Source organism: Pollicipes pollicipes, unplaced genomic scaffold (genome assembly GCF_011947565.3).
Source record: "Pollicipes pollicipes isolate AB1234 unplaced genomic scaffold, Ppol_2.1 Scaffold_2555;HRSCAF=2994_pilon_pilon_pilon, whole genome shotgun sequence".
In the NCBI taxonomy this organism is placed as follows: domain Eukaryota; kingdom Metazoa; phylum Arthropoda; class Thecostraca; order Pollicipedomorpha; family Pollicipedidae; genus Pollicipes; species Pollicipes pollicipes.
Window position 1 is genome coordinate 34,501,575 of NW_023596136.1, and position 143,856 is coordinate 34,645,430.

At 57.3% G+C, this 143,856-nt stretch overlaps 2 protein-coding genes across 2 annotated transcripts; both read right to left on the minus strand.

Annotated features, from left to right (window-relative positions):
- Window positions 1-49,598: 49,598 nt before the first annotated feature.
- LOC119100661 (mitogen-activated protein kinase-binding protein 1) lies at window positions 49,599-119,076 on the minus strand. Its single transcript, XM_037223741.1, has 32 exons — window positions 118,964-119,076; window positions 102,746-102,837; window positions 97,070-97,283; window positions 89,026-89,241; window positions 87,271-87,453; window positions 86,486-86,646; window positions 85,814-85,949; window positions 84,718-84,915; window positions 84,058-84,239; window positions 82,835-82,988; window positions 81,972-82,106; window positions 81,183-81,383; window positions 80,556-80,686; window positions 79,377-79,610; window positions 78,644-78,825; window positions 78,023-78,120; window positions 77,547-77,621; window positions 77,098-77,190; window positions 76,417-76,535; window positions 76,016-76,160; window positions 75,930-75,982; window positions 75,296-75,415; window positions 74,407-74,527; window positions 73,656-73,812; window positions 71,529-71,657; window positions 64,742-64,827; window positions 58,709-58,850; window positions 57,494-57,614; window positions 56,760-56,909; window positions 52,576-52,670; window positions 49,815-49,948; window positions 49,599-49,727 (listed from the first exon to the last, which is right to left on the minus strand). Exons 1-32 carry the CDS (start codon window positions 119,051-119,053, stop codon window positions 49,599-49,601), a joined length of 4,476 nt encoding a protein of 1,491 aa, XP_037079636.1. The 5' UTR covers window positions 119,054-119,076.
- Window positions 119,077-128,256: 9,180 nt separating this feature from the next.
- Window positions 128,257-131,834, minus strand: LOC119110558 (thymidylate kinase-like). The gene is given in 3 exon segments (XM_037234437.1): window positions 128,257-128,927; window positions 128,929-129,239; window positions 131,723-131,834. Coding segments are annotated over 2 exon segments (693 nt in total). The 5' UTR covers window positions 129,199-129,239; window positions 131,723-131,834; the 3' UTR covers window positions 128,257-128,504.
- Between the last annotated feature and the right edge of the window lie 12,022 nt (window positions 131,835-143,856).

Consider the following 143,856-nt stretch of genomic DNA (forward strand, 5'->3'; position numbering starts at 1 on the left):
GTCGTTTCATGTTGACGGCGCGCTGGAAAATTTGTAAGGGGTCACAAATGTCTCCCACCAGCCGGGCATAGGTTTGCAACACGTACTACACATTAAAGCATACAACTTAAAATGCACTTTGTTCTGAATTCGTTCCGTTATAATATGTTACTAATGCTACCTGAGGAAACCCGATTTCCTTTATTTTTCCTCCTTTCCAAGCTCGTACAATTCTTATGCCATGTCGCGTAGAATCTGTGTGTATCAATCGCACGGAGACTACCAAGGACATCGTCACATGAGGAGCAAGGAAGAACCATTTATCAAAGGGGCAAATATAGCCTCCTGTAGCCCTCCTCACAAAGGCAGTTTTTTCTACATTTGTATTGTAGTTCGTAAATTTGCACGTAAAGTTGCAAAATTGTGTTTCATAAAGCAGAAACCTACAAACGACAACCACAAATTACAAACCTACAAAACCACGCAGAAAAGTTGACAAATCTCTGGGGAATTTCTACAACCGTACCTTGGTATGTTTCATACAGGCCAGCTGATTTTCCAGTCACGGTACATTTGTAAGATTAAAAGTACAAACTACAACTACAAATCAACGATGGCCTGCCCCGTTGTAGAATAGGTGAATGTAAGCATAAGGCAGTGCCAGTGGCGAAAATGGATGGTGGACGCAAAGCTCGCAGAAGAAGGAAGCTTGCAAGAATTCCCCGGGGCAAAATAAACAAGTACTAAGAGGAAGTGGAGAAGCAAACAAGCTCGCAGAACACAATGATCAGAGGAAGCAAGCCAGTAATGATGTTGATGGATTTAATCATCCCTAACTCCGCGTATGGCCCGTGCAACCAAGCGTGGAGCAAATTTATTCCTTTGCGCTATTACCCATTACTATAAGTGACCTTGGCGGCCGCACCGATCCGATCGAAATTCTGCGTTGCCTTGTGCTCGCGCGTTGACGGGGTGGGAGGGTGATGGTACGAATGTGATCATTTTCCGTGAGTGGGCCTACTGGCATCTAAGTCACTGCCAGGATGAAATGGCTGTACTGGTAGATTATGAAATGTCTTATTTTGAGTGTAGCATCTACTCATGCAAGCGAAAGCAGGCATACTCATTCTATCGAACTGCGGGAATGCGACGACATTCATCTTGACGCCAAACTGGGGCAGCTATCGCCGGGTGTGAACGATGCATGAATCCCATGTCTGTGAGTAGAATGAAGGTGTCTAGCATGGTAACAGAACACTAGTATCAGGCTGGTTCACTGAGTCACTGCTTCGCTGGTTACCATGATGGTGGCAATATTCTGTTTACTTCTGCTTAAAACTGTAAGACGCACGGTGAATACAATAACAAATGCATTTGACTGCTGGCATTGGGAAACCTAATGTTCTGTTCCTTGACGCTTCCAATACATTTACTTTGTTTTTGTTTACAAACCGCGGTACTTATGATGATCCGTAGTATCAATTGCTTTTCTTCGCTCGTCGGACATTGCCAATGTCAGCCGGAGGGTGAAACACTGGAGGAGGGGGGGGGGGGGGGGGGTGCATCATTGGATTTCCTATTTGTGGAATCCCGTGTGACTCAGCACAGGGCAATGACGTCACTGGTGCCCTGTGTCACTGGCCCCCGCCGCTGCTGTCTCCATCACCGTGGCGTAGCGGAAATGTAGGGTAGATGCAGCATTCAAAATGATTGGAGGCATGGCAATTAATAGCCCTTCAATCTTTGATCACAAGTATCAAGCAAAGTCGTACTGGTTCGGTTAGTGTTTCTATTATCCTGCAAGCAGGGACGTCAGCTTTTCTAAGGTGATTGGGGATAATCTCAGGACCCAGGTGAAATGCTTATTTTGTGATAGGGTAAGCTATTTTCCGCCCTCCCCCAAACAAAGTATTCAGCGACATTACGCCTTTGTGAGGAGCCTGTGAACCTAACCTCGCCCTAGATAAATTTTTACCGGCTTTTAGGCCACTTGATTTTGATGTGCGGTAGTTTTTTCAAATTAGTGGCAAGGAATAATCCTTTTTTAGTAGAACGGTCATCAACCACAGGTCATGTCTGAAAAGGTCCCTGTGATATTTACATTTTCCTAAGATTTTGTAGCATTGGGGTCAAATTATTTGTGAAGGGGGGCAAACAAATATGGAAGGCCGGTGTTAAACGAGGGCCCCACGAACCCACAAAGTGAACAAACCAACTCCTGCCTGCAAGGTCGTAGTCGTCAAACCCTGCTGTCGCCGCGGTTTGATTATTTTGGAGGAGCACAGTCAAGGGGCGTTCCATTCTGCTCACAGGTGTTCATCTTTACCACAGCGCTTTTAAAAAATGAAATTTGGCGAGATGCGTTTTCGCCGAGGTAGGCCTCCACACCCTTAAGAAAATCTCGATTGCGCCCCTGCTTTTGGTACGAAGTAATGGCAAGTGGGCGCGGAGGCTAGCTAGACACGGGTGGAAAAGAGCCACCTTGTGTTATCATGAGACCTCAGTGCCTGACAAGGGATCCCGTGTCCGCAGGGGAATTCGAGTCGGCAGCGTGCCGCTTTGCTAGAAAGGGACAGTGACGGGACCTGGCGTGTCAGCGGGCCTCTTGCATTGTTGGGGCCCCCATCAATAAAGGGAAATAGGAAATAGGGCAATAATAGGGCCCGCATTGATTGACACCATGTAATGGTTATGTGTCGGACAGTGGGTCCAATAACCAACGAACGACCTTGCTCCGTTTTGCCCAGGGACCTGATATTGTTAAATGTGATCCCTGTGTCGTATAGTAGATCCCTGTACATGCAAGAAATTATTGTGCGTCACTGAAAGCCTCTACTCCGAGTCGCACTAACTGCTCCCGTCAGAGGACGGCCGGCGTCATAAAGGAGGCCAATGCTTCCTCAGAAAGCCTTTGGATCGATCATGAGGCCCGGCGCCCGTGTCACCAGAATGTCGCACCATAGGTATTCTGTGGGCCCCAGTGTTCCACTGACGACGACGCCTGAACGAAACAAGTATGTGATGTCAGTGTCCATTCCATGGCCCCTTCATGAACATGCCAGTCGGAATAAGTGGATAAAAACAGAAACGAAAGGAAAGGAAACTTCGGGGCTGGCTCAAAACTGGAACTTTCACCACGGGCCTTCAATGAAGCCCTGTGCCACTCCTGCTCCACCAGGATTCTGGGTGCGACCTCAGGCACGTGCACATGGGTGACACAGAAACCGGCGCCGGAAGGAGCGGGGACAGTGAGAACGGCGAGCCCGACCGCGTGAGCCTGACTGCATGCATTGACACCAACGTCCCGTTCAGTATGGGCGATGAAATTAAGGTTGGGTTTACCGAATTTACACCGAACTAATCGTTTTATAACGCAACGTATATTTAGGGACGGAAGGAAGAAAGGGTGGCTTTTCTCAGCAAATTTGGCACTGCGATGCAGCCGTAACCAACTGAAAGGCAAATATCCAGATCGTAATATGCATCGCGCGGGGCTGCGCGCTGCTCTCGCTGCGTCAAGACTCCAGTGACGTCACGTCAACGTTGGGATTATGGGTGCTAAAAAGCCGGTCAAGCGTACTTCTTACGCGTCCTTGGCAAGGCCAGTGGTTGGCGGCGACAAATTACACACGGCGCAGAGGTTTACAACTACAATTCTAAAACCCGCGCTGGTCTTGTGAAATAGTTGTAAGCTATAGTTTGTAAATTATAAATTACAGCTTACAAAAACAAACTATTTGTAACAACTCTTTGTGAGAAAGGCTACTGGTGGCTACATTGGTGCCTCTCCCCGGTCCGGCCTCCGCAATGTGAGGTGCAATGCGCGGAAACCTATCCCTGAAGGTGCCAAAGTTGATCGTCTCATCATGACCCTGCCCGCCAGCTCAGCCACAAATGAATGCAGCTGCAGCGTGCGCAGGGGGTGAAAATCTGCTTTGATATCTGGTGGCGCAGATGAGGGTCAACACAGTAGCAGTGTGTTTCGTGCTCGCCTTCATCTGGATCACACGGATCCAACTCATGTCGCAGTCGCTTTTGCCGATCTACACGCATCAAATTAAAGAACGCTTGGCTGTGCCTTGGACCGCTCCATGAATGGTTGTAATGTAGAACCAGATGGAAAATGTGAGTTATGTGACCCTAAAGTGGCGTCTTTGTGGGATGACTTATTAACACTACTAAATGGTCGGATTTACTCCCGGTTAATATTTTTTATCAGTGATTAAAGTCTTGGAATCGAACGTACAAGCCATAGCGTAGCTGCAGGTATGTCTTTTCGCAGGCATGGAACATCACGCAGCAAAACTTCTGTCTGTGTGCATGAACACATTTTTACGGTGACACATTGTATGCTGGTCTAGATGCACTATGCCGGCAAGCTACGACAAGGCAATAATATTTGTTTCTACCGACATGAAGCAACGGGCGCCGGCCCATGATTGCGCCTAGAGGGCGAGAGGATGATACTCAATTCGATTATTTCTTTCCAGTCGGCGTTTAAAGTGCCGATGTTGAATTTTCAGAAAGCTGTGGGCCGCGGCCCTCACCCCTATCCGCGGTCTCCCAGCCCCATGTCTCACAACGATGCATCTCAACAAGTTCGCACAGCGTGATCATTTGCGTGAACGTCTGTTATTAAACGCGTGATTTCTCACTCATTCCGTTTTATTTTAATGAAGTGTTGTGATGATTTTACGACCTCATACCACCACCACCCCCCTTTCAAAAATTGGTGGTGCCGCCCCTGTCTACAGATCCCGAAAAGCCGGCCGGTTGGACCGAGACACCGGCGTCAGTCTCACCGCAGGTGGCCACCAGCGCGCCATACACGTAATCCTGATGCGTCGTCAGCTGAGAGGTGAACTTGTCGGCCGCGGCGCCGCCCCACGCCACCTCCTGTCCGTCCGACATGTCGGCGCCAACTGGACGCCGCGCGCGTCGGCGGCCCACGCGACGGGAACGACGCGGCGCGCGCGCCGGGCCGCCACGACGCCACGCCCCCGGCCGTCGTCTCTGCGCTGGTCAATGCCCTGGTCTTCCGCAAATCCGTTGCTGCATCACGGCATGTGGTAAGGGTACGAAAACATCCTGTCTCGTGTCAAAGATTAACTACCCGGCCGGTGTCATTTTCGGCCTCGCCAAGACGGCCCTGCCTCGAACGAGGCGTGCGGGGCTGGCGCGGCTCGGCGCCGAATGTTCTGCCCAGTGCCACACAGTGTGTTCTTCGCACAAGATGCGCTATCACAGTGCGCTAGAGAAGCTGGCTGCAGATCTCACCACCGTTGTGGAGGCCCGAGAACGGATCATCTGTCAGGAACACCCCCTGTGTGTACCCTTGATGCCGCACCAAGATGGGTGGGAGGCTTCTCAGCTGTCGGGCTCATGTACTCCACAACTTACTGTCGTCTTGAGTGTTTCTCGCCTTTTCTCTCGTATCGTGTCATGTTGCTTTCTCTAACTCGCTGTAATGTTTCACCGACCCCATCGTATTGCTGTACTTAACTGTAAACAAGCTGCCTCCTGCTAGTCCTCGGCTCTGGTTCTCGGTAACCGTAGTCAGCTGGCATGTCTGGTTCGGAGCTCATGACCGTAAGCACTCTCCAAAGTACTTGAAAAATATGCCTAGCTAAGGCATAAGGCATCGATAATGCCTGCATTTGTACCTGACTGTTTTGTCTGTCGCTCCACCGGTCATCGCGAGAGCCCGGATCAGGAGCCTCATTAGATGCTGTTCGAAGAAACAGGGCCCTCTCCACGCTAGACAGGGACCGGAGTGGCTCTGAAAAGCATTTGGGCTCTGCACGGCGATATTAGTGGTTCTCGGACCTAAAGCGTGGCTCATATCTATCCACTCCATGCGAGCACGTAATGATGAGTCTTGGCTATTCGGTATGTTCAGTGAGAGAGCCAGGGGTCATAAAAAGACGAGACGGTACTTGATGTGACATGTACATGGAATGAGAATGACATGTTATGACCATAATATTGGACAATAGCATTACATGCATCTCCCCGAGGATACCAGTAATAGCACGGAGAGGTGATATAACCAGCATATTTGAAACCTGATCCAGTAAATGAACATATTGTCAACGGCTGGACGTTAGATTCCAAATCACCAAAAGGTGCCAAATCTATTCAGCCTGAAAACTTTGTCAGCTTTGAAATCACATACAAGGTCAGTTTATTTCCTTTGCGTCTTCTCATTCCTTCCAATGCAACCTCGAACCGTTCCGCATAGCTGGCGACTGACCCGTATCGACCCGGACGGTAGCATCGCATGGAATAATCATGACTGATACGCTTGTTAAAGCACAGCCCTGAAATGTACCCCAAACGTCTCCCATCATCTCTAATCGTTAGCTGGTGGCGCTGGTCCCGGTTTAAAAGCGCCCGAACTTGTTTTAAACATGCTGGAGGATTCTAAGCCAGAGCCGTCACCTTAAAGCACGCGGGCCCGCAACACGCGGGCTCGAAGATTACGCGAGGCTTTTAGTGAGCATTGGTGGCTGCATTGCAGTTGTTAGTGGATCTCTACATCTGAAATTTGCCACTTTGCGATTTCTTAACAACAAATGTATATAGAACTGAGTAGCAATTAATGTTAGTCAATGGTGATGGAAAAGAAGCCATATGTTTGCACAAAAATGATAAAATAGTGAAGTCATGTTTCCTTATGAAGTTTTCTAGTCATGCCATGCATTCCATTTCATAGACGCATTATTCATGGCGTGCTATAACTTCAGGAGTGGACTGTCATTGCTTAGCACGCGCTCGGGTGGCCGGTTGAATACCCTTCGCCCCAGTGGGGTCAGTTTGCCCCCCCCCCCCCCCCCCCTGAGATCTCCTAAACATATTTAACTAGAGACGCTAAATTTACAGGGTGAGTTAGCATATATGTGAACTCACTTATGGTGCAATTTGAGGTTCCTAGGTTATTATCTTGGGTTCAAATAGGGTTAAATAAGGTCAAACACCATATTGGTGTCCAAAGTGTCCCACCTCCTCATGCAGGCACTGTGAACCTAGATACCTAATCTAAGTGAAAGGTCGATGGTTTTCATCTAAGTTCAGTGACTGTATGACCTTTAGAAGGTCGAGGTGACGAACAAACTACGAGATTGCTGCTATTTTGCCATTCAAATAAGCATCGGGGACAGGGATACGTTGCTAAAAACGACATGGTGGCATGGGTCATTTAGGCCTAGGTAACCTACCTGACTTTAAAAGTTCCATGGAACACGTCTGTTTCAGTCTCTGCTGTTAATAAGCTCGAAATTAGCACCGGAAACTGTCCCATAAAGCAAGATCTAGAGAAAAAACAGGTCAGTTTTGACCTTGGGGTGATCTTCATACCTGACCCGGGGTCAGTGGAATTTGTGGCAGTTCTTAGTTCAGTTGGTGCACTGAGAAACTATTTCAGATATGTATGGCTTAGTCTAACTCTCGACTGTCGCATCAGATCGAACGATTCCCTAGAAATGACTTTCGTAGACGGCAACAGCCTGACTGCCCTGTTATATGTCAGCGACCTCACAAGGTGCATCCATTTTTTTTTATCCCAATGACCAGTTACACAGCCGTGCAAAATTGGGCGCGGTTACGCCGCGCCATTGGGAAGCCATTATGGAAAAAGCTTTGGGGGGCTCAAATTGCCCCACCCCCGTCCCACCCGAGCACGTGTTAATAACTGTGCCATCTACAGTTGGGTACAATTACTTGCCCTTACATGCTAAGAGGATGAAATGTCAATAAAGAGCAAGAACCGCTCTCAAACAATCCCACGTTAGTGGTACGTTCTGCCATGGATGTAGTCTCCTACAAGGTTCTTCCAAATGTGGTTGGACATCGAACGTCAGCTGTTTTAACTTCCCAAAGCTGGACTCAACTAAAAATGACCCTATGAATACCTTCGTTGTTGGCTATTTAACCCAAGGCTTAATCTGAATAAAAATGGCACCATTGATGCATTTTACACCCTGTAGTTTTGACGACTATTGTACTCTGCACACAAGTGATCCGGCGTTTTCCATTTAGTTAAGAGACTGTAGCAACTCAAGGCATAGCTGGAGACTTACGTAGAATGGACATGACTGACTTTTGGATCTAGGTTAAAACCTTCATGCACAATATGGAGGCAGTTTTGCACGAAATACTGATATTCTGAACTTCGAAGTCAGAAATGTCTCCACAGATGAAATGGTTTTGCATTAGCACGGCAAATGGCGTGACACTATTCGTTTCTAGCTTACCATTGTGCCAGATATTTTCCCAGGCGCCGCAGTCGTCGGAAGTGAACCCAATTCTCTATTTTGTAATCTGTTCCCTCCGCCGCCCAAACTTTCTAGGGAAAATCGGGTGACACCGGAGAGAATCAATAGGATTAAGGGTATTTATGGAGAGTTTAAGTGGCTTTTTATGTGTCCTATTCCCAACTGCTTTCGCGAATTTGTCGTTTGACAGCAAGCGTCATCATTGCATACAGTGTACTATTCTGAGGCATGGAGGGTTAGGGGAGCATGACACCCCACATGTTTTAAACATCGGCTCCTGTCGGGGAGTTGTAGGCTTCCAAAAACAAACCCTCCTTACCAGAACGCAACCCTAACCGGTAGATCTACATCCACCCCCACTTCTGTAGAAACGTGGATATCATTGCAAGCATCCGCCTCCACTTCAGTGGAGACGTGGAAATCCCTGTAAGCACACGGATCTGGATCTGCCTCTTCTTCAATGGAGGCGTGCACTTACCCTTTTATGCGCACGAAATGTTTTAGCATGTATTCATCTAGATGTGAGGAAAAGTCAAAGATGCCAGCAATATATTCTTGAAGTCAGGCAGTTACTTCAATACTCGAGGTCAATATTTTCATGTCTTACTTTACTTCATCATGATGCTACATGCTGAGCGCCAAAATTTGTTCAACGCCACTTGCAGTCAGACGAACGGAATATGTAACAAAGCCATGGATTTGCCGGCATAAAAAGTGATGGCAAACGCCGTCGTCATCTCCAGATGATCCCAAGTCGCTGGTGCCGCCACCACCAGATGCCTCGTGTCTATATCCTTTTTACCAGAGAACGAAACAAATAATGTAGCTGTTCAACCCTATCAGTTTCACAGCATGCAGCTCGTTTGACGTATCAACACAGAAGTTCAAGTTCAACGGCCCGGCGCGCTGCTCGGCTGAACAAAGTCACCGAGTCCGGTCACCGGCGGCACCGACAGCAGGAATCGCGAGTTTCTCGCGCAGAGGAGACAAACAAGACGCAGGTAGGCCGGTCCCAGCGACTCCGACCGCAGGAGACCCTCGGCAGCGAGTGTCGCCACACGACGTGCGTCGAAAGTACGAGAGTTCCAGGGGATAGAACGTTCCGAGGCTTCAGACACGACAGTAAACCGACAGGTACAGGTGCCGGGTGCTCCTCTTCAGCATGGCACAGCAAAGTGGCAGCGGGCTGAGGCCTGACTGGGAGTCCTGTTGCCTGAAACGACATGATAAATTAATATTACCCTCGGTTTCCAAGCCGTCATCAGAGTCACAGGCATGAAGTCATGACAGAAAATGGCAGGGAGGACTATACTATTTTGGCCAAACTCTGATGCCAAATTTCATCAAATGAACACCCAACACAGTACAACGCAACATACCTATTTAATATGTGCATGTTGCGCAACATATAGCTTAATGTTACCTTGCCATCGTTACTCCATGTCATTACGGTGCCCATGTCAACGCTACTCAATGTCATTACAATGCCGATGGCAATGCTACTTAATGTCATTACGATGCCGATGTCAACGCTACTCAACCTTATTTCACATGCCTGCAAAATCTACAACACACCAGTCCAGTCTCCGACAGATCGGACCCTATCTGCAAATTATGTAGCTCAACCACACCACCAGTCTTTTGCAGACCCCTGCTTATCTGCAAATTATGTAGCTCAACCACACCAGTCTTTTGCAGACCGCTGCTTATCTGCAAATTATGTAGCTCAACAACACCACCAGTCTTTTGCAGACCCCTGCTTATCTGCAAATCATGTATCTCACCCACACCAACCATTTTTCTGTAGATCCGACTTCATCTGCAAGTGATATAACTCTATACGGCAATATTTTCTGCTCCGTGCATACATTTGTTTGATATTTTTCCAGCGGGAAAAAAACAGGAAAAACCGATCACTAAACCATCCCAGCAACCTTTCAAAATAAACGCAACGAAGGACGAAGTCGCCGCACGGAGGTTGACAAGTGGAGCATTCATTCCACGACAAATCGACAGGCCATAGGGTCAGCTTCATACCCTCATCTCTCGGATTTTGATTAGAATGGGTCACAATGGGTCACATGGGTTATCAGTGACTCGGAAGATGTGAGTGACATTTTCAGGCCGCTCAGTTGAGTGGTTTCGGAGTTGCAGCCTCTGGGATTTCGGAGTTGCGTGGATGAAGGGCTACGTTCGACGGCGTTTTTTCACTACAATAAAAGAAAACATTCTAAGCCTATCCGTCATAATTATTCAAAAAACTTCCAGATCGCTTGTATGTCGTGGTTGGAATCGTCATTGCACCAAAAATTGCTTGTATTATTAGGAAATTTTCAGTTCATGCAGAGTGATCTTCCTACGCGATTTGAACATTTTCTCATTTGGATGTCAAAGAGCGTAGCTGGAGTCCCATAATTAAAAAATTAAAAATCTGTTATCGGCCTGAAAACGTTTGGAAATAATGTCACAATTCACACAGTCAACTGCGCTTCAGGGACAGGGACTGTCATGTCACGGGGACCGCGCTTTATTGGCGTTATCCACCGTCGGCTACCAGCGTAGTATCTCTCACGCGTCTCTCCGCACAGGCGGCAGAAAATGAGTGCATTGTGAGAAAACGCCGAGCTTAATAACACGGCGGTTCGCACGCGCGCGGAAGTTGGCCCAGTGCGCCAGTGACTCAGTCGAACCCACTTAAGCTCATCAAAACTCTTGAAAGCAAGCGACCGCTACTTCCCTCCCAATACCCGAGTTAACTCATGGATAATGCCAGTCTGAGCACTCACTGGCGTCACTCTGTAAATCTTAAGTGTCCCTTTGACACTCTTGGCTGTAATCAATCTGACGCTAAGCTCATTCTTTGTCCGTGGAACTTCTCCTTCTGGTGCGGAGAAGCATTCCTTAGCCTTGTCCTGCAAGAACTGGCATGGCCTCTCAGCAGAGAATGTGATCAGAATGAAGACGCGACAGGCTGGCACTGGCAGGAACAGTTTTCAAGGTCCCCAGCCCCGTCGCAAGAGTGGAATGTATCTGGAATGGAATGGAATGGAATGACGATGGAATATGGCGATGTCATACCACTCGGACTTCATGCCAAAGTCCTTCCCATGAAAGCACAGGTTCAAATAATTGAACCTGTTTTGTAATGTGTAGCTAATCCATCTGAAAAGCAATACGCTTTTTTCATGTTTGAAACGTGCCATTTCTCATCTTGTAAAAGTTGCTGCATAAATGTATGAACCACAAAGTGTTGTATGTAATTGTATCTGACAGTACACAATAACTGTTATGCGTAATCTGCCCAGGTTCTGGTCAATGTAACTGGAAAGGATGCAGCGTGCATTGAAGTGCATCCCAATGAAACTGCTGACTTCCTTTGGCGACGACAGTACAGTTTTCTAAAAAGTCTAAAGTGATCAAAGTATTTGTTCTCGGGCAGTCGTTTTTTCAGGTCAGCCAAAAATGTGCTCTGCTGCTGGCCGGTAAAGTGATGTCTGGTCATTGCAAGTATGGCTTCGGACAATTTTGCTAAGAACCGATCTATCGGCGGAACAAGTTCAGTTAAGGCACAGTGGTCGGTGCTCACCCAGTGGCTAAACGACTTAGTTGATCGAATCCAAAACGTTTCTCTGCTCACGCATTGATTTTGTCAATCAAAAGCGATCGCACACCATCCAAAACGTGAACAATTCTTCCCACATCATGAAGGATTCCCTAAGAACATCACACGCGGCGTTATCAGTGGGTCCTTTTAAGTGAGGTCTCGCAAGCCAAGAGACCCAACCATTAGCTTCGCGTTCTGGTGATAATAGCACACGCAAGCCATGTGAGAGCCGCTACTGCCAATCAGGACGCGGCGTTTGTGGCATGATAGTCTCATGTTTGCTTGTATTTTTCTCTCAACAGAGTGTTTTTGGTTTTCGAAGCATTTACTACGCAAACATTTTGACAAATTAGTGTGTTGCAACATTGCAGAGCATACCCGTTGGAAAAAGCAAGGCAAATGAAGAGTATTACTCTCGTAGTGATGAGTATAGAGTCCAATGAGTTTTGTCCCGCAGGGGTGGGTACTTCAAACCGAAATTCTAAGCTAATCAAAAAGATTTCGAGAAAAGTCACATCCACAATGAAGGTGGACGTGTCTGACCTAACAAAAGATGATTGTAGAAAGAAAAGTGACATGCTTCCTCTAAATCTCCCCATGCTCTAGTTTCGTCTTCCCAAATGGATCGACACAACTGGCGTCGTTTAAGCGTTTCATTGCCGCAAAACATTACTTATACAGCCAAGTGCGTCAGCCGCACACAGGCCCTGGCCCAAGACCTTGTCACTGGACCTTTGTCTGACTCCTGAGTCGCCCCACATGAACAAGAGCATACACCACCCTCACAGAACACTCATCTTACCTCACTCACAGTACGGACGGCACGACCTTTTTTGCCTTGTGCCGGCGCATTGCTGACTGTAGTCGGAGCAGGCCGGTAGCGTGTTGGCCAGATTACGGCGGCCCGACAAAATTAATTATAGGCGCACGCCAAGACAACCACAGTGTTTATTGGTTAGCGCTGTTATTCAGCTATCAGCTGCCAGTGCAACACCCTTCTCTGGTCACGTCATTGATATTTTCCGCTCGATGCCGAACGCGTATGCGCTCCGTGCTGGCGAGCCGGCTATTTCCGGACCTACGGAAGGCAATATAAGACACTTTTATGCCTGCGTAGCGGGTGGGACCAAGCCCAAGCAATGACGTCGTGGGAGCAGTATCAGACGCTTTTATAAATCGCCGATCGGCTAGCAGGACTTTTTCTGCGTTATGACGGTACATTGCTGAATGTGGCCAGAGCCGGCCGGTAGGGTGATGGCTAGATTACGTTGACCCGGCAAAATTACGTATAGGCTCACGGTAAGGCAACCGCTGTGTATCTTCGTTAGCACTGTTCTATAGCCATCAGCTCCCTGTGCAATAGCTGGCGTTGATGACGTCATCGGTACTTGCCGGTCGATGCCTCAATGACGTAGGCAGCACTGGCTGGCGGCTCAGTGCTGGTAAGCCTGCCGTGTTTTTTATACGCAAGGCAATATTACGCAAGGCAATATGAAATACTTTTACGCCTGCACAGCAAGTGCACACAGCAAGGAATCCTGTGTGGGGAGCACTATCAGAGGGCAATATCAATCACGATCGAAGGACATGACCTTGTTCTGCGTCATGACGGTGCATTGCTGAATGTGGCCAGAGCCGGCCGGTAGCGTATTGGCTCGATTACGGTTGCCGGGTAAAATTGCTTACAGGCGCACGCCGAAACAACCGCTGTGTGCATTCGTCAACACTGTTCTTCAGTTATCAGCTACCAGTGTAACAGCTATCAACAGGTTTTTGGTGACGTCACTGATGCTTGCCCGTCGATGCCCCAACGGCGTATGCACTCAGTGCTGGCAAGCCGGCCATTTCTAGAGTTGCGGAAGGGAATGTAAAACGCTTTTATGCGTACGCGGTGAGTGCGACCGTGCTCAAACAAAAAAAGCTTTTCGTGCCTTGCAAAAGCTCATAATGCCCTGCCAATTTGTTATTGTGCAATGCGATTTCAAGAGTGGCCGTTATCCGAGCGTTTTAACGTATGGGTTTGCCAAATTATCTTTGAGCAGATGGAAAAATTGCCACCGAATGTAGCCTTGCAACAATGCAACTCGAAACTGCCGAAGGCTTTACTCCAAAACGTTCAACTGAGAGATATAAAAATATCACAGGCGTTTTCAGCGTTAATTGCAACCTTTGTCACCCATTTAAATCAAACTACAACCGATCATAGTATAAGGCACTGGTTGATTTCTCTTGGAATGCCCCAAACTTTAGTCGTTTTTGTCGACAGCTGTTCAAGGGGCCTGGATCCAGCCCAACATAACGGAAAGGTCATACGCCTCAGTGGTAGTGTCATCACCGTTCTACTCGAGTTTATAGGGTGTCATCGCCGCTTTACTCCGGCTATGTCATACGCCCCAGTGGTAGTATGATCTCCGTTTTACTCTGGCTATGAGAGCACCTCAGTGGCACTGCCATCACCAATGCACTCTGGCTATGTGAGTGCTTTTATCCCGCATGTAGTATTCTGGACGCATTGAACTAAGGCGAAATGCGAGAAGTGGAGTAATACCTCCTGCCGTCACAGGGCATAAGCCCGAACAGAGTCTTACGCGGTACGGGACCTGCTGTGAGGTACGGGATCTGCTGTAAGGTGGTGTGGCGTAACGACCGCAGGTAAACCAACGCGTGCAATGCATACAAGGATACAGCACAACACGAGCAAATTGATAACATAGCGAGCGACGTGCCGCCGAATAGCATGCTGAAGAGTATGCTGCGCTGTGTCCGTTTCCTGAAGTAACTGTCAGCGTATTCTTCCGCTTTGTTTACTCTCGCCCTAAAGGAACACGTAAGACAGGAAAATGTTGTTGACTTTAACGAGGCAGTCTGACCGAGTACGAATTCGATTATAACTGTTAACACCATCAAACAGAAGCGCTGAGTGACTGCTGCGCATCACAGTGCATGATGCAGGGGCGGCGTATCGAAATTCGGGATGGGTGCAAAGACCTAACGAAGCCCCCCCCCCCCAACCAATGGGCTGCGCCAGGGTGGGTACATTCAAGGTTCGAATCGCTCCGGTGCTCGCTATTCGCCACTGGCTGGTAAGGTCTGCGGCCAGGATCATTGGCTGCCCAAGACCGGCGGGCTGGACCGAACCGAGCCGTACGGCATTTTAGGGCTCTGCCACGAAGTTCTGTCGTTTATTTGGAATTTTACGATCGGATGGTCAGTCGGCCGAGTCCATTCTATTCAGCCACATTTTGTATGTTCTTTTCATGCATAAAAAATCACCCGAAAGTTTCGCATCACTGGCCTTGGCCTCAGACTGCCTACGTGTGGACCGTTGCTTGCTCCCTGCAGGCAACTCAGTAGTGTAATTCCGGTTAAACGGAAGACTTTGCTTTCGGTCATTTATCTACACGAGACCAATCGGATGAACATTTTCATGCCGTGCTAGGCTGCGGGACAGCTGCCCCGTGCCAGGTTGACCGTCTGATCACCAGCCAGAGGACCACTGAGAAAGGAATTGGTTTTTTTCCAGGATTCTGACCCAACGCCGCCGGGTCCAAATGAGCCATCTTTCCCCTGGGTTGTGTAGTCGGTCATTGCGGTATATAGGAAAAATTGCTGAGGTGATCGGAGCTAATTATTGCAAACCATGAATGCATTTAGATGTAACATCTCCACTGCTACAAAAACGGCGCTATTCTATCAAAACATCTCACAAGGTTCGAGAAGAGAAACGGAAAGCAAAACGTCCGCTATAGTAGCCTGCTAGTGTTTACCAGCCGTCAGAGCTTATAAGGTGCGACTAAAACACGTTCACTTACGTCGAGAACGTCTGTTGACTCTTGTCAGTTGTACTATGGCGGTATGGAAACATTAGTTAACGCCATTGATATCTGCTGTTTGGAATATACGTTTAGAAACAGTTCACGAACCGCACCAGGAAACTTCAAAAACTACTCTTCCCAGCAAGGATGCCCGTAAATGTTAAGCAACAACACCACGAATAAGCTTCGCTCCCAGCCGGATGTGGGGAAACCCCGAAGAGACCGCGCCATGCTGTGACGTTGGTGACATTGCCACACTACTGCCGCCAAAACGCCGAGGTTCGCTTATCGGGGTGCCTGAGGACGAACTTGCGCAAAATCTGGCCAGGCTTAAGCGTAAAAGCGCGTGCTTGATGGACAAAGCACATCATCAGGTGCGACATCCGCTTCTGACACATCGCCGCACGGAGGCCCGTTCTCACCAGCTTCAGAGCGGCGAGCGCCCTGCTGATGCTGCCGACACAGGCACAGTCATTGTGAGGCGACACAGACGCACCACTTCACCCAGCATCCCTTCTGACGACCTCCCCCTTTGACTTGAGCACCAGACACAGACCGGTCAGTCTCTATGTCTGGCGTCATGAGACCGGCGCTGCGAAGCACTGCCCCGAAATTAGCTCTGGGTCGACATTGGGTGCGACAGGTCTCCACTCCGCAGCCAGCAGCTCCGGGGACCCGTGAGCGCCCGGTGACTCTCGAAGCTCGTCTGTTGTTTTAGCTTGATCTTTGATGAGGATTTCTTCCGGTATCTGCAGATGTGCCAGCCCAGGCTGATCGAGGCGATGATGTAGCTCGACGGTTATCAGGTCCGCCGCCTCGTAGAAGCGGTGACGGAGGGAGGTCTGGCCGTCAAACTCCGCGTCATCCACAGCACATGCACAGTACCTCAGACTTTTCGGTAGCCTGGCCAGTCCCGGGGCTGCTGGAGGGTCGACATGAGCCTTTACTATGTGACCCTCTCCTTGGCTCTGTTGGAATAGGTCTGTAAAGAGGTTCTCCTCCTCCATGGCTTGCATGATTTTGATGAGTGCCTGCGTACCAAGGATCATTTTACCAGCTGTCATGGAGCATCTCCGCAGCCGCCTGGCGAAGAGCTCACATGGCGAGAAAAAACTGAATGTACATGGACAGTGCAAAAACTATGTCAAACCGCCAGAGCTGAGCCAGGATCCATCTCATTTGGCTTTGTGCATCTGGGTGCATCCGTCTATCCTTAGACAGGTCCTCCCGTGTATCAACGGCCGCGTGAAAGTTTCCAAGAAGCGTCCGAATGCTTCACATCTCTCATTGACCGTGTTGAGCACAAAGCCAGAGGTTTCTGTGGACTGCGTGCGTTAGCTCCACCGACACCGCTATTTCCGTCATTCCCGTTCTGGATGTGCTCCTCAAACGAATTCTTCCTCTTTGCAGTATTCAGGCACGTCGGTACCTTCCTCGCCAGGTGCATTGTTTCGGCCACCAAGGACACCGTTTTGCTTCCTCAACAAGCGCTAGGCCCAACGCATGGTTGGAAGCAGTGCAAGAGGTTTGAGTTGAATTGTTTCTGGGAAAGCCTTGCCCGGACTTCAGAAATTTCGCCAGGCATATTGCTTTGATGTCATTGCTTTGATGGTGCCCGGCACTTTGACACCATCAAAACAATGACCTCTATTCAAGTCTTACGTGTTCTGTCTGCCCAGACCAGACACGAGCGCTGCGAGACGGCAACTGTATTAACCCGCGAGGCGAGCGGGCGGCGCCGACCCCGGCGGGCGGCGCCCCAGGCAGTGCACCGCCGGTCGGGGCAGCGGCGTACCAAGGTGCAGCAGCACTGGCGGCGCGAGCAGGGGCGGCCTCAGGCGGACGCCACTAATATCACGATACATCTCCCCCTCGAGCAAATGCAAATAAATGCTAATACGCTTGTGAAACGAAAATACTGGCGACAGACTGCTGCTTCCCTGCTGCTTCCCTGCTGCTTCTCTGCTGCTTTCCTGCTGCTGCTCTGCTGCTTCTCAGGCTGCTGCTTCCCTTCTGTTTCTCAGACTGCTGCTTCCCTGCTGCTTCCCTGCTTCTTCCCATCTGCTTCCCTGCTGCTTCTCTGCTGCTTCTCTGCTGCTTCTCTGCTGCTTCTCTTTGATGCTTCTCAGAAAACGCGGCCACTGCGTGTTTTACGCGGACTGAAACTAAGCAGTGGCGGTGGGTCTTGAGTTTGGGGCACTTGCGCGTTGCAGGGCTGGGCCACAGCTTCTGTCAGCGGCGGCAGTGACGGCGGCGGCACCGCTGTCGACGCGGGCGACGGCACAGCTGGTGGTGGCCGTGGCACCACCGATCGTGGTGCGGGCGCCGGCTCGCGCGGCTGCGGTTGCAGCAGCGCCGGTGGCGCCACCTCAGCATGGCGGCCAGAGAAGAGGTCTGGAACGGGCACCCTGCGTGCAGAACGGTCAGCACGGTCAGAACCGTGCTGTGTCAAAGACCTGAAACGGAGGGATCTGCATCAGATGACGTCGGTTGCGACGATAGAGAGCACCCTTGAGCTCCGCAAGGTAGCTGCGTCTAGAGAACTTCTCTATGACGGTGGCGGGCTCGGACCAGCTTGCCTCCTTCTCCGTCTTGACTCGAACATGATCCCCAGGCTGTAGCTGCTGAAGATCGCGGGCACCGCGTCTCCGGTTGAAGCACGTCTCCAGCTTCTTCTTCCTCTGCCGATCTCGGAGTTTGGCATGCTGCCATGTCGCTTCTCCGGTTGGCTGAGCGATGGGGAGACGAGATTGAAGTTCGCGTCCCATCAGGAGACGGGCTGGGGAGTATCCGGTTGCTTCCAAAGGCGTCGTGCGGTAGTTGAGGAGGGCGAGGTGGGGGTCCCTCTGGCGAATATCCACTTGGCGGTTCTCACGGCCCGTTCAGCTGCTCCGTTGGAAGACGGCGTGTGCGGGTCTGTGATACGGTTTGTGAAGCCTTAGGACGCTGTGAAGTTGGCGAACGAGCTTGAAGTGAACTGCGTTCCTCCGTCTGTTGTCACGAGGTCTGGTATCCCCAAGCGGGAAAACAGGCGCTTCAGACGGTCGATGACTGCGCTGCTGGTGAGACTCGGGAGGCGTTGTATCTCCAGATACCTGCTGAAGATGTCCGCCGTGACGAGCCAGTTGCAGTTGTTGAAGTGGAAGACGTCTGCTGCAACGTGCGTGCACGATCTTGGTGGCGTTGGGGTTGTCACCAGTGGCTCAGCGTGCTGGGCGGGCGCGTCGATGCTGAGTTGAGGCCACCAGATCGATACTGCTGCCCTCTGGCGACACTTGTTTAGACCGAAGTGTCCGTCATCATGTAGTCGAGCGAGCATTTCATCTCGCAGACTCGGAGGGATGACGATGCGTCGCCCGTGCATCAGCAGTGTACCACACGTTAGGTACAAAACGCTCATCTCTCCCCGAGAGGCGAAGTAGTCCAGCAGGTCGGGATGCTTCGCTCCCTCCTTCCAGCCAGAGAGAGTCTGCTGAACTACGCGCTGTAGGGGTTCGTCTGCTTCCTGCGTCTTGCTGATCTCCACCAGACGCTGCGGTGTGGCGGGAAGATCGCTGAAGATTCACTCGCAGAATCCATGTATGTCTTCTTGAAGCACAGCGCTGACTTCATCCTGCTTCTGGAGCGTGTGACGTGAGAGGAAGTCGGGCACCAGGTGCTGCGTCCCTGGAACGAAGACTGCTGTGGCGATGTACCGCATCAAGCGCATGAGCATGCGCTGGCATCTGATCGGCGCATCCACGAGATTTTTTTCGTGTTAACCAGCGGGATCATAGGCTTGTGGTCCAGATGCAGCTCGAACGACGGCAGTCCGGACAGGAACATGTGCATTTTCTCGCACGTCCACGTCGCGGACAGTAATTCCTTCTCGATCTGGCCCCATCTGGTCTCGGTGTCAGTCAGGCTTCTGCTGCAGAACGCGACGGGTTTGAAGACGGAGCCGTGCTTCTGGAGAACACATCCTCCGATGCCGAAACTGCTGGCGTCGGCGCTGACCACCGTCTCTCGTGCTGGATCGTAGAACGCCAGAACTGGAGCTGAAGTGACGGCTGCTTTCACGTCATCCAGCGCCTGCTGCTGCTGTGGTGTCCAGATCCATGCTATGTGCTTCCCCAGAAGCTCGTTCAGTGGTCTCAAGCACTCCTGGATGTGTGGAACGAACCGGCCCAGGAAGTTGATTACTCCGAGCAGAGACCTTAGTTCATTGACATTCCTTGGCGGCTGGAGCTGCTGGATCGCTTCGAGCTTCTCTTCGTCCATTCTGATGCTGTTCTTGCTGATCTTCATCCCCAGAAACTTGACCTCGTTCTTCCGGAACTCGGACTTTTTCCTGTTCAGCGTGAGGCCAGACTCGTGGATCCTCCTGGTGACGGCTTCGAGACGTGCATCGTGGCTGGCGGCATCTCCGAACACCGCGATGTCGTCCATGTAGACGATGACTCCGGGCAGTCCGTCCAGCATCTCCATCTTCCGCTGGAAGCACTCCGGTGCGAGCGAGATCCCCATCGGCAGTCGCAGGAACCTCTTCCTGCCGAACGGAGTGATGAACGTGGTCATCTTGGAACTCGCCTCGTCCAGCGGGATCTGGTAGAAACCGGAAGAGGCGTCCAGCTTGGTGAAGAGCATCGCGCCACTCAGCTTGGAGGTCAGCTGCTCCAGAGTAGGGATCGGGAACACCTGTCGCTTGACAGACTGGTTGAGTCTCTTGTAGTCAACCGTGATGCGGACACCGCTGCTCTTCGGCTTCGGGACGGGGACCAGCGCAGAGACCCAGTCCGTTGGCTCGGTCTCCGACGTGATGATGATGCCGTGATGCTCCATCTTCTTCAGTTCCTCTTCCATCGGCTTCATCAGTGGCAGCGGGATGTTTCTTGCAGTGGCAAGGGCGAATGGAACAGCATCTTCACGGAGCTGAATGCTGACCGGTGCTGTCTTCAGGAGACCTGCCTCTCCGAAGACGTCTTCGTTGACTTCACCTGTGAATCTCAGTACGCCCAGGCGCGAGCAAGCAGACCTGGAGAGGAGATCATCAGCTGAGTCAGCAACGTAGAACACTTCAGGCTCGGCTTTGTTCTTGAACAGGAGTGTTCCGTGCATCTTTCCTTTTACTTTTAGCACGCTACCAACACTTGTCAGAGTATTTGAAGCATGTTGAAGCGGCGGCAGTTTCAGCTTCTTGTACGTTTTCAGCGTCAGGATGCTAACATCAGCGCCAGAGTCAACTTTGAAAGCGACTCGTTGACCATTTAGAAGGACTGAAACTCTCCATGGCGCGCAAGCTTTGCCTACTTCGCCAACAAAAATGTCGGGCGGCGATAGTTGTTCAATGGACTGTCCGCTCACTTGCTCTGACACCGTTGGAGCGACAAACAGATGCAAAACGATCCATTTTCTGACAGTTGTCACAGATTTTTCCCTCAGCGGGACAATCTTTCGGAGACACACGACGTGCTCTTCCACATTATTTGCATGCTGTTGAAAAGTCGGCACGCTGACTATGCTGTTGCCGTTGCGCGGTGGAAGGCTGCTGTTGACGTCTGTGCTGCTGGTGCTGCTGCCGCGGCTGCCTGTGCTGCGCCGGTGCACAAACCCTACTAATGTCAGGCGGACCAGAGCTGTCACGGCCGTTTACGATCTCGACATTACGCATCATCGAAATGACTGTATCTACAGACACTTCGTCCTGTAGTGACTTCAGCTGAACTCTACGGGACAGCTCCCTGTCAGACATTCCTGAGATGAGACGATCTATGACACGCTCATCAGCGTCAGCGAAGCTGCAGTGCTCAGCTAGAGAGAACAAAGCTCTGATGTACGATTCATTAGTCTCGCTTGAGCTTTGAAATCTAAGCTCGAAGTTGTGACGTTCCGCAATAAAGTTCCTTTTCGGAATTAAGTACCCGTCTAGCTTTGAGACAACAACTTCAATATCCTCCTTCTGCTCAGCAGTAAGCTTTAATATTGGTATGATATGCTCAGCCTGCGGATCCATAGTGTAAATCAACGCAGCTACTTGAACGTCACCGTCCTTTTTGTGTAGTCCCGATGCCAGTCTGTAGCGGACGAACCGATCACACCAGGTCGGCCACCTCTCAGGCGATGTGAAGTCGAATTCCTCAGGAGGACGAAATCCAGGCATCTCGACTTGCTTCACAACTCACACTGCTTAAATTAATGTGCTGCTCACACTTGCTTAAGCTTACTCTAGGTTCAATGCGGCTGCGCCATATTCAAGTCTTACGTGTTCTGTCTGCCCAGACCAGACACGAGCGCTGCGAGACGGCAACTGTATTAAGCCGCGAGGCGAGCGGACGGCGCCGATCCCGGCGGGCGGCACCCCAGGCAGTACACCGCCGGTCGGGGCAGCGGCGTACCAAGGTGCAGCAGCACTGGCGGCGCGAGCAGGGGCGGCCTCAGGCGCACGCCAGTAACATCACGATACATCTCCCAATAAGTCCGTGCCACCAAGCAATCTGACCCTGGCATCCCCCACACCACCAAAGAAAGACGCGGCGCCAGCGTCGGGGCACTCATACAAGCCCATGAAGACTTCGCGTGGCTTCACTGAGTCACCCACATACCTGAAGCTGACGGACAGCTGTCCGGTAGCGGATACGTCGGTAGTGCCGTCCGCGATCAGTGAAAAGGAAGGCGCCGCTTTGGCCTCCCAGAGTTACTCGGCGTAGCATGTTTGCCACGATGTCCAGTAGCTCATATTGAATCTCGTGAGTCAGAAAACTTATCTTGCGGTTAAACCCCGAGCTCAACTCGGGGCTAGTGACGCTGCGCTTTTGCAGGAGCCTCTTCAAATTACTACCGTTGTCAGAATGCGCCCGGAAAGCCGCGCAGCACCAAGCCAAGCTTCGCAGCTCACAGATAACTTCAGAAAAGGCTCTCCGATTCGCGGCTTCTCTCCTTCGACAGCTCTCGCGGTGGCCGGTGCTAAGATGGGTGTGCCAACATGAATCCTCTCCGATTAGCAATAACTCATTCTGGGCTTGAGATGGGCCCATCCTCATCTCCATTCTGGGCCGACGTAAGAGCATCCTCCCAGGTCTTTGCAGACCTGGGAGGAAATGCTCCCAGGTACATTATCAAAAACTGATCCTTTCCAAACTTGACCTGAACCTTTTCTGGGCATGCAAAATCGCACTTTCCAGACATAACGTGGGCCATTGTGGGTTTCACCGGACGTGGGCTCACCCCGGGCCTTGAAGATGAGAGGGTGCCATTTCGGCACATAAGATGCTTACTTTCTCAGCTTAAAGTGGATGGTCCCCTGATTATTAAGGGCCGATATATGTTTATTACGACCCTTTCCAGGTCAGAGCACCTTTTCTGAACCTACCATGGCCTTAATCGAACCTAACCGAAAATGGGCTCTCACTAAGTTTGCGATGCACCCTTCCTGATCGGAGATGGGTCATTTCTAGGTCTGAATTTACAGGGGCGCTTCTTATCTGGACATGGACTCCTTTTACTCCTGACCCGGGTTCGACAAAAGTTGAACGCGAGGCACAGATCGGAAGGGGACGGAGGCACACATGTCCCCCCTTTGGGCGGCTCCTCGGAACCAGCGATCGAGGACAACGAGGACCTTGAGACAATGAGGACCGCTGTGTTGGTCAGGAGGCGAGAGTACGCCTAAAGTGGGACCCTATGTCGGCAAGGGCCCCGAGTCGGCTATGGTTCGGTTTTCTGGATGGGGACGTGGTTCCGTTTTCTGAAACGTGGCCTCAAATGCCAGGGAGCCTCCCGATTTGACCGGGTCTGCTGATAATGAAAGGAAATAGAATGAATGACAATGAAAGAGCCTGTAATGAGACAGTGAAAGGGCCCTGTGTCAGGCACGAGCCAGGAACGGACGTGGCCTCGGATCTACACCCCATTTCGGTCATGGGCCCGATAAACCGAACTGGAGTCAACTGTCAATTATCGGACGCCTTGTGTTGGTAACCGATACAGGGCGTCAATGAGACCCTCTTCGTCGATCCGGAATCAACTGCTCCGGTCTGAGGGTCTTTCGCGTCATGGGGGGGACCGATACATTATGCATCCTTCTGCGGTCCTCCTGATCGACCAGGGGCCCCCGGCTGCCGTGTCTCCAGAATAGAAGCTGGCAAGTACCCCGGGTGGCGGGTTGGAACGGAAATCCCTTCAACCCCTGACCGGGGAAGCCAATGGGGCTGCTTAGTGTTCAACCCATGGGGCTCCCTGTACGCCAAAGGTAAGCGGTCCCCCTTGTGTTCATTTCACCGGGCCTCTCAATGAACGCATTCGTCGGTTTGATGAAAAATGAAAGTTGAGCCCATCTAAACCAAATGGGCCAAATTTGGCGGCTTTGGGGGTGCCTTTTCACCGGCAGCCCTCTATCAAGCTGTGTGCCGTCCCCACCTTCTCTTTCCAAAACTTTGGCCCATTTCCTGGTACAAGATGAAGCTTGTGGGATCTGTGATAGGCTCTTCTCGGGTTCAAGTGCTTAGATGGGCCCTTGCAGGACCTGAGATGTCTACTTTCTTAGCCTAAAATCTGTCTTTTCATGATGTAAAAAAGTCTTACTTAAGTCCATGATGGGACCTTTCTGTGCTCACCGTGGGCCCACCCAGACTTGATACGATGTCTGCCAATACGTATGTAGTAAGGGCCCACCCAGACTTGAGAAGTGCCTTTCCGATTTTGCGATAGGGCTTGTCCTGATCACAGACGGGCCCTTTTCAGTCTACAATGGACCTTTTCAGACCGGAAAAGGCCCTTCCGGTACCTGAAATTGTTAAAGGGATTTCCTGCCTTGAAGTTGACCCTTTCCGGGCCTGAGATGGGCTCCCATGCTTACTTTTGATGGACATAGTAAACGAATATTTTCCACAAATACGCCGTGGTCCCCATTTGGGCCACCTGAAATCTGGGGAAAAGATAGTTTTGGCCGTTATCTCATGCATGGGGACAGCTTGCCTCGCGGACACACCAATCTGGCTTTCTGAGCTCACGATGGGCCCACTCCAGACCAGAAATGGGCCCTTCCCGGGCCCAAAATGTAACATCAGTCTTCATCAGTCTGAGGTTTAATTTCTCCGTTTCTCAGCCTATATTGGGTCTCTATCTGACTTGAGACGAGCCGTCTCTGAGTTTATGATGGACCATTTCCAGACTTAAAAGGGCCCTCTCTGAGCATAAGTTGAGCCCTTTTCCCAATCTAGAACTGACCCTTTTGAGCTTACAATGAGCGCTTTCCAGACCATGAAGAGGCCTCTATCGCGCTTGGAAATGATGTCAGAGTTTTCCCGTTTTGAAATGAGCCATTTCCACCCTTAGCTGGGCCCTTCGCGGACACAAAACGGTTCCCTTCTGAGCTTAAGTTGGGCCCTTTCCGGACTAGACATGAGCCATCTGCGCTTGCTTGGTAACGCAATAAGCAAGTACTTCCACATACCTGAAGGCCCCTTCTGTGCCAACTGATGGGGGGGGGGCAAACAAGTGATGGGGGGGCAAAGAATACTTGCAGGCCCGCCTCAAATAATGGGGGGGGAGTTTGCCCCCGCTGCTGCCCCCCCCCCCCCCCACCCCTTCCAATACGCCGCCACTGGCATGATGCAGATTTGCCCAAAAAATGTGTATGCATTTGCTGCCGCCTGTCATATGGAATGATCGCCACTCATAATGGGCACAGCTCGGCTCCCCGGCTGCAGACGCTTCGATGGCAAATTCCAGGCCGCCTCTCCGCCAAACACAAGCCACCAATCGCACGCGTTCTCCGCCAATCAACAGCCAGAGCTAGTACTGGGCCCGATGTTACCCGCAAATCACATCCCGCAAATTTGAGTCGCCGGCGAACTGGCACCTCCAATTCGCAGTGAGCATCGCTGCCATAGTTTTGCTTTGGATAATTATCTCGACACTCGGATGCACGAGGATGCGTAGCGCCGCGGTATGTTGCCAGGTTCGTAACGAGAGGGTGGCGGGTTCGGTTCCCGTGGCGGCAGCAGGCTTTTGCTTGGGCCCACTTTGCACGCTTGCGCCGGATTTTCTGGAGCAGTTCATAGGCATTTAAGTAAAGTTATGAGATGTTCATGCCGCGCAAGGCTCAGCCATGATTTATTTCATTATACGGTCAGGTGCCGGTCATGATGAGGACTCACGCGGGCATTCGGCCTTTCCGTCAATATTGTCGGCTCTGGACATACGCTCCTTGTATTCAGCCGGGCCTGAAGCCTAGCCGGTATCTACGAGTTGTCCGGATGTGATGTGAACCACGTCGCGTGGAAGAGCCTACCTCGAAACAAAAATAGCCGGACTTCAACCACCTTGTTTCGGGTGGTTTGGTGTTCTTCGTTTTACCTTCGTTATGTGTTCTCAATGTGTAACTGAAATAGGAGAACGCAATTCTACCGGTATTTATATGATAGTGCATGCCACATATCTGCACCAATACAACTCAGCGGCATTGTTATCTCCGCCTGGTCCTCTAATTGTTGGCACGTGGCCGCTGTGACCTCCCCTCCCCCCGCACCAACCTTCACCACAGATTGAGTCAGGGGCGGATCCAGAGAGAGTGGTCACGGGGCCCATGACCCATCGTGGTACCCCGAAGTGGCCCATAGGCTCCGAAGGGGCCCGTAGGTGACCAAACAGGTACAGTTTTTTAACACAAAACACAAAAAATTCTTTGGATTTCCAGGCCACCGAGAAGAGCTGCAAACGAGAGTGAATGACCTGCTGCGAGAAAAGATAAAAATCTTCAATAACGGAAAAAGTTGTTTATTGAAAATTATAAGCCTTATCACGCTGTCCAGAGTCCTATCCTGTTTCCGGGGACCTATATGCCCACTTGCAAGGTCATTTCGATCGTTAAGGAGCCTTCCACGTTAGCCCTGACTGCTTTGCGTTTGCTCGGAGGGACCTGTACGGTTTCTGTGCTCTTCCTGCTAGCGTGCCGGGGCGCTCTTGTCAATCAGAGGCCTTCCACGGATTCTTTCCAGTCGCCAGAAAGGCTCTGTGGGCTATAGCAGGGGACCCCCATGTTAACTTGCTCGGGTATTCTCGGTGGCTCGGGGGGGGGGGGGGCCCTTTATGTTGGTTTCGGTTCACCTACCGACACACTTGCGATATGCTCGTGGGCCCTTTGCATTGGTCTAGGGCGCTTCCAATTTTATGTCACTTGCTTAGGTCCCTATGCTTTTGTCGGGGGCTCATCTGTTAACCTGCTTATGCACACTCTGTCGGTCGGGGCCCTCGAAACTGGGTCCAGGGTGCTTTCCATTTGAATGGAGGGCCCTGCACACCTGTCGGGGCCCCATCTGTTAACCTGCTCCGGCACACTGAATTGTTTAGGGGCCCGGCACATTGGGTATTTTAATGTAGGGACCTACGTTCTTGTCAATGCCATCTGATAACCCGCTCGGATACACTCGACCTTTCGGGGGCCCTCTACATTGGGCCATTTGAATGGAGGCCCTACGCACTTGTCTGGGGTCCCCTCTGTTAACTTCTTTGGCCAAAGTGGATTATCCGGGAGCCCTGCACATTGGGTCTTAGCGTTTGAATTTAGGGGCTGCGCTCATATCGGGGCCATCTGGTAACCTGCTCGGGTACACTCCATCTTTCGGGGGCCCTCCGCACTGGGTTTTGGGCACTTGTTACTTCAATGGAGGGACCTACGCTCTATGCTCTTGTTGCGGCCCCTTCTGATAAGCTGCTCCGGTGCATCCAATTGTTGGGTGACCTCTACGTCGGGTCTTGGGTACTTGCTTTTTGAGTGAAGGTCTTCACGGGGCCCTATCTGTTAACATTCTCGGGCACCCTCGATCATTCGGAGCCCTCTACATTGTGCCGTGGGTATTTCACATTTGAATGGATGGCCCTACACTCTTGTCGGCGGCCCCATCTGTTCACCACCTTTGAATTTAGTGCGCTGCACTCCTGTCCGGGGCCGTCTGGTAATCTGCTAGGGTACACTCCATATTTCGGGAGCCCTCTGCACAGGCTTTAGGTACTTCTTATTTGCATGGAGGGCCTAACGCTTTCCGGCCTCTTCTGATAAGCTGTTGAGGTGCATTTCATCGTTCGGGGGCCATCTGCATTGGGTATTGAGTGGTTCCTATTTGAATGGAGGGCCCTACGCTCTTGTTAGAAGCCCTATCTGTGTAGACGCTCGGACACACTTTATCTTTCGGGGCCGCTCTTTATTGGGTCTTGAGGACTTTCTTTTTGGGTGGAGGTCCCTGGGCTCTTGACGGGGGTCCGATGTAATAACCTGCTCGGAAACTGGCCACGCGCTCATGTCGCCCCCCCCCCCCCCATCTGTTACCTCCTCGTGCACACTCGATAAGGAGCTAAATAACCATCTAGTGTAATATATTGTCTCGAAGCATAAGTGCCCGGGGTGCGATGGGTGTCATATATGCATGCTTGGGTTTTAAGTGGTTTGCACGTGAAGAAATATGGTTTACGAATTCAAGAGTAAACTGCGCGAAAAACGTGGGAAGTACATGGGCTATGTTGAGAAGTACATGCGTCTTACTCGTTTCATTTGTGATGAACACCTGCGAGATGCTCAAAATGAAGCAGATAATAAAAAGAACTCTTCGGCGACCATTTTTTGACAGAACACGCTAAAGGTTAAATCCAAGGAAGTACGGACCATTTCCCTCTAGAGCTCAAAGGTATCTTCAAAGTACGGGCACCATCCAGACAGGAAATATGGTGGATCTATTTTTATAAGAAGTTGGCGACCAGACCTCAGTGTACAGGACTCGTCGTGAACGATTATTTGAATGTGACTAGTGTCTTGATGTGTTATGCATGCTGGCTTAAAATCGCCTTCATGTATCAGTGTTGTCTGACGCTTGATACACGATGTCTGTTTAATCGAAATCGTTTGCGTATAAAAGTGATGCGTGATGCGACGTGCCTGTTAACTTGAAATCGCTGGCAGAAGTAAATGATGTGTTATGCGTGACGCCTGTTAACTTGAATTCATTTGCACATACAGGTATTTTTCGCGCATTTTAATTCTCAGTTATATGTCCACTGAATCGCAGAAATGACTGGCAATTGCTCCTTGTTTAATGTCCTGCATGTTGGTGGTCTGTAAAAACCGTGGCTAGCTATCTTTTTGTCAGGAAAAAACTGAAACGTCGAGTAAAATCGGCAGAGAAATTTGAATTTGTTATTCTTTTCGATAAACGCATGTAGCCAAAATATCGCATTTATCTTTCCATTTTCCTCTTTCTTCTTTGAGAAATAAAGTGATTAATGTTGTTTTATCTATACGCCTAATGTTCCTCACAAATGCACTTTACAATTTGCGAAGCGCTGCCGTCATGTCAATAATGATGGCGACATGCCTTCTACATAACAGTTTAAACGTAATACCAAGATTTTGTCCGGTCACTAAGGTCAGCCTAGACCAAAGTCATGCCATAACGCCAGGTCGACTTCAGCCACAACTGCGTTGGGAGTTGTGGCTAAATGCCTATTCTGTAAATGAATCGTGTGCAGGGTTGATGTGTGGTCGTATATGCAACTCCTGCAACGGGAAGAGCGTTCGTTGCAATTGTCGAAGGGCGGGACGGCCAGCACCGTCTCGCACAGGATTGTGTCGCCGAAGACTCGCCCTGCGGTAGAGTTTCTCTGCTGCCAGCGCAGTATCACATGCCTGCCGCCGTCAGCAACTACAAAGCCCGCCCCTACAAAATCGAATTCAGTTAGCAGCCTGTGCCGGGGAACTCAGCTGAAATCGCCGGGCGCGACAGGGTCCGATACCTGCCAGTCAAACACGCGATTTCAAACAGCAAAACCAAGGTGATGCTGCCGTCGCAGCGTCGGCGATGAAATCAGTGTGGGTAGGCTGCGCCGCATAACGCCAAGCCATGGCGGCGCAGTCTTACAGCCGGCGGCTCGCCGCACTTGGCTCGGCAACCGGTTTAGTTCGCTTCTGCGAGCCAAGGTTTCGACGTGTTTGGCCCATAGGCGCTATAGCAGTCCAAAAAATCCCTTTTGATGAGGAGATAGTCAGTAAAAGGTTATTCACGCTTCTCGGTGTATTGCATGGGCAAGCTAAAGATTCCAGTGGCTAGTTTCAAACAGAGAAAAAACGAACAATTTTGGCGCGGGGAGTTACTCCACGCGCGTTTACTTCGAATTCGGTCGCATAGAGTAAGAAGTAAATTTTTTCTCCTCAGCTTGTTACGAGTAAATTTAAAGCAAGAAGTTACTCCATGCTTCACAGGTAACACAATAAGCAAGTGATTACACATACCCGAGTGCTATTGAGTAGAAATACATTTCAAAAGTGAAGTATATTAAAAAGGCGCTTTACACCGTCGTGAAGTAAGCAGTAGTGATGATGCATTATCCGGTGCCTGGCCAAGAACGAAAGAGCTAAATATTTTCATCGAGAGTCAGCCTGCTGTGGGAAACGGCCGAGCATGTAAGCGGCTACACCATGTCAAGGGCAGACGTCGCACAAAGGGTGAACGGTGTGCACTTATGTACAAAAATCAACCTCTCTGCAGATCGTGTTGTGAATCTGTAAGCACCATGAATGCATGCTAAGAATATTCGCACAGTTTGCTATGTTTGCGTTTTGGTGTGGAACTGGGGCCGGCCAGCTGACTCGCAGCCCGGCGTCCGTAAGTTCTGTCCAGCATTATGTCATCTTATGCTCTTACTATGTGAGGTGGCAAAGAAATTTAACTCGCCCGCGATGGCATAGTCTTCTTGGTGATGACGCACGTTGATAAATTTGCACCCGTCCTCACGCTGACCTGAAAATTCGTCTGTAAAGTAAAGTATCTTATACAGATCTGGGTGTTTTGAGATGATGTGGTTTAGAAGACGGGATAGTAAATTCTGTGCGAGAACGTTTGTGCCATTCAGACGGCTAGACAGCAACAAAAAGAAAAGCTTTAAAGTGTTTATAAGCCCAGGTAAGGTACGAAGGGATGTGCAGTGCAGTGCAGCGCAGCGTGCATTATCCCGGTGAAGTCCTTGGACAGAGACCTGCACCAAAAAAGATATTTTCTGAGACATCCCAACCAGCACCGCTTTATTTTCAGGTGATGGCTTTTAACTGTCTTGAAGCAATCGCTTTGTCTGTCAGCAACATATTGACAATAAGTCAGAGTCAATATTGCGGCCCAGTGGGTTGAGGTATGTGTCCAGCGGATCAGCTTCGGTGACCTTGGCGCGGTCGTCAGTTTGGATCCGCTTCCGACAATTAACGCCATCGGGAGCGCACTGGATCCTAGTCAGATCCTCTAGGTCAGTTCTTACGGACCTATCGTTCACCTGGCCATCGCTCGCACTCGCCCGCCACACAGGCGCTGGCTGTCATGTGCCTCGTGTCACGTGAGTGCACCGCGGGACGTCGCTCGTAATTTCAGACCTATCACAATGCTGCCGATGCTTTCCAAGATATGTTAAAAAGTCTTGTGCATGCGGCTGCCTTCCCACCTAGCTATCCATGACCTTTCAGCTCCAACACAGTACGCTTACAGACCTTGCAACTCAATAGAGGACGCCCTGGTTGACGCCGTTGAGTGGGCGGCAAGTCAGATTAACGCTGGGGACCTTGTGGCCGCCACCTCCATTGATTTGAGCAGTGTCTTTGATAGTGTCGACCATGGCGTCCTTCTGACAAATCTGCAGTGGTATGGCATTGATCCGAGGTGGTTTATGAGCTACCTTGCTGGCCAGCAGCAGGTGGGGAGCGGCGGTCGTCTCTCTCTCTCTCTCTCTCTCTCTCTCTCTCTCTCTCTCTCTCTCTCTCTCTCTCTCTCTCTCTCTCTCTCTCTCTCTCTCTCTCTCTCTCTCTCTCTCTCTCTCTCTCTCTCTCTCTCTCTCTCTCTCTCTCTCTCTCTCTCTCTCTCTCTCTCTCTCTCTCTCTCTCTCTCTCTCTCTCTCTCTCTCTCTCTCTCTCTCTCTCTCTCTCTCTCTCTCTCTCTCTCTCTCTCTCTCTCTCTCTCTCTCTCTCTCTCTCTCTCTCTCTCTCTCTCTCTCTCTCTCTCTCTCTCTCTCTCTCTCTCTCTCTCTCTCTCTCTCTCTCTCTCTCTCTCTCTCTCTCTCTCTCTCTCTCTCTCTCTCTCTCTCTCTCTCTCTCTCTCTCTCTCTCTCTCTCTCTCTCTCTCTTCCGCTGGCTCACCGTGTCTCTCAAGGATCCTTGGTCGGTCCTATCCACTTCAGCATCTTCACGAACGACCTTCCATCTTACCCCCCTCACGAAAGTCTAGTGTCCTATGCCGACGACACCCAGCTGCTAGACTCCACTCATCCAGACCAGCCATCCGTTTTGAAATCGCGACGGGAGGAAAACCATTCAAGTGATTCAATCCTACTTTACATCTAACTCCCTTAAAATGCGCCCGACCAGAAAATCTCTTCTCCTGTTCAGCACTCCTTAATCCCTGAAGAAAATCTCATCCCTTAATCTGGACGTGGCGGGGCATAAGTAACGCACTTCACCCTCCGTGAATTTGCTGGATGTTACTATTCACAGTACGCTTTCCTGAGCGATGCACATATCCCATGTTGTCAAAAAGTGCAACGTCGTTCTTTTCTGCTTGTATAAGATTTGTCGCCACCTTTTGCGCAATCTTCATAAGCTTCTCATCCAGTTCCATGTTTTTCCTCATCTTCTGCACTGTTTCTAGATCTCGGAGGGGGGGGGGGGGCTGCTGCCTATCATCTAAACAAAATTTAGGGATGATAAACTTTTGGGCCAGGATCGTCACCGAGGCTCGTCGACGAGATTCAAGCGGCGACTGTTCAAGCGCTTAGCTGGCACTGTGCGACCTTGTCACCAACCGTAACGGTCTCGCTGTGTTCAGGGCCCTTAATGACCGGCGGCATCAGAATCTGATCTGGTCCCTGTTCACCAAACGCATGGGTGTCAACTTCTAGAAGTGATTGGGGGGCATAGTCTCGGAAGTCGCCATAAGAGGACAGGTAGGAAAAACTTTATGGATAAATTCCATTTGTTATGGTTTCTGTCCATCCGTTATAAGTATTTACATATCTATATATGTATATATATATATATATATATATATATATATATATATATATATATATATACTACACCTACCACATATTTTTGTAGGTTCATGTGCATAGCCGCAGTAATCACACATGGAAGGCTAGCAGTTTGCATCAGCCTCGTATGAGCGTAATTATTTTGTGAAGCTGAAAGGGTGCAGTTGTATCGCTCTTTTGCAAACTGAAAATTGAAATATGTGAATAATTTTCTAGTCTGTGCTTTCGCAGTGGACTGGTGCATATAGTCATGTATTAACAAAAACAGTGTGCACAGTATGGCTGGCATTGCATCCCGATTCTATGAAACTTCTCAACATTCTAAAAATGTCATCGATAAATCATATGTAATTTTGTTAATGTAAAACAAAACATAAGCACTCCTCCATGCATCATTTTAGAAAATGGTTCTCAACCTTTCCCCAAAACCCTTGGGCACATCCCCTGCCCTTGTTAATATCTTACCCCGGTCACTTTATCAAACACGCACTGCAAGGCAGCTGTGATTCGGGAGAAACTATTCCCAGCTGTTGCACCACTGAGGGAAAAGCGACTCCAACCCGCTTTAGTTCGAAGGTAGGGCAAGTGGGACAACCATGACGTCAATGTCACGCGCAACGCAGGCTGATTGTAAGAGCGTTGCTAGTTGGGCTGGCTCCTCAGTAACCATACTCGTTTGGGAAGGTCCACTTTTTGCTCAGAGCCGAGAAGTGGAAGCACTACGGAACATAGCTTTGACCACGCGAGCTCTCAAGCCTTAGAACAAACACCCCGACGCCGGCTGTTGCAATCACTGTAGGCCGCGTGGCGTCGGTCCTCGTGCTGACGATAGATAGCGGTCGGTAAACGAATTAAAAAGGCAACGTTTCTGAAGGGAGTACCTTTGAACGCTGTAGGATGTCAAGTCGCATGTGTAGAATGTAGTCCGGGGAATACTTCACCTGCGCCGTTTATATATTTATAATTGGAACGGATTAGCATTCTTACGGATAAACATTGCAAACCGGTACCAGAATTTGGTGTTGAAACAATCCAAGTATACATAAAATCCCTCGTTTCTTGTTGCTGGCGTTTTTTATCTGTTCAAGAAATAGATCAAAGAAAGTGTTCCACGTTGGTGAGGTCTTGAAATGAAAAATAATTTTGAACACCATTCGGTACAGTTCACAGTCTGCCCTTTTTATGACCTAAAACCCTCTAGCTTATTAGCTAAACACTCGCGAAGATCTGCGATTTTTCCGTACTCATATTTTGAGACCATTTAGGCACACGTGACACAAAAATAACGCCATTTAAATCCTGCCACTCCATAGGTCATGCTGCGTTCAAGGCCAACAGGAATATTTTTCGCTGAGCCATTCAGGTTTGGGATCCGTAAGCACGACTTCCGACTCAAGTGGACGTCAGTTGGCTTTCACTCAATATTGAGCGACCTATGCAAGTTTCAGTCACGAACCACGTTTCGCGCTACGTAATATAAAAGCTTGACATGGTTGGTAGTTATTACGGAAATGGGACTTATGATCAAATAACTTAGGAATATCGCCATAACCGAATGTACGGACACAAGTAAACTTCTTAAACTCACGGAAAAAATGTGCAGAAGCACCACGAGAAACAGCCAAAAACACGAGCGCATAACGATATTTGGTTAAGGGAACACTTTCAGCACCACCACCGTCATCTTTCGGCGAGTTGAAGTGCTACATGTGAGTTCTAGGGGGCAATCTCACATGGCTAGTTTCGCAGCGCCTTAACGTCATATAAATGTCCCACGACGCAGTCAAGCAATGACGTATTGAGGAACATGTTTACTAAATTGAGAGCATTTGTCATCGAGAGCAGTGTTTTCCACGTACAAATTTACCAACACTTAACAACAGGTACAGCGCAATTTACAAATTACAACACAGTTAGCTGATTTTTTCACATCTGATGTTTTTTCAGTAGTTTTAAATGTGGAGCATTCCCTTAAAGTCAGCATTATGGGGGCTCAGGCACTCCGCAAGCATACAGAGTGACACCCTCGGATGGACGTCCTCGTTGGTGCTGGCCTTTCTTATTTATGTTTACCTCCCTTTGATCCTCCCTATTAAACGTTAAGGAAACCCTACCCTTTTCCGAGCAAGGGGTCCAGTGGGTAGAACACTAGGGGAGCATTATGTTTCCCGGTCCCGGTGTATGTTTCCCGGCTGGAGAGTCGCTCTGCCCCAGCCTGTGGTGCCTACCGGCTGCCTTCTAGCGAAACAGAGGCTGCATATATGGGGCTGTTTGGGGCTTTCAGGCGAAACTGCACTCGCATTAGTCGCCTGCCTGACGTCGGAGGCCCCCTGACCCGGGCATTTGGACCTGGATCGATGCAGAGGGTCTCTTGACGCAAAACATATCCCTTAGCGACGCAGATGTCCAATAATTGGCACAGATACTCCAGTTCAGCGCAACGGGCCTCTGGCTGGCATGGGTTGGAGAGCTGTAATGAAACCCCCGACTGTCTGAAACACGGACCTGACCTATTGTCTCATCGTGGACCCTCATCGTAATTGATGATATCCACTTTCATTGTAAGATGTCCGCCACCAACGCAAGAAATCCTCTAGCATGCTGGGTCCAGTCTCTGTCCCTGCTCAGCAAGTGTTACCCCGGCCGACTAGGAATCCTGCAGCAAAACAGAACCCTCTGTCTGGCGCTTTGGGCCCCTAACCGACGCAGGAGCCCCACTGTACCAGGGGTCCTGACAAATGCAAATCGCGGGTCCAAAATAGAGGCTCTCATTGGTGTTCCCTAACGGTACCAGAGACTGCCTGACTGACACTTCAGGGCTCGGTCCGCAGACCGGGGTCCTCAACTGTGGCCTGCGGCGAGCCTTTCGTATCTCCCAATCAGGCACTTGATCGAGGGCCCTTCTGTGGGGCCTCTCGCATACTTGCTCAGGGTGATTCTGAGCTCCTTGCCATGCATGACCCTTGTCATGCACTGTGGTTCCCAGATCGATGCAGGGGCCCTTAATTCTCTCAGGGGCCCCGACCGATGTAACTCGTGGAGCCGGGCCCTGTCCCTGCTTGGAAAATGGGCTCTGAGTCCCAGACGTGACGCTGGAGTAATCTGGTCGCGAATTCGTCACGTGTCACGGTCGTTGAGCCTCGACCGCAGGGGTGTAGTTTCGTAAGTAGGTCAGGGGCTGGGCAGGGAAGCCCTGGCTTTAACTACACTAAAAATAGGCTCCTTTCCTATTTTGACCCACTTTCCTCTTAACGCAACGGAGTTACGTAACGGAGTAACGTAACGTAGGAGAGTTCCACGCAATTGAGTAGGAACCCACAGCACTGCTCTGATACGTTTCCCCCGCCCTGCCTCGGGGGAAGATGTTGCCGTTGGGCATTATTCTTATTTTGTTTGGCGTCGATCGTTGAAACCGTGTTTCGGTAATGGACGTAGGGTCGATCCTATCTGGCTTCAGGCATTTTTGGACGTGTACGGCTTTGGGAGTGAAGAGCGTAAGTTGATGTGCGCGGCTATTTAAAGCTGGTACGGAATCCTCCGGCTGTTAGCCGTAAGGCGGGCGGCAGACTGCAACGCAACACTCGCGCTAGGTATGTTCGACACGGTTAATATTGTTTTGATGCTCATCAGCTTGTCGGACGACTGCCGCTATCGCTTGAGTCGGTTGGTGACGGTCGTCAAGTTTTCGTAACTTTTCCATCAAATATTTATGTCGGTTTAGAAATTGACACATTTCAAGAGTTCTTTCGAACGTTGCCGGCTAAAAATTTGGTCACGTTTCTGAGTGCCGATATTTTAACAGTTTGTTTTGGATTTCCCGAAAAACATCGCATCGTATCGTGGAAAAATAACACAACTTGTTTTAGCCTATGAATGTTTAAACATAATCCCAAAACACGCGGACAATAGCACAAAACGACATCAGAGCCAACACGACATATTAATCGTAAAATTAAAATAATGTAGCGTGCGAGAAAAAAGCAGAAAATACTTCAGGTAAACACGGTACGAACGCGCAACTTTCACAGCATGACTACATCAGTCAGCTGTATTCAACTAAAAATGGCACCGCAGCTTTCATTTTCTTTGTCATTTACCTGTGAAATAATTAGTAGAAACCTTTAAAGTTGATATATTTTTTATTTTTGATTCGTACTGCCGTGTTTGTGCTTTGGCTCTAGAAGGCTGCGGGGCCAAACTCGCCATTGGGGGAAAATCGGACCTTGGGGGCCAGTGGCCCACCCAAAAGAATGCAAATCGACGCCCGTGACCCCACGCACCGCTGCATGCCAGCGTGCCACCCGGGCGGCAGTGGTGGGCGCCCTCGATCTGCCAGCTCCTCGCCTGTCGGTGGCACGCAGGGCTCTTTCGTATTGGGCGGCTTCATCGTGGAGATGCCTGCTGCCGACCACCACCGCCTCTCTTACCCGTAATGAGTTTCGTGCCGGGGTAGAGGATTTAGATGGTCCCGTTGTGTAATCGTTGCTTGCTTACCATGGTGAAAATGTACTGACGATTTGGATTTGATCCATCATTTTGTTTTTGACAAGGTTGTGTGAAGGACTGGATGGTTGATAACGTGCAAATGTAGTCGCGTTGTTGTCATATTTTGATATTATATCCATGCTACTGCTGTAGTTGTACCGAATCAAACAATAACCCACTTGTTGAAATCATGCGTGGATGCAGGGAACAAGAAACTTTTTTGCATTCTGGGAGTCTGTGAGCCCAACGATGATGTACGCAATTTTTGCCTCTCATACGCGTGCGACATAATTTCCATCAATGAAGTCATAGCCGTGCGCGTTCCATAAGGAAAATAATTTCCTGTGTGCAGCACTATCGCCGGGCTCGGCACCCGGGCAGGATTCATTCTCATCAACTAGCCATCCACGCCCGGAAGCCTGAGACAATGTGCTGTCTCCAGATGTACCATATTGCCCTGGCGTGTCTTATTTCCGATAAGCGGGCGCAAATGCGTTATTCAGATAGTTGGAAGATTGGTGTGCTAACGAACAGGCGAGACGGGACTGGCCCGTTAGTGTGAAGTATTGGATAATTAGCTGGATGTCAGTCATGTCAGTGTTTAAATGTTTAGATTATTTTTACGGGTAAATGGTGCGGTCCGGAGATCATGGAGCGAATGGTCGGATGAAACAAAGCCTTGAACTTGGCCTGGAACGCCAGGCTTTTCCCGTGGCAGACGGCCAATGGTGAATCAGAACTGACCCGACGCACCTATAGTGCGGACAACTTTGGGCGACCAGCCTTTGCGATTTGTATCACCCTATGCTAGCTAGAAATATGGCCCATGTTTCACGCGACCTTCTGACAATGTCTACCCCCTTCTTGCAGGCTTCATCCCAAGACAACGTGGTGTTCTGTATTTTATTGTTGTCGAAATTGCTGTAGTTATCAGCTTTGTAGGATTACCGAGCTTCGATCGTTTTCCACCTCCCTCCAGTGACCCGCTTCAAAAACTTTCCACGGTGCTGTTGATGCCTTCTTGTCGGACGCAACAAAGTTGGATGTAACGAGAACTTTGGCATTGAGGCAGACGTTTCACAAAGGTAACGCAGAGATGTAGGAAGAGTACATAAATGTTTTCAAGGAAGTGCTTGTGCGCGCGCTTTTCAACTCAGGGCATGGCACGGTACATTTGTGTAATTCATCGTATGGGTCCAAGCATCATTTCTCAGTTAAACTTGTATGGAACTTTCGTTTTCCACTCATAACAACTTCGTGGCTGACACGTGCCACACATTTTGATAGCCACTTGCTGCAGCTTCAGGGACGTAGCCAAGGGGGAAGGGGGCACGAGGTCCGTATCGACTGGAGTCTCGAACACTCCGCTCGGCTCAAGGAACGGACAAGACCCCATTCCAGAGAGAGCCGCACCATTCACCAGCGCCACGGGAATCCCGTACGCAGATAACATTGTAATGCGCACAAAGGGCGCCAGAAGGGCCCCGCGCAAAGAATTAAGGCAGTGGACGAGCCCCTAAAACCCAATAACTGAGCACGGAGACTGCAAGAACGAAACAGCAGAGCGAAGGATGATGGAAAACGAACGGGTGAATACGGAAATACCAAAGTCTCCGCTTCACTGCCAGATACTTGAGGCACAGGAACGCGAACGCGGCAACGTGACATGCGACGAGATGTGTACGAAAATGTACCGTACGAAAAAAATAATACGAAGACTTGCATGACCAATGAAATTTGACATGAAGAATCGCGTAAGCCAACAAATGCAGCACGGAGAATCGCGTGTGCGAAGAAACCCAGTACGGATACATACCATGGGAAAAAAGGAATGGTGGGAATAATCTAGCACGGGAGGAACAGCGGATGTGTGCGTCTGCCGACGCCGACGTCAGCGTACGATACTCGTGGTACGAAGATGTGCGTATGATACGAACACAAAGTTCCTCGTGCGAAGAACCGCGAAAGGACCCACGTTCGGATACGTGTAGCTTATAAGGACGTGCGATCGCATACCTAACTACTAGTCTGACACTTTTTTGGATTTGGAAAGCCCGTGTTATCCCGCACCAAAATGTTAAAACCCGCCCCGCCTCGCCCCGCAGGATAATTTTTAGTAAAGACCGCATAGGCCAGCAAACAATGTTCTTATTTCTGGTCAGTATTTTTAATTTGATCATAGTCAAGTCCCATATATAATAGCCGTAGCACTTCTACAGGGTTATTTGTTGTTTAAATCAAGTTTTTCATGACTAACACCGAGAAGTATATTTGTTATTCCCGGCACATATGGTTCTACACATGGGTGGAGGAACAGGGGGCCAGGGGGCCGTGCCCCCCCCCCCTTTCAAGGTGGGGCCGGCATTGTTAAGTGTCTCCCGCCCCCAGCCACTTTTCAGATTAAGGTTGTGTTTAGCTTGCTTTTGCGCTACATGAAACATATATGCTGATTTACCTAGTTCACAACCCATCTTCCTCAATATGCGTCATCTTTTTCGTTTGCCTATTGGACATCGCTTAGCGTCACAGCCGCAGGACCGACGCCGCGCGGCCTCTGGAGACTGCAACGCCGGGCGCGGAGGCTGTCGTTGCTATGACTTGCGAGCGCCTATGTTCAAATTCATGTTACATAGTTTTATCAGTAATCAATTCTGATTGAATCTTGAACATTTTAAGACGAGCATGAGTTAACCATATTAGTACAACTTTGGGATCTCATTTCATCTACAACCTACGATCAGGGAGTCCTCAATATCTCAAAGGTCAAATAAAAATATGGAACTAGCGTCCATGTGACAATTATTGGACTACCTGTAGCGATCAGGGATGTTGTTGCGTCAATGAGGGTTCGTATGCTGACCTTGGGCCAACTGCGCGGGTCAGAGGGCCCCCCGTGTCAGGGAAAAGAGCAATGTGATCTGGTGTATCCTTCTAATGGCCTCCGGATCAAGCGGGAGATCCCGCCCCGTGTCACCAGAATGATAGCCAAAAGGCACTTCGCTATGGGACGGAATAACCCTTTAGCCCTTGACCGGAAACGGCCATGTGTCACTGCTGTTCTTCTCAAGGGGCCCCTTGCCCGGAAGGGAACGAGGGGTCTCAATATTGTTGAACTTTTTTCCGTTCTTATCTTAAGTCTAAAGTCACACACGTGAAATATACGCCCAGACTGGTGTAAGATTTGATGCTCTGAAGTGTTCAAAAGTACTTTTTCGTCCACCGGTGGACCAAAGCCAAGAGCTAGCCACTGAGCTATCGCTCCGCGGACTATGGAGGCTGCAACGCCTCGTGTCGAGGTTTTTTATGCCAATATTTGCGAGCGCGCATGTTAAAAAACCACGTTGCCTAAATTGTCTCATTAATTGATTCTGAACGAACGTTGAACATTTCCAAACATGGCTTCGCCATGTTAATACACGTTGTTGACTACCCAATCTACGATCAAATTTTCATCTTCAAATTTCGATCAAACATCGATCTAGCTCAGTTAGCTCAGTTCGGCCAAGGGAAAATAATTCAACAAATAATTATCTTTCCTATAATCATCCGCGGAGATCCTCCACTTATACTGGGCCGGTCCGGAAATTATCCCCCAAATAAGTCTCCCATGCGCCATCCATAGCCAACGGTCATAGCTATGTATAGCGAAAGCAGATTCTCCGTCTTGGCCATGCTCCGAAAATTATCCGCGATTCTCCCTCGCTACGGAAAATTATCTGGGATAATTTTCCGTGACGGCAGTGCCGAACGCCGGTCCGGAAAATTTTCCAACATTCCGGATAATTTTCCGAGATTATCTGCCGGCCGACCGTGCCTCTATAATCCGCCTTCGTGATGTATTCAATATCTGCAGAACACAAATAAAAGTTCTCACAAAACTTCCGAATTTTATCGGTTTAAAAAGAGTTGACTAAACCGTTATAAGTTGAGGATGCCGGCGACTTATTCTATGCAGTCGTTCAACGAGTGACTTCTGCAGTTTAAATAAACTGCAGAAGTTAGTCTTTGAACGAACGCATAGAATAAATCACCGGCATCCTTAATTTATAACGGTTTAGTAGACTTATTTTATATCGATAAAATTCAGAACGCAAATAACATTGATCTTACGGCATGTCTTATCTGTTCCTTCAAGCCTTCCCAGTCCTGGATCACGCGCACGACGTTCCACAGTTGACACCTGTATTTGAACTGTCCCACGGAGTCCAACGGAATTGCGCCAAGGTACAACGGTGGCGCACAAGGCACAATAGCGATGTGGAGGAACTGGCTCCTAAATTGGGACGCTTTATATTTAACATGGGACATCACATGGCACGGTAGCTTCCGGTTCCTGTTCTGATTACAAGGTAAAAGTAGCAAAAAAAGAAGAAGGAAACCGTGTCCCTTGTTAACAAGTTAGTTATATCCGGGAATTTTGGGGGGACGCCACAGGAGAGACTTTTGTCAACCCTGTGTTCCCCCTTAGCAAGACCCTGGCTACACGACTGTCCTACACATAAGAGCAGGTCAAGTCGACTACGTTGAATGATGGGCAATTAAATATCCGTTCGGACCAATTCATACCAAAGGCAGGCAGCTTCCCGGGGGCTTTTTTCTTTGGGTACAAAATGGCCCCGATGCCGACGCGCCCTTAAACACCAAATCAGCAACGACGGGTTTTTTTCTGCGGCGGTGCGGTGTAAGGGAAGAGAATTTGGGATACTGTTGTAGGTGACCAACGCATGTTTTACACACCAATTAATAACAACGCTGATCCAGAAACATGCAACGAAGCAGCCATACGATCAGTTCGCAGTCAGTCCTGCGGGAGACAGCCGGGCCAGGGCCGCCGACGGTGGACGGGAGAAGGGCCCAGATAAGGAAGATGTAGCAGAAGGCCCCCTTACTCTCAGGCTTGGTTATTAAATGAGAATCTCCAGCTTAAGAGCTTTTGTCACTTTTTTGGCAGTTTCGAGCTCCCGAATTTTTTCCCGCCTAAAATGCTGCGACAAGTCTCCTATCTTGAAAAGCAGTCAGCGAAATGAAGGCGCATGAAAAATTTGCCGCACTGATGGCCATCGATATACTTTCAAAATTCTCACCAGCGTTTGTGCAGGCCGTGTTTTGGCATCAAGCCTGTGGGAGCAGATGTCTCCTTAATGATTCAAAGTGCCCACCCGTTCGTGGAATTTCGCCTCCCCAGGAAAGACAGTGTTAAAATGGACGAATAATTCTGGGAACCTGGATAGCCTTATTTGCTGAATGGCATAGACGAGTCGAATAGGCAGGATTGTGCACCAGTGCGGAACAGCTTTAGATGCATATCCAGCATAGCAGCCACGACATTTGAATAAAGAGCGATAACAACATCCATCTACAACGATTTTCTGTCGTCGTGTGTCACGCTCAGTCCCGCATTGTGGTAGTTCGGTGGTGGAGATTCCTCCCCATCAGCATCACGTGCCCTGGGGCTAACAATAGCACTTTAGGCATAGCGTAATGACAGAAAGTGATCGGCTACCTGCCAGCCCAGGTGAAACGGGCTCATCTCTCTGTGCAGTCTTTGCACGTAAAAGTGCAAAAACAACTAATAAATAACCACATGTGTTAGAGCTTCACCTGCCACTATTGCCACGCGCAGGTTTCGGCGCCCCAGAGCCAGGCGGCGCCCCCCGAAGGGTGATAGCACCCGATCGTCACGGGAAGGTATTACATAATAATGAGTGAGAAATTGACACTGTGCAACCGAATGGATCTGCCAAAGTACCAGCCCGTCCCAAAGACGTCTCTCATGAAAGGCGATCGTGGGGATGGGGGCTGGGTTGGCCGCGCGGCAACGCGAGGCGAGCGGTCCCGGTGGCTTAGCCAGCCCTTATTACGTGACAAGCTAACAAAGGCTTCTCGGGCGGTCCCCGCGCGCTAGAGCTAGTCGTCAAGCGACAGTCGCCGGAGATGGTGATGTGGGATACGACGCGACGAAGACGCGCCAAACAACACAGGAACACCAACCACTTCACAAGCAGGGCTCAGAGCATGGTGGATAACTCGATTTCAAGTTAAGGTTCTTTGAGATAGGCTCTGATGAGACACGCTTGCGTACTACAGGCACCTATGTTTAAGAATATCAAGCTGCCTACGTTGTCTGTCCATTGGTGTCACAGTCTGTAGAAATCCATCTGCGAGTGCCATGGTTCTTTTGTGTAAAAACTGGCGAGCTTGTCCCGTGCCGGCGAATGTTTTCCTACCGCCAGCTAACTATTCAAAGCGAGATACCCGACCTCGCCGCCACCCGCATCACAAATTACATCAGACGGACAGTGGGAGACAGGTTCTTCAGTTCACTGGCGACTGAAACAACTGACCGTGCGGGTCGCGCACATATTTTTTTTGTCCTTTTCCTTTGATGTTTTGTTTTGTTTTGTTTTGTTTTGTTTTGTTGTTTTTTGGTTTGTTTTGTCCTTCGGTACTCGTGCCAGCAGAATGAAGTCTGTGGTATTCAAAAGGGTCCTGTTCGCATCGCGAATCTTCCCAAAGAGATTAACGCTGAGTGCCTCAGTCACGACGACACTGGGGACGAGCGGCAGGAAGAAGAGGAAGAGGACGACAATGCGACCGAAACAAAGATGGGTGGACTCAACATTAGCAGCGTCATCATGAAAAGTTGCAGGCCTCGGACTGGTGGACGGCACAGAGAAGATGATCGGCTGCGGGTTCGATGTAGCCCAAGTATTGGCCAGTGAGAATGTGGGAGCAGTAGCTGTGCTCAAACGCAATACGACCTCTGCGGGTTTTCCACTGTTCGATGTATTCACTCGAAGGGAACGCTTCACGTTTGAAGATATTGAATCAAGCATCGGACATGATGAAATAAGCTCATTTGTGACCGATGGCATACTTTTAAGTGGCGACCACTGCTCTGGACAACACAATTGCTCTGTTTAGTAAATAGATTACGGCATCGTATGTTACACAACATTGATTGAGAGCCAACTGACGGTCGCTATATCTGGAGACTGTGCTCACGATCGCCGGACATGTACTGCTCGACCATAGTATTTTTTTGGGCCTTGACTGCCGCATGGATAATGGAACGGCAAATTTGAATGACGTTATTATGACGTTACGAACGTCAAGGTGACCCTGAAATACCTTCCAAGAAGTAGTCTCATTTTTGCGGGCCTGGGGCCCAAAAACCAAAGGGGTCGAGGTATCAAAAAGGGCAGGACCGTGAACTGCACCGAAAAGTCTTCAATATGGCTATTTCAGTTCAAAACTCCATACAGATGTGGAACACTCCCTTTAATCTGTGCGTCCACAGCAGCTGCAAACAGCAAGCCATGTGAGAATATCTTGATACCGTAAAACATACGGTGGCGCCCAAAGAAAGCCGAGAGGCTTATCACGCTCTGCACTAAGTGCTTTCTGGAACGTCACGAGGCAGTGACGTGTATCTGCCAGCTGCTGCAAGCACTGGCCCACTGCCTGACGAAGATGAGCGTGCGGTTTTCTTCCGAAGCGCGGGAGAACGCCTTGAGACTGCTGCGCATTATCGCCTCTTCAGAATTTCCGGTAGCACCGTATGCGCTTGACGTTGTGACCTCTGTGGCGCATCCAGTCGCCCGTGTACTTCAGGCCAAGGGCTTGGACGCTTCCCAGGCTACAGAGCACATCGATGCCTGCATCATGCTGTCGCAGGAATGGAGAGAGAAGCCAGAGGAGAAGCTTGGGTCCGTGTTGGAGAAGGCATGTGAGGTAGTTCGGGTCCTTGGGACCGATATCGCTCCTCCCCGCCGTGCGCATAGATCGGTGTACTGGTCCAACGCAGGCGATTGCCGCGATGCTGCGAAGTACTTCATGGCGTTCTGCTTCATTCCCCTGCTAGACGGTGTCCTCATACAGCTCCACGCCCGTTTCGAGCAGCTTCAGCAGCAGTCACTCTAACCCCGTGGCTTGCCTCCGGCAAACATGAAGAGCCGCACACCAATGAAGCCGATGCGATGGTGCGCGGTATGCACGGTTTCTGGGCCCGCACCAGCCGTTGAGGCTGAGCACATCTGGCTGGAAATGTGGAAAGGAAAGAAAGAGCTGCCAAGGTCTGCGATACAGTCGCTAACCCAGTGCCCGGATCTGCCGCAACCGAACATCCACAAGCTCATCCGGGTGTAAACCATGCTGCCGGTGTCAAAGACCGAGCCGGAGCGGCTGCTCAGCCGCCTCAACCTCGCGGCGACGTCGATCAGGTACACGATGCCCACAGAGGGTCTGGATGTGTTCTGCCTTCTGCCAGCCTACCGGCAGCCGCCCGGTAGCAGCGTGACCACCGCCCTCCAGGAGCTCTGCTCCCGGCCTCGAAAACGGGAGCTCGGTCGCCATCAAGTGCGCCGCAAAGCGTTTGCTCGCAATGACTGCAATGTACGTATGATTTCTTTGTCTATCCAAGACAACAAAGCAAAGTAAATAAACGCATTAGCTGTTACACAGGGATGCTCAGCTTCCAAGATTAGAGGCACTTCACCCTGTCGGTGGATTGTTCTGAAAGCAGCTTAAGTTATGGGATGTAATAATCTCCTTTGCATAATGAATGCTCGCAGCTGATCAAAAGCCAACAAAACTGGTGTTATTTTTTTAACTTCGGGAACCTCTGTAAAGCTGAATACCACAAAATGTGAGTCACTGTTTCAGATATTGCTCGCGTGATCTGTTGATCCGAAGCACCAAAGTAAAACCAATACGAATGTACACGTCGCTCACGTTAGGCAGAGCTTTGGTTATGCGATGTTACAATCTCTTCGGTGGAGATAAATTATCCCGGTGTGTAAGTTCCCTGGTGTAGGGCTGGCCCCCCTCCCCCTAAAATGGGCGTCCCCCCCCCCCGATCAAAGTTTCTGGGTTCCCCTGGCAGGGCCTGTTGCGTGGCGTTTATGGTTTGAACATGACTTGAGCGCAGAGGGCGCCCCCCCCCCCCTTCAAAATTTCTGGATCCGCTTCTGCCGGCGCCTGTTGGATGGCGTTTATAGTTTGAACATGACCCCTGAGCACTTGAACCTATCAGTTTTGCCAGCCATTTTGTGTTCTCAAATGGTATTTAGCCTTACTTGGTTTGTATTTACTTGTATTTAGCTTGTATTGTATGACTTGTATTTAGCCTTACTTACTTACCCTTCTTCTTGATATCTTCAGAATGTCTTACTCTTTGGTGAGCTGTGGGAAGTTCAATAATTCATAATGTGTTTTGTATAGTTTAATCGTAAGCCGTAGTGGTACAGTGCTAAATCATGCAGTTCTGCTAATGAAGTTATTAAATGTGTCATGGCAGATTGATGTGTGAGAGAGCGTGCTTGGTATCTGGAAAACAGAAACGATCAATATATTGTTTCTATGTGGCCACACATTTTAAAAAACTTCTTTATGAGCATTTATTACGCTTAGCTAATAGATAGTTGATTGTGCATTGATGTTGCAAATGCACAATTTGGACTAATTCCTATTCTGTAAACCCACCACGCCTCGCACTTTTGACAAAAATATCCGCCAACAGCCGTGCGGGGTTTTAAATCCCGCATGTTTCGGACCTGCGAGCTCAAAAGTGGCAGCTCTACTACGTGTGCGCGCGTGCGATCCAACGCCTCGCAAAACGTCCCGCGTGTGAACGAATGCAACACGAATCAAGGTGATTGAAAACATTGTGTTTTTCCCGGACATTGGCACCCGATTAAAGGACGGCCGCGTTCCTCGAATTCTCGACCCGTGGCGCGCTCGGCCCCCGCTGAATAGCGACAATCTTCGGTAGCGCGCCGCAAGGCACACGTGATCCGCTCCTGGAAAGGCGAGATGTTTGATGATTTCGTGGTCGTCGGCATCAAATCACTCTATCGGGTGCTCGGGAGGCTTTGATGTGAAATGATGTGGGGCCTGTTGCTTCCTTTGAATATACGCGATTTCAATACAAAATCGGATTTAATTACTTGCCTGTCCATTTCATCGCACAGCCCCGCCTGAGAATTATGTGGACGGTCGAGCTCAACATCCCCAGTATGTAAGGTGATCTTGCCATCAGGCTTGACGTAACGGATAACGTGTATGTCAAATCAATTGGCACAATTTCTTAGCCGGGTCTCATTATCATCATTAATCTACGTCCCGTCACATAGCATACAATGGAAGAGCATCCAACTGTGCGCATGCACATCATAAAAGTTGTACTAGCCTGCTGGCCTCTGGGTCGATGCTCCTCCAGCTACATCTGAGTGATTCAGCCACACTACGCTGGGACCGTACTAGAGAAGGGAGGCAGTCATCCACCCTGCCGCAGGCCAAGTTGACTACCCGCAGCCACTCTCGTCCGCGGAGCAAGAAAGCAGGTATGGCAAAGCTACCAGCGAGCTCACCCGGGCAAGAGGCAAGCAAGGCTAGAACGCTCAACAGGGCCTGACGCAGCCGATGTGCTGAGCAAAACACGCTGCTGAGCTTTCTGAGAACAACAGATCGAATCCCCGTCCTGTAATAGCGGGACAAGCGGAGTCCTGAGAAGGCCTGCATCGTACGCTTGCCGCGACAATGCGGCAGCTGCTTTTAAGGCGAACGCCTGCCAGGATTCAATGCGCTCAATGTCCGCTGCAGTCAAAGATAATGGTGCAATTCCAAAAAGAAGACCTGGGGCCAGACTGGCGCGTCATAAAAACTTTACCCTGTGTCGAAAGGCGGAAAATCAGCATACCGGCAGGCGCCAGAGCGTAGATGAATAACACACACGGTGCAGACGTGCGTTCACGTGGGTCGGGCGAGAGCTTGAGTGGATCGTTGCGAGCAGCCGGTTCGGGCCGCGACCGGTTAGCCGGCTTCTCCGATGCACCACGAGCCCTGTCCGAGGAGCCACGAACCAGCGATCCTGTTCTGACGTGGTCGGGCGGCGATGCGATGCAGGCCAGACCTCTTGGCTGACGGCACCATCGCCACCACCGCCACTGCAGCTCCTGCTGCTGCTGCTCGAACAGCCGTGGAGCAGGCCGGACACGCGTCCAGCGAAGCCAACGGGCCAGGCCGCGACCCGAACCGCTGGCCATGCAGCGCAGGTCTAGCGCTGCGACTCGAACCGCTGGCCATGCGGTGCAGGTCTAGCGCCGCGACTCGAACCGCTGGCCATGCAGCACATGTCTGGCGCTGCGACTCGAACCGCTGGCCCTGCGGCGCAGGTCTAGCGCCGCGACTTCGAACCGCTGGCCATGCGGCGCAGGTCTAGCGCCACGACTTGAACTGCCGGCCGTGCGGGTCCAGGTTCGCAACCCGACCCGAACCTTCACTGCGCTGCCCCCATCCGGTCAGCCCCCAGAGGACTGATGACCCCGGCCAGACCAGATGGACCCCAGTCAGGTATCATATTCTTATGAAAACAAATCTGCAAGTTAGGACGTCCACTGTACAGGATATCTGAACGAATATCGTACCTCGAATCGGCGCCATAGAAATACAGTCCGGGATGAAGTCTGTTGATCCAAATCTGTTGTCTAAATCTGTTGATTAGCTCCAGTTGATCTGATGAATCGACTCGGTTCAGTCTCGGTTCAGTCGGATCTTTTTTGTCGGAAGCGGGTCCGACCCAAAGTTGCGTGGGGCTGTTCAGACCCAGGGTCGGAATCGACTCCATGCACGGTGATTCGGAGCCGGAATCACTCCCAATGAGGCGGAATCAGGCACAAGGCTGTCGGCGACACCCTGTGCGTCAAGGCGATGGCAAAAGTGCCCGTGGGGTGTGCTGGGAGACCAATCTGCGAACAAGCCCAGCCCAACCAGCGGACATGCCTGCAGCACTCACGAACGCTGCCCGTCCGCGGCCAGCGTTCAGCGACGGCACAGTTGACAGCGGTAGCCAAAACCCCCGCAGAGCAACACATCCACGGTCAGAGCAAGTTTGTATTCCGCATTACCGTCATCGCGACAGTGCGCCCGGCACGCATCGCGTGCGCGCGCGCTTCACATACGCACTCTCAACACAGGCACCAACAAGCACATACAGGGCATATCGCATGAGGAATGATTGGCTGCCGGGCCGGCGGCGGGTCGGGTCGCCCACGGGTCAGACGTTAGTAGTGCGCGGCTGGCGCGTTACGCAACGCCGGCCGGCCGCCGGTCGCCCACGATGCGCGGCCGGCCGGCAAGCTGCTGATTATTAAAGCACGTGCGCGCGGCTGGCGAATACTGGGCGTCCTCGGCGCCGTTTGGCACGGCGTGGCGGCGGCGGCGGCAGTAGCCGTGCCACTCCGGCCGGCGGAGCGGGCGGCGGCGGCGGCGGCGGCGGCAATAGCGCGGCGGCAGCGCGGCGGCAGCGCGGCGGCGGCGGCGCGGGCGGCGACTGCGCAGCCCCTCGCGACGGCCGAGGGGGGCGAGCCCCGCCCGGCCGGCCGTTGGCACTAACATCACGGGCGGCGGCGCCTAGCCGGGCGGCTGCATGCGCTGCTGCATCATGTTGAGCAGGTCCGAGCACTGCTGCATCATCTGCGCCATGACCGGGTTGGTCGCCTGGCCGCCCATCAGCTCGGGAAGGCTGCCCCCGCCAGCCGCCTTCGAGAGCGGCAGCGGCGGCGGTGGCGGCGGCGGCAGCAGCGCGGAACCCATCAGCGGCCGGAGCGTGGCCAGGGACTGGCCGACGCCGGAGCGTAGCAGGCGCGGAAGGTCGGCCGCCGACTCGGGCCGCTCGTCGGTCAGCCGACGCGCCAGCTGCAGCACGTGGTCGGCGCTCCGCTGCAGCGACGACAGCGCCGCCTCGCACACTTCCCGAGTCACTGAGGATGGAGGGCGGTGCTGTCAGCACGGACGGGCCACGGCACCGGCACCAGCGCTGGCTGCAGGGGTCCCCTGCTCAGCAGGGGGGGGGGGGGGCACACGGCACACGTGATCGGCACAGGTGTCGGCGGCGTCGCACCAGGTCACGACGCTATCGGGGCGACGTGGCGGCACGGACCGCGCCGCCCCCGCACTAGTCCAGGGTCGCCCCGAGCACCAGCAGCAGGGATCACGCCCGTCCCGTCCCGTCCCGTCCCGTCCCGTCCCGTCCCGTCCCGTCCCGTCCCGTCCCGTCCCGTCCCGTCCCGTCCCGTCCCGTCCCGTCCCGTCCCGTCCCGTCCCGTCCCGTCCCGTCCCGTCCCGTCCCGTCCCGTCCCGTCCCGTCCCGTCCCGTCCCGTCCCGTCCCCGCCGCACAAAGCATCACAGCCGCCGGTCAAACGGCACCTACGCCGCAGCCGACAAACTGCGCACCATCGGCGACTGCTAAACCCCGTGAAGGTTCACGTCACGGTCAACGCCGTGCCGATTCCACAGGTCAGGCCTCAGTCGGAGCCTGGACCAATCGACCGGACGCCGCCGTTCGGCGGTCCCGTCTTGCAGCGCCATTAGCCGGGCGCGGCGCGCCTGCCGGCCCGTCCGGGGCGCGGGCGTGATTAGCCGGCGGGCCGGCGCTTGGCCGGGCCGTCACGCGACGGGCCGTCACGCGACGGGCCGTCACGCGACGCGGACAGGCCGTGCCCTCGGTGGGGCGGCCGTCCGATAGCGGCGGAGCTCACGTCACACGCGGAGCTCGCTCGGGCAGGTGGTCGCGTGCCGTCCGCTGTCCGGACGTCAGCAGGGCCGATTAGTCGAAGAAGAGCGCTTTGTGGTGAGTCGCCGGCCACGCGGCTGATCGCGAGAGCATGGCTACTGTGGTGGTGGTGGCGCGTGCCACCGACAATCTCGGCCGGCGAGTGGGCGTCGGTGAGCGGGTGCCTGTCTGCGGGTGCTCGTGAGCGGGTGCCCGTCAGCGGGTGCCCGTCAGCGGGTGCTCGTGAGCGGGTACCCATGAGCGGGCGCCCGTCGGCGCGTGCTCGTGAGTGGGTGCTCGTGAGTAGGTGCTCGTGAGTGGGTGCCCGTGAGCGGGTGCCCTTCACCGGATGGCCGTGAGCATGTGCCCGTGAACGGGTGCCGGCAGGCGGGTGTCGGCGAGGGGCCGCCGGCGCATGCCGCTCCGTTCGTCGGAGCACAGACGCCAGGTCCGCGCCAATCTCTCCCAGACAGATGTACCGAAAGTGAGGATAAACAAAAGTACTAACCAACAATACTGCGCTTCCATAATCGGTTTGCCTCATTAACGGAACGCTTAATACAATGTTGCAACAGCGGCGAGTTGGTATGTGCACGCTGAATATTTGCAAGCACTGATGTTCTGATGCCAAGATCACCAAGCAAACCGAAAGGTAGGCCTCTGCACGCCGGCGGGGTGCCTGTGTCGATGACGGACATTGTTTGGCAGGATTTATGTCGGGTTGGTTCTAAGTGAGCCAATTTAGATCCACCTCAATGCATGCTCCTTTCGTTCGTCAACGGTCCTGAACAAGCTGACGCGTTCAAAGACGTGAGTTGGACATCGGCGATATCAATCACATGTTTCCTTAAAGAGGCATGAAGGCTCAGGTGATCAGTTTAAATCAATTTTGGTCCAAAAATGGGACGTTACAATACTCCATGGATATAGGGCATTGTTCACGCTAGAGGCGCAACTTTTCAATATGTCACCACACCGATTTCTGACCCGCAAGAACCTGCGCGTTTTTGGCTGAGCCAAACTTGGCGGGTTTTTGCGGGTTAAAAATTTGACCAGTCAGAAAACTGCATTTTTTGTTATTATTTAAGTTATAAAATAATCCGAAAACCAGTGAGCGCAAAGCACAAAAAGTGGTGAAACAAAAGTATTTGCATTTTTACGGTAAGGGCCCCTGAGCCAAATAACCATGGCAGACATATCACACCAGTAAGCCAGGTTGCACGAAGTGAACGACAGTTCTAAGCCAGCATTTCAGTAAAAATTCAAGAATAATAAACCAAATTTTCAAAACTAAGGCCTGATTTCATTGCGCAGCGCCCCTTTCCCGACTTGAAACTTCCAGCATTTTTCACTTTGGCAGTGCAAAGCTATCAGCTGACGCATGCAATTTTAAATGAAATGGCTTGTGGTTCATTCCGATGACGTAGAATGGTCACATCTTTTGCACATTTTTGCGAAATGCAAATTTGAATTACGCCCTCTTCCTTTTCATCTGAAGCTTAAAACCGTCATTACGTCAGATGTCAGGATAGTCGACAACACATCTCCCCTTTCCCCCCCCCCCCCCCCGCTTCCTCCTCCTCCACTGACTATGCCACAGTTGTCCAAGAAGTCACGGTGCGCGCCCTTCCACCCGCCGGGCACAACATAGACCATATAAGGAGCACGTCAACCACGCCAGCCTTCAAGACGTCAAGCGCAAAACCCGTCCAAACGACCACTGCGATGTCGGCTGGCATAGGCCGCTGCCGCGGGTCCAGCTCGGGCGCGCGCGCCCCGCTTGGGCCGCGGCCGCCGCCTGCGGGGCGGGAGGTGGGGGAGGGGGGGACACTCACGGGGCAGGGCGCCGACGTCAAGCTCCAGCTGGGTCGGGTCGCAGCGCGGCACGCCGTCCCAGTCCGTCTCCGGGCTCGACTCCCGGACGTCGTACCTGCGGCGGCCGCGGCGGGCGTCAGGCGCTGACAGGCTCCGGCCCGGCGGAGGCCCAGACCGGGCGCCGGTCTCGTGTGGGGCCGACACAGCTCCAGCCCGGTAGAGGCCCAGACCGGGCACCAGCCTCATGTGGGGCCCACACAGCTCCAGCCCGGCAGAGGCCCAGACCGGGCACCAGCCTCGTGTGGGGCCGACACAGAACATGCTCACGTCGGCCGCGGTGGCACGCAACACACACGAGCTAGACACGGCACACGCACAACATCCTACAGTCTGGTTAAACGGCGCACAACAGACTCTCCTGCCGGCAGTAGATGACAAACACGGCCCTGCACAGCACCACATAACAGACACGAGATCTGCACGGCACCACACAACAGACAACAGATCTGCGCAGCACCACACAATATATTTCAGATCTGCACAGCACCACATAACAGACACGAGATCTGCACGGCACCACACAACAGAAACCAAATCTGCGCAGCATCACACAACAGACACCAGATCTGCACAGCACCACATAACAGACACGAGATCTGCACGGCACCACACAACATAAACCAAATCTGCGCAGCACCACACAACAGACACCCGATCTGCACAGCACCACATAACAGACACGAGATCTGCACGGCACCACACAACCGAAACTAGATCTGCGCAGCACCACACAACAGACACCAGATCTGCACAGCACCACATAACAGACACGAGATCTGCACGGCACCACACAACAGAAACCAAATCTGCGCAGCACCACACAACAGACACCAGATCTGCGCAGCACCACACAACAGACACCAGATCTGCGCAGCACCACACAACAGATTCCAGATCTGCACAGCACCACAAAATAGATACCAGATCTGCACAGCACCACACAACAGACGCCAGATCTGCACAGCACCACACAACCGATTTCAGATCTGCACAGCACCACACAACAGATTCCAGATCTGCACAGCACCACACAACAGATTCCAGACCTGCACATCACTGACAGCCCTCGTCCGCCTCAGAGCGCCTAACAAGCCGCTCCGCCTAACAGGCCGTTCCGCCTAACAAGCCGCTCCGCCTAACAGGCCGTTCCGCCTAACAGGCCGCTCCGCCTAACAGGCCGTTCCGCCTAACAGGCCGCTCCGCCTGGCAGGACGCTCCGCCTAATAGGCCGCTCTGCCTAGCAGGCCGCTCCGCCTAGCAGGCCGCTCCGCCCGGCAGGACGCTCCGCCTAACAGGCCGCTCTGCCTAGCAGGCCGCTCCGTCTATCAGGCAACTCCGCCAATCACGCCGCTCCGCCTGAACGCCGCGGCAACAACAGCTCAGGTGCGCGAGTCGATCATAGGGAGGGGTCTACTGCGCAGGGCTTTGCCGTACAGCAGCAGAGGATGCTGGAGGTTTTCGACCGACCGCTCAGGGCCACCAGCGATGCTTCCTTGGCTGTCGCGTCGACACAAGGGACGGAGGCGTTCCCAGACTCAAGCGAGCCACAGGTTGTGGGACGGGGAGGGGCTCGGTGGCAAACACCGCATCCCAGGTGTCAGAGCGCTTCGTGTTTAGGTGCAGCCGCGGTCCCAAATCCGTCCGCGCGTACGGAAAACGGTAGGGAGACGGCGGCGCTGAGCCGCCCTATCGCCCCAAGCCCCACTTTACCCAATTACGACCAGTTGTAATACATGCATAAGCGTGCGAAACATGGCGAGACGGCTGCAACTGAGACCGAGACGGTCACATTCCCTTTCATGGCCTCGCAGAACGCCTTCAGCATTTTCATCCAACAGACAGCAGTGAAAGTTATGTATCCGGGATAAAATGAGACGTCACCTCGGCACTGTGCACGGCTCATCCAAACGCTCCCGGTAACAAGCTCACACAACTATCGGGCAGGTGGCGACAGGGCAGTTGCACTAACGATGAACGCGAGGACAGCAGACAATCAAAACTCACAAACCAGGGTCGATGACACAATAGGCCAATTATAGTTACCTTATATAGATGCTGCCTTGTGCGTGAATCAAACACGTGATGGCAAAACGCACGCACCCACGATAAAAAAGAGGACGGCAGGCAACCTATCACCAGCAAACGAGGGCCGATGACGCACGAGGTCTTCTAACCAAGATCAGTGAGAGCGGCAGCATCCGGCCAGCTTTGCGCTGTGCGGACGTGACGGAGCAAACCATGCAGCAGGCGGGCTTCTCATGGATAGGCTTTAGGGCGGCTACACCTCCTATCGATTTCCGCCAGGGGCAATGACACAAGCTTACAGCTGGGAAAAACTAGCAAAAAATGTACTGGAATCTTTTTTCAATGAGGGACGACGATGCAACTTGGTTCAATATCCTGCGTTGTACCTCTGCGATGCGACCCGACGCTGAGAGCATACGCCCGGTCACAACGTTCCCGCTCCCATCGCGCCCACACGACGACATCAGACCAGGTCACAGATTTTGCCGGCAAATTCATCCATTTCTTGTAATGCCACAACGCGACCGCCCCGCGCCAACCTCCTCGGCCCCATTTTGAAGGGACGCGCAAGCGCCGTATCTGGGCGTGAGCCCACTTGTCTTTCACACGTACATGCACACGAACACGCACACGAACACACATGCGAACACGCACACGTACACACATACGACCATGCACACGTACACACACACGAACACGCACACGTACATACATACGAACACGCACACGTACACACATACACACACGCAAACGCGCACGCGCAAGCACGCGCGCATGCATATTTCCGAGCGTCCCACCAACTGAGCTAAAGGGACGGCAGGATAGCCGAAGAGCCACACAAAAGAAGAAAACGCTTATTGCATTCCGGAATGAAGGCTCTATCCCACTCCTCTACTTCTCTATGGCAACGCCTCTCGGTTCGCTTCCAGTGCAGTCTCATAAAAACGGACACCCAGCACACTAGAACTGCGCCGATGCTGATTCATGGAGAGCAATGTTTTGCACAATTGTTTCGCGCTAAAACGCGGATGAATAACAGCGCATTTGCAAAAAGGGAGCATTTTTTCGGTCATTTTGCAGTCGGCGCGAGCTGCGGGCGGCGAACGACAACCCCACGGTCCGCGCGCTGCACGCCAACACGTGTACATTAACAGAGTCACGCATCATACATGTATGCTCAAAACACATCAAACTCCACGCCACTGCACCCATAACTGAACAAGGAACACGTCTGTTAAGGTTTTGTGCCGCTACCAGGCATGGTCTCGTACATCCGAGCATTCTATTCTCAGGAGTTTGACCTTTGGCCTGGCACATTGCGGTCAGTTATTGACCTAGCAGCATACAACTTAGCACCACTCCCGAGATCTCGTTGAGACCAATCCGCTTTATTTGCGGCTCGGCGTTATCTTTCTTAAGTTGAAAACGGCAAAGGGCTGCATCGACCCCCTCCACCATTTGTCCACGTTATGGAAAACTGCGACTTGCGGCGAGGGTAAAATATGCATGACGCAAACGGCAAAATAGTCCTCTTCATTCCATAGCAAAATGCTGACGATACTTGGCAAAACTTGGTCCATTGCTGCTCTGCGCTTTACGACCTTTGCTTGACCTAACAGAAAAGCTTACAGGATAACAAGTAATCAGGGCGGATTTGCATGCAAGACATTTGACGAGGTAAGAACTACACGCATACGCGTTGGGACCAGCCGTCTTGCCTCAAAGCTTGTGTAGGACGCACCTTACTAGTCAAAAACGGCCATCTATAGTACATTCGACCTTCTTAAGAAAATGCGGCACCTTTAAGGAGGACAAATACGTTTTAACGAAACGAGGGTAAGAGCGCACGATTAAAATATATCGAATTACCAATGCATACTCAACACTATAAGCACAACACGAACAAAACTGTTGGTGGAAGCACTACATGCGCTACGTCGTATCACCACTACCATAAATCCGAAACTTTCCATCGCACAACACTCCCCTCTCTTCCCCCCCCTCCCCCCCCCCCGTGCAACGGGGATGGACCCGCCACGCGAGACAGACACGTGCGTTGGTGCGCGGCGGCGGCCAGAAGCGAGGCCCATCGGGCAGCCGGCGGTCAGAGCGCTCTCACCCCTTGAGCGTGACTGTGGAGCGCTTGGTGACGGTCTGCTGCCGGGTCTTGGTGACGGTGGCCGTCAGCCGGCTGGTGACGTCACGCGCCGCCTTGCCGAGGTCGCGGTCGGCGCTGGCCGGCCGGCCGCCGGCGCCCGCCTTCAGCCGGCTGCAACAGGCGGCGGCGGCGTCAGAGTCGAGGCCGGGGCCGTGGCGGCGGCGGCAGAGCCGAGGCCGGGGCCGTGGCGACGGCGGCAGCACACTGCAGCGACTCCGACACCCCAGTACGCTTGCAGCGACTCCGAGAGCCCCAGTACGCTGCAGCGACTCCGACACCCCAGTACGCTGCAGCGACTCCGACACCCCAGTACGCTGCAGCGACTCCGAAGCCCCAGTAACGCTGCAGCGACTCCGAGACCCCAGTACGCTGCAGCGACTCCGAAGCCCCAGCACGCTGCAGCGACTCCGAGACCCCAGTACGCTGCAGCGACTCCGAGACCCCAGTACGCTGCAGCGACTCCGAAGGCCCCAGTACGCTGCAGGCGACTCCGAGACCCAGTACGCTGCAGCGACTCGAAGCCCCAGTACGCTGCAGCGACTCCGAGACCCCAGTACGCTGCAGCGACTTCCGAGATCCCAGTACGCTGCAGCGACTCCCCGAAGCCCAGTACGCTGCAGCGACTCCGAATCCCCAACACGCTGGAGCGACGGCGCACACAGCCGACGGCGCGCGCCCTGCCGGTCCCCACTTACCTGACAGCTGAGCGCTCGTTGCTCAGTGAGCGGCCCTTGAAGAGCACCGTCTGGCTGTGCGACTCGGTCGGCGACAGCATGTCCTCCGAGCTGGAGTCGGCGTCCAGCGCGCGCATGTCGCCTGTCAGCGGAGGAGAGGACACTGAGAGGGCGGTACCACCGGCGACCCCCCCCCCCCCTCCCGTGGGGGCGGCGTCGAGAGTCGGCAACGAGACCCCATCCGCCGCCGTGTCACAGCCGACTGGATGAGCCGGATTCCGCGGTGTCATGCATTGGGATCAATTCATGAGGAAGGGTCTAGAAATTTGTTCGACGCAAGGTAGATATTTTGAATGTGTTCGCAATGGCATGAGGAGCACTCTCTTAGACAACAGTAGCGAATGCTCCATTCAAAAAGATATATGTATATGTGTATATATATATTATATAGTGTATATGTGTGTGCATACATATATATTACATATATGTATGTGTGTAAAATATATATATATATATATATATATATATATATATATATATATACATATATATATACATACATATATATACACATATATATATATATACATGCATACATACATATATATATATATATATATATATATATATATATCATTCACGTGATGATCTCAATGTGGTGAAATTGACCGACATGATGCAATGCCCCATTAGCGAAATGTGGATGCAATGCCGTCCCGTGATGAACACTGAGCGGGGTATCTAGCGAAGGTATTGTCACGAAGTAGATAATTCACGTTTAAATGCACGGCATGTATAATCAATATGAAGCCCAGCGAGCGTAGCCTCTCGCCTTACCTAAAATGAAAACAAGCCCCAGTGCTACACATCCAGTTTGGCGGTTAACAAGCGTAATGCAAGTGTGCATGCACGTATGGTGTATGAGAATGTGCAGTCGTCTGCGTACGCCTGCGTGTGTGTGAATGAAACACATAAAAGCGAACTACTCAATGCGTGACATTGGCGGTCGGCATTTATGTCAATGAGACTAAAAGCTAGACAGATGGTGCGTGGCAACCTCAAAAAGTCCCCCTCACACCGTCGGCAGCGCTAACACCAGTGCTTAAAGGCAGACGTGAGTATGAGCACGGAATGGCCAGGGCGCGGCCACGTGGCGGCGTGGCACAGGGTCTGCTCGGGTCAACTCGGCCCAGCCCAGCCCAGCCCAGGTCGCGTCGGGTATGAGGTGTGACTGACCGACGCTGACGGCGCCAGACAGATTGCGTCGGTAGGAGGGTGCGGCCGCTGGCGACTTCTGCTTGTTGAGCGAGGCGATGGTGGGCCGCATCGGGCTGCCGATCGTCCGCGACGACCGGCTCAAGCCGCTATCGCTGTCCGTCTGCCGGCCGGGTCATCGCGGGTCACCATGGGTCATCACGGGTCATCACTGGTCATCACGGCTCATCACGACACGTGGTAAACCGGGATGGTCACACGTGCATCACCGCAAATCATCGCCGGTCGTCCGCCAAGCGTCATCGCGGGAACATCTTAGGTCATCGCGTTTCCACGCAGGTCATTACTGGTCCCTTTAGGCCACCACAGGTCGTTAGGGTTACCCCCGGTCATTAACGGGACAAAATGAGCCTTCACGGGTCACAAACCCCGCAGGTCACCAGGGGTCATCATGGGTTACCAAGGCTCGATGCAGAGAACGGCTGTTTCATTTTCAAACATATGCTGACGCGCGGACCAGTGACCGAATTACCCGCCTGGACCATGACCTGCGCATCCGGCGGTGTGTACGGCGGCAGGACAGCGGTCCTCCGTACACCCAGGTGCGTCTCTCATCAATCATCATCAATGAGGTTCCTGCGGATGTCCGATGACTGAATTCAACAAGTTTTAAGTGTGCTGTCAGGTCGTTTTTTTGTGCGACAGAGCTGTATCATACTCTTTATGCATGCATGCGTTTGTGTTTTTTTCTCCCTTATCACTTTCCTCTTTTTGACGTCCTGTTTTATATCTCAGGCTAATGACACGTACTAGCCACGTATGTACGTGGAGTGTCAATTGATGTTAAACACAAATACAAATATACCCCTCGACGTCATGGGTTACCACGGCCCGGTGCAGGATACTATGCAACATCATGGATCGCTGAGGTTCATCGCAGGGAATTTCCAGCCTGTACGAAAGTCAGCCATGATGAGAGCAAACATCAACGGTAAAAAATTATTACTTCAATGTTGCCCAAAATGCACCTCTTGCAATGTTTTAACCTTGATCAATTAGGCCTGCTACCTCATGAAGCGTCAGAACAGAAAACGTTAACCACAACATGAAAACAGTTCAACGCCGAAATACCTCACAAAACCTCTTAGAATTCGAGCCATGAATGGACGTGTGTGTAGCATCCATAATTACCGCCTCTTCAGCTCGGGAAGGACAATGGTGGCGCGGCAATACAGCGCGACGCATGTCTGCTCCGACGCGGCGCTACCGGGCGCATCGGCGGCGATGCCAACACGTAGGACGACATCACCACCCGCCGCGGGGCGGCGGCGCGTGACCCGCCCGCGCCAGAGGCCACTCCCAGACCCGCGCCTCCCGGCGGCCCGCATCGATAGCACGCCTGGATATGTCAACAGCTCGACTAACACCGCCAACAGAGGCGTACGCCCATAGAAGTCACCCCCCCCCCTCGGGACACGTTCCCCTCCCACTCGTCAACTTTACGACATGTATAAAAAGCACGTGACTAAATGTTGGTAGTTCGAATTCCAGGTCGACGCGTAAAAATGACAAGATCGAGAGCATGCAATGTCGTTTTACATCACGCCAGATTTTACGCACGACTGTGGTGCGCTTAACTCGGATTTCTGTGGTTATCATGTTTCTAGCTGCGATCCACTGCGAGATCCAGCCCACGTCCCCGGTCATTAATGTTAACGGTCCACGGTGCCTATCAGCGGCAGACGGTGACAGAGCCGTGCCGTCAGGCAGGAGCCCACGGCGTGGCGAGGAGCGCCGGCAGGCCGCTAATGAAGCCGTGTTTGATTTAGTAGGCGGTAGCTACTTCCCAAATGGATATCAGAGCGTGTGAAAAACATGGGTCGTCTGAGGGATTTAGCACCTTCGTGGCATCATCCACAGAATCTGTTAGTAAAGGGATTTGCTAACATATTAAAACACGCTAGAATGTTCAAAAGCTGGTGCCTAGGACTCCTCTGTTTCCTCGATAACGACTCTCACCTTCAAATCCATATTACAACCAGAAAAGACGCGTTCCAAAAACTACTGTTTCAAAACGCTAGCTTCTTCCTTTCAGCGACAATATCTCTTGGCATTACGATCCGGCTCTGCCTTTTTATAATGGCATTGCGATCCGGCTCTGCTTCTATATGACGCCATAACGATTCGGCTCTGCCTCCCTATTATGGCGTTACGATCCGGCTCTGCCTCTCTATAATGGCATTATGATCCGGCTCTGCCTTTCTTTTTTGTCGTTCATTGGTGTTTTCGGGCGCGTCGACTGCAATGGTCATTTTGCGCCCATAACGATACTCTTACTTAGTATGTTGTGAAAATGACTTGAAAATCAATATATTTTAGGAACGAAAAGAGTTGTTTGGAACCAAGAAAGGAGGAGCTGTCCCCGAGCGCATCGCTAATCGTCAGGGGCGAAGCCTGCGGACCAAAGTGACGTCGTCGTTCTTCGATGAGGCAAGGACGTGATACAATGGCATGGGGGACAGAGGGAACGGCAACACACCGCTGCCATACGGGTCTGTCGGCTCCATGCAACAGATGGCCATGGGTGGCATACGTATGCCCAATACGCGACCTACATAAAGCCACTTCTTCCCACCGCACACTGCGAGAGCATGACGTTTTTATGGGCCTGAGCTTATTGCCGCCCACCTGGTCCCAACAGCGCTGCAATTTGCTTCTCAGGAAGGTCTTGACTGCCGGGGAGAAACCTCTGGCAGGGATAGACAAAAACCGGGTATATGGTGCCACCGCTGCTCGCTTAGCAGCGGCATCGGCCAACTCGTTGCCCACGATACCGACGTGGCTGGGGATCCAGCACAGGGCAACTCTCTTTCCAACCCGATTCAACTGTCAGGCGTGATAAAAAGTCCTGTATAGGGGAGCATGATGGATAAAAAGACTTCAGTGCAGAGGGACTGCTCAGTGAATCAGTAAAAATGGCGTGTGACGATTCCTCACCCACTTCTATGAAACATATCGCCTTGGTAATCGCAATTAATTCCGCTGTGAAAACTGACGAGTGGGCCGGTAACGAGAACAATCGAGCGACGGAACCGCTGACGAAAGCACAACCCACGCCATCCGAGGTTTTGGGTCCGTCCGCGTACGTCAGAGTGCATCCTTCATAACACGCCAGAAGCTCAAGTGCCCTGGATGATCTCATTAGGTGTGGTGTGACGTCTTTTTTTCTAATTTTCGTCAGCGAGGTGTCAGTGAAGGGTATGGTCACTTGCCAAGGAGAAGCCAGGCGGTTTACTTGCTTTACACCTGGAAGAGGAATTCCGCCCTCGAGCAATAAGGCTCTCATTCGGAAACCAAAAGTCAAAGCGTGCTGCTGCGGCCCATGACGAAGGGAACTCACGGCAAACCGAGAACATACTGCAGAACATGTCGGATGAAGTCGGAACTGCCGCAGCTTCAAGGCATAACGTATGCCGAGCATTTTCCACCTCGTCCAGAGTGGTGGCTCGTGTGCCTCCGTTCAAAGGCTGACGGAAGGTGGTGTGCGGAACGCCCAAGCAACAATACGAATGGCAGTATGGTGGACGGTATCAAGAACACGCTCGCTGGATTCAGACCCGCCATCATACACAACGCATGCATAATCCAGTTTGGAGCGGACGAGTGAACGACATAAAAACATAAGCGTGCTTCTGTCTGCCTCATATGATGTGCGAGACACACACTTTAATACGCTGAGATTTAAAGCAGCGATCGCGTAACATTTTTAGATGTGATTTAGATTTCATATGTAAGGCGGCGGTCAAAGTGTATCCCAGGGTACCTGGCCACGGCCTTATTTTGAATAGAGCGACCGTATAGACGGATGCTCAGGCCATCACATCGCTGGCGACGACAAAAATGCATCGCAACGGTCTTGTCGCCTGAAAAACGAAACCCGTTCATGTCACCCCATCTTTCGACGCGGTCCACAGCCAACTGGAGACGTCGCTCCATCGCTGGTGCCCTCGCTGCACTGGTCCAAACAACAAAATCGTCAACAAAAAGGGCACGTCCGACCGACTGGGGGAGCACATTACAAATATCATTTATGATAACATTTAGTTTAATTCACCATTTATCATTTATCTGCCTCTATATAATGGCATTACGATCCAGCTCTGCCTTTCTATAATGACATTACGATCCGGCCCTGCCACTCCGCTGCATTATGCGCGGGACGGTGATGTGTTTCTTGCCATGCGCCAGTTACCACGAGTAGCTCTTTAATATCAATTATCAAGCTCAGCAATACTGCAAACGAAGGGTACTTGTCACCTGATGATACTCTCGGTAATGTTTGCAATAGGACAGTTGGCCAACCAAAATGTCCCTGCACTTTTGTCCATCCAACGTCCATCTACAACATACAACGCACATTACTTTACACAAAACCCGCTGCCACAAAAGATCTGGTGAGACCTGCCATGGAAAAATCCTTCCGTATATCGATGAAAGCAAACTCAAAATTGTATCCCTTCACGGCAAGCAACCCCTTCTCATACACAGTCTGTTTATATCAAAATAATTTTGTCGTCGTTCTTCTGCGCAGGTCTATACATGCTTACCGTTACTCTAAGCTTAATCAATAATACTTCACAAAGACAGTCCACCAAACAGCTTGTTTTTATGGAATTTAAATTTGTTGCCGCGGGACGACGATTATTTGAAAACAAATCTTCTCATTTCCAATAAACGCGGAGCGAAGAACATGCAGTGGGCTTTGCAATGTTTAGTTAAGTTGATATCATCGGAGCGCATGGTAGGCAGTGCCGCTATACTCGAGGCTACCACTATCAGTGCTGCCGTATTAGAGGTTACGCTACCAGCGCTGCCTTCGCCGTTGACGAGCCGGGCTCCGTAATGCACGCGTGACGTAGGATTTCCACAATAGCCTTGCTTGAACTCGGATATTTAGGTCATTCGGATGATGATCTCACCTTTTATCTATTGCAACCTCGACGCACTAGTCACACAGGCGCAGCTTTCTCAACATCAAAGGCGATATGTCTTAGACGTGTTGCGCATGAAACGGAACATTTCGCTGACATTGCGCAGGTCCTGTGGAAGGAGCGGGAGGCACGCCGCTTCTCATCTCTGACGACTGCAGCATCGACGCTAAGGCGTTAGGTGGAAAGAAATGTAGCTCAAATTGCCTCCCCCCCCCCTCCCCCGTCCTTCCAGAAAACCCATCCGGACTGACTAAAGGGAAGTGGACCTGACATCATACGAAGTCCCAACAGGTACGTCTTTGCCCATGGCCGCAACATGAATAATGTATGTGGACAGGTCGTTTGTAACATTTTCTTTATTTCGGCCCGTCAGCTACGTCTTTCTTAATCCGCATGAGATTTTTGGAACACATCATCATTGGAATAGTATTCCCATTCTCCGCATAAAATGCATCGAAACAGCTCCGACACTAAATCATGCACTGATGTAGATCCACCTGATTCAGCCGAACACGCTAGCGGATGCAGACGAACCGTGCTCACCAAAACGAATGAACAGATTCAGACGTGCCTGATCCAGCAATTACGCAGATTCAAACGCCAATCCGAAAGCATTGGGATCACCACGTTAAAGTAATCAGCCTTGCCTGTCGCAGCGGGTGAACGGATTCAGACGTACCTGGTGCAGCGGACGAGCGGATTCAGACGTACCTGGTGCAGCGGGTGAACGGATTCAGACGTACCTGGTGCAGCAGGTGAACGGATTCAGACGTACCTGTTGCAGCGGGTGACCGGATTCAGATGTACCTGGTGCAGCAGGTGAACGGATTCAGACGTACCTGGTGCAGCAGGTGAACGGATTCAGACGTACCTGGTGCAGCGGGTGAACGGATTCAGACGTACCTGGTGCAACAGGTGAACGGATTCAGACGAACCTGGTGCAACAGGTGAACGGATTCAGACGAACCTGGTGCAACAGGTGAACGGATTCAGACGTACCTGGTGCAGCAGGTGAACGGATTCAGACGTACCTGGTGCAGCGGGTGAACGGATTCAGACGTACCTGGTGCAACAGGTTCATGGAGGAGCTGCGTGCCATGGCCGAGCTGGGGCGCGGCTGCTTCTTGGAGGGCGCCTTTTTGCCGGACACTGGAAGCGCGCAGTGTGTGGTCAGCGCGTGCGTCAGTCACCAGGGCATCTTACGACAGATCGGCCAGTGCCCCACAGCTTCAGCTCCCATGCATCGGTGAATCCCTGCCCGCAGGTTTATCTGATGATATGCATGCAATTGCGCACGTTGAAGCTCGATCAAAACAACGGTGACGGCGGTCAGGCCTGTGCTTTTAAGACATGTCACCCTGCATAGATATATCTGGTAAATGTATCTCGCACAAAACTAATCGGACTGGTAGAAGAAAATGCGCCAATGGACTCGCATGACGTCAGTGAGTCGTCTACACCCAAAGCTGTCATCTTGAGATCTTGTGGACGTAGATCTCGTGCTTATCATGACACGGGAGCAGCAGAAAATAAATTCATAAACGCTTCCATTAAAATTCATAAGTTGCCTTCAAATCGCAACGAAACCACGAATAGTTGATTCGAGAATTGGACTTTTCAAACCCTACCTGTGGCCTACATTTTGGACGTTTCACCCACAGTCGACTGAAAACGACAAAACTTGGCCTTCACTCCTCAGATTTTGTCAGCACCAAGATGTGCAATGTTTGGCCATATAAGAGCCACAGCTAATGATTTACAGTTTTGCACAATTTACGAGGTGACAAACTGTATGGTTGTTTTCTGGCATGCGCTTTGTACATAAAAAAATCCCTCACAGAGAAGCTCAGCGCAGTTTTACACTGCATCTTACTCGACCATTCCGAGCGCTTTCATGCCGACACAGACCACCGAACAAACCATGAAACGCGGCCCGAGAAGAGCGAGGAGTCTTGAGCGGGAGCTCCGCTCGCTCAAGGCTCCGCGTGCCGCGCGCCTACCGCCACCCTCGGCCGGCCCGGGTCGGACAGGCTGCGGGCGCCGGGCGTCACCAGCGACGCCTCGCGGGCGTGAGGCCGGCCCCTTTGAGACGATCCATTAGACTCTTTGGGATCGCGTGTCGGTGGCTTAAAGCTAAAGCTAAACCTGTCTCGCGTCCGGGACCACACAAGGCTTCTTCTGGAAGGTGCAGATTTTGTGATACAATAACGGGCGTCTGGCAGCGAGCGTGTCCCAAAATAATGTGACATCGGTGAAGGCGGCCGCGTAATGGCCATTAGGCCGGCGCATCCCGCCCAGATTTTGTTCATTCTATTCTCGCCGCAGGGGGCAGACTCCGTCGGAAATGACGGACCCTGTAGTGACGTCACCACGGCCGAGCCGCCAGGCAAAACACGCCAACAAACCCGGACGAGCCCTGGACACCCACCGACAGCTGTCGAGCCACCTCGTGGACGGTTGTTGACCAAACAAAATACTAAAACACAAAACAGCGGGCGACGAGTTCTCGTCCTTCGCTGTTCGGGACAAAGATGTAAGGTCTGACACGGGTCAAGCCGGCTTTCGCCGTTAGGTATCAACACTATAGCATCTACCAGAGCGTGTCTGATTGAACGCTAGGTTGCATACCATCTACGGCTTTCACATTGCCATTTCAGCTATTTGAAGATGTATGCCACTACATGAATCGCATTTTTGTGGAAAGAGTGCGGACTGTCCTTTCTGGATTCCTGGTAATTGGTCACCGCCGATCCATATCAACCGTCTGCATACGCGCACATACGTACGCATCCAGCACTGTATCTACGCGTACGTGTGCACGCATTGAGCACTGTATATACGCGATTGAGACCCTTTTATCTCTCAACGGAATTCCAGGATACGTGCTATGTACTCCAAGTAATTTCACGATGCATCTTTCAAAGTGGGCGACGGAAGAAAGTTAAAAGAAATGGCGATAGTAACTATTTCAGTGTTTGGCCATTCCAAGCGAGGGAACTACCTCGCGCACTTTCGACGCGCCCACAACTGATGAATATCAAATAGTGGGCCTGGATACGTAACAGTGTACAACTGTCGTCGAAATCTATGCAGAGACTGCAAGACATGCTGCCTCGAGACGGTAGCACGTATGTGTGCGCGCGCGTTTACTCCAATTCAGACTTCATTACGAATGTCAAAGACTCCACAGGCAGCTTTGAGCCTACGTCAGTTCAGCGAAGTTCAAAGGCCGTGACCGCTTCGGTATCCGGTCGGCCGGCGGCTAGTTCGGAAAAGCTGATGAGGTTGAGTTTTTGCGCAAATTCGCTGGGGAGTCGACGCGTAGAGGCGTCGTTGCAGCGTCGAAGCGGTGGAATGCTTCTGCAGTCGAACGGCGACACTAGCCCCTTCACGCTGTTGCAACCAAGTCGACGCTTAGTGCGAACGGAATCGCAGCAACATCTGTCGTCCCAGCCAGATCAACTGACCCATGGTCAGCACGCGATTCAGTGCGTGATGACCTCTCAGTAATCGCCGTTCGCAGCACCCCGGCGTCACAAGTTTGACGCTCGGTCCAGGGTCCAACCGATTCGACCAAGATCCTCAGTCCCCGCCAAGATCGACCCTCGTCAGGGGCGCGAAACGAGGCCAAGATCGGGGGGGGGGGGGGACGAGCTGCATCCCAGTCGACGCGCTGGCGCGTCCTCGGCTCGGAGCCAGGCTCGAGCCCAACTCTGGTCTGTACCGCCAGGCGGCCCGGATGCGTGGGACCACACCAGCTCGCGCGCCAGGTGTCAGTCAGTCCGCTCGAAGTAAAATGACCCACACCTGAGGTCGCTGGTGATGGCTCGCATACTCGCGCAGCCAGCCGCGTTTGCCAGCGAGAGGCAGCTTCCAGACGCCGGCGAACGGCCCGTGGGCCCGCTCTTGTCACGCGGCGCGCGCGCTGTTTTGTCTGATGGAGTCTGCCGGCGAGCAGGCGTCCCGCGGCGCAGCATCATACGCGGCCGCTTGCTCCCGCCGTCAAGCGGCGGCCGATGCTCACATACGTGGCACTCGCAGGCGGTCCTCCCCTCTCCTCCCCTTTCCCCCACTTCGTCCACCAGTCAGGACACAATCACGGCTGCATCTAAGTATTTACGATTAGCTTTCATTCGGCAATCTACCATCTGCGATGCCCCCATGTGGCTTTGTCCCGCCCCTCAGGTAGACCTTTTCAAAATGCAAAGTTGACGATGACGCTCGGAGCTTAACTCTCTTGACCATGGGTTTCCAAAAGCGTCCGGGCCCTCCGTAAATCCTGGTCGGGCAAAGACTACGAGCTGTCACATCCAATCACACGTGAGGTCGCTTCAATTAAAGTCATAAGTCCCGGGACCCGGCTCCGAGGGCCGATTCCAGCTCCGTGACATCTCACGATCTATCCGCCAGCCACCGAAAGGGCCGTGTCTCAATCTCGTGAACCATAGCACTGCCACCACCGGATTTCACCGTTCCGATAAGACGGAGTATCGTGGTTGGTCGCACGACATGAAAGGTTAACATTAAGAGAAAATACATTCGCAGAAAAAAGCAATCACTAAAGAGCAAGGACAGAATGGAGCACACCATCAATGAAGAATAACAAAGAATTTCGTCATGTGTCCCAATTGAAAAAGTATAGTGCCGCAATATAGTGTAACGTCTTTTCATGACCGAACCTGCAGACTGGGCTCGTTATAACGTCAACTAACTGGACTTGGTACAGGTTCACCGGCCCAAGCCTAAGCATCTGTCGTTTGGTAAAATATGCACCATAACTCACGTACGCATGCATGTATGTGCGTATGTGTCACCTAGTCCACCCTACACCGAAAAAGGTGATGTAGTTGCTTAAAAGTAGTCACAGCCGTGACTACTTCTAGCAACGGTAATGTGAAAGCCAATTCCACGGAGAAAAATCGCTGCGTTAACAACGAAGCACATTGTGCAGGACTTAAGGGGAGTAAGCCATGCTGACTTACCATTCTGAGAATGGTAAACGACATAGGCGCGTATCGATGGCTGGCCACCAGGAGTCACCAGAACAGTCCGATACCCTTTACGCTTCTTTCAAAAATTATCTGAAATCACTTTGCAAGCACCGACTACGTTGGCATGTTGCCAAATCCTGAGTTGACATTTTTTTTATAAATTTGATCCGAACCCTTTTGAATGGATGGATTCCTGGGATCAGCGCTCACGCTAAGCAGTGCTTGTTGCGTGAGCTCTGACCCCCACCATCCGATCGGGCAATCCCAGGCAACGGCAGAATTTAGTGGCGAAAGCTTAACGTGCCGCAATGCTCGGCACGGTCCGTCCTGCCCTCTGACGTCAACTGACCTTTAGCGCGACCGCTGCCACCGGCCGCAGGCCATACCTGTCAAGGGCAAATAGCGAGCGCCCTAAAGCGACTCGAACCCACCCAGCCACGGGTGGGTGGATCGGAAGGCACACGCTCTAACCAACTGAGCCACCGGGACGGACAAACATCGACATCGACTGGAAAGTCTTGGTGGAAAGGTCAGAGTCCCCACATAGCCAACAAACCTATTGCAACTCACGTCCGCACGAACAGTTCGAGCATAAACGTAAAGACGCAAAGGCTGCTGGGCGGATAATGCCCCACCTCCGACTTAAAGAGACAAAGGCGAGTCAATAACGGACAATGAGGCTAACACACCGGACCAGTCACTTCAGAGCTCATTGCCCCAATGGGCGTACAGCTCATTCCATAGGTGAGGTCACATTACCGGCCATCACGCCGGCCGATCGTTCTCACGGTGGACCGATCCGGGGTGGCATCGACGGCGAATGCAGCCTAAATACCCGCCACGGAAGCTTCCGGCCACCAGCCGGTCCGTCCACCAACCGTTCCAAGCCCGTCCCAGCGTCGGGACGGACGCGGTACGACCGGCCGCAGCGACGGCGGTCCGTCGGCGGGGGCTCCGGGGCCGCCGCGCCGCGTCAGCTGCGATCAGGGGCAGCCGGCCCGCCTGTGACGCGCCTGGGTCGCGGCCGTCACGCCAGCCAGCAATCGGCTCATGTGCTTTGAAGCCTGAGAAACGCACGGGGCGACGGGTTTCAATGCAGCCAATCTACTGAGCGGGCCCAGTGCTGTGTACTGCGAATACTAAGTAAAGCTGCACCCCATTCAGCTCGGCAGCCGTAATGGCTTGCTGCGCAGGGGACCTCGAATAAGCATGCCCAATGGGGAATGCAAAATAATTGGTATTAAGTGATAACCGGAAGCAATGTATCCTCCGTGGGAGCGACTTCAAAAATCTTCCCTGAAGGTGGATTGTAAAATAATCATTGATCTTTACCGGCAACCATGGGCGCTGTTTGCATTGTGGAGGGGCCTGCAACAAAATGTCTACTGCAAAATGTAAAACAGCAAGAGGCATTTACCGGTACCAGGGAACAATCTATTCCCGTTCTCGGCAATTCCCATCACAACGCATTACACTGCGATCATGTAGCAGTGATATCTGGGCAGCCACCGCAAGATACGCGACCGCAAACGTCGGCATGCTCTCTCGGAGCCAGACGCTACGACGTCAGCTGTCTGTACATCTTGCGGAGATCGCCGCAGCGCACCTGGAGCTGCTCGGACGGTTCGGCGTGCCGCGCATGGCAGGATCTATTACGGATGCGATGCGACTACTGAGAACAGTCTCACGGACCAGAGACGCCAGCCGGGGTCGGATCACGGGAAGCGTCAATTCAGACATATTAATTAGCCGCCGTCTTCCGACCACGCACGCAAGAAAATAACTATCACAATGCACATCCACGCCCACTGAAAGCCAGCACAAGACGCAGAAAAAAAAACACTACGATCACCATGACATTCACCACGAGTGCGGCAGGGACGCAGTCGCGACCAGGAGCAGTTGGGTCAGAGACCAACACCCAACTGAAGACTGCGTAGAGCATGGGCAACATCGAACGCCCGGGGACGGCATCTCTGGGCTGAACGCCGCTGATCCCTCCAACCGGCGCTGCTCGCCTCCGTTCCAGGAGGAGCAGCCGGCCGGACACAGAGCCGACAATGAGCGGCACCGACCGTCGGCCTGCCAGCCCGGCCGAAGGCAGCGCGCCGGAGCGGTGTGGGACGAGGTCGGGGTCGGCCGCGGCTAGTGCGGGGAAGGCGTGACGGCTGCCTGGGTACTGCGGCGCCCGCCGACGGCTGCCTGGGTACTGCGGCGCCCGCCGACGGCTGCCTGGGTACTGCGGCGCCCGCCGACGGCTGCCTGGTACTGTGGCGCCCGCCGACGGCTGCCTGGGTACTGCGGCGCCCGCCGACGGCTGCCTGGGTACTGCGGCGCCCGCCGACGGCTGCCTGGGTACTGCGGCGCCCGCCGACGGCTGCCTGGGTACTGCGGCGCCCGCCGACGGCTGCCTGGGTACTGCGGCGACCCCCGACGACTGCCTGGGTACTGCGGCGCCCGCCGAAGGACACTGCCTGGTACTGTGGCGCCCGCCGACGACGGACTGGGGTACTGCGGCGCACGACGGCCGGCCTGGGTAGGCGGCGCCCGCCGCCGACTGCCTGGTACTGTGGCGCCCGCCGACGGCTGGTTCGGCACAGCACCCCACGGCCGGCATGGGACAGAGCCTGAGGACGGCTGGAACGGGATGGCTGCTGCGGGAGCCTGGCGGGCTATCACCGAGGAGTGTCTGGCCGCTGATGTGGAGGAGGATCCGGCCACTGATACGGAAAAGGTTCTGACCACCGCTATACGAGGTTCTGACCCCTGATGTGGCGAGGCGTCTGACGGCCACCTACGTGCCGCAGCAGGCCTGACGCCGGGCACGGGACTCGTGCCCGCCCACCAGACGTGACCTACCGGCGGGCGTGGCGGGCAGGACGCGGCGCGGCGTGTTGGCGTCTGTCAGGTCGCTGAGCGAGACGGCGCGGCGCAGGCCACCGCCCAGCTCCCGCTCCAGGTCGGATGAGTCGCCCGAAACCGTGCGTGCTGCAGCGTCCGCCGCCCATCAACGATCGTGCATCAGCCAGCACAGACGGACAGACGGGCAGGTGGACGGGCAGCCGGAAGGGCCGCCGGACGGGTAGGCAGACGGGCAGGCAGCCAGGCGGCCGGGCGGCCGGGCGGCCGGGCGACCGGGCGGCCGGGCGACCGCGCGGCCGGGCAGCCGGGCAGCCGGGCAGACAGCCGGTCGCAGCATACCATACACACGTGACAGTCAACGAAATCAAAACGGATCAGAACGAATCAGAACGCATCCAACAGCCACATCAACGACGCTACGACGGAACTGAACGGCTCGCGGCCATGCCATGCCATGCGCCAGCTGAAAACGGCCGGGGCGGCCGACGGCGTGCCGGGGGCGTGAGCGCGGCCTGGCGGGCGGCGGACCTGGCCCGCGCGTCGGCGGCGCAGGCGTGCCCCGGTCGCGGCGCCTGCCCCCCGGCCCGCCCCTCGTCGCCCCACCCGCCGGCGACGGCGCCCGCCAGCGGCGGTCCCCGGCCAGGCCAGGCCACGCGGTGTGCAGCCAGCGCAGGCACACACAGGCAGACAGCCGAGCCGTAGTTACCGCCGCGCTGAAGCAGCTGCAGGTCGGCTGGGCGCCGGCGCACCGCGTCGGCCACCACCTCGGGCCGTGGGTCCGAGAGGTGGCGCTCGCGGAAGCGGTGCTCCTGACACGAGACGGCTGGGCGCTGCGGGATGCGCTTCTGACGTTCGATCATGTTCGGCACGTGGCTGTAGTCGGGCGCCGCGAACTCGCGCCGGTAGGTGGCGTAGCGGGCCGTCTTCTCGGGCGCGTCGGCGAACGCCGGCAGCAGGGAGCAGCTGACGGCCTGGCGCCAGCGCAGCCGGCGGCGGCGGCCGCGCGCCTCTTCCCGGTCCCGCGGCCGTCCGGGCGGCGCGCCGGCGGCCGACAGACCCAGCCGCTCCCGCAGGCCGGGCGTCGTGTCGCTCAAGTAGCCCGTCTCTCCGCCTTCGGCCAGGTCGATGCGGTGCCGCAGACTGTGCGCCCGCCGCAGCGGCAGCGGCAGCGGAGGCGGCCGCTGCGGCGCGGCTCCGGGCCGGCGGCCGGCGTCCTCCGGCTGCTGCAGCTGGCGGTCGAACGTGCGCAGCTGCTCGGTGAGCCCCACCAGCTGCTGCAGCTGCTCACCGTCCAGGCTGTCCTGCATGACGTGCGCGGCGTGGCGATGCGCCTCCTCTGGTGGCACCTCCGCCAGTCGCGCCGCTATCTCGTGCTCGGTCAGCGGCGGCCGGGCTGCCGGCGCCGGCGCGGGCCTCCGGCGCGCACCGCGCTCCTCCTCGCGCAGGCTGGCCAGTCGCTCCTGCTCGGCGCGCTCCTCGTCCGAGTTGAGACTGTCCTGGCTGAACTCGGCGCGCTCCGGCGAGCCGGCCGTCCCCTCCTCGCCCTCCCCCTCCCGCTCCGAGTCAGTGACGTGGCTCTCGTCGGCGTCGCCGTCGTCGGCGGCGACCGGCGCGCCCTCGAACAGGGGCGGGTACAGCACCGACACCGGGTACACGGGGTACACGCGCTCGCCGCCGCACGCCAGGCCCGCGAACACGAACTCGAGGTCGCGCGCCACCTCCCAGCATAGCGCACCTGGCGACCGGGCGGAAGCGTGAGAGGTGAGGCGGCAGCTGGCGGCGGCTGAAAGGCGGTCTCCATCCGCCGACCGACGTTTGTTTGGCGCGGTCGGCGGTCAGACCTGGCGGCGTTGGTTGCCTGAGGCATTCACTGTACAGAAAAGCCGTCGCTGGCTCTTTTTTCGTTTCATTCATCGCCGTGTTTCATCACATACCACCAGCCAAACACAGGCACTGAAAGCAATCTTCTTGCTATACAGCCCCAGTCGCAGCCGTGTTAGTGGTTTGTGATAGCAATGGTATCCCTCTGAAAGAAAAACTTAGCCGGCGACGGCTTTTCTGTGCCAACAGCCTCTGAGCTATTTAAGACATGCGTGGAGCAGCAGCCCGCGCCCGGTGGCGTACCTGGCGCCCCATGCAGGTTAGTGGCTGGCGCCGCGTGTGCGGGTGTACCTCGGCGCCCGCGCTCGGCGACCGGCGCACTGGCGCCGCCCTGTGACAGGCCGCGGAAGCTCAGGTCGGCGATGCTCTGGCTCGACTTCAGGCCCGACTTGTGGCCGATCTGCAACAAAGCCAGAGCCTCGGCGTCGGCGCCGCCGGAGATGCCAAAGCCGGCTCTTGAAGTAATTGAGTCCCTATATCACGTTCAGCTCAGGTGACTGGCTACGAATAGCGACGTGATCAGGAGGCATATTAGGAAAGATCATGGCTATTGAGAAGAGTACCTAGGAGTCAGACCATCAAAGGAGCATTACATAACATTAGCGGAGATCAGTCAGAGCAGAACCTCATATTCTCTTTGCAAACACCTGTCATGGATGCGCCACACTGCGCCTGAGCAGTACACATTAACACACAGCGGAATCCTATCATTACGCTTTTATTCTATATCATATATCTTTCGTTCAGCCTGGTTTGTCCGTGGATTTCCTCGAGCCCCGGCAGCCTGCGAGACGTGGGGCGTGCATCGGCACACTCAGACTGCACTCCCTCCCGCACCCAGACGGGGGGGGGGGGGGGCAGCGGCAGACTAGGACTGCCCCCCCCCCACCCAACCAGAGGGAGGGGGGGGGGGCAGCGGCGCGAGGCGTCCAGAGGCGGCCCCAGCACCACCCACACCCCGGGCCCAGCGGCGGACTCAGCACTCGGCACTCACGCCCTGCAGTTTCCGCCGCGTCTCCTGGATGCGTCGCTGCAGCTCCTCGCGCTTCTTGAGGCTCTCCTGCGAGCGGGCGATGTTGGCTTGGTAGCTGCGGCCCAGGAACTTGCTGGAGATGCTGCGGCAGCGGCAACAGCGGGACGGCGGTCAGCGCTCGGAAGGAGAGACGGAGACAACGGACGGCGCTGACACGTCTGTCCGACGCAGGCCAGATAACGGACAGCACTGACACGCCAGTCCGGCGCGGGCCAGATAACGGACGGCACTGACGCGCCAGTCCGGCGCAGGCCAGATAACGGACGGCACTGACGCGCCAGTCCGACGCAGGCCAGACAACGGACGGCGCTGACACGCCAGTCCGACGCAGGCCAGACAACGGACGGCGTTGACACGCCAGTCCGGCGTAGGCCACATAATGGTCCCTGTCAACCTGTGGGCCTCACCGTGACACGATCCCCTGCACGCACATCGCATTTTGCTGGGAGAGTGCCTTGTGGGTACACGCTATTGTATCCTCCTCTCTGGGAGCCGACTGAAAGGTCCTCAGCTTCCAGAGATTTTCGGGGAGGGCGAGATTCTGGACAGCTACATCTCTTGGTTAGGACACGTGTTGCTCTTTTCATCCTGAGAAGCTGACGTTTACCGGCTGTTTGTATAACCTAAGAATTGGATATCTGCCATTTGCGTGGCTGCACGTGTGCGACTCTGCCAGGTGACCATTGTGAATGGCATACATCTCGCGAAAGTCAACTCATGTTCCTGCATCGCCGTTCCAAAGTGCGCCAACACAAAACCACAAGCGTGAACTCCACCTTCTCCATTATCGGTACAGACAAGACCGGTGAATCCCCTCTCACTGCGCAGAACGCCGCCCGCAGTCACTCACCTGTTCTTCCCGTTAGGTGACTCGCCAGTGCCTTCATTTGACTCGTCCCCTACGTCTAATGACTCGAAATTTTTGGCCAGGAACTGCTCGCGTTGGCCCACTTTGTCCAGGCTCTCCATGCTGCGGGGCAGTGTGGAGCATGACAGAACGGAACATATCCGCAGCTTCATCCCGGTGTCGCGGTTATCGTCTTGCGCCAAGTTGGGTTTCACAGTTTTTATTTTATTTTTTTCTGCTTCCAGCAGGTGAATGGTTCCCTATGCCGACAATTGTACAGCATGGAACACAGCATTGGAACAAAGAAAGGACATTTACCAGTCACACAGCTACATCGGAGCCACAATGTCGGCAGTGGCCGTCGGCTTGCCACCATTACAACAACTACGCTGCCAGTGTCTCGGCAATGCAGCTGTTCCTACAAAGGCACGTGTTCGCCTGCAACACACGACTGAATGACACGCATGATGTATATCTCAGATACAGAGTCTGCATGGACAGACATATGAGTTAATTATCAAAATTCGTCCACAGCACCACAGAAACCACAGCGAACACAGCAACTACTGCCTCACCAGCCGCTGCCGCGCCCTCTGGGGGCACGAGCGGCCGTCGGTTTGTGTTCGGCGCGTCTCACCTGGCCGAGACGGCGAGGCCGCCGAGCCGCTGCTGGCCGTCTGTGTCGGCCGAGGGCGTGCTGACCTCCTCCTCCTCCTCCTCGTCCGTCTCCTCCTGCGTGGCCGTGCCGGCGTCGGACGAGGCGGCCACCAGCGGCGCCAGCGTCAGCTGCGCCGGCCGCTGCCGCCGCGAGCGCCGCACCGACCGGCGCAGCTCCTCCTGGTCCATGGCGTTCACCGTAAACGGGCTGCTGCGGGCACGGACGGCGGCGCGTCAGGCAGGCACGGACGGCGGCGCGTCAGACGGGCGCCGCGCCCGGCTCGCCGCGTTCGCCAGCCACCGATCACGACCGACGAGACGCACGACCGAGCTAGCTCTCGGTCTCGCAGTCCATCCCAGCATTCAGCGCCGCGACAGTCCGGGATCATCGAGCTGACCCAGCCGACCGGTCCACCCCGTGCCGGCCGGCAGCGCGCGCTGCATGCCCCCCGGCGCTGCGGCCCCACCTGGCGGTGTCGTCGACGGTCGGCTGCGGGTAGTACATGGGCGCCTCGGTCGCCTCGTTCTCGGTCGACTCGGGCTCGCTGTAGTCGTCGATGTCGCCGTCGTGGTCGGTCGTGCCGTCCTGCGGGGCGGCGCAGACTCGTCACTCTCTGACCTGCACGAGGGCGGCCGGCAGCGCCGCCTCTGCGCTCCGGGGATCCCGCAGCACTGCTCTCGCGCGGGGGACGTGGAGGGGCGCGATGCTGACTGCGACAGTAAGGCTGGGGAGGATCGCAGGCGGAGGAAAGCGGGGCCGGCATACCACCGGAACTTCACCCGCACCCGACCTGCCGCGCAAGACCAGTGTTCACGTCCAGTCGGCAGCCCTTCCAAACTCTCGCATACGTCAACAGTTGACTCCGCCTACAAATTCACACACACACACACCCTACATCCCGCAACACCCGCAACTTGAACAAGTCTGGAGTCTGCCTGGAGCCGGGCCTGGCACTGGACACTAGAGACAGGACGGGACACGACGGGACACGACGGGACAGAACAGGAGAGGACAGGGCGGACCGGACAGGGCGGACCGGACAGGGCGGACCGGACAGCGCGGACCGGACAGCGTGAACCGGACCGCGCTGGGCCGGACTGGGCGAGGGGACGACGGGACGCGCGTGCGCCGCTCTGGGGTTGCTCACGTCGGGCCGGTAGCTGCCGAGGTCCGACGAGTCGTCCGTCAGCGGCCGGTTCCGGGCATCGATCAGCTCCGGCCTCCGCGAGCCGCGCGACAGCTGGCGACCGTGCGGGTCAAGGTCACCGGGGTCACACGACACAGGCCCGGGGGCCGCAGCAGATCACGGCAGCAAACACGACAGCTCACGGGGCCAGCGATCAGTCAGCGACACAGGCCACGCTCACGGCGCTGGCGGCATTTCACAGTCGGGCCCGGCCGCCGACGCCGGCGTGCGCGCCACGGCGTGACCCGTACACGGCTACCAGCCACCAGACGAGCGCGCCTCGAGCCGGCGCCAGAGCAGGCACCGGCGCTACAGCGGCCGCGCATTTCCCCCGGGAGTCCGGCGCTCGCCGCGGCCATCCAGCGGACCGGCGCGCGGCTCGGCACCGGCCACCGCGCGGCCCACCTTACCCGCTGGTTGTTGCGGTTGCCCAGTATCTCGCGCAGGCTCTGGGCGTTCGGGGCGAACCCGTTATCCTTGATGCGCTGAAAGCCAGGTCGCCACTGAAGCCGTGGCAGGTTGCACGAGGGCGGCGGTGCAGCGTCCGTACAGACAGCGGGCAGTGGGTGGACAGGCCAGAGTGCCGGTCAGGCACTATGTACAGGGGCGGCTCCGCAGGCTGGCGTGATCAGTGAACAGCGACGTCGGCAAGCATGAGAAGCACACATATACAGCGACGGACCCGCCTCGTCTCGACGGCCAAAGAATGCGACGCAGCCGGCAGACCGACGCAAAGCAGGCCCAATCGCACCGATCGTCCCACGAGACTGCTGACCAATCAATGCACGTGACGAAGCGGGGCTCGCATGAAGGTGGGACTCATCCGCTGCTCTGCGGCTCGTCGGCAGGCATGCCGGGGCCGCGGTGTCCCAGTCCGCCAACGTACCGGGCGGGAGAGCGGCTCCTTGCCGCCGATCGTGGCAGAGTCCTCCAGGGAACTGTCCTTGGAGCCCTCAGAGTCGGCCGGCCCGCCCCTCCGCCGGTCTGCGGCACCGGAGAACGCCCCGTCAGCCGACCGCAGGCCGCGCGCCCGGCCGGCGCTGAGAAGCCGGCAGCACGGGACAGCGGCGCTGCTGGCACAGCAGGCACAGCGCGGCACAGCTGTGCCGGCCGGCGCTGAGACGCCGGCAGCACGGGACAGCGGTGCTGCTAGCACAGTAGACACAGCGAGGCACAGCTGTGCCGGCAGGCGCTGAGACGACGGCAGCACGGAATAGCGGCGCTGCTAGCACAGCAGGCACAGCGCGGCACAGCCGTGCCGGCCAGCCGCTTCATACAGTGCTGTACGAGAGACCAGGAAAGGGCGACACCACAGCTCAACCGACACACGGGACCACACTAGCATCACCGCCTCACCAGGGGCGTCTCCGGCCACGACCTCCCTCACTCAACCCGCAGGAGAGCTGGAGACCCACCGCTGGCGCCCGCCCCGGTGCCAGTGCGTCCCGCCGCCTCCCGCGGGGCATACCGCAGCCCCACGCCGGCGGCCGGCGGCGCGCGCACACACCCTGAGCCGGGAAGGGGATGACGCTGTCGCGGTCGTAGATGGACTTGACGGTCATGCCGGCCGAGTCGATGCGCTGCGCCCAGCGGCCCTTGGGGAAGTCGACGGTCCGCTCATTGGTAGGCGACGGCGACGTCTCGGTCACCTTCCGCTTGGCCCACTGAGGCAGCCCGCCGACGCTGAACCTGTCGGCAGGGCGCGGGACCGTCTGGCGACCTCTGCTCGCCTCTGCTGACCTCGACCTCGCCTGACCCGAGGGCCGACTTCGGACCACGCCAGGCGGAGGGGGCAGCGGATCACACTATGCTCAGCTCCGGTTAGACCTGAGGCATGATCTGGAGGAGCGACTTTACCAGGGCTGCTGAGCGGAGCAGTCGTGTCACGCTCCCGGTGGCCGCCAGGTAGCTACAAAAAATGGTGGAGCTGTTCGATTAGGAGGGCAAATTGGGAGGGGTGTTACAAACAGCTTATCACACCTTGCCGTCGATCTGTACGTGCACGCCCTGACACTGCAGCGCTCGTCAAAACCTCGCAAAGCGACGTAGCTGAACAGCAGCCAACTAGGCCATCTTTGTCTGTTTCCTCCGCTGCACACGCACCAAAAGGCCCAGCTTAGTCCCGCCAGCCACGCGCAAAGCACTTGCGCGGGTCCCACGCGTGTCACACGGGCCCTATCACACCGAGCGGGCCTCCTGCGCGCCCGGCCGAGCGGCCGGCGTCGGCCGCTCGGCCGCACCTGTAGTCCGGATCGTCGCGCTCGTTGGCGTTGCTGTCGTACAGGCCCTCCTCCGGACTGCCGGCGGCGTCCGTGTCGGCGGGCGGCGCCGAGAGCGTCTGGCGGCGCCGGCTGCGGCGCGCCTGCTGCTGCAGCCGCGCCTGCATCGTCTGCGCCATGTCGTGCGGCACGCGCCACACGAACACACACCCGTCTCCCGACACCGTGATCAGGTGCTTGCAGTCGTCCGTGAACCTGGCGGCGGCCGATCGGCGGGGTCAGCGGGGTCGGCAGAGTTCGGCGAGGTCGGCCGGGGCAGACGCGGTCAGTACAGGTCGTGGGAGGTCGGCAGGGACCGTCAGACATTGATAAGCGATAGTACAGGCCGGCAACAGACGGGGTAAGCGAAACAAAAATATGGGGCTCTGGCTTCACAAGGTCACCATGCGAAAAACGCGCAGCGTGAGTCAACCATCTCACAACTGTCCCTGCCCAGCCCGTGCGCGTACAGACACCTTACGTTAAGGCCGTCTTTGGGCAGTCGGGCGACGCCGAGGTCCCTTATACTGGTGCCAACGAAATCCAAACCCCGAGACTGACACCAGCAACGCCGATACGCGGAGGCCCACCGCGTCTGGTACCAGTGCCGCAGAGTCCCATCCGCGGCCGGTACCAGTGCCGCAGAGGCCCACCAGCGGCCGGTGCCAGTGACGCAGAGGCCCATCCGCGGCCGGTACCAGTGCCGCAGAGTCCCATCCGCGGCCGGTACCAGTGTCGCAGAGTCCCATCCGCGGCCGGTACCAGTGACGCAGAGGCCCACCAGCGGCCGGTACCAGTGAAGCAGAGGCCCACCAGCGGCCGGTGCCAGTGACGCAGAGGCCCACCCGCGGTTTGTACCAGTGACGCAGAGGCCCACCAGCGGCCGGTGCCAGTGACGCAGAGGCCCACCAGCGGCCGGTGCCAGTGACGCAGAGGCCCACCAGCGAACGGTACCAGAGACACATAGGCCCACCCGCGGTTTGTACCAGTGACGCAGAGGCCCACCTCCGGCCGGTACCAGTGGCGCATGGGCCCCCTCCGGCCGGTACCAGTGGCGCATGGGCCCACCTCCGGCCGGTACCAGTGGCGCATGGGCCCACCTCCCGGTACCAGTGGCGCATGGGCCCACCAGCGGCCGGTGCCAGTGACGCCGAGACTGACCTGAGGCCGGTGACGAGCTCACTGTGGCCGAACATGGACGCCATGCAGTCGCCTGAGTAATAGTCGTACACGTACAGGGTCTTGTCCGTGCAGGACGTGGCCACGTAGATGCCCGACTGGTCCATCGACAGCTGACGGAACGGACGAGCGAGGTCTTCACCGAAGCGCCGGGACGCACGCAACACCGCTCAACAGACGGGCGTTCAGGCATCCGTTACAAACACATCCGCAGCGAACACCAATAGTCATCAGTTATCACAGACATCGGATATCACAGATATAGTTATAGTAATAACAGATATCCCCTGGCAAATGGGCTGCACGAGCCGTACACTTTTCCTCACGCAACCGAAGAATGCTCCTTAAATGGTTAGTCACGCTACAGACGGCCGGCACGTCCAAGCGAAGGCTCGCTGGAGACAGGCCGCATTCCACGGCGACTACGCGCCACTCGTCCATAACAGGATATCCGCCACGAACGCTGCGCGGCTGCGCTCGGAGCGTGCGGCGGATCACATCGGACCCAGCCACTCATTCGTCGCCGACTGTCGGCGGCGCGCCACTGACGCGACGGCACGCAGCGAGCCCCCCTGAACCGACCGCCACCGCCGGCGCCCGCGCCCCCACCTTGATGAGGGTGCCGTCGTCGGCGATGCTGCCCTTGAACGTCTTGCTGTGCTTGCCGTTGGCGACGTTGTAAACGCGGATGTTGCGGTCCTGGCAGGCGGTGAGGATGTGCCGCTGCGAGTGGTCCACCTCCATGTCGTACAGGGTCGTCTTGCCCACGACGTTGTGGCTCCGCGAGAACTGCAGCTGGCGCTCGGCGCTCTGCGGCGGCCGCCGGCGCAGCGCGTCAGGGTCGGCGCGTCAGGGTCAGGGCGTCAGGGTCGGCGCGCCAGGGACGGCAACGGGCGCGTCAGGGTCAGGGCGTCAAGGGCAGGGCGTCAGGATCAGGGCGTCCGGGTAGGGGCTCAGGAACGGCACCAGGCGCGTCAGAGTCGGGGACGGCAACGGACGCATCAGGGTCAGGGCAGCATTGGGCACCGGTGGGATGGCTGGATGAGTCAGTGGGGCTGACGGGCAGCACACGCGCCTCACATTGAACAGGTGATCAAGATCAGATCCCCAGACTTGGGACACAGCGATCACGACCCCACCCGTAACAAGGGAGGGGCGCGGCCGCTGTGACCGCCCACCGGCCACCCCAGCAGCGGGCTAGGACAGTCGGTGCTGGCCTGGCACAACGGTCTCACCATCTAGTTCCGCCCCACTCATTGCAGCGCTCTCTCGCCAGACCCTGACGAACATTCCACCCCAGTGGCAGGCTTCGGTGACAAGCGCCCCCCCCGAAGCGCCGGCACAGCGGGGCGAGGCCGGTGTCGGCGTCCCCGGCGGCGGCACGCCCGCGAGACTCACCAGGCCCGCCTGCCGGAAGATGACGGACTTGTCGGCGCCGCAGCTGACCATGAAGAGACGCTCCTGGTTCTGGAAGAAGCGCACGGCCGTGATCGACGAGCTGTGGTCGTCCAGCGTCTGCAGGAACTGGTACTCCTGAGGGCGAGAGCATGACGGCGGGCGTCAGACGTACGTACGGCACACAGCGGGCGTTACACAATGGGACTAGCACACCATGGCGCGGCTGCGCGCATGCGCTCTACCGAGAAACTGCAGGGGAGGGGGAGGAGAAAAGGGTTCGTACGGGACAGCCTTTCCGAGCCACATAAAAGCTACAAGCTAATACGCTTCATGAGCAGCATCAAGACTGCGGGTAATTGATTTCATTACCATTAGTCACCCTTCCATGAACATTGCACAGTGGGTTTCAAACCTGGATGACGATCACGACAATGCTAGTCATCACACGGCACCGTGACTGCGTGGCCATGCAACACGCATGGTTTTACATTTGAGTTGCGCTGGCCAGACCTTTTCTAGCAAGAGAGCACCCCCCAACCCCTGATGCAGCTATCACGGATCCACCGCGTCAAACCGGCAAAAACAACGCACCCGCCCACCGATAGGTCCCTTTCCGACGCAAAATACCGGCGGCGACTCCGCCCAGTGGCAAAGCCCCTCTCCCGCCCCCGCCCAGTGGCCAGGACTTCTCCCGTCCCCCCCCCCCCCCCCTCCCGCCCAGTGGCAGGGACCCTCTCCCGCCCCGACCAGTGGCCAGGACCCCTCCCGTCCCCCCTACCCGCCCAGGGGCAGGGACTCTCTCCTGTCCCCGCCCAGCAGCAGGGCCCCCCCCCCCCTCAGGGGTGGCGGGCCGGCCGCCGCACCTGGTCGGCGTTGAACAGGTGGATGAGCCGGTCGCGGGAGGCGGACGACAGCAGTCGCCAGCCAGACTCGGGCCGGCTGAACTCCAGGCAGAGCACTTCGGCGTCGTGTGCCTCGATCTTGCACAGCTCGTCCATGAACTGCAGCTCGTGTACCCTGCGGTGGTGGCGGCGGCGGCGGGGTCAGCTCCGACCGGCCACGGCGGCGGAGAGGTCAGGACGGATCGGCCACGGCGGCGGAGAGGTCAGCACAGACCGGCCACGGCGGTGGAGAGGTCAGCACGGACCGGTCACGGCGGCGGAGGGGTCAGCTCGGACCGGCCACGGCGCGGAGAGGTCGCACGGACCGGCCACGGCGGCGGAGGTCAGCACGGACCGGCACGGCGCGGGGGGTCAGCACAGACCGGCCACGGCGACGGAGGGGTCAGCACAGACCGGCCACGGCGGGAGGGGTCAGCACGACCGGCACGGCGGCGGAGGGGTCAGCACGGACCGGCCACGGCGACGGAGAGGTCAGCACGGACCGCCACGGCGACGGAGGGGTCAGCACGGACCGGCCACGGCGGCGGAGAGGTCACACGGACCGGCCACGGCGACGGAGGGGTCAGCACAGACCGGCCACGGCGGCGGAGAGGTCAGCACGGACCGGCACGGCGGCGGAGAGGGGTCAGCACAGACCGACCACGGCGAGAAGGTCAGCACGGACCGGCCACGGCGGCGGAGGGGTCAGCACGGACCGGCCACGGCGGCGGAGAGGTCAGCACGGACCGGCCACGGCGACGGAGGGGTCAGCACAGACCGGCCACGGCGGCGGAGAGGTCAGCACGGACCGGCCACGGCGACGAGGCTCGCTGAGCGGAGATGAACACTCTTCGCTGGCCGTTATCAGACAGTCCGGGCACGGCCCTACCCTGGGTCGCTGAGTTATCAGCAGAAAAATGTGGCCACCGGACGGCAGTTATTACACTGCGGACACCGACGGCGCTCTAGTCGCCATCACACACATAATCTAGAATTCATTTTGTTCGGTGGGATGCCGTCTTCAAATGGGTAACCACCGGTGGCATTCTCAGCAATGACATGAACAGCGCAAACCCGCAATCTACAATGGCCATGTCAGTAGCATGTTTGCTTGTGATGTCCACTAATTGAGTGCCCGAGTGTTTTCTTCGCCGCCTCGGGGCCGGCCGGCGGCGCCTCACGAGCCGACTGGCAGGGCCACGCACCTGATGTTTCCCTGCCGGTCCCCCGAGGCCAGCTGTTTGCCGTCGGGCGATATTTTGATGCAGCGCACGCCGTTCTTGCAGTCGTAGCTGGGGTCGGTCTTGTCGCTGTTCTCCCGCGAGCCCTGGTCCACATCCTTCAGGTACTGCAGCGACGGGTCGATGTACAGGATCTTCAGAAGGTCCTGCGCAGGCGGCAGAGACGGGTCAGGACGCCACCGCGCATGCGATCTGCACATGATGGGCGCACGCTACTTATGAGCCGGCGCAGAGCGAAGATGGCGTTCGTCATTCAAGAGCTTGATCTTCGGGTACCATACACTGATACACCCCACATACAGCACCATCCTCCAGAGAAGCATGCCAAGGAGGTGAAATACACGCAAACCGCCTGGTCAGCGTGTGGCTGTTTTGGGCGTTTGTAATATGTACAGCACCGCGGGAAGGAAGATGCGAGGAAGAGAAATCCGGTGTTCAAGCTTACCTCCCGAAACAAAAGGTGCTTTCTCTCCAGCACTAATCCCAGACATACCAGCTCATAACACAGTTACCAGTCACCGCGGTTCATAGCCGTCGTCACTACAGTCGCCCCAGCACCCCGTCATCCGTCCGACACTAGCAGCCGCCACGGAGCCCCCCTCCCCCCTCGGCGCGGCCACTCACGTTGCTGTAGATGTTGCGCTTGTACACGGTGTTGTTGGGCATGCTGGGGTCGAGGTTCCAGATGCGGATGGTGTCGTCCGATGAGCAGGTGATGAAGGAGCCCGGCGGCAGCACCGACTTCAGGCCGTCCACCTGCGGGTACGTCTCGACGCCCCAGATGCAGGCAGAGTGGTACAGGAACGAGTGCGACTTGCCCACCTGTACGGACAGAGGACAGGTGATGTCAGGGACAAACCGAGGCTAGTTATGATGAGACCAGGGACAGTCAGGGCCCGGGCAGAGGGCGGCCTGCTCGCTTGGCGTGAGCGAGGCATGTCATGTTCTGGGGAAGGGGTGGCTTGCGGCTATTGGGCAGGGTGCCCTGCCCAGCCCATCACCTGGGGAAGGACGTCAGATCCCAGTCTCAGGGCAGGGCGCCCTGCCCAGCCCATCACCTGGGGAAGGACGTCAGCTTCCAGTCTAGGTGCAGGGCGACCGCCTGGCGAACCATCACTCGATGAGGGGAGCGGCCAACCCGTTCAAAGGCCGCGCCGTCAAATGTTAGCCAAATGGCAGCTGAGAACGCCACGATGACAGGTACTCGGAAAAATATGATGAATCACTCGGCGGCGACCACAAAAACTGGCTCCTATTGGTGGCAACAGCAGGTGAGATGGGATGACTCGCAGAAATGACAGCGCACTCCTTAACCAAAGGGCGGCAAAACACAGTCGGGGCGATTAGTACGTGCACAGCTTTCCCAGCCTCAGGAAAAACCATGGCTGTTACATACAGCATGACATGAAAAAGGTGAACCATTTACCCGCGGAGCACAAAAACATTCCGATGGCGAAAACGTAGCTGAAGCCGCCCTAACATCCTAAAATATAATTCAAACTACAAAATAAGCCATCGAAAGCCTCGCGTACAAAAAACAAACTGGACACTAAACAAATGCGCACAATGCAGCAGACAAACGAGCTATGACAGATGAGCTGAGAGCGTTAGTGGCTCAAGACTGCTACGCCTGCCCAGTCATGGCCGTCCGTCCCCACACAGCGGCGCCGCAGGGGCGTGCCGCGCGGCCCCCGCGCCATGACCTCATCGCCGGCCGCACCTTGCCGATGTCGCGCACGTCCCACACGTAGACGGAGTGATCGTTGTAGAAGCAGGTGACCTTGTGCGCCGTCTCGTCGTAGGTCACGCCGACGCAGTCCGGGTACCGGCTGCCGGCCGGGTGCGCCGCCATGTGGCTGCAACGAGCCCGCCCCGTCAGGCGCCGCCGCGCGCCGCCCGCTCGGTGGGGTGGCCCCGCTGCCGGGCCCGGCGAACGGCCCCGGCCACGCCGGCCCCCAGTCGGCCTTGCCGCACGCCACGGCGCCGCCGCGCTCGCCTGGCGCGTTCGGTGAAGCGATCGCTGCGGCCATTCCGTGCATTTGCCAGGAATCCGCGCGCCTCTTGCATGCCGTGCATCAAGTGCATCATCAAAGACATCATCAACTAGTTAAAGAATGCGGAATTCCAGGCGCCTCGGTCACATGTTAATGCGCAAATAATGTAAAGCGGTATGGCGGCCAGCCCGCCGGCCGACGGCAGGTCTCAGGCAACGGAGCTCGGCGGGCAAGCCCCACCACATGTCTCAACAGCACCTGATGGCTGGTAACACCCTGGTAACACCCCGACGATGGCGCACAGCCGGCACCATGACGTCATCGCCGGCATCACACCACGTCACCACACCGCCATCGGGTCGGCGTCGCACGCGCCGGCCTGGGAGCGGCCGCAGTACCTGATGGCCAGTCCCCGGGCCAGGTCCACGCCCAGGTAGTGGGTGCGCGGCAGCGTGGTGACGAACTGCAGCGTGTGCGGCGAGAAGCAGCGCACGATGCCGTCCGCGCAGCCGATGAAGATCAGCTGCTCGCCGGCCGCCATGCAGTTGGCCGTCTGCGTCTGCGGCCGGCCGGCGGGGGACGGCGTCAGGCGCGTCAGGCGCGTCCCGCCCGGCGTCAGCAGGCCGAGCGGCGCTGGTGGCCACATCGCGAAACGCGCAGCTTCGCCGCACGCCGAGGATGGTCACGCGCCCACTGCACGACCAGACTCAACGACGACTCGGTCCCATTTGGTGGGCAGTTGTCTCGCACTAACGTCACAGAATACCCCACGTCCGCTGCACACGATGTCTGCTAACCGATGTCAACGTTCTAAAGCTGCCAGATCCCCTCCCCCTCCCCCAAGTACCTACAAACGGGTACGAGGTATGACCCATCCACTCCCGGTGTGGCTCTTCAGCTCCCCCTCCCCCTCGCCCGCGGAAAATTTCAGAGGGAAGTTGGCTATACACATGTGTACGGAGAAAAACACATTTTCCTGCACTTTGAAGGTAGATTAGTCATTTTCCCTCCCCAGCCCCTCCTCAACTTATTTGCCAAAGCTACACCCCTCTTACGTACTGCAATCGGACGTAAGAGTCGCGCGAACCTGGGCTCCTAGTCCCGCGCCATTTGTTCGTGCCCCTCCCACTATGCGTGAGCGGCCCTCCTCCACCTGCTCCGCTGTGCGCCGCACTGCCCTCACCCGCAGCTCCACCCATTTGTCGAGCAGGCGGCGGTTGTTGAACTCGCAGAGCAGGCCGGACCGGGTGATGGCGTACGTCGAGTCGCCCATCTCGCCGCGGCCGCACGCCACGTCGCAGAAGTAGTTGTTGCGCTGCTCACCGAGGATGGCTGAGCGGCCCGTCAGTGGCATCGCCTCCTTGAACTGTCGGCACGGCACATACCGCGGGTCACGCGCTGGAGAACAGGCGGTCCGCCTGAGAGAGGGCGGCGGGCCGAACAGGGGGACGTGTCATACTGTGGCATCTGATGGTGTGACCCTGGCCCGCTGCAAATCAGGGCAGCCTGAGGGTGGCGGGTGGAACAGGGACGGAGTGTCGCACCGCGGGCTCTGATGGTGTGACCCTGGCCCGCTGCAAACCAGGGCAGTCTGAGGGTGGCGGGCAGAACAGGGGCGACGTGTCATACTGTGGGCTCTGATGGTGTGACCCTGGCCCGCTGCAAACCAGGGCAGTCTGAGGGTGGCGGGCCGAACAGGGGCGGAGCGTCACACCGCGGACTCTGATGGTGTGACCCTGGACCGCTGCAAACCAGGGCAGTCTGAGGGTGGCGGGCGGAACAGGGGCGACGTCTCGCACCGTGGGCTCTGATGGCGTGACCCTGGGCCGCTGCAAACCAGGGCAGCCTGAGAGAAACCATGTAGCCGAATGACGTAGCGAGATCGATTCCCGTGTTTCATCGATGTCAGCTGGGACCCATGCAGTCATGCATTTCAAAGGCAATTGAATATCACTTCAGCCCTCACCTACGCCTTTCCCACCGCCGTAAAATCAATCATCTCGCCATTACATCACGCTGGAAGCAGAAGTAATTCAGACGCAAATGAAGTCGGCGCTTGCGTAACTGATAGCCGCAGTTTTTATTACGTTTCGGGAAACGATCTTCCCACGTTCACTCTCGTCGACAGTCATCAATCGTTGGCTTTTGAGCTCGTCAACACCTACTGATACCCCAGAGCTGACAACGCTCCGCCGCCGACACGGCAGGGGGTCGGCGCGGGGGTCAGAGTCCTCGCGCGCGCGCGCAGAACGGTGGGCGGACGGTGGGTGGAGCGCGGAGCGTTCGCGGCCGGGCGGCGGCGCCCCCAGCCGGCCTGGAGGGGCGCGGCCGCGCGCAGCTGGTGCCGCATCTGTGGCCGGCGTCGTCCAGCGGCTGGATGCACGTGTGCCGGCGGCAGCTCGGCGGCGGCGGCGGCGGCGGCGCTGGGCCGCGCTCTGGCTCTGTGCGTGACGGCGCACGGCCCGCCCCCGGCCGCGGCGGCTGCCATACCGGCCGACCGTGCCTCACCCTCGAAACAGGAGCTGCCTCAGTGGCCGGCCGTGCCCTGCTCTCGTCACACGGGCCGCCATATTGGCTGGCGGCCGCGGACAAAAAGCGAGGCCCGGCGCCGACCTTTAGGCTGCGGGGCGTTCACCTCGGTCGTGTTCAATACGGCTGCACGGCGAGCCGCCTCGGCGACTGACCGCCCGCGACAACCCTACAAAGACTGGCCGCCGGCGACAACGCCAGAGCGACTGACCGCCGGTGACAACCCTAGGGCGACTGACCACCGGTGACAACCCCAGGGCGGCTAGCCGCCGGTGACAACCCTAGGGCGACTGACCGCCGGTGACAACCTTAGGGCGGCTGGCCGCCAGACATCCGCACCAAAGCCCGGGCTCGTGAGGCCAGATTCTCACCGAAGCCCGGGCCCGCGATGCCGGGCTCCCATGCTCACCTTGGAAGACCTGGAGAGCTCGAGGTACCAGAACTTGACGTGCCGGTTGCCGACGGTGACGAAGTAGCTGCCGTTCTCGGCGAAGGAGACGGCCTTGACCCGCGAGCTGACCTTGTTCGAGGCCACCTTCACGTTGCGCTGCCAGTCCCACACGTTGACGATCATGTCGTGCTGGAAGCCCACCGACACCACATACTTGTTGCCAGGCGAGAAACCCTGTCGGAGAGCGGGCGTTATCGCGAAGGACTCACACGAACATCGATTCACAAGAAACGAGGTGGAGTATGAGGTCATAGTGTGTTGATGTGAAGTGCAAAAACTTCTGGCACGGTGGCGAACTGCCGCATAAAGCAAAACACAAAAACTAGCAGGGAGAGGTATAATCGGAGCAGTGAATGATGCCTGCATCCCTTGTTTTCTCAATGTTCTGATATCTTAAGTAACTGGGTCACATGAACAAGGAAAATGCATTCCCGCCTACCTTTGTAGCGATAGGGAAAAAAACACAAGGCCCGTGCGGTATGCGTGAAAAGGCTGAGACATTCCAATAAAAGAGCGATAACAGCGCGGACGTTCCAATAAAAGAGAAAAGACATTAACTGGCTCGAAGAGAGCTTCGCCCAATTACCGAAGAAACTTGCGTAACTACCCGAGGTTTCTCATCTCAATTCATAGGATACCAGTCTTACGGCACATAGGCGTCCAGAAACCTCCAATCCCTTAAAACATCGGAAACGTTCCGAGCTTTTAATCGCCCGTGAGCGCCGACACGCAGTCGTTCGTATTTTATGAGGAAATCCAATTTGAAAGCTGTCACTCATCTGGATGCGCTCCCATTCGTGATCTAACCGTGCACTGTCAGCGGTTACGTGACTCGACAGTTACACTACACTGACCGCCTGTGCGTGATCGCCAATCAAAGGCTCCTTGGGTCCGCCGGCTGGACAGCTTTACAGGAAGATCCGGCCCATTACTGAGTCGCAGCACGGCCCAGCTCGCTCCCCGTGTCATTAAAGCATGGGAGATCTGCGCTCGAACGGAAATGCAGTCGCTATCCCCTCCCCTCCGTTCTCCAACCCGCGTAAATATTCAGATAAATCCGCTAACGCCTGACACAATTCATTCAAGGCTTCAGATGATTCATTGCCAGCAGTCCGCGGCAGATGGTCGGCTGAGAGCACCTCCAAGGACAAGTGACCGCGATTCTGCGAATGTGAAGCAGCCCAAGCAGCTCCAGCTTGGCATGCGCCGCCCGTCATCACTGTTGTTGCCTTGAACATGACACCGGAGAGCCGAGCCGAGCAATGTGGGGCTTTGTGGAGCCGCCCCGGCAACAAACCGCTCCTGAAGGGCTTCGCCACCAACCGCCAGAGCCCTGGCGTCATGAATGCGGCGTGGGCCGCGGGCGCACGCGCACGTGACCGGGAATACCGAGCGCGCTGACCCCGTGACCTCGGCCGAAACACGACACGGCAGCGCCGACGTCGGCACCGCCGAAAGCAGAAATAGGCCGCCGCTAGCGGCCGGCGCGGAAGCCGATGGGCGGGTGACTTCGTCGACTGAGGGATTCCTGACCAGCGTTCTGCAAAACTAGCGGAGCAAGGCTAACTGTTGAGAGTGGTCAACTTGTCTTGGAGACCCGTACGCCGTCCAGCGCGCCTTGTCAGGCGCCTCGGGAGTAATTTATTCACGGTTGCGAAACAACAGATTGGTTGCACGCATGACTTGAGGAAAGTGGGTAACGTCTCACGCCGGCTGCTGACGCAGCCGACTCATTACAGCCCGCCAGTGAGCGCCTGGATTTCCAGCCCCAAGGCCGCGACTTCCCCTCAGGACGTCTGACACGCGCTACGACAACGATCTGACCTCGCGGCTAGCTTCCTTAATCCGACGACTCTCGGTGGCTTTTAATACGCACTGCGCGACATCTGTGACCATCCAATCCCGGCCACAGACCCCTGTCAGCCGACCGTCGGCCCCAGTCCGCCTGCTCCGCCCCGTCGTCCGGTGGCGCAACGGGCGTCGTCCCGTTGCGCCACGGCGCGGCCGGCGGCGGCGGCGGCGGCGGCCGTGTCGGTGCATCGGCCGGGGCCGCCCCGTTGACGGACGTGCTCGCCGTACAAGGTCAGCGGCGCTCACAACACGGCGCGCGCCGGCATCTAAATCGCCGACCGGACGGCCTGCAGCCGGGCGCCCGCTGACCGGCGCGGCCGCCCGGTGGCGCGCCCAGGACCGATTCTGGGCGGGCAGCGCCGACCGTTGCTACCCGGCGGGGATCGACAGGACATCTGTCCCCTGATGCCTGGTGGAGCCCGTTCCCGGACTGTGTGCTGTGTCGGTGAGTGCCCTCCTGCGCGCGCCCCTGGCGCCGGCCGCAGGGCCCAGCTGGAGCCCGGACGCGGCGCCCGGGCTGTTTGGCCGCGGCTGCTGTGATGTATGGCACCCGATTAGCATGCGGCGACGAGAGAGCCCGGCCGGCCCGTCGGCGGAGCACGACCAGCTCCCGACATGGTGGTCGTGCGTGCGCCGAGCGTCCGCCGTGGGCGAGCAGCACGCCACGCCACGGCCGCGCTCGGCAGCGCGGTGGCCGCTGCAGCGCCGGCCGGCCGGCCGCTGGGCCCTGTCCGTCGACGTCAGGCCGGCGAGTGACGCGCGTCACGCGGCGGCCGCCGGAGGACGCGGGGGTCGGCTGGGAGGCGGCGAGCGCCTACTCGGCCCTGCCCGGCACCAGCCGGGGCCACGGATGGCGGCCGGAACGCGGGCACCGGCCCGGAGTCAGGGCGCGGAGCTGGCTCTCGCAGCGGGGCGCCGAGCTGACCGGGCGCCTCACACGGCAGGCGGTCGGGTCACGAGGCCGGCCCGCGGCACGGCAACGGCCGCAGCCGCGCGCGCAGTGAAAGTGATGGCCGGCCGACTTCACGACGTCTCCAACACTGGTGGCGGCGGCGACGCACGCACGTCCCGATGTCAAACAGGTCCTCCGCCAGCCCGACCGGCGACCTTGGCAGGAGCGCACGCCGGCCGCTGCCGTCCCTCGGCCTTTAGGACTGAATGGGCGCGGCCTGGGGTGATTACGCTCGGTGCACATACCAGCAGGCGGTCGGGCTCGCCGGTAAGCGCATCATGACAACCGGTCTGCAATGGGTCGCTCGCTCCTTTTTCAGGCGCGGACCGACAGATAGACGTCAGGTGGATGATTAATGGACCATGGGGCGGCCCGGATGGCGGCCTTTCCAGTTTCCACGAGGCATGCTGAGTCGTCACGAGCCAGAGCCAGATGTGCGTTGGGGACAAATCTGTGAGTCTGGCAAGTCAACGCCGACCTCCAAATCGACGATGTCTTTTACGTCACACCAGCACCCGAGGCCGTACCTGCAGCGGTCGTAAAACAATGAAGTGGTCGTAAAATCAAGTCAGCACGCTTTGTGGATGTCAGACATGTGGATGACGCAGCAACCTCAATGATAAAATATAAAAAAAACACCAGTGTTCTTGATTTACGGGGCGGACCTCAATGTTTCTTACGACGGGAGGCCGGGCCGCTATCTAGTACCTGGGAGCGGAGGAGGCTCCACCATTCCCGCAGCTGCTGGAGTCATCCCTGGCACTTAATTATCCCCATACAGAATACTCAAGTGCCCCTTACCAGCATCTGACGCGGGACGCTCCACCGTCCTCGTTGCCCCTCCGCTAAGATCTACACGGGGAGTTGTGCCCGCTATCTCCACGTGATCTTAAGCACCTTCCATCTGTTACAGGACGTCAATGCCACGGCGCCAGCCAGACACCAGCCTGCACCAGTTTTGCCGCGAGGCGGCCGCCTGCCTGCCTGCACCGGGGGCAGGAGGCGCCTCCTCCGCCCGCGCTACCGCGCCGGCCGGCGGGAGGCGCCTCTTCCGCCCGCTCCACCGTGCCGGCCGGCGGGAGGCGCCTCCTCCGTCCGCTCCACCGCGCCGGCAGGCGAGAGGCGCCTCCTCCGCCCGCTCCACCGTGCCGGCCGGCGGGAGGCGCCTCCTCCGCCCGCTCCACCGTGCCGGCCGGCGGCGAAGGCGCCTCCTCCGCCCGCTCCACCGCGCCGGCCGGCGGAGGAGGCGGCAGTCCGCTCTGCGGGTACCGCCGCCTCCACCGACGCCCCGCTGTTACGCGTCCGCCCGGCTCGGTCCGGCGCGTCACTTTCGCTGGTTCACACGCGCGCTCGAATTTCACGCTCCGGGGAAGCCGGAGCATCCGACTGCACTGCCGCCTCCTTCCGAGTGGCGTTCTCCGTGCCGGCACGCCCCGGTGTGTGTCCTGAGTGGACCCACAGCTGCGGTCGTGCAAAACAGGGCCAGCACAATCCTATCGGTGCCCAGCTGTGCGCCAAAACAGGGAAGTGTCGTTTGTCACGTCCTTTGGGTACGACACGGTCCACCAAAAAGCCGCCCGTGGTCAGCGTCCAGCCTGCATACAAATGAGAAAGATCGCCTCGTAGCATAACGATGGCGCAACGCCTTAATGCGTTTTAACTTCCAAGCACAAGCCGACGAGTGTCCACTTTCATCTTTGATTCAATACAGAACTGGCCCCTGGAAACGCTTTATGGTCGTGTCACGTCACCCTGTAACTTGTGGTCTGCCCATCGCAAACATGTTATGCTCCCGAAATCTTAAAGGAAATGGCGTCAATTGGCTCGCAGACTGGCAACCGGCTGAAATAGCCAGCGATTGTTGTGACATCACGAGACCGCTGGCGGGCGGCCGGCGCCAGCCAGGCTCTGCACGCAGCCTGCACGGCCGACGCAAAGACCGCCGGTCATATCGTCTGATAGATGTGCATACACCTCAGCAAGGAGCGCGGTACAGGCTGACAAACATCGCGATTATTAGCGGCGGCGCCGGACCCTGTCCGTGGCCCCGCCACTGCGCCGGCACCGGCGGCCAAGCCGCGGATGACACGCCCCGACCGGGCGGTTCAGTCGGGCTCTGACCTCCACGGCGGACCGGAGGGTTCACCTCGCTTGACGAGACGACCGCACTACAGCCGCTCCCAACCGACCAACATGCGCCGCCGGCGGGCCGGAGCCACGGCCGGCGCACAGCGGCGACACGGCTGTCCGGCCGGGCCGGCTGGTCACCCCGCCGACCCAACCAGCTGGCCCGGCGGCCATTGTTCAGGCGCGCCGTCCGCGGCACGCGCCCGGTAGCCGCCGCACCTCATTCGGAGCGCGCCGCGGGGGTCCGATGCAACAATGCACGGCCGCCGCTGCGCGCCGAGTCCGATGACTGGCGCGCGCGCCGCCGCGTGACACTTCGCCCGCCTGCTCAGCGCGGCGGCGGCGGCCCGTAATTCGCCGGAGCAGAAGGAAACGCTCCCACGCCGGAGACTTTCCAGTCGTTGACCAGGTGCCGCTTTGTTCGCCGCGTGTGCACTGGGTTATCAGGCCTGCTAATGCGCGGCTTTACGGGCGGACTGCGCAACACGTAATCCGTCATCATTACGCTGTACCGTGTCAACCCCGACGGGTTCGTTAGCGAATGTCGTGAGTGGTTATTGGGAGGGAAGACTGACCACCGACCTTCTGCAGGCTTCACTGAGTTCGCAACTGATGGATGACTTATATATGGAGTTGGCGGAAACCTGGAATATTCCATAACGATTCGGTCAAGACCTTTTCGTCACTCATAGCACCCTACTCGCTCAATATCCGAGGAAAACCGGACCACTAGAATCTGCGGTGGTGCCAGCCGTCGAAGCACGCTCACAATACGTATGCCAAGCCGGTGGGAACAAAAATGTTGGTATTTGCGGCCCCAAAAACGCATGCTCATCTCACAGCTGTTGGGGTAAAATCACTAAAACTGGAAAAGTGCGGCACTTTGGCGCCAGTGATCTACAAACCAGAAAATTGAGTCGCGACTGAAATCTCTCCCCGTTCGCTAACGACCGCGAGTTATCGGTTGTTTAAAGCTCATCGAACGAGAGGCACTCCCCACAAAACCGGACCTGAGCGGGACAGTAAACACGTGAAGGGTGGAGCTCTAACACCGTGACGGTGACTCTCGGAACACATCGTCTCCTAAACCACTCGTGGGCCCCGCCGATAACGTGTTTGCGTGCCTACCGCGTCGCCCACGCGCCTATTGGGTGCAAACAAGCCGCGCCAGGTGTCGAATGGCTCCGCGGTGACGAAACCCGGCGTAAATGAGACGCATTTTCGCTTGCGTCGTGGTCCTTAAGCGGCGGTAATTTGGCCACTTCAGGGCGCATGGAACGGGTCGGGGTCATTAGCGATGTGGCCTCTCACATGAGCGGCCTGGGGTGGGTGAACCTCGTCTGGCCGCAGGGCGACTGGAGGCAAGACTCAGGGGCACCACTGCACCTCGCGCACGCCAAACCAGCAGGCGCGCCACAAGCCTACTAGCAACCTCGTCGGAAAGCTAGGCCGGGCAAGTGTGACGAGACCGCGCCAGCAGAGAGAGAGTGCGATCTTGCACGCCGGTCACGCGGCTTCCACAATCACGACGCCCGCAAGAGGTGCACGACCATGCTCACAGGGTGCTGATGTTAATGTCCACAACGCAATCAATTGACCGCCTGGTCACCACCAATGCGTCGCGCCCTTTGAACCCGGGCGGATTATCAGGCATGCCCGCCGGCGAAAACATGGCCGCCGCCTGCACAGCGGCCGAGAGCGAGTGAAGGCCAGAAGAAAGCACGGGTGCTCGCAGCCCAGCATTTAGCCGGTTATCTCGGCACTTGCCGCACGATAATATCCGATTATTTTGAACCAAAATTACCGGGAAGTCAATCAGCCAGGGAAGAGAAAAGCATAAAGGGTTCTATCCCGCACATAATAAAAAGCCTCTCCACTCATCAAGATGACGCCTGCAGGAAAATAATAGGGGGTGGAAACGCTCACAGCGCGCGGACGGAAAGCGATGTGACAACACATCATCCAATGGGGTAGTATGACATCGCGTCATTCATGTCCGGGTTAAGGAAATCAAGCGCAAGCATTGGCCGCACCCTATCATAGTCCAGCGTGCCTCGGCAGTATTAACCCGTCTTCCTCCCTCTACACCAAAACACTGTGGTAGAGGGTTTGTTGTTGCACCAAACGGCCTGTAGAGAGTTTGTTGGTACACCAAAACACCCTGGTAGAAGAGTTTCTTGTTACACCAAAACACCCTCGTACGCGGGTCGCCGCCAGCCGCCAGCTGCCGTGTTTGGCAACACAGAGATGCGCGGCCCGATAGGTGGGCGTCAGTAATACGCAGACCGTGTCGCGTCACGTGGCCCGACAGACAATGCCATTCCACCGCCGGAATAGCCGGCCCGCTGACGGATAGCGTCCACTCCGCTGTTGACATTGCCGCGCGCAGAGGCGGCCCAGACGGCCGCGTGCGCGTTACGCGCCGTTTCTCTCTGTCGGGCGTCTGCATGTGCGGCCATCACTCAGTCGTCTGCCGCGCGCCTGCGTGAAGCCGACAACACTGGACGGCGCGGCTGTGCCGCGGAGGCCGCCACTCCGAAGCGGGCGGCACGGCTCCTGGCCGCCCTCAGCTGAGACGCGCGCGCAGTACGAGGCTCATCCCGCCGCCGACAGACCAACAGCGCCCAAGACGTCAGTGCCAGCCAGCCAGTTGCAAGCAAATGCCAGCAGGCAGGCAGGTTCAATTCGGCCATAATAAAGCACATCCGCTTTTTGTGGCACTTGACTATCCCAGCGAGAATAGTTGTCTGCGTATTTCTCGAACTTGCATAAATCCTGCCCTCTCTCTCCCCCGGGTTCCCAGCACTTCGACGCCATTGCCCCACTGATCACGGCACCGCTTCACTCTGTTACGGGCCCTCCGCACCTTTACTGCCGCAGTGCCCGACACACTCTACCCTTTGCCGCAGCGCCCCACACCCTCTACCCTTCCCCCTCCCCTCCTCCCCCATCCCCATCCCCGTCCCCGTCCCCGTCCCGTCCCGTCCCCCCATCCCCATCCCCAATCCCCATCCCCATCGTCATCACCATCGCCATCGCCATCGCCATCCCTCATCCCCAACCCTCACTCACCACGCAGGTGATGCCGTATTTGTGCACGAGGAACTCCTGCAACAGAGTCTTGTCCTGGACGTTCCAGACGCGCACGGCCGGCTGGTGGCCGCACTCTCCCGTCACCAGGTACCGGCCGTCGGCCGAGAACCGCAGCGACGTGATCGACTTCTTGGATGTGTTCAGGATGTGCGTCTGCTTGTTCTTCTTCGGGTTGTACAGCACCACCGTGCACCTGGAGGCAGAAGGTGGTGGTCAGGCGCGACCAGTGCCGGGACGAGGGCGCAGACGAACGAACAGGGCGCAAACGAACGAACATGACACAAGCATGTGGTCAGGCGCGACCAGTGGTGGGACGAGAGTGCAAACGAGCGAACACGACACAAGTATCTGGACAGGTGCAACCAGTCGTGGGACGAGGGCGCAAACGAACGAACACGACACCAGCGTCACGCGATCGGAGCTAACCGCCGGCAAACGGACAAAACACGTCGCAGGGTCATTAACGAAGTTGTTCCTGCTTGCTAGACATCGTCCCCTCCTCTGTCGGCCTGTGCTGGAGCTGCCGGCGTCGCTGTCGCCGTTGTGTGCATCTATCTGCGGGCCTGAGGGGCCGGCACCGCCCAGGGGCGAGCACGCCGGCGGGCTGGCTGAGACTGAGAGCAGCACCCGGCGCGCGGCGGCTGAGATTGAGAGCAGCACGCCACCGCCTGCCGGGCCCACTGTTGCACAAGCTGGCCGCGCCGCTCCCACGCTATCTCGGCGTGCACTGCGGGCGCGTATCACTTGCGCCGGTGACGAGCGAGCGCGGCCTTCACGCCACACGAACTCATTTCGCAGCTCAAGCCATATTCATCCAGATCTGGAACAAGCTTGATATGTGTCAGCCTGTTGAGTATGGCATCCATCCTGTATCGGTGACCAGCTGCCACCAGACCAGTGCCCCTATATCGGTGACGCCACCGCGTGTAGCTCGTCTATGAGCGGCGCATGGTGCGTTACGCGGCCGCCGCCGGTTCACGGACGGCGGCACGGCACGGCACGGCACGGCACGGCACGTGGCCCGCGGGCCCGGTTATCGGGGCGCCATCCGTCGCGCTCGGCCGCCGGCCGGCCGGACGTCGCACGGCCGCTGAATAATGGAGCGGCGGGCGACCGTGCGTCCGGACGGCCGGACGGGGCCGGCCAGCTGATGCCGCCACGGCACCCGTCAGAGCCGGGCTGCCAGCCCGCCGGCGCCGGCCGACGGCGGCACCGGCCACCCAGAGACAGTGGGGGTCGGACCGACGGTCCGCGCGGCGCACATGCCCGGCAGCCTGAGCTCCAGAACGTGACGCGAGTCATTAACGTGCTGCGCACGACAGCAAACAGTTCATGAATATCTATCGCCAAATCAATAAAAGCCGTCGGGAGGCGGCGTTTTAGCATATCTGGGAGGCGCCGGGGCCTGTTCGCCCACGCCGACATTCCGGCCGGCTGACGTCACGCCCTCCGATATGATGCGGCGGCGCGTCAGCTGATGGCCGGATGTCGCCGCACGCGCCGTCCATGCCTCGCGCACCTTCCTCCGCGGGACCTTCGCGCTGGCGCCCTTAAAAGGTCGCCTGCCGCTCGAGCCGCGCTGCAGTCGCCGCGGTTACGAGCCCTGCATTCCGGCGTATGGTCGGACTGACTTCGTCCGGCTCGGCGCGGGCTCGCGTGTCTGCGGGGGACGTATCCGCCACGGCCACTCGCCACCCCGGCGCAGGGACACCTGGCACGGCGTGGTCGCGAGCTGACTCTGGCGCCGGACGCCGCTGGGTGAGGGGTGGCTCGCGGGGTCGGCCTGGTTCGTCGAGACACGCGGCTCGCCGGTGGACGCTGTGCGTGATCCCGCGAGGGCGCCCTGTTCCCGCTAACGCTGGGATGCGGTTTTCCTACGGTGATTCGGGACGCCACACACTCAGCAAATTCGTGTCATGCATTGCCCTTTCCGGAGACCGAAACTGGCACACGTGGACAAGCACGGGGATCCTATCACCGCGCCACAATGTGTGTCAACGAATGCGTAATGAATGCGGTGGCATGTCCAAATGGACAATGGTAGGGCATACAAACAGACGCCTGCCCTGAATGGCGTGATAAAAACTGTCACGAGCCGATGAATGAAAACAGACCGGAAACAGACCAGTTTTGAATTGTTCGACGCCTTGAACAAATTCCTCCACACGGAAGAGTCCTGGCGGCGCGAGACGATACTCCAAATCTCGTCACTTATCCGCGGAACAATGCGCCGGCCATCTGGACAGGTGTCCAGATGGGCCGGCGCCTTGACGCAGCCTTGACGTGTCAGCCGACAACAGAGGCGGAAGCCGTCCACGCTCCAGGAAGAGGTCGTGTCGCGATGGCATCGGCGTCCCCTGTGTCTCTTGCCGCCACTCGATGCGGCCGCCGCTCGTCCGTCAAGGTCGGGACGCAGCGGGCGCGGCGTGATGGCGCGATCGCCGCGCCGGCCGAGGCGTCGTGATGACGCGATCCCCGCGTCCGCCGCGGTGTCGCGGCGGACGGCCAGCTTAATTAGTCGGTTCCGCCCCTCCCTCCCCTCTCCTCACCGCAGCCCCTCCCTCGACCACAGCGGCGACCGCCGAGCGTGTCCGAGCCTTCGGCCGCCCGGGGACGGGCCAGCCCCGTCCACATCGCGGACAACAGAGCGCCGTCGGCCGGCCGACAGCGGCGCCGCTGGGCCAGAAGGGCGACGACGGACACCGCACAGGCGTGCCGACTCTGAGCGGGGTGCAATGGAAACAGACCTCGGACGGTACGTCGGCGCCGCATTCAGGCTGGCTGCAGGTGACTGTCGTGCTTCCCCAGATAACCCGTACCTCAGCCACCCGTATGGTGACATTCGCCAACGACACCGGGACCGGCTGGATCTCGCCAGACGCTCGTCGCGCCGCGAGACTTCAACACACGCCAGCGCATCGATCGCGGTCGGTAACGACCCGATGTGCACACTGCGGTGCGCCGCGCCTCTGACGCGCCGTGGGAGCGCCGTCCGAGACCGAGGGCGCAGGGCGGCCTTGGTGCGTCTTCGAGACGCACTGCTGCAGGTGCACCAGGCTGAACGTTTTGTCTTGTACTGCATCATTCAACACCCTCCTCCTGCATGTTGATGCGACGCGAAGGCGGCGTATGGTGCACGGCTCGCGCCTGCAAGACACTGTCAGCCGCGCCACACCTCATGTATTCCGATGAGAAACACCAGCCGTGCTCGTCACGGTCCCAGACCGACGCCTGCGAGGACACCACCTGCCTCGGCGGCGGGGCAGGGCAGGGCCGGGCCGGGCCGGGCCGGCCGGCGGCAGGCGCTGTGGCGTCCTGTCGCGCCGGCTCAGGCCACCGCCGCCACCGCGGCTGTGACAATGGTGGGCGGTCGGGCGCGAGGGTGTCGCCACCAGGCGCCCGACGGACCACAAACGATAGCGGCGACACACGGACCATACCGAGCAGCGGTACAGCGGACCCGTGTGCTGTACGGGACGGGGACAGCACACCGACGGACTATGCCGAGCAGCGGTATAGCGGACCGATGTGCTGCACGGGACGGGGACAGCAGACTGACGGACCATACCGAGAAGATACAACGGGCCCACGGGACAGACAGAGCAAGAGTCAGTGGAACGAAGGAGCACCCCGTGCTGGGGTACAGGGGACCAGCGGACCACACTAGGTACCGGGTACCCGGATCGGAACCTTTGGACCACACCGGACAGGCGTACAGCAGACCAACACTAACACGCGGGAGGGGTACAGAGGAGCACGGATCGCACGGAGCAGGGTTACAGTGGAAGGTCAGACCATACAGGGCGTCGAGCCGCCGTGGACCACTGGATCACGCAGGGACGGGCATGTCGTACTCACAGATCATAGCGACAGTGGTACTGTGGAGAGTAAGGGACAGACTGGCGCAGGGGTGTGCAGCGGACAATCGGATCTCGCAGGGACGGACCCATCGGAGAGACGGACCACACCGGCACAGAGTATAGCCAGGGTACAGTCAAACAAAGCCCGTGCAGGGATGACGGCGCAGCGGCCCAGCAGACAACAGCGCGGGGTGGCGTGGACAGACGGACCCCACTGCGAGGGAGCACTGACGGGGAGGCCGACCACGTGAGGCAGAGGTGGCGTTTCATATCTCGGCAAATTTCTGATGCTCGCCAGCCATACAGAGGAGCGAACAAAACCACCAGCATCCGCTGCGTCTCCGGACAAAAAAAAAACGGTCGACAACAAGGCAAAGAAGACGGCTGATAACCGATGGCCGCTCCCGCCGGCCGCTGATCAGTAATCAGAGGCGGCGGCCCCGCCTCCCGCTGCGGCCGCACCACGTGACAAATCGCGTGTCGCGGCCGCTCCGTCACGTGACAGGTGGCGCGCCGTTCCGGACCGGCCACCACCGCGCACAGGCGGCGTGAAGACAAGGACGTCCGCCGCCGCCGTCTGCCCGTCGTCGCCCGTCCGGTCTCGTGGGCCGCAGCGCGGCGACGCGTCGGTTGCGCCGCACGTCCCGCCGGCCCCCTGGTCCAGCCCGCGTGAGCACCGAACAGCGAGCAGGGCAGGCTCCACGTCCAGCAGCGGTCCGATGGCTTGGTATTCAGCGCGCGGGAGGAGGCACTCAGAGAGAGGAAGCAGCACACAAACAGGGCGCAGATCAGTCATCCGTCCCTCTGCATGGAGCGCAGCGCGGTGTTGACGAGGCGGCCGACCGCAGCCAGCCCCCTCCGCCTCATCCGTGGACGTCTCCGGCCGCGGCTGATCGGCTCCCCTGCCGCGCTGGGTTCGGCGCTGGCGGCCCGCCGCGGCCGGCGGAGAAGGGGGAGGTCACCACGGCGCAGGAGGCAGACGACCCGGCGGCCAGCGCGCCACCGCAATTACTCGACCGCCCCGGCCCAGACAGGTATTCAATTACCGGGCGAATGAGCCGCCACAGTCAATGGGCGAGCGGGCCGCCGGCGCAAGCGGGCGTGACGCCTAGTGAGAAAATAGCCCAATTCCGGGGCCACGGCTGGGCGGCGCCGGCGCGGGCCCGGCTCCAGCCGCGGCGCCGTCCGATCGAGCCCAGCGGCGGCGGCAGCGCGTGGCTGACCGGCCGTGCCACCGCCTCCTCAGCGCCGACGGCACGGGGTCGGCGAGCGCGAGCAGGGCCCGCCGCAGCCCGCGCGTCGGCCGCGCCGTCTGCACGGTGCATCCTCTGGCGTAGCCGCTGACCGGCGCCGGCCGGCCGGCGCGGTCGGTGTACGGACCGCACCATATACAGAGGCGTCCGGTCAGGTAGGGCACCGGGCCGCACGGCGCCGACCCGACCCGTTAGCGGCCCCGTCCGCCGGCCTGGCCCCGGAGATGGGGCACTTACGCCGCGACGGCTCGGTCGTTTGTCCGGTGCCGGCCGGCTGTCGGAATCTGACGACTCCGAGGGATGCTCGGCGGACGGAGCGGGACCGGCCCTGCGCCGCCCCGCCGCCGGCGTCGCCTCTCCGGCCACTAGTAGATCCCTTGGCCAGGACAGTGTTCCGTGCCAGCGGTCGCGCGACCCTCGGGACGGCGGTCTAGCCCTATCATTGGTCCGGGCCGCCGGACAGCAGCGCTGACCGCGGCGGCCGCCATGCGCGGTACATGGGACATAGCGTAACACGACGGCCCCGGCGCGGCCCTACTTACCCAGCCGGGTAGGCCACCAGGCCCTCCGACGGCGACACGTCGACGGCCGCATTGCTGTTGACCGTAACGCCCAGCACGCGCTCCAGACGGATCTGCGGCGGAGGAAGCAGTCGTCAGAGGAGCGGCATCATCACTCGGCGGGGTCACGTGCGGGGGGCGACAGACCGGCGGTCAGAGGAGCGGCATCACCACTCGGCGGGGTCATGTGCGGGGGTAGGGTAGACCGACGGTCAGAGGAGCGGCATCACCACTCGGCGGGGTCATGGGCAGGGGTAGGGTAGACCGACGGTCAGAGGAGCGGCATCACCACCCGGCGGGGTCATGGGCAGGGGTAGGGTAGACCGACAGTCAGAGGAGCGGCATCATCACTCGGCGGGGTCATGGGCAGGGGTAGGGCAGACCGGTAGTCGGGCCGTCACGATATCACCTGCCGGTGAGTGTGACTGCAGCGACGAGACTGGTGCAATGCCCTAACACCAACATGCAGTAGTTAACTGGGGGGGGGGGGGGGGGGGAGTCGGCATCAAGAGCGCCTAGCGTACATACAGATAGCGTCCAGCGCATACAAAAACTGCTTTTTGAAAACACGCATTCACTTGTCACGCCGACAAAGCCTTCGGCAGATCTGCCGACCAGCTTCCGGTACACGACCAATCGACCACATCAAACCAGCCTCAGGCATATTTACAGAGCGGTATCTAGAATCCACGTCACCAGGAGGCCCCAGGCTTCCGTCAACACGCACACACCGACCCCTACCAGTGCTGGGCGGAGCGAGAGCGAGAGAGCGAGAGACAGAATGACAGAGAGACAGCGAGGGCCGCTGCAGGAGAGGCGCCGACGACGGCCGCCTCGGCGCCGGCTGCCGCGTGCTCCGGCTTCCGTTGCGGCGGGGCGGGCGGCCGGCGTCTGCCGCCTGTCTCGGCCGCCATGTGCCGCCGCGATGGCGACACGGCAGGTCTCCGGCGACAGCCGCGGCCCGCCTCTGCTCCGCAGATGGCACCTCGACGGCCGCGTCGTCGCGCCGGACTGGCCGGCGCCTCGGCCGTGGCTGCCCCACGATGGCTGGAGCTCTGTAGCCGTGCGAAACGACCTTGGCCCACAACGCCAACGCCAACGCCAAAGCTTCGCCAAAAACAACTCAACGGCGGAAACTACTACGTATGCGAGGAGATCTGCTGTTCGGCTCGATCCGGTGTTGTCGCCCGCCTTGGACAGCGTTCGGCGGCGCCCCGCCCCTGTCGGTGCGCCTGGCCGGACGCCATAGCGTGTCGGCCGGCCATTGCCGAGGGCAGCGTGCTGCGTCAACGTACGGTAAGCGGGTCGCGTCACCCTGCTCGGATTTATCGCCGCCAGCGCCGGCAGTCGGGCCGCCCCAATCAGCAGATCGTGCCGGCCGTGGGACGGCCGGTGAACACAGTGTGTCGGCCGTCACGGGCCCCGGCCGCCGCCGGCCGAGCACAAGGTCCGGTCTGGTCAGGTCTGGTCCGGTCCAGGATCACGTGGTCTGTCTCGCCGATCGCAGCGCGGATCGCTGTCACTGAGATCTGTACGGACCTCGTCTCGTCCGCGTTGTGCTGCGTGGCTTTTCACGAGCCCGCGTCGCACGTTTGGTCAGCGTGTGGATGGCCCGGTGCTTCATACAATACGCCTGGGAGGTCTCAAATAGAGAGGAGGTCTCACGCTCCTCTCCACCAGACGTGGCCGGTGCTCTCTGTCACCCCAGCGACAGGACCCGGGTCACGCTCCTCTCCATCAGACGTGGCCGGTGCTCTCTGTCACCCCAGCGACAGGACCCGGGTCACGCTCCTCTCCATCAGACGTGGCCGGTGCTCTCTGTCACCCCAGCGACAGGACCCGGGTCACGCTCCTCTCCACCAGACGTGGCCGCGTCTAGGTCAAGTTGGTTCCCCGAAAGCCAGCGAGCCGCCCCGGCCGCCGCCGCCGCCGTTTGCATCAAGGCCGGCCGGCAGGACAGCCGAGCGAGGTCGGACCCGCCGCCAGGTCACCACTCCGGCCCTAACCGACCCGTCACCAAAAACCGGTTCTGCACATTGGCAAGGTGCTTACCCGAGGCGATTACATATGACGTCATCAGTGGTTACGTTACACACTGACGACTGACGACTGAAGGCGCAGGAACTTTCGTGACGCTTAGTCGTGATGTCACGGGTGTTACCGCGGGAGCGGCGTCCCATCATGCACAGTGGACCCCCGGGGTCGAACACAGCGGCCCCCGCCGGCGGGCCGGGCTGTGACGCGCCCGAGAGTGCACCGACAGCCGCCTGACCAGGCTCGGTGCCCGCGGGGCTCGCCCATCGACACCACGGTGGCCAGGTGTCCCGCCGGCCGGCACCCGATCCGCGACGCCCGCCGCCTCCGCCGGCCGGGCCGCGAAGCGTGCCTGAGCGCCGCCAGCCGGGATGGAGGCCGGCCAAGGTCGCCCAAGGTCAGCAGGGGGTCGCTGCATGCGGGTCGGCGGCGATTAGCGTCGGAACACTTTCACGGGGCCAGACAATGCCGTGGTGCAAGCGATCGGCCGCCTGACGTGAATCCGTAATCGGGTCGGGGCGCGGCGGACGCGCCCGCGGCGCTGACCTCACGACGGTGCTGCCGCCTGGTGACCGTCAGCCGAGGCAGGCCGTGACCGGGGCTGGCTGGCTCCGGCGGCCGGCGCCGGAGACTGCGACGGTGCAGCGCGGACGGTAGCACGAGCGGCTAACACCCAGACGGGGTCTCCGGCCGCGGCGGCACCGTCCAGCCGGCCACTGCGGCCCGCAAGTGGGCTGTCCCCCGGCTGACGAGTTGTCTCCGGGGCTCGCGAGCCAGCTGACGGGCTCACGAGTCAGCTGACTGGGCTTACGAGTCAGCCGACTTGACCCACAAGTCAGCTGACTGGGCTCACAAGTCAGATGACTGGGCTCACAAGTCAGCTGACTGGGCTCACGAGTCAGATGACTGAGCTCACGAGTCAGCTGACTGGGCTCACGAGTCAGCTGATCGGCCTCGGGGGTTTGCCGCCCAGGATCGCTCATCAGCTATTCCTGCTCTTAAGGCGGCGCATTAGACTCATGAACCGGGTCAATGAAATCATGAGCCTGCTCAATGGGCTCAAGAGTCGGTCGACCGGATCATGAGTCACCTCAGTGGGAACGAGTCTGACTCATGTCAGCTGTTCTCGACTGGGCTGCCCGGTCCCGGAGTCATCGGGCGGGCCGCAGGCCGCAGCCTCTGCAGGACGTCCAAGGACGGAGGACCACGCAACGAGACGGAGTGACGCAACGGGGGCTTGCAAAGTGAAACTGGTCACGGGATGGCCATCGGTGTGATTGAGCACGCGTGCCTTCGCCATGACCCCGCGGTACAAGGTAAGATTCAGTGAAGGGCGGAGAATTAGTTCACACATATTTACAGGTCGATTTACGGCGCAAGTGAGTGGGCCAACGATGATTCGTCATGCTATGTGCGATGATTCCTTCAGCCAGGATGCCACGCAGGAAACCGGGCATAAAACACCACCGCCGCATGCAACGACCCAATGCGAATCTGGCCGTCATGTTACAGAACTTATCCTCGGTTCAAGTGCGACGAACAAAGTCCATCAAAACCCAGCCGGCCCGCGGCCGTGCTTAAAAACTCGCCTTGCAGCAGAGCCGGAGCGGCTCAGCTGGACTGAGCGGCGGTCCTGCAGCGGCGCGTCACCTCACGATCCGGGCCCTCTGCCTCCCACCGCCTCCCACCTCCGGCCTCCCACCTCCGGCCTCCCACCTCCGGCCTCACACCTCCGGCCTCCCACCTCCGGCCTCCCGCGCTCCGCCTCCCACCGCCTCCCGCCGACCGTCCGGCTGCCGGCGGCCGGCCGGACCGGCGGTGACCGGCCGGGGTGAGCGGCCGACCCGGGCCGACCCCGACAGCTGGCTCGGCCAGCGCTGACCGCGGCAGCACAAAACACGGCGCCCCGGGCGGTCGTCGCCGCCGCCGTCGCGGACGCGCCGGCGACCGGGCCGCGGCCCCGGCGCTGCCGCAGGCGCGGCGCCAGCAGTCAGCTGCCGGCCGAGAGCTCCCATCACCGGTGCCTGGGGCTCTCGTCTGAGAGAATTACTCACAACTAGACGATAATGTTGAGAAATACTCGGGTCTGTGCAGCCTACATGCACAGAAAGCTTCACCGTGGCACTCCCCGCATCTGGACAGACGTCCAGAGCCGGAACTGAAGCTGAGGGCAGGGACGGGTCAGGGCCGGGTGGGCGGAGAACGCCGCGGCGCACCCCCGCGAGCGAGTCACCCGGCCGAGCGCCGCTCCCTCGCCACCACACGGCACGGTGTCACAGCCCCGCCGCTCCCCCGCCTGGACACGGCACGGCCGGGCACGTGAGGACGCGTCGGGTCGAGCACGCCGCCGGGACGTGCCGCGCCGAGCACGCCACCGCTGGGGCCCGCGCCACGACGCGGCGCCACGGCACGGCCGAGCACGCCGCCGCCGGGGCCAGCGCCACGGCAAGACCGGCGACGGAGCGACCGAGCCCGCTGCTCGAAAGGGAAGGAAAATACAGCTGGAACATAAAGCGCGGAGGTAGACACGCCATAATTATGTGCCAATCAATCGTGGGAACGCGGACTGGAGCAAGAGGCGGCTCCCGACACTTCAAATGGAGCATGGAATGGCATGCGCGGCATGCCTTTCATGCTACTGCTATCTCGAGCAGGCCGCAGAGATTCCGTGCCGCAACCACAGACGGCCATTTCGACAGCCCTTGTGTAACCCTGCCATGCCGCACAGAACAATCAAACCTGGGAGCGATCAGGATATTTGCAGAGCTTTAACCAGCAGCCATAGCTGCATGGTGAGCCAAGGTCAATGCAAATCAAGACCGTACAAGTGATGGACATCGTTCGTTTGCAAGGCATTGTAAACACTAACTGCAACACTAACGTGGGCTCGGGGAACAATGTATCTCATCTTTATGCAAGGCTGAAAATCCGTAAAACATATTTACAAGATTATGCCATTCAATACCGGAAGGCACATGCAAAAGCCAAGCGAAATCAAACACACGGAGCCGCAAAGCCACGTCCGTCTCCCTGACCTCCGTATCGAGCCAGCCTGTCGCCCCTATCGTCAGTCTCTGACGGAGCCACGCCGAGCAGCGTACTCATCGGGCCTCGCCGGCGCCCCTTCCCGCTCTAGCCAAGGTGAGCCAGTGGGGCAGCTCTGCGGAGTCGGGGGCGCCGCGGAGCTCCGGTCTCGCCGGCCACCGCCGCCGCCCGGCCGCCCGGCCGCCCGGCCGCCCGCCCGTCCACCCGCTCACCAACATCCGGGAGGAGCCGGCGCCAGGCGGGCACGGGCCGCCCTCTGTGGACCGAGTGCGTTCGCCGCAAGCTGTTGACGCGCGGCCAACACGCCACGGCACCGAACAAAGGGGGGGGGGCGCGTGGTCCCGCGGTGTGGCAGCACCCCAGACCCCCTCCCTCCACCTCAGACCCCCATACACAGCCTTTGAGGGCACCACGCCCGCGACGGGCCCTCCCCCGACGCCGGGCTCGGCACGCCCCTGTCGCTGACAGAGCTGTTGACTACCTGTCAGCCCAACCTCCGCAAAAACGCTCGCCGTGGCGCACTTGGCGCGTGACACCCGTGCCCGGCCGGGTCCCCGACGGCCATCAGCGTCGCGCCATCACGCGGCGGCGGCGGCGGACGTGCTGAGCTGACCCGGCCGGGTTCGGTTGCGCTCGGGTTTTGGCCGGCACCGGACGGCGGCCGGGGTCGCGGTCGTGGGCGCCGATGACCCGCGCCCACCGCGACCGGCCATCAGCGGCGTCCGATGGCCGGCGGTCTCACGCCCGTGCGGCGCCGCCGCGTCGTCCGGCCACGCTGCATCCAGGGGCGCGACCAGGTGGCCGGGTCCGGCCGCTGATCCCTCCCTTCCACACGCACAACCAAAGCGGACGCCACTCTTTAAACGTTTCGAACGTGCGACCAAAGCCACTGCAACTAAACCACGCAGTACTTATTATCGCCGATGAGGGTGCCCGCCCAGCCGCACTAAGCCCGCGGTCCTCCAATCGGCCAGCAGGCGCTGCTCCTGACTACACCTCTGCCGACGCACGCGCCGCGCGCACCCGGGCCGTCGCCGAGAGAAACGCGAAGAAAGCGCGAGCGGCGCGGCACGCGGCCGGCCGCTCCATCACGACAGTGGACCCGGCGCGACACGCCGCCCGGACAGGCCGTCTGTCTCGTGACGGCACCCGCCGGCCCGCTGGCCGCTCCACACCCCGCAGGCCCCGCACGGCTGCTGAACCGGCGCCGGTCTGGCCTGGCCTGGTCCCAATTCGGCTCCAGGCTCGGACGCCGCCTCGACGCCGCGTGCTCACCGCACTGACACCGCCCGCAAACGACCCGACCACAACATTCGCCGGGCCCGTCCTGACCCCTGGCTCGAGCAGTGGTCACTCACCCTCGGTGGTGGGAGTCCTGCCCGCACTGGCGGCCGGGAAACTACGCCGCGGCGGCGGCGGCCGGCCCGATGGCGACAGAGCCGGCGGCGGAGGCGCCCCTGCAGCGACGGTGCGAGACGATCGGACAGACCGATGACGGACCGATGACGGACCGACGACGGACCGGTGGCCGGCCGGCCGGGCAATCGGACCGGAGTCGCCTCATGGGGGGTCCAGTGAAACCCGGCTCGAAAGGCGCTCGGTGTGCGCAATCACGCCGGTAATGACGCGCGATTCACCGCGGCGCTTCACCTCCGGCCGGCGGCGCTTCACCTCCGGCCTTCCCCGGCGGGTGAAGGGCTCGACTCCGCCAGCCGCGCGCCGGGGCCGGCCGGGAGGTCGCCAACCCGCGAGGTCGCCGTGTGTCACGACGGCGCCCCGCCCCGCCCCCGCCCCGCCCGGTTAGGGCGGGGCGGGGGCGGGGGCGGGGGCGGGGCGTGTCCGCGTCCACGGCCGGAACGCCATCCACAAGCGGCGGCGCGCTGCGACACGTCGGGTCGGACAACAGCGAGCTGACGGGCGGGCGGGCGGCCGTGTGCCGTGCGGCGGCGGCGGCCGGCCACCGCCGGCGCACGGCGGCCTGACGCCCGGCGTCACCGGTAACGTGTGGGAAAGGAGAGCGGCGCCGGGCCGGCGCGCCTCCTCTTTCACTTTCGGGGGAGGCGGGCCGGTCGGCTGTCGTCCCGGCGGCGCCGGAGCCGGGCCCGGCCGCCCGCGGACCGGGCTGGTTCGGCACGGCGATCCGGCGCCGCGGCATTCCCGCCGGCGCGGTCACCGGCAGCTCTGCAGCAGCTCGGCGCCGTCGTCTGGCCGCGAGTCTTCTCGCGACGACCATCCAGCCGGCGGCCGAGTCTTCATTTTGTTCGGCCGGCAGCCGTACGTGAGCACAATGGGCGGGGCGGACAGGAAGCGTGCCCAGTGCCCGTATACGGTCTCTCACGCCCTGAGCCAATATTTGGACAGCGCGGCGACAAAAGGTGGACACGGCCAGGACAATAGAAATCGCACTACGCGGGTCGCCGTTAAATGAGGTCGACAGCGGCTTTGGTGATGGATGTTCTGACAGAGCACGGGGCACATTACGCTACCGCACGTGATTTACGCGCTAAGCCATTAGCAAAGAGCAGTGACCGAGCGGTTCATGAAATCGACCATAAATTCAGCGACTGGTAATCAATGAACAAGAGACTAGAGCAGGTCAAACTCCATCGGAAAGCAATGCAAGAAGCATACACCAACGCATGAAGGAAGCGGCAGGAGCCCGAAGCTCTGTCGCCGCATTCTGTGCCGCTGTCTTCTGTTGAGCCGCCCGCTGCCGGGCCGGCTGCGGCGGGCGGGCGGAGCCGGCGTGGCTCGCGCTCAGCCCAGCCCGCAGCCGGTCGGGCCTGGCGGCGCCTGTCGCGGCAAGCAGGCCGGCTGCCGGGCCGCAGCGCCAGCGCCGGTCCGGGCCGTGGCGGAGCCTGTCGCGGCAGCAGGCCGGCCTGGCCGGGCCGCCAGCGCCAGCGTCGCGGCCTGCTCCTTCCCGCCAGCCGCTGCAGTGATCGGCGACGGTGGAGCACTTCACACATCTGCCTGACCACCTCGGCCGCGGGTGTGGACCATAACGATACCGACGAGCGACCGCGTACGACGTCCGGGGAAAATCTTGCTGGCAACCATAAAAGGACGCCTATGCCTACTTCAAACGCGCGCGTGGGTATGCGTTCATCACTGGAAAAATTCACCACGCGCGTTCGCGCTTCCCGAACGAGGCTACACAATGCGTCGTTCGCATTTAGTACACATGGCGCATGCGGTGATAACGAATGCCGGGTCTCGCGGCTGCGGCCTGTTCGGCTAATTAGTCCGGCCGGATGCGTTCCCCAGGCGGAGACGGCGGGCGTCGTTTGTCCACCTGCCGTGCCGGCCCGGTGTAAACAACTGCGCTACATCCGCCGGCCGCCGGACGGCAGGGTACGGGCACGACGACACCACCGCCCGGCCACGAACAGCGACCGTGTCACAAATGACGGCGACCCGGGCCGGACGGCAGGGTACGGGCACGACGACACCATGGCCCGGTCATTAATAGCTCCCGTGTCTCAAATGACGGCGACCCGGGGCCGGACGGCAGGGCATGAGCACGACAACACCACCGCTCGGCCACGAACAGCGACAGTGTCACGAATGTCGGCGACCCGGGCCCGGCGTCCGCCCGCAGCGGCCGGCCATGAACAGCGGCCGTGTCACAAATGCCGGCGACCCAGGCCCGGCCTCCGCCCGCAGCGGCCGGCCACAAACAGTGGCCGTGTCACAAATGCCGGCGACCCGGGCCCGGCCTCCGCCCGCAGCGGCCGGCCCAGCAGTCTCGCCCGTCCGCATGGCATTATTCCACCGTCGGAAAGCATGGCCGGCAATGCAGACACAATGGGAAGCGCGCTACACAAACGGAGGCATGCACTGCCCCAGCCACAACAATGCCGGCCTGTCATTATCTTAAGCTCCGCCGGTCAAGACCGCGGTCTTCTCTTGCACGACGGAGCAAAGCGGCGCTGGGAAACGAGTGCGTTAGTTTGCGGCGCCGCCGCCGCGGCAGGCCTCGCCTGTTCGTGCCGGCGTCGCCAATGGAGCGCAGCCCGCGCCCGCACGTCGCTGCGCGTCAGTCACGCGCTCGCCGCCCTCCGGCGCTGACCCCGTGACCTCGGCATCGTCCGGCGCCGGACGGCTGTTTTGAAGCGCGCCGCGCGTGCCCCACACGAAGCGCGGCGTGCTGGGACGAGCGCTCGCCGAGGGCCTCGCGCGGGGCCTCCGTCGACGGGGCGGGGGCGGGGCGGGGGCGGGGCGGGCAGCGGACAAAGGCTGCTCGACGGTGACACTGGAGACGCCGCGGTCCGACTATCAAGCCCGATAACGCCGTCAGCCGAGGCCACTCGGCAGCTCCGATAACGCAGCGCGACGCACGCGCGTGTCAGCCGTGCGCCAGAGCCGTGCTGACGTGCGACATTTGCGGCCGGCCGCCTGCGGGCCCCGCCCCCTCCAGCGCTGCCAGTCACCGGCGGAAAAAAAACACTAGCGGATCCATCAGCGGCCAAACTCTAACAGCGGCGCGGTGGAGCGAGCCCCGGGGCAGCACCGCTGACATTCATCATCGGCCGCCGGCAAGCCCCGCCCCCAACCAACCGACGCATTCGGAGGACAATCGGGAACATGACTACACAGCTGCTGCCCGAGGCGCCAACGGATGCCAGCGGTGCTTGAGGCAGAAGCGCCGCTCGAAGCACCCTCCACGCCCGCCCGTCACCTAGACAGGCGGCACGAACCGCCGGCATCGGAGCGGCACCACCGACCAAAAACAATGACCAACATCTCATCCCGCACCGCGGCACAATGGCGAAACTTTGCATGACATTGCCACGCCCCTGTGCAGAAACCGCTCGGTCCGTGCGAGTTTCCGGGCGCGAGGCACCGAAACGGAGCCGGCGCGGTGTAAAAACGGCGCGCCGGCGGCGATGGCGGCGCGCGCCGCGGCCGCGTGACCAATACCCGAGGCGGCGGGAGAGGGCAGTGACTTGCAGCGGGCGGCGGCGCGGCCTGACCCAGAAATGTCGCGCGGGCGCGCAGGCGGGGGAGACGGAGGAGCGCGGCGGCCCGGCCCGCGTGATCGGCCTCGCGCGGTGCGGCTCTGCGACGGGACGGCTCACGTGGTGCCGCCGAGTCTCGGGATGGAGCACGCGGCCATTGTGCCGGAACGGCCTCGTGCCGGGTCCGTTCCTGCGGTGCTCACGGCTCCGGTGGTAAGCGCGGCACCGCAGGCCCGGCTCCTGCGGATCTGAGGCCCCAAAGGCTGAGGCAGGAGGGTGTGAGATCCTGCGGGTGAGAGAGGCACCACCGCAGCCGCTCTGGAGGGTGCGGACGGCGGGAGCGAGAGCCTGCCGCACACCCCATCTCGCGTTGGTGCTAAGTACCCACGTACCGGCTGGCCACGCCCAGCCAAGTCCCCTCCCCCCTCCACACACACACACACACCCTCACTCGCGTGAGGTGGCGGGCCGGCCGACGCGGGGACCGACAACACGGCAACCCGCCGACCGTGACAGGCATGCGGTCAATAAATTACCACCGGACCGGCGGCCATAGACCGGCCAGGCCCAGATAGTAAAGCGATCACTGCAGTTCGCCACGGGCCGCTGCATAGATTGGACGCGGTCCAACGCCACGGAGAACGACCCTGCACAGCAACCCAGACCCATCGCGGGGCTGCGACGTTGTCTTCAGCCTTGGCCGTGCCCGAGGAGCTGCTCAATACGAAACAGGCGAAACCTTGGATCAACGTACGGCCGACTACAACAACAGCCCGCTCGCCCATGGCCACGTCATGTGGGGGGGGGGGGGGGGGCGGCACGCGACGGCTCCTCCGGCGCAGAGCGCGCGCCTCGAGAGCACAAGCACTCGGAGCAGCGCGGCAACATCGCGGTGGGCGGCCGCCTCCTCGACGCTCCCAAATCGGCATGAGTCGGCGTCCGCCGCCCGCCAAATACTGCGGAGTTGTACGCCCGCGGCCGGCCGGCGGATACTGCGGAGTATGTACGCCCGCGGACGGCCGACGCCAACGCTGCGGAGTAGTGCGCCCGGCCGGGTAGTCCTCGCCCACGTGTGCACGGTCCGGCCAGCAACAGACAGACAAACCGGCACGGGTAATGTCCCGGCCACGGCCACGGCCGACCAGACGACCACGGCGAGGACCACGCCACGGTGAACCGGACCACAGCATGGCAGACCAGACCACGGGATGGCAGACCAGACCACGGCACGGTGGACCAGACCACGGTAGAGTGGACCAGACCACGGCACGGTGGACCGAACTACAGTACAGCTGTCCGGACCACGGCGCTATCGACCAGACCATGGCACGGTGGACCAGATCACGGCACGGTGGACCAGACCGCGGCACGGTTGACCAGACCACGGCACGGTGAACCGGGCCCCAGCATGGCAGACCAGACCACGGCACGGCGGATCAGCCCACGGCGCAGTGGACCAGACCACGGCACGGTGGACCAGACCACGGTATGGTGGACCAGACCACGGTACTGTGGACCGGACTACGGCACATCTGTCTGGACCACGGTACAGTGGGTAACACCGCGAAATCACGGACAGATCATTGGCGCGGTGAGCCAGTGTCGACCGTTTGTGCCGGACTTGGACAAAATTCCGGCTGAGACAGCGAGGGGCAAACCTCATGTTTCTTTAGGCTCGGTGAGTTCATTCCCAACCGAGGTTGTTTGGTGATGTCGTGCCGGTCGGCTGATGGCAGGCTTGTTATGGAGGTGGGATGGCGCCGGGATTTATGATACAACCTGAGCACAGCATAGGAGTATGTGACGGATTCCGAAGATCTGAAGACAGAACACGGGTCCTAGGTAGCGTCTGGAACAGCCTGGTGACAGCGCACGCATTTGGTTACTGCGCACGGACCAGACCGGACGCCAGCGCGGCAGAGATCGGGACGCGTCAGGGCCCAAGTCGCCGCACGGCCGGGCAGCTCTCGCAGGGTGGCGGGCGTCACCTCACGACGGACCACCTGACGTGCCCGGGACTGCAGCGGCGCAGCGAGTCTGCACCGGCCGACTGACAGCCGCCGGGCGGCCGGCTCCTGCCGCGTCGGCGTCGGCGGCCAGAGCGCGGCAGAAGGGCCGGGGAGCGCCGCGCCGCCGCCCACTGGACCAGCCCGGCCGGCCGGCGCCGGCGACACGCGGCGTCGGGTGCGGCGGCGGTCCGCGCCGGCAGGGGACGAGAGCGTGCCGGCCGCCGGCTGCCCGCGGGGCCGGTGCCAGCCGTCGCCCGGCTCCGACAGCCGGCCGAGTAACGGCGTCCGCCGGAGCCGTCAGCGGCCCGGCGACAGCGGCGACGACCCGGCCGGCGAGCGGGCCGGCCGGCGTCATCTGCCGCCGCCATTCAGCGGGCCCGGCCAGCCGTGTCCCGGCGGTGCCGGACGCCATACGGAGCAGGCCGGTGCGCCGGCACACCAGGGCGGTGGGGGCGGTCCGCCGCGGGACTCTGGTCCGACTCCGGTTGACCCCTGTCGAGCTGGCCCTCCGGTGCCGTCACTTCTTACGTAATGATACGCGTTTTGAAGCGCGCCGAAATCGATGGCCATCTCGCGCGCAGCCGTCAGTCGGACCAGCGTTCGCCTGTTCCGTCCGGTCGCGGAGTCCGAGCGGACCTCACCGTCCACTGGGTCGGCCCCTGGTGCCGGCGCGTCGGCGTCGGTCCGGCGGCCGCGGTCCCGGGTCGGCCGGGAGACCCGGCGTGCCGACACGCGCGGCGTGCGGCCGCGTCCCAGCGGCGCCCAGCCCCGGCAAAACGAAAGCACGCCGGCGGCGGCGCCGGACGGCAGGCCGGGGCCGCCGACCATCGCTCACGCGTCCCTGCGACTTCGGCCGCCGGGGCTGACGTCTGACCGCGCAGCGTCACTCGCCGTCCGCGGACAGTGGCGGCCGCTGTCGGAGCCGCGGCGGGGGTCCGAGGCCTCTCTGCAGGGCCCCTCTGCGCGGGGCCTCTCGCAGCTCGTCGGCCGGCGAGTGGGAGGTTCGCCGCGCCCAGGGCGACCAATTGCGCGTTTCACGGGCTTTACGACGCGTGAGCAGCTCGAGCTGTACGTGTCGCAATCACTAACACTGCGGGGCTCGCACGCACGCATACCCCGAGATGAGCCGGCTCATCGCCCCGACCAGTCCACACCGCCCCCCAATGGGGGAGGGGCGAGCACGGTGGGTGGCGGCGACCGGCCCGAGACAGCCTGCCGCCGAGGTCACGGACTGGGTTCACTCACGCCGATGCCAGCATCGGTTATTAATGCGTCGAACGACACGCATGTCATCGAGACGTGGATTGTGTGGATGGTCGGCAGTGCGGATTGGCGGGAGCATTCGGATGCTTCAGCCTGTCAGAGCTGTTTGGGCTGGTTGCATGCGGGAGCGCACTGGCCGCTGGAGTCCATTTCACAATCAGCCGGGTTGCGCGCACGATTCATGCCTTGTGGAACATGTGGACGGAGCGAACAGCTGGCGCGGCGTGCTCTGTGTGTGATGAGTGGTCGGCGTCATCTGTCTAGTGTGTGTGTGTGTGCGTGTGCGCGGACCGTGCGAACACTGCAGACCGTGGTAACGGGGTGTCCATCACTCCGTGAACCCTGCCCCCGTAATCAGGCAGCCACGGCCTCCGGCGCGAGCTCTGCGGTCGGCCAGCGCCGCCGGCCGCGCACAGTCCAGTGACACACATGGACGGCCGCGTGGGAACCAGCCAGCGTTTCTCCGCGTCGACAGGCGCGACGAAAACGAAACCGATCGCACAACAGCAACGACAAAACAACTCGACCAGATGACGCGGCGCCAGGGGAGAGGCACGCAACGGTGACGGCGTCTCCGCCGAACGTGTCTGGCCGTGCGACAAACACAGGCGGTTCGTGTCCGCGTGCCATCGTAACTGCGGCCACGGCGGCGCGGCCATCGCGCCGGGGCCGAGCTGGCGAGGACGCACCTCCGCCGCCGCCCGGCCGGCAGCCTTGTGCCGTCCATGCGCTGGCGGCGTGAGTTGACGGGCGGAAGTGACCGGGTACGCCGCCGACAAAAACCGTCCCTGAGTGACCGGGCACGCCGCCGACAAACACCAGCCCTGAGTGACCGGGCACGCCGACGACAAACACCACCCCTGAGTGACCGGGCACGCCGCCGACAAACACCGGCCCTGAGTGGCCGGGCACGCCGCCGACAAGCACCGGCCCTGAGTGGCCGGGCACGCCGACGACAAACACCACCCCTGAGTGACCGGGCACGCCGCCGACAAACACCACCCCTGAGTGACCGGGCACGCCGACGACAAACACCGGTCCTGAGTGACCGTGCACGCCGCCGACAAGCACCGGCCCTGAGTGGCCGGGCACGCCGACGACAAACACCGGTCCTGAGTGACCGTGCACGCCGCCGACAAGCACCGGCCCTGAGTGGCCGGGCACGCCGCCGACAAGCACCGGCCCTGAGTGGCCGGGCACGCCGCCGACAAACACAAACCCTGGGCCCGGCCGCCATCGATGGCACGTGGCGTCCGCCGGCCACCGCTACCAGGTCGGTTTGTTGTCAGACTCATCGATCTGATGGGCCGGGCCGGGTGAGGTCCAGCTCGTCGTCACCTAAAAACGTCCAGCAGCGTGACGCTGCCAACGACCCGCATCAGCACGGGCGGCCGCAGTCATGGTCTTGCATTCAATGCACGTAAAGCGAACTCGCCGGGCCACAGTGACTGAGGCCGTCGGCCGGCCCAGTGAGCTCCTGTCAGCGCGCGGCGGTCCCGTCAGACGCGCCTGCACCTCCCGCCGGGGCTGCCGGCCGAGCCGGCGACGGCGCGGCGCGCTCCGGCCATGGCGTGGGGCATGCCCCTGACGCGACAAAAAGTTGCCCGGCCGACCGGCTGGACCGTGGGAAGGCTTCAGGGACGGTCGGACGCTGTGCACGGCTGGCGGTCAGCACGGCGCGGCCGAGCGCACCCGGACGCGCGCGTGGAGACGATCCCAGCACGGCACGGCGCCGGCACTGGCCGGACCGCGACTTGCCCGGCCGGCTGCCGTCGGCACGGTGCCGGCGGATCACGCCTGCCCATTACGCCCAGAGTTATCGGCGGGCGCGCCCCGCACATCCAGGACGGCCCCTGACGAGCGCGGCTATCGGAGATTGGCAGCAGACTGCAGCAGCAGACTGCGGCGGACCCGGCGCGTCCTGCGCGGCGCCGCTCGTCCACAGACGGCCGCGGCCCGGAGACGTGTCCGGCGGCAGGTCACGCGTCGGCGCTGTTCGCGGCACGCTCCGTCCGCGCCACTGGACAACGTGACACGATCGCTCGCGGATCGCTGCTGACGGCGGCACAGCGCGTCCGCTGCCGGCGTGCCGTCCGTCAGCGGACGTGACGGACGCCGGCGTGCCGTCTGTCAGCGGACGTGACGGACGCCGGCGTGGCGCTCCCCACAGGAAAGATGCTACGCCACGCCATCATCACAGCTGCTCACGACTGGCCGCCACCCACCACGCCGACCTCGCGGTCCAGCCGCGTTTCAGTCCGCCGTCCGTCACCGCCGCCGCGTGCTATCTGGCCGATCTGCCGCGGGGCGCGGGCGTCTCCTTGAGGCGGCGCGCGCGGCTGGGTCACGGAATCGGCCGCAGCCCTGCCGGTGCGTCCCGGCCGACCGGGGCCGCCGCGCCCGGCCGAAGGCACATCCGGCTCCCTCTCAACACTCGAGATAGGCCGGGCCGGCCCGGCAGATAAACAACGGGAGCCGGCGGCGGTGCGGCAGCGGCGCGACCGGAGCGCGCCGACCCCGTTCCCGTTAGGGCGGGCGAGCTGGGAGCTGAGGCCGGTCGAGCCGGCCGGCAGCACAGGGCGGCGGTGCGGCGCCGGCTGGGAGGAGCCGGCCGACAGCGCCGGGTAGCAGGCCCCACCTGCTCGGCACACAACACGCCACACCACACCGCAAGGGGCGAGCGGGGGCAGACGAGCTTCTCTACATGGCCTGACCACCACCCGGGCCGCCCGATAGCGGGGCGAGTATGGGCTCAGGTGTGGGTGTGGGCTCACCGGGTCCTCCCGTCATGGGACGCGCCAGGCATTGCCAACGGGACGGGCCAGGCGTTGTCGACAGCTGGCCGGCCCTCCCCGCCACCTTGTCAACAAGGGGGACCGCAGCAGCCTCACCTGATGAAGCGGCTCCGTCTGGCCGCGTTCGGCCGGCGCCGTGTTCGCGCCCATGCCACCCTCGCTCGCCGGCGGCTCCTCCTTGGCCATGCGGCAGACACACGCGCGCGCGCGACACGCGCACACCGAACACGCGCAGTCGCGGCCAGCCGACGCGCCGAGCGGAGACGCGGCGCCCGGGCCACGCGACGGCCACTCCGGTACTGAGCCGCGCACCTGGCCGCCGCCGCGCGCTCGCCGTCTAGCCGTGCCCCCGCGGCACCGCGCCGGCCGCCCGCCCGCCCACGCGGCCGGGGCACGCGTGCGTGAAACACTGGCTCCCGCGCGGTGTTTGCTAAAAACCAACAGCCAAGTTGGAGGCACGTATACATATGGATGACGCCGCGGACGGCGCGGGAGCTGTGTGAGGCGGGGCTGACCCGGGTCGCCCTCAGCACGCCAGCTGGCTACCGGACACGCCTGACGTGGCGGTGACACAGGCCGAGGTCGACGGCCAGCACGGACAGGCACGGCTGGCGGTGCCGCTCAGCGGGGCTCCTCGGAGGGCCAATTGTCAGTGCAGCGCCTTGACCACGCTGACGGAAGGCACGCGATGACCCACACGTCACCACCTGTACCGGGCCGGCTCTCCGTACCAGGCCGGCTCTCCGTACCAGGCTGGCCGGCTTTCCGTACCAGGCCGGCTTCCGTACCAGGCCGGCTCTCCGTACCAGGCCGGCTCTCCGCACCAGGCCGGCTCTCCGTACCAGGCTGGCCGGCTCTCCGTACCAGGCCGGCTCTCCGCACCAGGCCGGCTCTCAGGACCAGGCTGGCCGGCTCTCCGCACACAGGCTGGCCGGCTCCGCACCAGGCTGGCCGGCTCTCCGTACCAGGCCGGCTCTCCGCACCAGGCGGCTCTCCGGACCAGGCTGGCGGCTCTCGCACCAGGCTGGCCGGCTCTCGCCAGGCTGGCCGGCTCTCCATACCAGGCTGGCCGGCTCTCCGCACCAGGCTGGCCGGCTCTCCGTACCAGGCCGGCTCTCCGCACCAGGCCGGCTCTCCGTACCAGGCTGGCCGGCTCTCCGTACCAGGCCGGCTCCGCACCAGGCCGGCTCTCCGGACCAGGCTGGCCGGCTCTCCGCACCAGGATGGCCGGCTCTCCGCACCAGGCTGGCCGGCTCTCCGTACCAGGCCGGCTCTCCGCACCAGGCCGGCTCTCGGACCAGGCTGGCCGGCTCTCCGCACCAGGCTGGCCGGCGCTCCGCACCAGGCTGGCCGGTCTCATACCAGGCTGGCCGGCTCTCCGCACCAGGCTGGCCGGCTCTCCGTACAGGCCGGCTCTCCGCACCAGGCCGGCTCTCCGTACCAGGCTGGCCGGCTCTCCGTACCAGGCCGGCTCTCCGCACCAGGCCGGCTCTCGGACAGGCTGGCCGGCTCTCCGCAAGGCCGGCTCTCCGCACCAGCTGGACGGCTCTCCGTACCAGGCCGGCTCTCGCACCAGGCCGGCTCTCCGGACCAGGCTGGCCGGCTCTCCGCACCAGGCTGGCCGGCTCTCCGCACCAGGCTGGCCGGCTCTCCGTACCAGGCTGGCCGGCTCTCGTACCAGGCTGGCCGGCTCTCCGCAGGCTGGCCGGCTCTCCGCACCAGGCGGCTCTCCGTACCAGGCCGCTCTCCGTACCAGGCCGGCTCTCCGTACCAGGCCGGCTCTCCGCACCAGGCTGGCTCTCCGTACCAGGCCGGCTCTCCGCACCAGGCTGGCTCTCCGTACCAGGCCGGCTCTCCGCACCAGGCTGGCTCTCCGTACCAGGCCGGCTCTCCGCACCAGGCCGGCCCTCCGTACCAGGCCGGCTCTCCGCACCAGGCCGGCTCTCCGTACCAGGCCGGCTCTCCGCACCAGGCCGGCTCTCCGTATCAGGCTGGCCGGCTCTCCGTACCAACCGCCCGGCCCTCCGTACCAGGTCCGCCGGGCTCTCTGTGTCGGGCCGGCTCTCCGTACCAGGCCGGCTCTCCGTACCCCACTGTCGACTCAACGGAACCCCACTCTCTACACGCCGGAAGTGCGCCACGCGCCGCGGCTAGCGTCTGCGGCGCCAGCGAGGCATCCGTTCGGAAGGGGACGCTGTGTCGATACCGGTCAGCGCCCCGCCGCTGCGGAGGAGGCGGCGAGCTGGCAGCGGGCCCGGTCCAGGCCGGACGCGGCGCCCGCCCGTGCTGACCTGGCCCATCAGGCCGCATCTGATCGACTCGCCGCCCTCTGTCGGCAGTGGCCGCGCAGTCCAGGTCAGTGCAGAGGACGGAGGCGGCATGTCGTGGGCCGGCACCGTTACCGCGGGCGGAGCGCCGGCCGCCCCAGCACGTGACACGGAGCCAGTCCGGCCACCCGTCGACAACGGCCAATTATCGGCCGCGGAGCGCCGCTCTCGCAGCAGGCGGCCGGCAGTGATCAGACAGCGGTCACCACCGCGAACCGGCCGGTACGTGGGTGACGCGACGCCCAGCGACGGCTAGCGCCATCTGTCTGTACGCAATGGAACTAGTAATGTTGGATCATGACGCATCCGTGGCGGCAAAAAAATCGCATTTTTGAAAACGTGCGGTCGGTTGTCCGCGGACATTTTAAGTACATGAGCCGAGGATACAGTTTCCTTTTCAGTTGAGGGATGCTCTGGTCTCCTGCTCAGGGACGAAATACGACGAGAACCCGTTTTCGCCCGTATTTTGTGGGTACTTCTGGCCATTTTCTCTGTCCAGCCACCAACCCCTTCCCATCAGCGTATTTTGCGAAACGATGCCCTGAGGAAGAACCACTGCATATCATGACGCCAAGATTGAAAGCTATAAATGCAAGCGCAAAGCCACTAAGGCAAGTGGTTATCAGAAGGTGTTCCTTCAAATAACGGATAACTGTTTACGGGCACTGCAACCAGCGTACAAGCTGTCAAAGGCCCCTCCAAGAGATCGAAGCAGACGCCGGCCAGGCGGCACCGGCCAGCACCTGACGCCTTCCCCGCCGGCTCCTGACCTGTCTATCGACCAAACTTGACCCTGGCGCCGGGCCGGACGCACAGCCGGGCGGCGCCGGGATGAGTTGGTCGATCCGCTCCGCCGACCTTGCGGGGCTTCAGCACGCGAGGCGAGCAGGCTCATGCAAACATAGCGGGCCCGGGGCTCGGTCCCGACCGGCCGGCACAACAGCGCTGCCGCCAGAAACCAGTCCGCTCCGCTTCCCGATAGCGTGGGCTTAGTTGGCCGAGACGTGTCATTGCGTCACAGCAGCCGTGCAATCGGCTGCCGTGACTCAGAGGAAAGAACTGTCAGGCCGACACTCCGGGCTGTTATCCATGAGTTTTCCGCTCGGTTCCGGTTCCAAGACTCCGGCGCTATCTAACGTTCGCTGAAAGTGGCCGCTCGCACAACAAATGTCGTAGAACAGACAGCATACGGAAAACAAACGCCCTAAGCTTTTCATAAATATATCAGCCAACACCAGTAGTGGCACACATATGATGCGAATGGCGCATCACGAGGTAATCTTTGGGCTTACTGCCAGGATCAGCCGGCTGCGGGATCCGCGACTAAGCTGCGCTAATCCAGCGCGTCCTCAGCTTCCGCGCGGTCTCCATAAGCTGGCGTGTTATGCCGTAATGCCAAACGCGTGGCCAGCTTCCTGGCGGCGTCCTCTTCGGCCGGCACCCGGACGTGTCCTCCCGACCACAGAGCAGAGGAAAACGCCGCGCGCGTCGTGACCATATTCCGGTTTAAGCGCGAATGAAAGAGGAAAACACGGAACGAGCCTCGCGCACCTCAGTGGAGAATCGTATTTTGCAGCGTCATCACATGGCATGGCGTACCGCCGGGCAGCGTCAGCTCGTGATACAGCATAACGCCGGGCAGCGCCAGCTCATGGCACAGTATGATGTCACAGTACCATGGCACAGACATGGCACAGACATGGCACAGACGGGATACGGCCCCGGCCCCGTGGGCTGGGGCCGTACCCTGTCCCTGTTTGTCAGTGTCTTGAGGGGGCCGGGGCCGTATCTCGTCTCTGTTTGTCAGTGCCCTGCGCGGACTACGGCCGTACCTTGTCGCTGTGGTGCACGTCCTGCCGGCCGCGCTTCAGCGTCGGCGGCCGGATGACCCGGCGCTGCACGCCGCCGGCGCCAGCGCCAGCCGGCAGCTCCATCGGAGCGGCGCCGGGCGGGGTCACACCATGGTCGGCCACGAGGCGCGCGGCGGCCGGCCGGCCGGCTGCCGGCACAGGGACGACACGATCAATAGCGATCCACCGGGTTGCGACTGGCGGGTTCCAGGCCGGTACGCCGCACGTGGCGATACATAGCCGGTGTCGAAGACTGAGGGCCTGAACACGTTGTAACGTGGGGTATGGCGCTAGCCGGGCACAGCGTTAAATGAGCTGGGCCGCAACAGGAAACGTGAGTCAAAAGCGAAGTGACATATTGGGCCCCGGCGTACGAGCAGGCTCCAAAGCCGACCGGTCACACTGCGCCTCTTAAACACACGGTCAGATTTCACGTAGACTCGTATGAGCACGTACCACACCCTGAAAACTGCGAGGGCGCGCTCACAAAACCACGCCCACCTCGGCAAGTCAATATGGCGCACCGACCGGCACTCAGACCACGAGATGGATACGTCAAGCGAGACATTGGCAAGCTATGATGACGACAAGTCACGAACACGGTGTGAACACTCACACAGAGACGATTAGCAGGCACTTAACCGGCCGCACGCTTCGCAGAGGCAGGGCATGGGACAAGACACAGTGCAAGGCAAAGGTCCCAGGAGACGCCGACATCCAGTTCCATTACGGGGAGATCGGGTTCATCGGAGCTCAACAGCTGTCCTGGTGACCGGCCAGCACCACGGTTGGGCAGCCGTCGGGCAAAAACGGCCAACTTGCAAACCGTGAAAGACGGGGGCAGGCGACCGACCGCGAGGTCGCGGCGAGGTCACACGGGTCACGCGTTCGGGTGCCACGCGACCCAGCCAGGCGTGGCGTGACGGCCGGGGTCGCCCGCGACCCGCCACTGCAGCGGGCGGGGGAGGGCTCGGCCCGCGCGGCCCGTGGGAAGCCGGCGCCGCTGAGCACCTCCCCCGGGCACACCGGCCGGCGCGCGGCCGACTCGGCCGGCGTCGGCCGGCGTTCAGACACGGAGGGAGACGTGCTGGCACGCTTCCGCACCCCTCAGCGCACTACAGGGATAGAGGGCGCTCAACGAGCCACGCTCTGCCACACCCAGACCGGCGTTTCGTTTTCGTTTCCGGCGTGTCCACACGCCCTTGCTCGTCACGACAGCCCTTCAGTTAACCCACTCAGCATCCAGTGCGAACCATTCTCAATACATCCCACGCACCGCATCCTTCCATCGTTGCTGGCCGATTGTTGGCACGGATTCGTCCCGTGGCATGCCAACCGACCCCGCCCGTCATACCGCCAGTGTGAGACAACCGTCATGGGCCTGTCCGACGAACGTGAGACGGTGCCCGACGACTGGAGCCGACAGCGACCCGACCCGTCCGCCCCGCGTGTGCTGGTGGCGCCGGCGCCGGCGGCAGCGGCACCGCCGAGCCGCTGGACAACTGTCGGAATTGGCCGCGATGGTCCGATGCCGGCGAACTGTCCAGGAGGGGGGGGGGGGGGGGGCGGGGGTCAGCCGGTGCGGCGCGCGCCGGACGGGCGCGCCGCGGTCGGCGGCCACGATGGCCGCGGCGGCGGGGTGTTAGTCATCGCCCGTGACGGCGGACCCTCTGTAGGGACGGGGACGGGGGCAGGTGGACAAGCCGGATCAATGCCGAGACAGTGCGACTTTACCGCGTCCTACTTTATTCCCATGGAACGCGATAACGTTACAATCCCATTCTTCCCGAAGCGGTGTGGCTCCCTCCCGCTGAAAGCCCGTTGGAGCCCGTGACGAGACCTCTGACCTAGGCACCTAGGGTGCGACCTCCAGCAGGACCCGGACGCACTGCCGTGCCGGTACCGGTCCGCCGGCTACAGCGGCAGCAGCGCGGGGACTGCCTCTGATGTCATGCCCGATCGCGGCGACCCCGATCCCACGGCCGGCCTGGTGACTACCTCGCCCAGCCAGCGGGCAGCAGACGCCCGCTCGACCGTTCACTTGAGAGTGACCGAGCACACTAAGCGCTCGCGATCGAGCCCACCCTTCCACAATCCAGCTGGACCGCCTCGGACCCCAAGGGCCGATACAGCCTTCGTCATTTGCATACGAGTGAGGCGCTGCAAGGCCACAAGTGCAGTATCAGTAAATGCACGAGCATTATGCCAATAAAGGCTACCCACGGACTGCGTCAGCGCCAGCTGGTGGTGCAAATTGCGCGTTCGCGGGCTATGCTGAGGAGGGGCAGCAGTCAGCAGCTGCATCCCAACAGCCAGGGGATGGGATGGCACGAGGAGTCACCACACCGGCGCATGACCAGAGGCAAAAACATGATTCATATGGTCAGAAAGAGATTGGCACAGCCTGGCACCTGCAAATGAATCAGAATCATACTGGCAGGCACCTGCCCAAGCCACTGGCAGGCACCCATCTGAGGCACTGACAGAGTCCATCACATATTAATGCTGCATGCATGAAAAGGGCAGCCATGGACATGCACTGCCCAATGACCTCCGTGCTCAAATTGCAACAATAACATCTTGTATGGGCTACATAGAAAAATCTTACTGCTGTGTGCTCGTCTAATGACAGCACATTTGCGAACACAGTTATTTGCTCACAGGTAGCCTTGCATACCATACAGACAATTGTCTCCAATTCAGAAAACACCGAACTGTTTTCTGCAGCCTTGTTATCACGGTCTGTCACCAACCAACACACCAGTTATTTCATTCAAATGTTAGGTTCCATGTCTCCATTCTGTTCTTTCTGGTAAGCAAAAAAAATAGCTAAACCTGTCATAACATGCAGGAATACACTGGTTCCTTTCCAGACCTGATCCCCTTTTCTCTCAAGGTTGAGCAGCTAGTTCCCCCCTCCCCAAACTTAACAGAAAACTACACTCCTGCTCCTGCAGCCATCCCAAGGCAACTAGGCCCTTATGATTCAAATACCAAAGTAAAAGAGCAGAAGAGCATATTCAGATATAAAAGAGCATATTCATGGTAAAAGAGCCCTGTCAAGTTGTTTGTGGTAATTATGCCTTGATGTAAAGCAATCAGCCTGGGTGCAGGACCCATAGATAAGACAGTAGTAAAAAGTTATACCAATATGCCACTGCTAACTTTTTCTGGCACCAAAACTGATGAATTTCGTACATATCACTAAGCCAAGGTGGTGTAAACAGTCTACATAATAGAAGCACTTCAATGAAAATCATGTGTGAAATGAGGCTTGACTTTGTGCAGCTCTGTGACCTGGAAAATAGCTGTCACTGATAAATAATGAAAACAAGCTGTCATTAATAGCTGATCAGAGACTTCAAGCATCGTGTTTTTGCTTGCATCATATGCCTAATTGTACTGAATGATGTGGACATTATTTTCAAAAGCGCTCAGGCTGCTGGGGCCACTTTGAGTCACACAATGGTCGCGAGAGGCACACATCCAGACGGCACATTCATTCAGTACTGACAACTTACAATTGCAGGCGAGTCTAACAGTAGTTCAGCTCGGTAATGGATAGTTTACCACGGACGAAAAAACAAAGGCTTGTTCCTTTGTCAACAGGACCCGATTACTTACGTTTCGCAGATTGTCCTGAGCTCACGCTGCTCACTTCAGCTCACGCCGCCCAAATGGAGCAGAGTTGTACTCAGCGAAACGAAAAGAGTCTGGCGAAATCTGACACAATCTTTTACCCGTAGCCTAGACGAACAGAGAACGCCGACGCGCCGGCACCAGCGACTGCGAACCGCACTCAACACACACACACACACTCCCGCAGTGGACTGCTGCAGATTCGCAGTTTTACAACGGCGGCGCTTCAAGTTCTTGGGTGGCGATCGACCCGCAGCCTGAAAGAGAAGAGGCAGCTGAATGAAAGTTGTATTTCAAGAGCGTGACTTCATGGGGACTGGGAGCGACGGAGCTATGAGGGTTATAAGACCAACGTTAGCGTGGCCAAGGGCAAACTTTGCAGCTACGCGCCCTTTTAGAAGCGACTCGGCACTTTTGGAGCCGAAGCTTAAAAATAATTGTAGTTCAAGACGTTCGTAATGTTTATATCACATTCAAAACCGACTTTCCAAGCATGGTTGTTGTCGCTGAGGGAAAGGGTCTGGAGGACATAACCCCTTCAAGTCTTGTAAAGACGATTTGAGAGAATAAAGATAAAAACCAGTTACCAAGACCAACCGAGACCATCCGCCCAAAAGTGTTCTCCGAATTCAAAAGCATGGCCACCATGGCGTGGAGACGGAGGGGCTACCTTGAGTGATAGGGCCACTTATGATCCGATTTGCCCCCGTCCCGGAGGAAATGCTGACTAGGCTGCTGAATCCATCATGAACCAACAGAATTGATGAGCTGTAAGGACGTAGAACGCCACATGTGGAACGACATCAAAGCTAGCGCTTTCCAGCTTAGCGTTTTTGATCGGTGGACAACCCATTACCTAGAAAAAGAAAATGTACCGTATCCAACACGACCCATGGGTGGATGGGCACAACACGCCGCCTGCGTGTTTCTGCAGTTAAGAGAATCCAAGTAGCACATCATGTTAAGGCCTCGCGACTGATTCTCTTGCGATGCCTGTTGAAATATTTCTGGTTACCACGCCTCGATGTAAAGCAATCAGCCCATGTTCAGGACCCATAGATAAGACAATAGTAATAGCCTTATATCTCGAAGAAAAGCCAAGAGAGTAAACCAACAGAAGTAATAGGCTGAACCATTTCACCAGAACCTGCAAAATCGAGTAGTATCATCGGCAAGCAACTTTGAATTTACTTCTGCTATTGTTTCGATAAAGGCATGTTGCTAAAACATCAAACCATCTACATATCCATTATCCTGTTATTTTCGAGGAATGAGGCTATTACTAGTCTTAACAATGTAAATAATGCTCCTCGCAAATGTACTGAACAACTTACGTAGCAGGTTCAGGACTCAAAACAGACACCACATTCGTTGAATTTCCATTGATTTTTAGCACTTCACGTAACAGTAACCTGTCACAGTAGTGCCGTTTCTTAACAGGCATTTCCGGGTGAGGATTTCGCCTGGCACGATTTGGGTAATGCTCAGGATTGCACCAAAAATTCAGACACAACGCGTATTCAAACCCTGTGTAATGCACAAAAGTGGTGATAACGACGCCGTTAGCACCAAATACAACGCTACAGGCCACAACCAGCTCCGCCACCTGGGACTGCCTCCAGGACAATCCCAAGCTGCTGGCATGCTGAGCAGCGCGGCGGGAGTGTCGCATCCACATGACAGGTGATATCCCCATCGAAAATATTACCGAAACGCACACCCGGGCATCGTAGGCAACGGCTACAGGCTTTGGCAAACTGATCCTCACAAAACGATCACCGTATAGCGTGCATGGCCACGAGGTGACACCACGTGATTGCGCTACGCGGGTTGATCTTGCGCGGGCGCTTCGCTATCTGCCCAGAGCTGGGGCGGCTCGGCAAGTCGCTCGCTGTCCATGCACTCCTCGGCCAGGCGCAGCAGGTCGCTGAACACGAGGTCTGGCTCGCGGGCGGCATCCACGCGCCGCCAGTAGGACGCCCACAGCTGGGCGTAGTTGTCGGCCACGCGCGACTGGAAGTCGTGCGTCTCGTAGCGCTCGGCGCCGAAGCCGGCGCGGCGCGCTGCCTCGGCCGGCGCCAGGTCCAGGTAGAGCACCAGGTCGGGCTGCGGCAGGCCGACGTCCGGCTGGCGGCACCAGTCCAGCGTGAGGCCCGGCTTGGCAGCGCTGTATGCGGCGCCCGAGAACGCGTATCGATCAACCACCAACGACACGCCCTCAGCCAGCAGGCGGCGCATGCGCGGGCAGCAGCTCCCACCGGTTGGCGGAGAAGAGCAGGTGGATGGGCCGGTCGTCCGCGGCGCGGTCGTCGCCGCCGCCGCCGCCGCCGGACAGGTACTCGTTGATGAGCTGGCCGATGCGCGTGCTGCGCTCGGGGAAGCGCAGCAGGTGGGCCGGCCGGCCGCGCGCCGCCAGCGCCTCCACCAGGCGGCGCGCCTGCGTCGACTTGCCCGCCTTGTCGATGCCCTCCAGCACGATCAGCGCGCCGCGCCCGCCAGACTTGGCCAGCGACATGACGGCGACGAGGCGCAGCTTCCAGCGGAGCTCAGAACCTCCTGTCGGGAGAATAACGCGCAGTTAGTGGAGGCACCTGTGGCAATTGTGTGTGATCTGCCCGTGATGATAGACACTCGATGCGGGGAGGGGGGTTGATGAGCAGTGTTGAGCTACATTTTGTGTGGATGGGCATGGAACATGTGCACTTGGTGGTATGACTGAAATATTTATATTTCGTCTGTCAGGCAGATTGTCACACATTCAAGGTCATACTGGTACCAGCCACAATCATCATATAAGACCATTTGCAGAGCATCACTTAAGAATTTAGCCAGCATTGTCATTTGTGTAGCAGGCATGTTCCAAGTTTTGGGTTACAGTGGACACATTGAATGTTATGTTTCAATTGCATGACAATGTCTCCCAAGACACATGCATATTTCAGGGCTGCAGACAGCTCTACAAGGTGTCTTCCTAATTTGTTAAGCTAAGAAAGCATAACAGTAGACTGACCCACTCCCTGGCATGCAGCCAAAACTTTCTTCAGAGGAACCCAACCATTCAACTTTCTTCACAGTCACATTATTTAGACCTATGTCCCATGAAATCCCCATAATCTGGAGCAAGGCCTTGGCTCAGAGGGGCATGGCATGTCCCCTATGGCCCTACCCCAGCCTTGTTCCTGTGGCCACTCACTTATATAGTTTAACAACCTGCACTCAGCCATTTCAGGCATTAGTGGGAGCCTACACCTACAGAGCTGAGCCAGGTCTGGAAACACATTAATTTCACAAGCTTGTTCAGGGTATGCATTTTAGGTACATAACTGCACTGTTTTGAGCCTAGAAAATTGCTCTCAAAGAGGACTGCATACATGGATTGTTCTGATAAACCAATCAAGGTTCCACCTACTGCACCTTCAGAATAACCTGATAAAATCCTTTCCATGATCATACAACCACACATTCAAGGTTATCAGCAGCAGGTGGTCAGCAGCTAACGACATGTCCTTGCTGCTCATGAGCATTGGTGTAATCCTCCTGTGGTCAATTTCAGGTGCTATGAATACTCAGACCTTAGCTTAGCACCCTGTGGCATTCTGGCAGTCTCTTGTGTCAGGCCTAGTGGCTAGGTCTTTCATGGCTTTTCTTGTGAGCATATGAGTTTTGTCTTGTTTTGCTCTTAATATAACATGCAATTCCAGCACTGAAACTGAGTTGTTAGGCATGACTGCATTTCTAAATGTGGCCATGAGGTTGTACTCATCATTCACAGTTCTTATCTCTGCTGTGTTCCCATTAACCTCAGGTCCCAAAACTGCAATCATAATTTAAATTTTGGGTTTGAGGCTCATGTTAAGGATCACAAATAAATGTCCTCACCAAAATGTTTTCATCTTTGGTACTGAACTGGCATCAATCATCTGCATTGAGTTTCTACTTGGGAATCAAGATGGAATGATTGGTGTATGCAGAAACATGTGGTTGATGAAAGCTCTATCCAAGTTCTGAAACATTGGTCTAAATTATTTAATCCTGTCTAATAAGGTTTGTTTTTGTTAAGTGGTTCCTAAGCTTATACCTTTAATCTTAGATTGCCTTACCTTACACTTACCAGGATTTAGGGAGGCAAAGTCTGTGTAACCCGCTTCTCACTAAGATCCTGTGGGTTACTACCCAGAATATGCAGCACTAAATTTCTAAAAATTGTCAAATAGAGCAAAAATTGTCCCATGCATATTACAGACAAGAGATTTTCTGTGGATTATGTGACATTCTGCTACATCTGTGCCTAACTGTGCTTAAATGTGTTTTATGCAAATGTCTCTATGAAATTAGATGTTACCCCAACCACTTTTAGATACAAAATTGACAGGATGTATACATCAGGGTTCAGAACCCAGAAGAATCATCAAGACTGCCTCTACAATATACCTAACAATATTTGTCCCCAAAACTGCCCATTTATCCAATTTTTCATGTTTCAAGCCCCACTGAATAGAAATTACTCTTAGGCACAAAATTACTATTGTAAATGATTACCCCTAAAACACCAATAAGCAACAAAAGAATAGGAAATTACAATTCTGGTTCAGATAAGCATTTTGGCACATCCCTATCAAACAGGAAAGCTGGTGTGGATACTCTTTTTAACACAAGGGTAGCAATGTATACCATGATCTCACTTTGTTTCCAATGAAATGCTACAAGGCCATTTCCCACATTACCTATGGCTCTTGGTGCCAAAACACCATAATGTAAGGCTGCTCCTTCAGCTGTAGACACCACAACACGGCGTTTCAGCACTTGCTTGTTGCATCAGATTTCCAGTGCAGGAAATTGGGAGCTTGGACGGAGCTACCAAATATGGGGCAAATTCCACATCAAAACAACAGAAGAGCACTTGCACGGAAATGACCCTATCTGACACAATCCCGTCCCAAAATGCCGCCAATGAATTTGCTGCCTACTCAGGAGCCTCCGTAAGCCACACAACTGCCGATGCACCCGGAAAATATTCTTGAAGCACGTAAGCTGCATACCTTACGGCAACCCACGCCGGCAGCCGCCACCACAAGTTGCAACCCAAACTCAGTTGCCTTGCAACGACCGGCCCGGTTGACGGTTCGTGGACACGCAGTTCTCAACGCCCGATGAACGCGGCCGATACCACGAATTCGACTTTTTGCCGCCATTCCGCAACATCCAGGGATGTTGGTACAAGAATGTTAAAAATAGTGGCCGTGCGTGAGACAATAGGAACCAACACAGAAGCTCTAGTAAAGAGCAACGTTTTTCGGCTCAGATATTTAAATTCCTATTTTTGAAGCTCAAAAAGTGAAATAATGTTCTCGAAGTGTGATTTGTGCAGTAGAACTAAAAGAACGGGAAACGCAATCGCTTTATAGATGTCTCTTGTTATTCTACTGATCAAGATGTATACATGAAGAGCGCTGGTAGCGGGGAAACCACAGGGAGTTGCACACAAAACACATAGGAAAAGTACGCATGACGAATTGTTCATAAGATAAAGCACGTGGTGTCTCATGCTTCGTCAGGATAAAGTACGTAGGGTATGAAGCTTGGTAAGGGCGAAAGTTTGTCATGCCAAAAATATGCGTGGATAAAGATCTTATGTAACGTGTTCGTCAAAAAGTTTGTAACGCAAATGTCCGCACGCGCAAAAACTCGAGTAGAAAAATGTCGTAAGCAATTGTTTGGCACGGGTGTCGATTTGCATTATTTTGGGTGGGCCTACTGACCTCTCCGTCCCAATGTTCGATTTGGCTTTCCTCATGACGAGTTCTGCCCCCCCCCCTGCCCAACTTTCAGAGCCAAGGTATAAGCAGAGCAGTGCAGCAAGCAGGAATATTACCCTGCAAAGTGGGCAATATGGCATCGGAAACAGTGTAGGCTTTGGGACAGTGGTAAGCAGCCCTTAAATCTCCACATTTACTACCCTGTCATTTAGCGAAAAAAACATTTTCGTCTGCTCGTGGGCGCATCACTTTTCCTTAGAACTGGGCTTTTCTTCGCCTGGATGCGCAAAGACGGCCAATCTGTTGGGTTTTGTGTTGAAAAAGCTGGTTATGTTCAGCAGCTTTGTGCCCATCAGGAACCTAAGAGGCCCTTTAGGGTCCAGGGGGAGGGTCCATCTGGATGTGGTCCGTGGTCCCCATCTGGATCTGCCACTGCCCTCATCACCCGATTGGGATTATATTCAGCAGTGTCGCGATGAGAGCTGCGCACGAACCAGATGGGACAGAGTTAAAGCTATCTCATGCTATATACACATGCTATATAAGTTAAGCTCGTGCTATCAGATTTCTGCCTCCTTCGCCGCCTCGCCCTTCACTATGCCTCCTTTGCTGTTAATACGCTAATCTTTGACCCCGAGCCCTCATATCATGACCTGTCCAACCGATTTGCTCGCCTGAGGCGCATAGATACTGGGTGACCGTTATCCGGCTCTACCTTAATTGGTCGATCCAGACCGAGGGGCGGAGGAGTAACGGTCACTGGGCTCCATGACAGGTTACAGACGCTCCAACAATGATTTTAGACTTTTGGTAGCAATCCCTTTCGTAAATCACCATTGGCCTAACCTTAGAATATGAGATGAGTTGGGAGAGGTTGGCAAAGGGCACCTATGTGGTGAAAGCTCCCTTCCCTATCCGTGAAAAGCATCGGATATTACCCCTTGATTTCGAGGGGTACGATATTTTTCGTTTTATTATTCCTCTCACCCTCAGTCACTGAAACAAAGCTAGTAGGCACTGAAAGGTCCAATGTTGTTTGTAGTTTGAAATAAAGCGTAGATAGCCGGTAGACGCGCGATGCCGGTAGATATGAGAATGATAGCCGGTAGACGCGTGCGGCGTCTATCGGCTATCATTCTGGCGACACAAGAGGGGTGGTGTGGTCATCCGGATGTCCTACATGGGATCCATCGTACACTGGTCTCCTCCCTGATGCGGGAAACCCTCTGAACCGGAAAGTTGGCCCCAGATCAACACTGGGATCTGGGATCCTCATTTACACAAAAGACCCCTTATCGCCGCAGGGGGTCAAATGAGTGGCAGCGAAACTCCAGTTCGGCTTAACGGGTCCCTGGCTGGAGTGGGCTGGCGGATCCCACGTTTGGTTTTGAGACCCCTGACTGTCAAGATCCTTCCATTGTCTCACTGCGGCCTCTCATCGCAAGTTTTTAAATATTATTTCAATGTCAGAGGACCCCCAACCAACGCGAGAAGCTCTCTGGCATTCGTGGTCTCGTCCGTGTTCAGCAAATGTTCCACTGGCCAACTCAGGGCTTCTGGCAGACGCAGGGCCCTGCTAGGCAATGTGGGCTCCTGGCCGACACAGAGGCCCCGCCTTGTTTCGGGGGCTGGCACAATGCAAATACCGGGTACCGGCCTTGCCCTGCTTGGAAAATATGCTCCAGGGCTCAGACTGACACGGAGCCAACTGTTCGGCACTGGTAGTGTCTAACCGACACAGAGGCCCACATCGACTCAGCTGGCCCACGATCGACGTACAGAGTTATCTGAATAGCATTTGGGGGCTTGGCCCCACGGACTGGACACCTCAATATAACTTCCGGCTAGCTCTTCGGACCCTAAAATCGGGCCCGTTAACGTCAATCCCGTGGGGCCCTTCGGGCCCCTCTTCGGGCTCTCGAACACTGTCCCTGGCTGACTCGGGCTTGTCAACACAGGACCCCCTGTTAGGCACTCTGAGCCCCGACCGAGGCATAGGGTCCACGTTGATTCAGGGACCTCGACCAGGGTGCAACCCAGGAAGGGGCCCCTGGGCCCTGGGCCCCTCCTTCCGTCCGGATGTTTCGTGTTTCATCACGGATGGCTCCCGACAGAAATTCAAACATCAGCGCGATATGTGCTCACCGAACTCCGGGCCTCTCCCTGAAAAAATATTGGCTGTGCTTCTGGCCTCGACCAATGGCGATCATGCGCCACATCTGTGCCCCTGCTTGTGAAATGGGCCCACAGGCTCAGGCTGACATGGAGTCAACTGTTTGGTGCTGGTGGTGCCTGACCGACATAGAGGCCCTCATCGACCCAGGGGGACCCCGATCGGTGCGAAGGACCATCTGATAGGTGTTTGTGGGCCCGACCATGCGGACCGAGGCCCCTCAATATGTCTGGTCAGCTCTTCGGGGGCTGAAATTGAGCCCTTAATATTCAGTCTTACGGGGTGCGTGCTCCCTGTGCCCTCCCCCTGTCTGCACCGTTGGCTGCACGTCAAGCGTTTCACTGCGCACCCAGCCGTTTCATCTCGGAAGTTAATGGGTTAAATCCACGCGTGGTGGTCACCAGCACCACCGCCGACGGTCACCAGCGCACCGCCGACGGTCGCCAGTGTCACCGCCGACGGTCACCAGCGTCACCGCCGACGGTCACCAGCGCCACCGCCGATGGTCGCCAGCGCCACCGTCGACGGCCACCAGACTAATGACCCAAACCTGAACCCAGTTGCCTTTACTTGCTGCGGCGGCTCCCTGGCATGACCGCCAACCACCCTCTCCGCCCCCCCCCCCCCCCTTCACCACCCCTGACACCATACGACAGGTCAATCCGAAGATAGCAGGCTCGTTAGGTGACGGGGCGGGGCTGATGGGGCGGGGTCGCCGCCGGCCGCCGGCCCCCATCAGCCGCTCGGCGCGCTCCGCCGCGCTCCGTCCGCCGCCCAACGTGTAGAGGCACCGGACCAGTGACGGTGCTGGCTCGCGAGGAATCTGCCGGCAGGGCGGGGCCCTTCGATTCGGGAGATGTGCTGACGGCGAGGAGAGGTGCTGTTTTTAACCGACCGACCGACCGCTTGGAGAACTAAGCCGGAAGTCGGCTGGGGAAGATTATGGAAAACCGGAGACGGCTGTTTGCTGTATGTCACTGCAGTGTACCGGTAAACATGCAGCAGTCTCGTGATCAGTGGTAAGATGTTTGTACAGAGCCAAATCACCAACAGCCTGTCAAATGGTGGATATCTGTCACGTATTTATGCTTCTAAGCTTGGATGCTACCCAAACAAGCTTTCGAAGCAAATCACTTATCCGCCACGACATATGCATCAGTTTGCTAGTCATATCTCAATCCGTGTTCCGAACCCACTGGTTCGCCGCGCGAACATGTTCACTGCGCGCCAAGATAGCTAGAGATGCCATACGAGCAAAGGAGATGCAGTGGTTGTATGCCCGCGTCCGCTCATGACGATATGGGATTGCATGCCGCGTTGACTTGTGAAGGATGGCTTATCATGAAGATTGAGCTGCTAAGCACCAGTGGCGGATCCAGAGGGGGAGGGGCACCGGCCATGCCCTCCCCCTTGGACCCATCAGGGCCATAGGCTCCGAAAGGGTCCGTAGCCGACCCAACAGACGCGGGTTTTTAACACAAAGCGCAACAAAATTGGATGTCTGGGCCTCCAGACGACCAAGAACAGTCGCATGCAAGAGTGAAGGGCCCGCGAATAGACAAAGATAATTTTCGCCTATTAAGAGGGTGGTGATTGGGGAGGTTTAAAGGCTCGTCATGCTGCCTAGAAGCTCTGCTGCCGGTGACCCAGTATGTTCACTTCAATGGTCAATCCCACCTCTAAGGAGCATTCCACGTTGCGCTTGATTTCTTTGCATTTGCCCGGGAGGCTCTGCGCTGTTGTCGGGATCTGCTAGCATGCCGGTGTGCTCTTGTCGATCAAGGGCCTCCACGGATTCTTCACATGCGTCCGAAATGCTCCATACCCTAAAGCCGGTGGCATCATATGTAAACATGGCGCGGTACTCTCAGTCAATTAGAAGCCCTTCTCATTGGTCTCGGTTAACCTACCGACACACTCGTGATATCTTCATCGGCCCTTTGAGTTGGTCTACGGCCCTTCCAATATCCTGGTACTCACGCAGGGGCCTTCGCTCTTGTCGGGGGCTCCATCTGTGGCCTGTTTGGGCGCACTTGATCGTTCAGGGCCCTCCACATCGTGTCTTGGGTACTTCTCATAAGCTGCTTAGAGGGCCCTACGCCCTTGACGGGGCCCATCTGTTGAGCTGCTCGGGCACACTCTGTCGTTCGAGGGCCCACTACACTCGATCTTGGGAATTTCCTATTTTAATGGAGGTCCCTACGTTCTTATCGAAGGCCTATTTGTCAAAGGGAATGTTTCACATCTGAATATATGAAGTAAGTATCAGATGTGATGAAACAAGCTCGCTTATTACTACTGGTGCACCTTTTAAGTGGAAAAGACTGCTCCAGACAGCACAATTTTCTGTGTAGTAAGCATGCTCCTCAACGCGTCATGGTCTGATCGCGTCATCGTACCTTACACAGCTTTGAATGAGAGCCAATTGATGCCGTTATATCTGGAAATTGCGCTCGCCAGATATGAGCGGCTCGACAATTATGTTTTTCTTGGCCTTGATCGCCGCACGGCTTATGAAATCGCAGGATTTGAATGACGTTATTGTGAACTCATCACTGGCAATGTAACTTTGACACCCTCTCCCTGTTATACCTTTCCTCATTTTCGCGGTCATGTAGCTAGAAGGGCTTAGATCTTAAAATGGGCAGGATTGTGAATAGCAACAAAAGTTCTTCAAGATGGTGATTTCAATTTATACCCCAGACAAATGTGGACCTTTAACCTGTTGACGCTCCAGACTGTGTGGAGCTCTTCACATGGTGCCTTGGGTACTTGCATTTGTTAGCCTGTTCGGGCGCATTCGATCGTTCGAGGCCCTCCACATTGTGTCTTGGGTCCTTTATTTTGCTTAGAGGGTGCTACGCTCTTGTCGGGGCCTCATCTGGCTCTGTTTGGGTTCAGTACACAACGCACCGATTAGCACACCACTTTTCGACAAGTTGAAGGGTACAACTGAGTCAGCCCGTTCGCTACGGTTGCAATTTGACACGGACAGTTTGGCAACCATTCTGGCGTTATATAAACGTTCCATGACGCAACCAAAGGATGAGGTATTGATCATAGATGACGCAAATTTACTAAGAAGTAAAACTCTGTTCTCTGAAGCGGTCTGTTGCAGTTAAAAACATCCCATTAGTTACTGGTGAGCTTATTTCATCGTATCTCATGCTTGCCTTCATATCTGAAATGTGGAACATTCCCTTTAACCTGCCGGGGTATTCTAGGCTGCTCAGTGGACCTTCAAAATGCTTTCGGGTTGTTTCCACTTGCCCGGGGGCCCAGCCCTGTTCCTGGGATCCTATAAGCTAACGCACTGAGGTACTCGATGCCCGGGCCCTCTACATTAATACAGGGCACTTTCCCTTTGGTCCCGTTTGCAGAGGAACCTTCACTCCTGTCGGGGTCCTTTCTGTTGACCTGCGCGGGAACTCTACCGCACAGGCCCCGCTTCAATGGCTTTGAGTACTTCATATCAGTGCGTGGGGCCCCAAGCTGTCGTCCGGCGACACATGCGTTTATCTGACAAGGCACTCTGATGGCTCAGGGGCATTTATTCATGTACACTGGTTTTGAATTATTCCCGTTTGCTTGGAGGGCCCTGCGCTCTGGCCGGGTCCTATATCCTAACCTACTGGGGCACTTCCGATCGTTCAGCGGCCACCACATTAGTCTTGGGTCTTCTCGCTTGCTCTTGCTTTCCGACACTGTTAACGGGAGCCCTTTGTTGGCTTGCCGTGGCACCCTTGATCGCTCAGTTGATCTTGGGTGTTCTGCGTTCTTTCGGAGAGCCTACGCAGTGGCTCAGGGGGAGGGGGCGCAGCGGGCACGTGACCCCTCCCCCTTAAGTTCCGAGTGGTCCTTCGGACCGACGATTGAGGGTCCGATTTGAAACTAAAAGCTTTGAAATGGCGACCGAGGTCGCATTCAGGGCCTCCGGTTCGCGGGGCCGGGCACGCTAATCCCAGCTAGAGGGCCCTTTGCGTCGACCGGGGGCCAGCAATTTCCCTCGCAGGGACAAAGCCGGGGGTCCGCGATTTGCATCGCTCGGGATCCCTAAAGCAATGAGCGTGCCGGCCAGGGACCCACAATCCTAACATGGGGTCCTATATCGGCAAGGGCCCACCAGACGCCAGGATCCCATTTGACGTGGACCTCAGATCATGGAGTCCTCCGATGAAGTCAAACGATCCTTACTCTTGCCGAAAGCGTCAAGATTTGATAGCCGGAATGTGAGGAGTTGTGTTTTGGAGAGACTCTAAACTCTATGGGTCTCCACAATTTTCCGTGCCCCCTCCACTTTTGAGGAAGCCCTGGATCCACCACTGGTAAAAATACGGAGCAGTATAACGAACACAAAAGCCGCGACGCCTTGTGATGATGTCAGAACCTCCGCACAGCTGGATCGTTTTCATTTATGTACTTATCACTTATCACTAACGCTATGGGATAAATCCACAGCCGTTTTACTATCCTCTTCAATTTTCATGGTTGCAGTGCCCGTAACATGTCATTAAAAACACTCAGCCAACTGCCTATCTATCCCCCCAACTCTAGACACAGCGCATGCATCTTGAATCGAAGTCAAGTTTGTCCTATTATGTCACGAATCCTGTTTCTAAGCTGACTTGGAGGTGTCAGGATTGTGTGACTTATGTGACTTGGCGCATTCGTTGCCGTCGGACGGCGTGCTGACTCGATGCGTTCAACTATTCCACGCATTATAGGGCGCTTCTTTCGTGTGGCACCATGATGTCCATCCTGCTTCTTGACGCCGCACTTGTTGCCCTAAGCGTGGCTGACGTTGAGCGCTAGGAAGTTTGGCAGGCATCGGCTTTAAATGCTGCGGTCGGTTTATCAGGGCGCAACGCACGGTCGACGCAACACACCCCACTCCTCAAGCCCAGTGTATTCCACGTATTTAGCATCGGCGTCGGGCTGATGCTCTCCGTTCGTCCAGTGGCCTGTTTCGCTCCTCCAACCGCTTGCGGGGGGCTTTGATTAGGGCTTTGCCCCGCTGCCCTCCCTCCCAGAGGTTCTCATGGCCAGTTTTGTGTGACCGATTTGAGCTGTGTGATCGCGCTGGGGTATGGTGGTGGGTGTGACCTGTAGGGAACAGGACCGCGGTCAGACGGTTCCAGCGCGACTCAGGTGTGAAGCAATGAAATCACACGGCTGGTTTTGATAATGTCCGCATGATCCCTGCACTGCTGGAGCGCGCGGTACACATCTTATTTCTTTCCGTGGTTGTTTCTCACACGAGAAAGGGTCAGAAAGGCGAGATTGCTGGGCATCCGAACTACTCGCTCACCGTCGCACGCAGTGCAGAACGCAGCACAGCGGGGTTCCCAGCATGATCAGAACACTGTGCTGCATGCGGGGTTCAGAGGAAAATACAAACTCATGCATGGACAATCAGTCGGATTGATTGGCTTGATCGGGAATGCATGGGTCGTAAACGCAGCATTCTCCCAGTTTCTTCCCAATAAGCGTCGAACGATGAGCATTTATGAGCGTTTATTTTTCTCGGAGACGAGAACGCGTTCCCTTCTGCCACCCTAATCCACCGCCCACGTCCGCCCCCCGCCCAATAATCTGGGGTCGGGATTGGGGAAAGGCCGGGCCAAAACCAGGCTCTCCTGCATGTGCTGCCACCTCGTGGACACCAGGGCGGCGCTACTATCGCTTCAGGTCCCGTCGAGATCGAGGACGGGCGCCTGCGGTATGTCCCGCTTGACAAGGCGTGACGTGGGATGGAAAACAGATCGGGGAGTCGCTGGACCGCAGTCCAGCAGCTGCCTCCATTTTGAGTCCTCGCAATGAATATATCGCGATAAGTTAAAACTTTGCGTCGCATTTCTGCGTACGCGAAAAAACACACAAGCAGCTTTTGGCGTCGTAGTTTATGTAACCAGCCAGTCTTATACGCAACCCTGCGTAAACCATTTTTGTTATCCCGAGTCATCGCAGCAAATATGCGCACCCAACTGTTTCTGCTTTCAACCTTCGTTCTTGTCTTAATCTTTGGGGGCACAGTACCGCACACTCGATTTGTTTGTATCGTATTTCTTCCTTTAGTACTTGCTGGCGATTACCGTCTTTCAAAAGAAACGCGAGAAAGGCGAAGGGAAAGAGACCGAGCTTTCTTACAAACAAGTTTGATGTCTCCGAAATGTCAGTATCTACCGAAATTTTAGAGCCTTGTGGATTGTGAGCGTAGTATTTATACACCACCACCATGAAACTTTTAAACCACTGTGGGAATCCTCATCATTTGGGTACGGAAGAGCCTTGCGTAAAAAAGCACTTGCTCTTATAAACCTTTCACCAAGGATGCTCGAATCATTCATACCTACACATGCCTTACGTGAACCCTTCTCTATGTCGATTAATGCTGCCTTGTTAACCCTTTTGGCAGCTCTGATTGAAATGAGATTTTGAGACTTTGTGGGATTTGAATGAGATTTTCTGACTTTCTTGGAACACAACGTCCGAAAACTTTCGTGACCCATGTTGAACGCCTGACTACGTTATTTTTAATAACACTGTCTTGGACAGGCCATCCTTGGACGACCCGACGATATCTACTAGTTTTCAGCCCAATCGAATCTGTCAGCCGTCTCTGCGGCATCTGTGGGCAGCACACGTGACATACTGGCATCTCTCGCCGTGCTTGAATAATACCAGACTACGTGGTTACATCTGAACGTGGAGTATGGAGATCCACGGCACACACGATTCTGTATTCGGCTTTCAACCAGTTCGCATTTCATCTGATGTCTTTTCTTCGGGGCATCCTGGTTCTCAGGTTTATGTGTTCCAGGGAAACTTGAAAGACGCGGATATGGGCAAAACTATATGGGCATGTGATCATGTCTTGCTGAATGCGACGAAAAATCAAAGGGAATGGTTGAATGGTTATTTCAGCTGAAATTCGTGCCATCTAAGAGAGCAACAATATTTGACATTGTCGCTTTGTCGATATGTAATACATAAGTCACTGAGTTACTGGTTGCAAAAGCACGCCACTTTTGCAATTACGTGCGTAAAATTATCTGCGTGTGAGGTGGTTTTGTTGGGTTAAAATGGGTGACGCATGTGATCTTGGACACAAAGTAAAATATCCTTGCGTTTGCCAAGCCTAAACAAAGTTGACAATGTGTGGGATAATTGCGTGGTTAGGACTTCTACAATTTGATACGTACCTGACTGAAATATCTAAACGAGGCTCTGTTGATAGCGTTAGGTTTTGAAATCAGAGCCCATTGTAACCACAGAGCTTGTGGTCTTGACAGTGGTCCCGCCGTCCGATAAAGCCGATTCACGATATGGTCTGGTCCCACCATGCTAAGTAAATCGTACCGAAGTCACCTTTGAAAGGGCTGCATGGACCCAACGGGAGGGGATTGAGGTGCCGCATGATGGTACGGGAGATGAGTAATGCATGATAGTACGTTTGCTCCAGCATCACACCGTCGTTTTAGTCCATATCGCTATGAACCTAGGCAAAATACAAAAAAAAGAAATGAAAAAGGTAACAAAAATAATGAATATAGATAATAAGAAATAAAATAAATAATATAAATAATAGAATATTAAAGATGGACTGTTCCTGGACTTCAGGATTAGTCGGGCCGGCGGAAGCGCTTTTAGAGTAAGAACTGTCTGTCCGTTGCAGGAAAAGTGCACTAAGAATACGCTTTTGGAGAGCCCAAATCTTTGCGCATCGTGCAGAGATGTGACTCGGACGTGATGGCAGAGATGTGACGCTGACGTGACGACAGAGATGTGACGCTGACGTGACGGCAGAGATGTGACGCTGACGTGACGGCAGAGATGTGGCGCTGACGTGACGGCAGAGAGTTGTGACGCTGACGTAACGGCGGCAGAGATGTACGCTGACGTGACGGTAGAGATGTGACGCTGACGTGACGGCAGAGATGTGACGCTGACGGCTGTGGTTAGCGTTTCCCTCCTCGTCACATATCCGCTCTTAAAGAGGCTTGAAACCCCTGCGACTGTCCCCGGTCGCTCTGAAGAGGTTCGAAACTCCGGCGGCTGTCCCCGGTCGCTCTGGAGAGGCTCGAAACCCCAGCGATTTTCCTCGGCCGCTTTGGGAGCTTAGCATTCTAGTCAGCTACTCAGCGTCGGGAAGGTCGCAGTCAACTGATGTCTTCTTTTCGTCATCATCTGACCCTTGCCTTTTCTTCGCGTGATTCCGATGCCTCTTACGTCCTTCTTGAGTGATACTTACACTGGAGCGTTCATTTCTGGCAGGTCACTGGAGGGGATCAAGAAAAGATCGACTCGCTGAGATATGTACGAGTGAGGTGGATGCGGTTGGGATCTATGAAACAAATTTGGTCAACTGAAACAAAGTACATTACTATTTGTTTGCTAAATGAGAAAAAGTAATTGATGACGAAAATGACTTTTTCATCCACCTCAGATTTAGAGCAGCGTAGAGTTTCAGTTTTGGGAGTCTTGTTCAGCTGACCTGGTCCAAGAGCTAGGACCGGAAGTGACGTCACGGTTGGGAGCGTCACGATGAGCGCGACCATTTTGAAAGTCCCGTACGCCTTCCGTGGGATTCCATGTTGAGGCCAGGAGCTCGTTCAACGACCGCAATGGAATGCGCAAACCTCAGGCAAGAGGGCAGATGTCATGCTGATCACGGGGAGACGGTGAATTTTGTGAAGTCAAATTCACCGTCACAACAACGTTCTTGCCGTCGAGCCTTTTTCTCCTACAATGCAACGTTGCATCAAATCGTATCGCAGTCGTGCCGCTAGGCGCCTGCAGCACTGTTATAATGAAACATTAACCCTGACGCACTAGACTGGATTAAGAAACATGTTTGAGGTCCAAAAATGTCATGCTATTGTTGATAAGTGTGAACAGTGGACAAAATTGTCACATAATAAGCAATGTAACTTTCATTTATGGCACGGACCAGATTCTGCGGCCGTGATGGGATGACCCCGTATGAACTGCGTGCAACCAGACGTTTGAGAAACTCATGAAGCCGGGCTCTTGTCTAAGCCTCCAAAGTGTCTGAGTCTCTGATGAGGAAAGGTGGAGGATAGATATTGATCATTGATGACGAATAGTCAGAGGAAGATGATGGACGAGTGCGAGCAGGCAGAGCCAGAGGATCAGCCATGGGCGATGTCGCGCGCCAATGGAACGGTCAGCTCGGAGCCACTCGTTACCATCTGTTTCTGGTCACATAAGTAGCTGGAGAACC

Excerpts from the sequence above, each read along its gene's own strand:
- LOC119100661 (XM_037223741.1), bottom strand. The coding sequence starts at position 119,053 with ATGGCCAAGGAGGAGCCGCCGGCGAGCGAGGGTGGCATGGGCGCGAAC. Across the intron at positions 87,454-89,025 it reads AGCTCTCCAGGTCTTCCAAG|TTCAAGGAGGCGATGCCACT; the intron begins GTGAGCATGGGA and ends CCGTGCCGACAG. Across the intron at positions 78,826-79,376 it reads CGCGACGATCCGGACTACAG|GTTCAGCGTCGGCGGGCTGC; the intron begins GTGCGGCCGAGC and ends CCCTGCCGACAG.